Source organism: Xyrauchen texanus, chromosome 1, assembly GCF_025860055.1.
Source record: "Xyrauchen texanus isolate HMW12.3.18 chromosome 1, RBS_HiC_50CHRs, whole genome shotgun sequence".
In the NCBI taxonomy this organism is placed as follows: Eukaryota; Metazoa; Chordata; class Actinopteri; order Cypriniformes; family Catostomidae; genus Xyrauchen; species Xyrauchen texanus.
Window position 1 is genome coordinate 28,630,295 of NC_068276.1, and position 144,179 is coordinate 28,774,473.

General features: G+C 38.3%; 5 protein-coding genes and 1 long non-coding RNA gene across 17 annotated transcripts; 2 read left to right on the forward strand and 4 right to left on the reverse strand.

The window, feature by feature from the left end:
* Window positions 1-245: 245 nt before the first annotated feature.
* Window positions 246-14,048, reverse strand: LOC127650413 (nucleosome assembly protein 1-like 4). Of its 2 annotated transcripts, XM_052135855.1 has the most exons (15): window positions 13,948-14,048; window positions 11,388-11,435; window positions 10,684-10,780; window positions 9,559-9,700; window positions 9,375-9,461; window positions 9,151-9,279; window positions 8,870-8,941; window positions 7,183-7,322; window positions 6,929-7,074; window positions 5,770-5,789; window positions 5,358-5,477; window positions 5,212-5,247; window positions 5,031-5,075; window positions 4,788-4,825; window positions 246-1,708 (listed from the first exon to the last, which is right to left on the reverse strand). In XM_052135855.1, the coding sequence occupies exons 2-14, from the start codon at window positions 11,410-11,412 to the stop codon at window positions 4,814-4,816; spliced, it is 1,071 nt and encodes a 356-aa protein (XP_051991815.1). In that variant the 5' UTR covers window positions 11,413-11,435; window positions 13,948-14,048; the 3' UTR covers window positions 246-1,708; window positions 4,788-4,813. The 2 variants fall into 2 exon arrangements, with proteins under 2 accessions (XP_051991815.1, XP_051991807.1); XM_052135847.1 differs by lacking the exon at window positions 4,788-4,825.
* Window positions 14,049-14,371: 323 nt separating this feature from the next.
* LOC127651445 (cysteine--tRNA ligase, cytoplasmic-like) lies at window positions 14,372-33,087 on the reverse strand. Of its 4 annotated transcripts, XM_052137273.1 has the most exons (25): window positions 33,023-33,087; window positions 31,968-32,204; window positions 31,564-31,602; window positions 30,649-30,684; window positions 30,428-30,519; window positions 30,202-30,290; window positions 29,754-29,850; window positions 29,502-29,600; window positions 27,889-28,038; window positions 24,954-25,094; window positions 24,345-24,433; window positions 24,151-24,272; window positions 23,549-23,661; window positions 23,316-23,444; window positions 22,958-23,087; window positions 22,683-22,786; window positions 20,866-20,963; window positions 20,572-20,761; window positions 20,220-20,288; window positions 19,976-20,057; window positions 18,884-18,964; window positions 17,123-17,190; window positions 15,757-15,816; window positions 15,502-15,585; window positions 14,372-15,313 (listed from the first exon to the last, which is right to left on the reverse strand). In XM_052137273.1, the coding sequence occupies exons 1-25, from the start codon at window positions 33,042-33,044 to the stop codon at window positions 15,185-15,187; spliced, it is 2,550 nt and encodes an 849-aa protein (XP_051993233.1). In that variant the 5' UTR covers window positions 33,045-33,087; the 3' UTR covers window positions 14,372-15,184. The 4 variants fall into 4 exon arrangements, with proteins under 4 accessions (XP_051993233.1, XP_051993242.1, XP_051993251.1 ...); XM_052137282.1 differs by lacking the exon at window positions 30,649-30,684; XM_052137291.1 differs by lacking the exons at window positions 30,649-30,684; window positions 31,564-31,602.
* Window positions 33,088-38,424: 5,337 nt separating this feature from the next.
* On the forward strand, window positions 38,425-68,275 carry LOC127646796 (uncharacterized). 6 transcript variants are annotated; one of them, XR_007970968.1, is made up of 16 exons: window positions 38,425-38,528; window positions 54,053-54,140; window positions 54,229-54,322; window positions 54,450-54,567; window positions 57,120-57,179; window positions 58,341-58,504; window positions 58,894-59,174; window positions 61,351-61,802; window positions 63,899-64,064; window positions 65,222-65,416; window positions 66,435-66,478; window positions 66,622-66,650; window positions 66,794-66,937; window positions 67,174-67,274; window positions 67,370-67,435; window positions 68,135-68,274. It is a non-coding gene; the product is annotated as an uncharacterized LOC127646796 (long non-coding RNA). The 6 variants fall into 6 exon arrangements; XR_007970966.1 differs by having other exon boundaries at window positions 67,174-67,215; XR_007970967.1 differs by having other exon boundaries at window positions 67,370-68,275.
* Window positions 68,276-70,727: 2,452 nt separating this feature from the next.
* On the forward strand, window positions 70,728-85,738 carry LOC127646789 (myosin-binding protein C, cardiac-type-like). The gene is made up of 10 exons (XM_052130691.1): window positions 70,728-71,142; window positions 73,022-73,156; window positions 73,901-74,068; window positions 74,287-74,375; window positions 75,217-75,412; window positions 76,067-76,206; window positions 78,887-79,046; window positions 79,426-79,562; window positions 80,079-80,265; window positions 84,670-85,738. The coding sequence occupies exons 1-10, from the start codon at window positions 70,788-70,790 to the stop codon at window positions 84,699-84,701; spliced, it is 1,599 nt and encodes a 532-aa protein (XP_051986651.1). The 5' UTR covers window positions 70,728-70,787; the 3' UTR covers window positions 84,702-85,738.
* Window positions 85,739-92,173: 6,435 nt separating this feature from the next.
* Window positions 92,174-106,325, reverse strand: LOC127644514 (protein lin-7 homolog C). Its single transcript, XM_052127708.1, has 5 exons — window positions 106,181-106,325; window positions 105,085-105,203; window positions 98,593-98,664; window positions 98,071-98,280; window positions 92,174-95,200 (listed from the first exon to the last, which is right to left on the reverse strand). The coding sequence occupies exons 1-5, from the start codon at window positions 106,215-106,217 to the stop codon at window positions 95,033-95,035; spliced, it is 606 nt and encodes a 201-aa protein (XP_051983668.1). The 5' UTR covers window positions 106,218-106,325; the 3' UTR covers window positions 92,174-95,032.
* Window positions 106,326-111,729: 5,404 nt separating this feature from the next.
* On the reverse strand, window positions 111,730-128,917 carry LOC127650138 (brain-derived neurotrophic factor-like). Of its 3 annotated transcripts, none has more exons than XM_052135365.1 (2): window positions 128,779-128,917; window positions 111,730-113,143 (listed from the first exon to the last, which is right to left on the reverse strand). In XM_052135365.1, the coding sequence occupies exon 2, from the start codon at window positions 113,120-113,122 to the stop codon at window positions 112,301-112,303; it is 822 nt and encodes a 273-aa protein (XP_051991325.1). In that variant the 5' UTR covers window positions 113,123-113,143; window positions 128,779-128,917; the 3' UTR covers window positions 111,730-112,300. The 3 variants fall into 3 exon arrangements, with proteins under 3 accessions (XP_051991325.1, XP_051991307.1, XP_051991316.1); XM_052135347.1 differs by lacking the exon at window positions 128,779-128,917 and adding an exon at window positions 119,411-119,675; XM_052135356.1 differs by lacking the exon at window positions 128,779-128,917 and adding an exon at window positions 114,556-114,683.
* Between the last annotated feature and the right edge of the window lie 15,262 nt (window positions 128,918-144,179).

Consider the following 144,179-nt stretch of genomic DNA (forward strand, 5'->3'; position numbering starts at 1 on the left):
GCGAAGTTTGCCATGGCTCCCTTACCACAAGTCTTTGTATCTGTGAAATTAGTTTGAATTATATGTGGATTTGAAATGTACTGATACTGAGTGTGCTACTGAAATCCTACCATCAGACTCCCTTTTCTGAAGTTTTGAAAGAAATACATCTTAACTGTAAAATCTGAAAGATAAATGAATCAAAGGCACTTCAATTCTGATATAAAATGGTGATAGTGAGGAGAAATTAGTTCACTCTTATTGGGAATAAACATGTTTAATTTTTTAGTAAGTGCTTGGGCAGTACAGCAAAAGCACTTTCAAAATGCTACAAGGGGCTATAATCAACTGGGTACAGTACAGTACATACATCTGCTAAATATATTCTCTCAGGGATCCACCAAGAAGCACAAGACCAATACACTGTGTTCAAAACAATAATAATGGAAAAGAAGAAATTAATTTAAACAACTACGTAAAACTAGATACAAAAACAACTTTTTTTACAAGACAAGAGAGAACATTTTGCAGGTTAGATTTAATATCAACAGCTTTCACAACGCTGGACACTCGTACATTGTCATCTTGGCATAAAAAACCCTGAGTAACCTATTAGATCCAGTCACAAAATAAAGAGATAACTTTGGGATGTGACATTGTATTTCAAAAAACAGCCTTGGGGATGTGATCACATAAAAATATGTGACCTCCAGGAAGTATAATCATCTGCAGTGGTCTCAGAATTCAGTGACCAATGGCAGTAGACTGCTGCCATTTGTTATTGTTAATTTCTAAATTGAGCAATTCCAGCAATATGGAAGAAACTTATATTTAAATACAAACAGTATAAACAAATATGAGTTGACATTGCTTAAGCATATAGAATTTTTAAATGTGGAGTTTGTTTTTAATTGTGATGTTCAAGAGGCAAGTCAAAGATGGAAACGTTAGACAAATGCAGTAAAATGTCATCCACATTGTAAAGAGGCCTGATATGATTAAATACAAATTACTCAAGTAGGGATTACCTACATACTTGACCGCAAGGTTTCATTGATGCATTGGTTGGTAAACTAGCTAGTAATTGTCCACACACTTCTCTTAATAAATAATGCATAAACATGCTGCTTTGTTCAAAATGTACATAAACAGATATGCTGTGTAAAATAACGGTTATGCCCACGACACGGAAAATAAACCTTTTGTTAAACAGGAACAAACTTGACAAATACAATTCCATTTATTTCAATTCAGGCTTAAAATGCACCTCCTCAAAATTGTATTAAAGAGATAATGTTTGTAATTAAAACAAATAAGCAAAATTATTTTAAACCTGTGAGAACGTTTTGGGCTTTGCATTCTCTAGAGAAATGGTGCAATGGCATGTCAAAATATGTCTGCATTCCAAAATCAAAGCCTAAATCATGAATTCAAAAGTAGTTTTGTTTTACTTTTATATATCTACATTCTGAGGCAGGCTGCATGGAATTGCCCAATATATTTATAGTGCTGTTGTACTATATCAGTTGAGTTTTGAAATAAGAAATATTTGAAGAAAAAAAAAAACTTGTTTTCTTTCCAATGTACTGCATCATTGTGGTTGTTTTGTGAGGATGGTGTAATCAGCAGAGACTACACGCAGCACTAGAGAGCTGATGGGGATTAACAGCGTCAGGAGTGAGCCGTCCAACTACTGTTGTTTGCATTCTGGAGGCTGAGGATCCACACTCTGAAAAAAGTAATGAAAGAGAGAGATGGAGGGGAAGGTGGGAGGGGGAAAGAATTCTTATCAAGTAAGAATAACTTAATGACTGCGACTTGAGGCAGATGCAGCATCAGAGTAAAGTGAGGGTTAACCAGGGAGATATTGTATATCTTCACCTCAGCAGAATGGCTAATGAAAGCACATTTAGAGTAACACATCTCCGTTGGCCTATGTAGGAACAATAATGTGAACAACGTAGCTATTATTTAAGATAAGAATGCGAGGTGGTCCTGCAGATACTGTACACCACTAAATGGGAAGATAGCACATTTGACCACTGCCTGATCCTTCAGGAGAAAATGTGCCAGGGCCAAATTGATGCCCTACGCAGAGTTCCAGGTGGACGGTTCGCATGATATGAGCGTGAAGCGATTGTCTGTGTTCCACAACTGCTTTCGGGTCCTTGAATAACATATAACGTGCGAGTAAGGGCAAGTAATCTGATTTTTAGAAGGAAATCTCAGCTCTGTAGGTCCATACAATGCAAGTGAATGGGTGCCAAAACTTTGAAGCTCCAAAATCCAAATAAGGGCAAAATAAATGTACTCCACAGGACTCTGGTGGTTAAGGAACAGATCAATATTTAAGTATTTTTTTGTTTTTACAATAAATTCCCCAACCTGCTCAGTCAATCCCCACATTACTTTCTAATTCTTTTGTTTTTGTTGATTAACATTCTTTGTGCATATCATGCAGAGAGGAGAATTTATGCTAAAAAATGACTTAAATATTGATCTGTTTCTCACCCACATCTATCATATCATGTCTGAAGACATCGATTTAACCACTGGAGTCTTATGGATTACTTTTATGCTGTCTTAATTTTGGCACCCATTCACTTACTTTGCATTGACATACAAGCTGAAATATTCTTCTAAAAATCTTAATTTGTGTTCTGCAGAAGAAAGTAAGTCAAACATCTGGGATGCCATAAAATAATTAGATCATTTTCATTTTTGGTTGAACTATCTCTTTAAAAATTGCATACAATTATGTTTTTAAGGCTAAAATTCAGCTGGATTCACATGGCATGACAGCACCAATTTGGAATGGACTCATGACAATTCTTTCTGCCTATAACTAGAGTAAAGGAGGGGGGTGGAGAACAACAACAAATCACTATAAACCATCTGACATGCACATAAATTTGCTCTTACCCCTTTTCTAATGTTGATCAATCCAGATTATTCAAAAAATGGAGCACATTCCCGCAATTAGCATAATCAACTTCATCAGTATGGCCATTCGGCGCTCTCTGCAAACATATTTTTAATGCGCTCTAAAGACGTGCTTATGTTTAAGAGCATCTGCAGCAAGATTTTCGAGGAGATTCAAGTGTGCCATTCTCAAAACTAGTTGAAACACAAACTCCTGTGTGTGAACTTATTTATGAATCACGATAAAGGCATGAAAACATCCACACACAGGTTTACCACACAAATATGTGCATATGCAGGGTTAGGAAATGAGACCCATTGAGTCTTCAATTACCAGGTGGTTTAGTATCACCCTGAATAGACGGATGTATTCCAAAGAGGATGCCAGGATGCTAATGATTAAATACTAATAAAATCTGTTAAGTATGATTCTGTATACAGGGTATGCAGAAAAAGCTAAATGGATGGAAGGACCTTGTCCCAAATTCTATAACATAGCAATCATGAACCTTTCCTGCTCATGGAAGAGAAACATAAATCCTTGGATGACTCACCAAAGGGCAAACAAATGAAAACTCTTTTCTTTTACATGTCATGTACTGAGATTTTGGGCAAGGCATTAATTACATGATATGAGTGGTTTTGTCTGGAGGTAGACCGATATATATAGTTGCTTTTTGGAACTATTGTTATCTGCGAAATTCGATCACGATAGTTTTATTTTGGTCCTCTGTGGACAGAGATTTTCTGTATCTAAATCATTAATCATTGACAATATTCATCCATATTTTTATCATCACTTCAATGCATATTTTGTTATTTTCATAAGATAATCAATTGTTTTAAAATGAAGCGAGGGCATGCAAAGAAAAATGTGAGGCAAAGTCAGCACATACATGGTCTCCAACTTCATATCTTGTGAATAATAATAATAATAATTACCCTTATTCCTCTTTAATCATCATCTGGTGAAATATATAGACTACTGTGCAGAGGTTTTAGGCACTTGTGAAAAATGTTGCAGAGTGAGGATACCTTCAAAAATAATGCCATAAATAGTTTTCTTTTATCAGTTAACATCATACAAAGTCCAGTAAACATAAAACCTAAATCAATATTTGGTGTGACAACCTTTGCCTTCAAAACAGCACCAATTCTCCTAGGTAAACCTGGACACAGTTTTTCTTAGTTGTTGGCAGATAGGATGTCCTAAGCTTCTTGATGAACTTGCCAGTTCTTCTATCTATTCAGGCTGTCTCAATTGCTTCTGTATCTTCATGTAATCAATCTATTTGCAAAAGCAATGTTGAAATCTAAAATTGAGATTTCCTACTGATACACTAAAAGCTAAATATACAAAATAACCATTTTAATACAAATGTTTTTGTGAAAAACGTCTTTTGCACAGTAATGTATATACAAAAACCTTCATCAGGTGAATATTTAGGGTATAAAAAGCTTAATTTGGTTAATACTTGAGGACAGAGCATTGTAACGGAGCCAAGTCAGTGTCATTTCAAAATAAGAGTCTCTGATGTGTTATGGGCTTGTTAAGCTTCATATTCTGCACCAAATCTTTTCTGATTATTATTGGATTTTGGTAAACAATATACTGTATCTGGGAATTTTTTCATCTTTGACTGTTGTGTCTGAGCCAGTCATAGTAAGAACACCCCCCAAACACATTCTGAAAAACTATTGGTTATCGGTCTTTTCCACCACATTAGTTATCGGCAAAATCCACTATCGGTCGACCTCTAGTTTGGTCCAATGTTACAGGGTTGCTGTGGGTATGGAATAGCAGACATGAGTACAGGGATGAAGATGGGGGGGGTGCAATCATGACAGCACCAATCTGGAATGGACTCATGACATTTCTTTCTTACCTAGAAATGTATGAGATGAGAATGACTTATGCCTGTAACTAGAGTAAAGGAGGGGGGTGGAGAACAACAACAAATCACTATAAATCATCTGACATGCAAATTTCCATTCATCAGAAGAATAGAGAAAATAAATAGTTACAGAGACTGAGGAGTACTGCACAAAATTATGCTCATAGAGACAGCGCAACAGTTAATTTTTAATCAACTAATGCAGCTTAAGTTGGAATCTAAATCCAAACTGACCTTTGAATCTAACTCTCCCTCCTCCTCATCGTCCTCATCTTGGTCCTATTTCACACAAAACACAGTTACATTACAATACCAACAAAAATACCACATAAAACAGGACATATATAATTGCAAAGTTTTACAGAGCATTTAATTCTTCATTTGTCATTAAATAATACATCAATGGTAAATTCACCTCCTCTTCACCTTCATCCAGTTCCTCCTCCTCAAACTGTCAGGTATTAAGAACAGACACAATCTTTAAAAAATGGACGTACATTGAAAGCATTCTGCTGAATCATAGACTTCTTAAGACAGAAAGTTTTTTGGCCAGATACATACACTCTCATCATCTTCCAGAGCTTCTCCTGTGAAATACAAAACTGCTCTTGGTACGATTCGTTCCCTGAAGAAATGACCAATTTCAAAATCTGTGGCTAAGGTGTACTCCGAATCCTCATCCTGTTAAAAAGGACACACACGGACACACACACACACACACACACACACACACACACACACACACACACACACACACACACACACACACACACACACACACACACACACACACACACAATCAGCTTCATTGTTCATTTGGAGATGAAAAGTAAATGCAATGGTTTTAATAAGGCAGACAGTGACATCTTACACTGGAAAATCATATACAAGTTTTAATTTAAAAAGTAAATGAATGGCTAAACTAAACTGGTTAAGATAAAACAAAGCAAATAACAAAGAACACAATACTCACCAGCTCTTTATCTGGTGAAACTAAAAAGGAAAATAAAAATACTGGTGACTTTAAGAGTAACTGTAGAAAAACAAAATATCTACAAAAGTGTGCACATCCAACCTAAGTGCAGGATACAATGCAGCATGTCTGCACACTGGTATTGTTGCTTCAATATTTGTGTTCCTCACTTATTCTTAATAATTTAAATATTGAAGTAAATAATTGTCCTACATAATCAAATAAATGTCTTAAAATACATAATTGAAGTATAATAACCTAACTAACCAGTCTGCAAATTGTAACAGGGGGATGTGCTTTGCTGAACTATTTCTGTTTGTATTCTTTTGGTAAGATTTAGAAGCATGATCAATCTCCACATGATTTATACGTTTTATTAATATCTTTATGGTCAAACATGTTAATTATATGGAAAAAGTTTCAAAATATAATTGTGGTAATGTGAGAGTGGCCGAGCGACGTCTGTGGAGAGCAAGGCCTGGAGAGGAAGAATGGTGAGTATTGACACCTGTGGGAAATTATCTCTAACAGCTGTTCTGTATTACATTGAGAGCTGGAGAGGGACCCTGTGGCTAGCACGGGGCTAGCATGGGGTGTTCACCCAACTGTCTGTGTGTGACCTAATGCCCAAGTCTTGTGACAGAGACACTATATTATAAAAAGGCACTGTCCATCAGATGAGATTTTAAGATATTAAAAATCATAGGGTATTCACTGGTGGCCAGTGTCCTGGCTATGTTTCCACCATTGGCCTCAACTAATCACTGCCTCCTAATAATTCCCTGTATATTATATATAATTACAATCCCCTATATAACTGGCTACATAACTGTACTCCACTCTCCACCAATAGCTGGTGTGTGTTCTGGTGCACTATGGCTGCCGACGCTTAATCAAGGTGGATGCTGCACACTGGTGATGGTTGAGGAGATTCCCCCTACAACTTTATATAAGTGCTTTGATTGGAAGTATCCAGAGAAGCACTTTATAAATGAAAGGAATTATTGTCTATAATTATATTCACATTCTATTTCACATTTGAGACAGCTGACCTGAGCCTGTGATTTCCCAATGTACCATTCAACCTTCTAATATGAGTCACCTGTTATAAGCATTCATAAAAGTTGGCATGAACATCTGTCATATTCTGAACTGGTACCTTTAATAGGGTTGAAAAAGTTGAAAAAGGAGTCATTGGGCACTTGTTTGGTGACTACCCTCGCCACCCCCCTGCCTTTGTGCTTCTGCTTCTTCTTGATCGTTTTGACAGTCACATCTTTGCCTTTGTGCCAATCAATTTCACACCTGCAAACAGGAGATGTAAAATGGCAAACTGTGACAGAGAACCTGATGCTAGAATGAAACGCAGTTGAAAATCGGAGTAGATATATTATGATACGAGTAATTGCTCACCCTTCACAGTCAATGATTTCAGGTCCCTCAAATGAAAATGGATCCTCTGCATCTGGCTCTGACTTCATCTTGTATACTTTTGTGAGGACTGTTTTGGTGAAGTATTCATTGGGTTCAAAATGAAACTCTAATGTGAAACTCTGTCCAAAGATTGAAAAATACATACATATTACATCTGTAAAATGATCTGTATTGCAAAATGATACAATCAGCATGTACATCAGTTAGGAATTTGATAAGACCTTAAAGGGATTGTTAAAGGTGCCCTCAATAATTTTTCCCCATTAAAAAAAATTTACTCTTAGAGAAATTAGTTGTAATTTTGAAACATATGTATAAAATCATGACCACTCACATGAGATGAAGACTCCAGTCATTATCAGTAACCTAATAAAAGTTTTATTCTACATGGGGGAGGGAAGCCCCCACAGGGGCTGCCATTTTAGAATCACATGACCAGCTGAATACTACTCACTTAAACTCAGTAACCATCTTGTTATTGAACACTAACACTTTTGGGTTAAATGAATCATGGCTGATTGTGAATAGTGAATTTCTATAATGGCATCTATATCTGAAAACTACTGATTTTGAATGAAGCTGCATCACACCACTAGGTGTCACTGTAAGTCCAAGATGACAAACAAAAATTACCGAGTGCACCTTTAAAAATTTTTTTTTTTTTCATAATTTACTCACCCTCATGCCACTCCAGATGTGTATGACTTTCTATCTTCTGCTAAACACAAACAAATATTTTTAGAAGAATATTTCAGCTCTGTTGGTATGAGCTCAAAAAAGCACAAAGGCAGCATTAATGTAATCCATATCAGACTCCAGTGGTTAAATCCATGTCTTCTATAGTGACATGATAGGTGTGGGTGAGAAACAGACAAAAGTGTAAATCCTTTTTTTCCTATAAATCTCCACCTTTGACCAACCCAGACCAGTAGATGGCAATCTATATGAATAATGTGAATCACCAAAAACAAAAGAATAACGTGAAAGTAAAAGTGGACATTTATAGTAAAAAATGACTTAAATATTGATCCATTTCTCACCCAACCCTATCATATTATTTCAGAAGACATTTAACCACTGGAGTCGTATGGATTACTTTTATGCTGCATTTATTTTCTTTTTGAGCTTCAAAGATCTGGCCACCATTCACTTTTGTGAGGACCTACAGAGCTGAAATATTCTTCAAAAAATCTTTGTGTATTTTGAAGAATTTTCATTTTTGAGTGAACTATCACTTTAATATGATGTAACAGAGGCTTAAATCTATTCAGATATTAATCTCATGTAGCACATTGAAATCTATTCAGATCTCAATATGATGTAACTGAGAATTAGATCTATTCAGATTTTAATTTCTTCACAGGTTTCTAAATGGTAATACACATTCATTTTTAATTCAACAAAAATGCTTACACAGTGTCCTAACCAGGCGTTACATGAAACATTTCCAGCAATAAGCAATTTGTCTGTTTACACTGCATGCGATAATGTGCCCATGTCACACAATTACACCTAATCAGGAAATATTTTATGTTTAATTTACTGTTATGTACTTCAGAATTTTGGACCAATGAGATTTCACTGTGGGCATGGCTCCACTTGTCATGGCGGGTTTGGACAAAAATTCACTCCTGATTTGGACATAGTGTTAATACATTGTCCTTACCATGGGCTGATCGGGACCAGAAAATATCACTTTAATATCTTGTAGATGTTTAAGTATTGGCTCATCATGTTCCTGTTGAGATAGAGAGCATTTTGGGCAGCATAAAAGTATATTTTCTTAAAAAATATGCGTTTTAAACCAAACTTTTTACCATGAAAATGTCTTAAGTAAATTCATAATGAGACATCTAATGCCAATCCAAGGTTACAGGGAAAACATTAAATAATCAATAATGACAAATAAATCAGCAGCGGAGAATATCTGGTGTTCTGCTGGTTCACCTGCAGCATATCACTCAACATGTCCACACTTCTGAATATGGTGAGCCAGAACTCTGGAACTGCCTTGGGTGTCTCCTCATTAGCATCCTTTGTCTTTTCCTCTATAGCAGCTTTCTTCTTTAAATCTTCCTGAAAAAGAAAGTTTGTCTAAGAATACGGTTCAAAGAGCTAACTACGGTCAGCATCTGGTCTGGCTTCAATGTGAGTGGAGCGATAATACACACTGCTAATGCTTCTTCATCCTCATGTTCTCTCTGCCATTCGCACTCCTCATCAGTGGGTTCCACTTTTCCAGAGACAATGTCTTTTCTCTGGAAACACACAAAAAGATTGCACATGATGGCTCTACAGGAACAAATATGTATTTAAGGTATATAAAACACACAATACAAAATCACAACAACTTACTTTGTCAAATAACGGCTGATAAAGAGCGGCATACTTCCTCTCCAGCTCATGCACCTCCTTATAAAACTTGGCTTCAATGAGCAAGCTGTTAACCTGAAGGTTCTTTAAGGCATGGACTCTTCTTTTCACAGACTTGGGTAAGCTGGACAGAAGGAAATGGGAGGGAAAGAGAAGGCAGACATGAGCAGATGGGTGTCCGGTAATGCACAGCTGGACTGTTGCATTTCCCTTCTCTCTGGGGCCTACAGATGGTTGAAGTACAAGATCTCTTTTCAAATCGCATTGTGAACTGCGCTTCATCTCTCATAACCTAAGTCATCCGTTTCATGCAAACAGCACCGGAGGTTATAATAAAGGTTTGTGCTGCAGTTACTGGTTCTGTTTTAACGAAAGTCGACTGATAGATAATTGAGCGATACGGTCAAAAGAATACAGCTAATTTTCTGCCTCATACCCACGAGCATCATTATCCTCTCATCGTAGTATGAATCTTGCTTGCACTCTTTGAAGGCTGTGAGTTATTGACAGCTTCTAACAACTCTAAATCCTGTGTAATCATTAAAAGTTTGCGGGATTGTTATGTGCATCATTAAACCTTTCATGCACATTCGGGATGAACGATAATTACAAACTGATGACTTGAGAGTTTTAATAAGACGTGACAACATTTCTGTAAGTGAATACAGTGAGCAGCTGGTGCTTGCTTGTTTTTGATACATGGTCAATTCTGGGATATTCCAGGGGAAATAATTTACTACAGATCGGAAAGATTAAAAACAATGCTGTTACTAAACATTAAAAAACAATTAGAAAAGATTTTTGCTTAGATCTGTTAAATGCAATAGATCTGATCAGTGGTTCTCAACTTGTTTTGCTTCGGGGACCCAGATTTTACATTGGACATAAAGTGGTGACCCACCATCGTAAAAAACATAACCTGTATTTAATGTATCCTGGGTCAAATTTGCTTTTATCTTGCATAGTTTTGTTCATAGTGTTCTAGTATAAGGGCTTGTATCAAGTGGCATTATTTCTACAAGTAAGAAGTTTTTTCTTCCCCTATTAAAAGTTGATGAGACTAAACTTTAGATTGTAAAAAAGTGCTTCAGTGATTCACTTGTTTACCTCTCCATGACTGAAGCAATATGTGAGACACTGTTGACTTTTTCTTGAAGAGCAACCAATACCTGTGGGTTCTGCATTGCCTGGTCGCTCACCTTCCCTGAAAACAACATGCTATTACCTTACACAGCGAGCAAAAAACAGCCTAGACACCAAGGAAGCACTTATCCGAAAAATATTCTTATCAATACACTCACTTTTTATATTCAATATTCAATTCCTTTCATTATTCAATAGTTTTCTTTCCACAAAAGTTAAAGCATGGGACACATGAATGCCTTAAATCTTAGAAAGAAGACAATGTACTTTAAACATTAGGTTACTTTCAAGGAAAAAAAATAATAAATCACACGTCTTAAAAGGAAACATGAAATCATACTCTACCCAGTAGAAACAAACCTCTATTGTTTCAAATTCAATTTTGTCCTCAGAGGGTTTGAGAGAATGCACACATTCTTAACAGACTTTTCCATTAACTCTTTGGCAGTGATGTGCTTTAAACTTCATTAAACTTTTACACTGAAACATTATACTGGCTTTGTCAAAGTAGCACTGTGAATCAAAAAATATTCTAACCACCACAAATAAAAAAAACTCTACACCAGCTAATTAATGACAGCATTTCAAAAGCTAATACACAGTATGTCTTATTTAAAGGATGTGAGGTTGCTCATGAAAGACTTGAAAAAGACATGGCAGTTCTTTACCTTTGGCTTCATTGTCACCATCCATCTTGATACCACAGCTCCAAAATTCTGCAGGAAAAACACAAAATGCACAACCTCAACTTCAGCTTTTCTGAAAGTATGCTGTTAACTTTGTTTCGTGGTAAACTACTGTTCTTAAACTAATCTTTCTTTAAGTGTTGGAAAATTACAGTGTTGTGTTATGAGACAATGTTTAAGCACAATAAAAGGTTTAGTGCAGCTGGGCATCATCTACCACTGCACATCCAAAACATTAGTGTATTAACATATTTCTCATCTAAATGACCACAATGTATTTGGTATATGAACTGTAAGTTTTAAAAGGGAAAAGAGTAGCTCAAGCCACATGAATGAGGAATTGTAGATTGCAGGCAATAAACCAAAATATCCCAAACAAAAATATGCCAGGTTCAGTGTCAGAAATGTACTTTTCCATAAAGAGGCAATAATTGCCCTCTGGATTAGATTTTTTTTTTTATATGTATGAGGGCTTTTATTTTTTAATCTTCATTAAAATTATACTGTGTCATTCTTTTATTCAAATACTTATATTGAATCAACTCATTGGAGCCTGGGTAGCTCAGCGAGTATTGAAGCTGACTACCACCCCTAGAGTCGCTAGTTCAAATCTAGGGTGTGCTGAGTGACTCCAGCCAGGTCTACTAAGCAACCAAATTGGCCTGGTTGCGATTAGTAGTTCTCGCTTTCAATGAGGCGCATGGTGAGTTGTGTGTGGATCGCGGAGTGTAGCATGAGCCTCCACATGCGGAGTCTCTGTGGTGTTGTGCACAATGAGCCATGTGATAAAAGCGTGGATTGACATTCTCAGAACCAACTGGAACTTGTTCTCTGCCTCCCCGATTGAGGTGAGTAACCGCGCCACCATGAGGACCAATAATGGGAATTGGGAATTCCAAATTGGGGAGAAAGGGGGAATAAAAATAATAAAATGATATTTGAATCAATTCATTACGTTCTCAATCTGAATAATAAGACTGCAAATATTTACTAAAATAAATCGTCAAATAATTTTTATGTGATAAGGTTTATAATTAGGCTTAGAATAGAATATCAAAAACTACATCAGATGTTATTAATAAAAAAAGAATTGTAACGTTCTTCTTTTGCTTTTGGCGATTCATGTTTGTGCATATCGCCACTGGGCACTGAGGAGAATTTATAGTAAAAAAGGCCTTAAATATTGATCTGTTTCTCACAACAACCCGCATCATATTGCTTCAAAAGACATATAATCAATGGAGTCTTATGGATTAACTTTATGCTGCCTTAATGTGCTTTTTTTGGAGCTTTAAAGTTCTGACCACCATTCACTTGCATTTATGGACTCACAGAGCTGAAATATTCTTCTAAAAAAATTCTGCCCCCACATTTTGAATTTCAGGGGCATTTATTTTTCACTTTTGAGTGCATTTTTGCCCCAAGCCCACTTCATTTCAAACCCTGATCAAGGCAATTATAATGTGACAAAATTCCACAGTTATTAGTTGCTTTTAATACAATTAAACTGTAATTAATCAGTTTTCACCACCACAGTCAGAAATTAAACAGGGTGACCAAAAGATTCCATATTAATTTTACAGAATTATTTTGTATTAACTAAAACTACACTTATCGTGGTAACTTTTCACAAGGAAAAGCACAAATTGGTAGGTTCTATTTGTTAACATTAATAAATGCATTAGGTATAATAAACAATTTTTGGCAGCATTTATTAATATTGGTTAATGTGAATTTAGACAATTACAGTGGTTCATTGTTAGTTCATAATGCATCAACCAATGTTAACAAACACAAATTTTACTTTTTAAACCAAGAAGATTAATAAATGCTGTAAAATATTTTTCATTGTTAGTTCATGCTACCCAATACAGTTAACTATTGTAAATGTATACAGCATTATTGTAGTGTTCCCCAAAAACTGATACGTGTCCATTCTATTTAAAGGTAAAGCTCAGAACAGATGTGTTTATGTTGACGCCCATCAGATTTCTGCGCTAGCTGCTAACGCGCCGAACTAGCCACATGATACAATCAATGACTTCTCCACAAGCACTGACGCGCGTTTAGAGTTCAGCGCAGGTGACGGAGGGGTCAGAGTCAGACCCCAGAGGGCGGACAGTGGAGATCTCCAGGCGAACAGAGGCACACTGAAGACAGGAGGGGGGAGAGCGTAGATGTCACTGCTAGTGTTAGCAGGCTAACACACCGCTACACATGATCCGACAGCTCGGGGGCTGTGGTTTGATTTTTCTGTCCAGATTAACTGGTAACAGGATAGTTGTTTGATCACTGTTTTTATTTAACCAGTAACTAATTCGCATTAGTCACTCACATCTTCCTTAAAATAATGATGGCATGGATAAAGCGCACAGTAATAGAAGATATTTATAACCACTGAAATGTAATCCAGTCTGCTTGGCAATAAACTAGACATGCATATGGCAGGTATTTAAAAGCAATATAGCTTGTGTATGTATATATATATATATATATATATATATATATTAAATATTTTATAAAGGGACCATGCGGCTCTTACCTGGATAAGCGGCTGTTGTTCAGCTGATGGACTCGGCCGTAAAGCTGAAGTGCATTGGTGCAAATAACTCCCCGCCTCAGTCAGTGAAATCCCAAACCCACAACACACCCAACCAAGTTTTTGGCTGCGGTCTCAGAAGAGCCTAGTGAACTGAGTTTTGGGCACCACAATCGCGTCCCGGTGCCTAAAGCATTGCTATCTTTTTAGTCTGCGTTTGTGCAGATGTTTTATGGTAGTCTCCGTTTACTTAGTTTTGTGTGGAGACTCTGAACATTTGTAGATGTTTCCAATGTATTAAACGACAATCGTACAACTTTTTCTAGACTAGAAGCCTTAGTTAGACGATAAGACAAAAGGACTGATGCCAAAATGATTAAAACGTTATTGGAGACAAACAAGAATCATAAATTATTCAAAATCCTTTTTTATTTTGGTACTTCATGTTCTTAAAAAGAGTATGTTAAACTTTCTCCTATGCATGCCTCTGCATTTCCTTTTCTGGTAAACCTGCAAACCTTTGGTTCCTTCATTCCGGATTCATTTGAGACATTTTGATTCTGGAGGAATCATATATATGACTGGATGATGTGTAAACATTGCTTCAGAAAAGTGCCTACTTGAACAGCCAGGTTTTTAAAAAGCCAATATTGAATCAATATTGAAAACATTAAAGGAATAGTTCACCCAAAAATGAAAATTATCTCATAATTTTCTCACACTCGTACCATCCCAGATGTGTATGACTTTCTTTCTTCAGCTGAACACAAAGATTTTTTGAAAAATATTTCAGATCTATTTCTGGTCAAATGTGAATGGTGGCCAGAACTTTGAAGCTCAAAAAAGCACATAAATGTCGCATAAACGTAATCCATGTGACTCCAGTGGTTAAATCCATGTCTTCTGAAGAGATATGATAGGTGAAGGTGAGAAACACATGCTTATGCTTTTTGAGTGTCAAAGATTTACACCCGGTTGATTTGAATTGTACGGACCAATAGAGCTGTAACATTCTTCTAAAACTATTTAGTTTGTGATCAACAGAAGAAAGTCATACACATCTGGGATGGCAAAACATCAGGAAAATGAAAACCTTCTAATCACAATCAGAAGGACTTGTAGCAAAACTAATCAATGAAGTCTTTAAGTCTTGCTGCCTTTTTACAAACACAAGAAGACAAGTTCATTACAGACATTATGGGCGGATCACAAGTCACACCAGACTCAATGCGTCATATTCTCAGCTTCCGTTCTGGGTTGATTGGAGGTATTCATTGTACAGCTTCTCTTGGGCCTCATAAAGCTTACGAAGCTTTTTGGTCTGTCCCTTACTGAGCTCATTCCCCTCAGCATCATGTGTTGGGAAGCCCTGTATATGCAAAGAACAAGAGACATACAGTACCAGTAGTATTGTTGAATACTGTACATGCAACTGAATGATTAAAGATCAATAAGGACACACCCATCTGCTATAGTCACACCTTGAAAAGGACCCAAACATACAGTAGAGACATAGTGTATCTTATGAGAGAGAGAAGACGTAACAGTTTGTTTTACCGTTTCATCAAATCTGGAGTATTTGTCAGTCTCAGATTGGAACATCTCACTGGGTTTAACCTTCATTTTTGCCAGCTTTGCCATCTAGCAAAAAAAAAGTACAAATAAATAAAATAATTAAAAACAATGAAGCACTAATGAGAGTACACTTCTCTAAGATTATTTAAAACAATAAAATGTTTATTCATAGAAATGAGAAGCATTCTACGTGACTATGAAGTGTTTGCAGAGAGTTTATGTAATTGCTCTAATCACCTCTTGTTCTTGTTTTTTCCTGGCAGCTTCCTCTTTTTTCTTTTTCTTTTCATCTTCCAACTTGAAACATAACACAGTGAATTAAATATTAGCATAATACACATATTTGCAATCAATATACGATGTTCCAACAGTCATGGAAAACCTTAAAATATCAGGGAATTTTCCAATTGTGATTTGAAAATCAAGGAATGATGGGCCAGTGGTGGCTCAGTGGTTAAGGCTCTGGGTTACTGACTGAAAGGTTGGGGGTTCAAGCCCCAGCACCGCCAAGATACCACTGTTGGGCCCTTGAACAAGGCCCTTAACCCCATCTGCTCCAGGAGCGCTGTTTCATCACTGACCCTGCACTCTGACCCCAGCTTAGTTGGGATATGTGAAAACAACTGCATTTCATTGGCTCTGTACCTGTACTCTGCACAATGACAATAAAGTTGAATCTTAATCTATCTTAAATGTAACATTTAAATTACAGGTTTGTTAAAAGGAAATATTCCAGGTTCAATACAAGTTAAACTCAGTCGACAGCATTTGTGGCATAATGTTGATTACCACAAAAACATAATTTCGAAAAAAAAAAGAAAAAAAAAGGAGGGTTTAAAAGGCAGAAATTAAGCTTATACATGTTTTAACAGAAAAAAATCATGCAAGTTCTTTTATAAAATTATATTTTTGAAATGATCAAAACATAATTTTGATGTTTACGTCTTTTTGCTATACTTTTGAAATGGTGAATATTTTAACATTCAAAAATTGGCCCCATTGACTTCCATTGTAAGTGCCTAACTGGAGCCCATATTTTAATTTTTTTTTTAAAGAAAAGGAGGGATGTCGAAATAATTTTTTTGTGGAAATCAATATTATGCCACAAATGCTGTCAACTGAGTTTAAATGGTATTGAACCTTGAATATTCCTTTAAAACATGCTTCTTAAATTAGTTAATTCCCAAATAAGAGGGAGCTCTATGACACTCATAAACTAATAGGCAAGTGTCATAGGTGGCCTATTTAGAAACATTATTTACGTTTTTTCTCAGACTGTCTCGGGTGGATCATGACAGATCTGCATGTCTTAAGATTCTAGTGTGCCCACACGGTTCTCAGAAGGTATAACAATTAACCAGTGCAACTTGAGTCCATGCAATATATTCAGAAGACAGCCATTTATACTGTCAAGTTGAAAAGACCTAAATCAAATTTTCATGACTTGGTTTGCATCTGAAACATTTCTTTTGTGATGCCGGAGATGCTGAGGAGCATTTTTCCACTGACAGATGGAACGTATCACCTTACAGTGGAGGGGTAGATAACTTTAAGCTGACTAATGACACATGAAGGCCATGTTTCCTTCCTGATTCTTCATTACCTTTTTCTTCTCCTCTCTTTCCTTCAGTAGCGTCTCTTTGTCCACCAGCTTTACCCCTGTAGGAAGCCCTTAAACAAAACCACAACAATAACAAAAGACATTTAAACAAGAGTATTTTTAAATACTACATACAGTGCATCCGGAAATTATTCACAGGGCTTCACTTTTTGCACATTTTATGTTACAGCCTTATTACAAAATAGATTAAATTCATTATTTTCCTCAAAATACTACAAACAATACCCCATAATGACAAAGTGAAAGAAGTTTGTTTAAAATCTTTGCAAATTTATTAAAAATGAAAACAATCACATGTGCATAAGTATTCACAGTCTTTGCTCAATACTTTGTTGAAGCACCTTTGGCACCAATTACAGCCTCAAGTCTTTTTGTGTATGATGCTACAAGCTTGGCACACCTATTTTTGGGCAGTTTCTCCAATTCTTCTTTGCAGGACCTCTCAAGCTCCATCAGATTGGTTGGGGAGTGTCGGTGCACAGCCATTTTCAGATCTCTCCAGAGATGTTAAATCGGGTTCAAGTCTGGGCTCTGGCTGGGCCACTCAAGGTCATTCACAGAGTTGTCCCGTAGCCACTGCTTTGTTATCTTGGCTGTGTGCTTAGGGCCATTGTCCTGTTGGAAGATGAACCTTCACCCCAGTCTGAGGTCCAGAGTGCTCTGGAGCAGGTTTTCATCAAAGATGTCTTTGTACATTGCTGCATTCATCTTTCCCTCGATCCTGACTAGTCTCCCAGTTCCTGCCACTGAAAAACATCCCCACAGCATGATGCTGCCACCACCATGCTTCACTGTAGGGACGGTATTGGCCAGGTGATGAGGTTTCCTCCAGACATGACACTTGCCATTCAGGCCAAAGAGCTCGATCTTTGTTTAATCAGACCAGAGAATTTTGTTTCTCATGGTCAGAGTCCTTCAGGTGCCTTTTGGCAAACTCCAGGTGGGCTGTCATGTGCCTTTTACTGAGGAGTGGCTTCCGTCTGGCCACTACCATACAGGCCTGATTGGTGGAGTGCTGCAGAGATGGCTGTTCTTCTGGCAGGTGCTCCTCTCTCCACAGGGAAACGCTGGAGCTCTGTCAGAGTGACCATCGGGTTCTTGGTCACCTCCCTGACTAAGGCCCTTCTCCCCCGATCACTCAGTTCGTCCGGGCAGCCAGCTCTAGGAAGAGTCCTGGTGGTTCCAAACTACTTCCATTTACGGACTGATGGAGGCCACTGTGCTCATTGGGACCTTCAATGCTGCAGACATTTTTCTGTACCCTTCCCCAGATCTGTGCCTCGATACAATCCTGTCTCGGAGGTATTCAGTCAATTCCTTGAACTTCATGGCTTGTGCTCTGACATGCACTGTTAACTGTGGCACCTTATATAGACAGGTGTGTGCCTTTCTAAATCATGTCCAATCAACTGAATTTACCACAGGTGGACTACAATTAAGTTGTAGAAACATCTCAAGGATGATCAGTGGAAACAGGATGCACCTGAGCTCAATTTTGAGTGTTATGCGAAGGCTGTGAATACTTATGTGCATGTGATTTATTAGTATTTTATTTTTTATAAATTCGCAAAGATTTCAAACAAACTTCTTTCACGTTGTCATTATGGGGTATTGTTTGTAGAACTTTGAGGAAAATAATGAATTTAATCAATTTTGGAATAAGGCTGTAACAAAATGTGCAAAAAGTGAAAAAGCGCTGTGAATACTTTCCGGATGCACTGTATCATAGCAACTTTTTTATACCATCACGATCCTCCAGTCGGACACCCAACTCGGGTAAAGTGTCATCACGTAATAGATCACAGAGCTGCAGCAATTCTGTCACTGGAACACAAACAAAGGTTCTCTAATGAATTTTTTTCTGCATTGAAAGGACAATCTATATTGTGTGCAAATTACTTTGAGGTATTGCAACTGAAAATTCTTTAAAAAAGAAACAGTTTGTAAAAGAAACAAAGACTCATTACACTCAGCAAATTACTGGCGTTCACATTGTTAAACTGTGTTAGATCTTTGGACAAAAATAAAAAAGAGGTACAATAAGGTTGTATTCATGAACATTATTTATTGCATCAGTACATCAGGAATGAACAATGATATTTCACAGCTTTTATTAATCTTACTTAATGTTAATTTATCAGAATACTACGGCATTGATTGTTTATAATACATTAACTAATGTTAATTTATACACTTTTAATGTAAAAATTAACATGTAGAAATTTAAATGAACCACGATTAACAAATGCTTTGAAAAGATTCTTCAGTTCATCTTAATGAAAACAGCCTTATTTGTACATTGCTACCAAAGAAGACTTATAAACACACATATGCTGCACAGTTCATATACACCGAAAAACTACAACACAACAGCACCAACCCGCATCTCAAAACAGCATTCTGAGATGATATTCTTCTCACCACAATTGTACAGGGTGGTTATCTGAGTTACAGTAGACTTTGGCATTAACGTCCACAGAACTGCTGCTCTATGGATGTTTTTTGTTTTTGGCACCATTCGTAGTAAATTCTAGAGACTGTTGTGTGTGAAAATCCCAGGAGATCAGCAGTTACAGAAAATACTCAAACCAGCCCATATGGCACCTTCTGTATTTCTGTAACTGCTGATTTCCTGGGATTTTCATGTACAACAGACTCTAGAATTGACCATTCTGTACAATTGTGGTGAGAAGAATATCTTCTCAGAGTGCTATTCTGAGATGCGGTGACGTTTTGGCGGTACGAGGGGGGACCTACACAATATTGGGCAGGTGGTTTTAATGTTGTGGCTGATTGGAGTACATGTATATACAGAGAGAGAGAGAGAGAGATTACCTTTCTTCTCTCTTGCAATTTTTCTGACTTCTTCCCTGAAGTCTGACAGTACTGACAAATAGGGCATGACGGTGCTCTCCAGCTAAAAAAAGAAATTAACAATGGTTGAAGGTTTTGAAAAAAGTTAATGTCTTTATGACGGCAAACAATCCATACAAACATTAACAGACTATTTAATAGCATATATTCAATGGTCTGGCTGTGTAACAGATGAATCGAACATGATCTGAGTGGTTTTACTTACATTTGCATTCTGTCCATTTTTACCAACAGGGAAACCGATGGCCTCATTTCCCTCAATAGCTCCAAATGTCTGAAAGAGCAGACAACAGCTTCAGCAATCACTTCAATGTGCATTCAATTCTTTCAATTCAGTATCTCTACTTCTCAGATAATATAGTTTTCTGCAGAGGACTACACATTAAACTTATTGTAGCAAGTAAGGTGGAGAATGTTCGAGAGGACACAGAAATAATGGCCTTCATTGTTTGACAACTAATCTCACTGCAACAAGTATCAACAGGTTCAAACTGTTCAACTATTCAATGTTTTCAAACTCATTCAAATTTTCATTGTAATAACAGGTGGCATGCTACCTTAAGCATGTCGGTCAAGTATAGGGCGATGCTCTCTAGCAGCATGCGATTGGGCGGCATTTTTGCGCTTCCTCTGGCTGCCATGTAGGTGTTACTCTGCCCGACCAGGGCACGCATCTCCTCTAGAGCAGAACGAGTGTCTATGTTGTCACACAGCGCCTCATGTACTGATGCTTTCTTCTCATTGAAACTGCACAAACATAAGGGTAAACGTGACAATACTTTAAATGTAGGACAGCGATTTTATTTTTGCGAGAAAAGGCATTGTTTAGTCTGCAGGATTTTGTGTGTAACCTTTTGTTCAGTTCAATCTCCTCAGCTTCCCATTTCTCAAACTGGCCAGTGATATCAGTAGGGCCCCTAAGAATGTCTTTTACATTTAGGAAGAACTCCTGTGGAAAAAGATTGATACAACGTTAAACAAAAGAGGGGCAGATCACACAAACAATACAAAACTAATGATGTAACAACAGTTACATTTCACATTACGAATCCTCCAGGTTAAATGCATAAAATTATATTTACAGCATCTGTGGCATGTTTTCATACTTAGACAACATGCCACACAGATGCTTTTGAACTTAACTTGTATTTAACCCTAAATATTCCTTTAACCCTTAAACGCATACCTCAGGTCTTTAGTGATCCAATTATTAACTTATATATAAAAAAAAAAAAATTACAATTGTCAACAATGGTTTTCAATATGCATGTGCACATACAGTACATCCTATACGTGTTATGTTTTCTTCAAGGTGGTTTAATTTAAATTTGACATTGCTATTTGATGAAGAAACATGTATGATATGATTATTGTCATTCTGAGAAAATATTGTGTAACTTATGTGTATCTTGTGTGTTGTGTAGCTCAATGAGTATGACAGCCAGATGCATCTCATGAAATTACAGTGTGAAAGTAATGAATAATGTTCTCGATTTGTTGCATTATCTATTATATTTATGAAAAATAAATATAATATTTTTATTCTATTAGTTTCTAATTGTCTTGAAAATGTTACTTTATTTGGGCATTGTGAAGATCCAAGTGCAGGGTCTCAAAAGACCCGATTATGTAAGTGTATTTGGGACAATTCCCATGCTTTTAAAGGTTAATTTGTTTACTATTGTGTTATTAGTGTACACTATAATTTTTCCCACACTATCAATTAATATGTTGTGAAAACCCACACTAAAATCAAAACCCTACCTTGCACCTGTGACATCAAAGTGTAAAAATAGCAACAACAAAAAAAACTACAGCAACATAAGTCTATTTCCAGGCTCAATTCATAAATTCCTTTTCTGAGGCAGTTTTGAAGTGCTATAATTTACACACAAAATTCTACTAAGCAAAAAAAAAAAAAACATTTGGTTGAAAAGAAAGAAGCTGATTGGATCAAGACATGGATTTAACCACTGGAGTCTTATGGATTACTTTTACGCTGCCCTTATGTGAATTTAGGAGTTTCAAAATCTGTCACCATTCACTTGCAGAGCTGAGATATATTTTTTAAATCTTCATTTAAAAACGATACACATCTGGGATGGCGTGATGGTGAGTAAATGATAAGAGAATTTTCATTTTGGGGTAAACTAACCCTTTAACTACATGTGTAACATGTTTTAAACTACAATACAATCTTCAGCTTTTTAAATTTACTTAGTTTGCATTTGGCACCTCAGAACATCTAAATGGTAATGTATTATTGGAGCAAAGTTCTGTTGGGGGAATTGTACTATTATTGCATAATTTTCTAATCAGCCATCTTTATTTTTTTACTAAAGTACATTCTTTGGAGGTAGTCATAGGTAACCTTCTCAACCTTCCATTGCTAATGACTGCCTGTGAGTGTCAGGCTAATCTGGAGCTCTGCCCATGGTATATTCCTTGGTGACAGAGTAATTGATAGGTGGAAAGAAGCGCAAGACAGAATTAATGTGCCCTGAAGGACACGCTATTCTCTGACCTTCCAGATTCTTGTTGGAGACAAGATACGCCTATTGATCGCTCATGAGGATTTTGTATACTGATCATTGGAGGATATAAAATTTAGATAAAGCATGAATTTTGGACACCTTTTCAATCACCTCTTCCTTTTGGATACACTCACATTTATGAACTTCTCATACTGAATGGCCGACTCCATAGTGTTATTGGAGTAATCCAACGTGTCTTTCCATGAATGCATGAGAAAGGCCAAACGAAGCTGCCTAGCTAAAAAGAAATACAACACATATTCACAATGTCAAACCTTTGACTTCCAGATAATTACTAGTATAAATGTACAAGGGAGCATGAATGCATAAATGTAAATGCAGTACACCCATATGCAGATGTCCAAGTGTAACAATGATTCTAATAATTCTATAGTTATTGCCTAAATACCTGAATGTTTAGCCAGGGCATCTTTGATAGTAATAAAGTTCTTTAGAGATTTAGACATCTTGCATCCAGCGATGGTCAGGTGACCTGTGTGCAAGAAATACCGCACCCAGTGATCATTCTCAAAGTAGGCCTGTAGAAAAACATTTAATCAAATGATTATATAAAGACAAAGCTTTAATAATACTTAATACTGAAATTTAAAGGTGCGATATACAGCATTTCATGGTCAGAATCAAGTTCTACATAATCAGTCTTCAGATTAACTATTTTAGTCATAATCTGTAATGATTACGAACATCTATCATGGACTCCGGCTTCTAGCAGTGGCTATTACACATTTTTCACATGAGAACCTCACCTCAGACTGCGCCAACTCATTGTCATGATGAGGAAAACGCAAGTCGAATCCCCCTCCGTGGATATCCATAGACTCTCCCAATATGGATCCAGCCATGGCTGAACACTCAATATGCCATCCAGGTCTTCCCTACAACATCCCAGGAGAATTGCAAGTATTTTGCCAAACCATTCATTAGCACCATGCATTCAAAGACTTAGTCACAAATGTTTTCATGATGTGTAATTTCTCACCTTTCCCCAGGGGGAGTCCCAGGATGGTTCTCCAGGCTTGGAGGCTTTCCACAACGCAAAGTCATTCTGTGATCTTTTTTCACTGAGTCTGTCTGCTGAGATACTCAAGTCTCCTGCAAAATTAAATATGAGAAGAATTATTTTTTTTCTCTTTAAACAAAAGGTACAAACAAATGTCGGAGAAGACAATATTCATGAAGACAAATCAGAGTACAAGCAATTACACATCCCCTCCCAACGCTCTGTAACAAACAGGTAATTCAGGCTCATTGTATACACCATTTTGATTATGATAGTGCTATATGCACAATTCAACTCTGCCCTATCAAAGTGCATCAAGACAGTTATATAGCAATACTGAATTGCCATTTCCAGATTCCATTGCCATGGAAATTATTGACAGTCAAGGTGGATCTCCAATCACTAGCCTAAGCAATTGACAGTGCATTTTTTGTGCTTTAAATATCAAATGACCCATAACAGTGTACATATATCATAGTTACAAACCTTCAGTGGATGGCATTAACCAAATTCCTGCATTTTTGCAATTTTAATAATGCAAATCTGTTAATGTACTATGATTCCTGTTCTCTGAACTGTACCTTCTCCCTCTTGAAGAGCCTTCTGATCACCAACGGCCTCCGGCACCAGTTTGGCATAAGAGTGAGTAGGGCAGGAGTCAAACTTTGCCGTGTTAAAATACACTGATCCATTTGATTCATATCTGGTGAGAGAAGACTCCTCAATTAAAATCCTCAGTCTAAAATAAATGACAATCAAATTACTCTGTTCCTACCCATAACCGTTGTCCACAATCCTTCTGACAAATGCCACGATCTCTGGCACGTACTCACTGACCCGTGTGAGAACATCAGGAGGGAGGACCTGTCAATTAAAGACTAGCCTTGTCAATCAAAGCACTAGCATTTTACCACTGCTCTGTCTTTTGATGTTTAAACACATGACACAAGCACACAGTACGTCAACATGTTAAATTGCCAGACGCATAATATTATCATAACAAAATTATTTCAAAAATTGCTTTCCAGTTTGAATTTCACTTTAAAGTCAACATGAAATCAAAACCGACCCGATTAACTTTCTCAATACACATTCTTGTTCTTATTACGATTTATTGATGCACATTGTTTCAAAGGAAATATTTATTTTCTATATCATCAAAATGCTCCACCTTTGAAACGACTGACATTAATGGCCGATGTCACCAAAACCTCCCCATGTAACACCCACCAATCAATTCTTGATGGATAAAATCATGACCTGCCTCACTTTATTTCTTACTGAATATCCTTTTTCACTCAGAAATATTTATTACATAATTATTAGAGATTAGGTTGCAAACTCTGTTTTATATTTACTTTAACAGAATTATCATTTCACTCACATTCAGAGCTTCCATGTCTTTATGAAATTCTCCCTCCCAGTATTTCGGCAACAAGGAGAAGATTGAGTTTTCTGTCACTTGGCTACCAAACTGGGAGTCCAACCAATCTGACAAAAGATCCTTGGCTTCCTCCAATAAAACCTAAAAAATTAAAATCATTAACAAAAGAACAGAACAAAAAGAAACCATTTTAGATCTAAGCCACAAGTTCACATGATCTCTGATCAAAAACACAACTAAATTGAATACAGGTGGCACTGAATGACACCACTCGACTGATTTCCAACACTATGGAAAGAATGTGCCTCATTCACTAACTGTGCATACGCATGCATTTGTGTGTAAAATCGGTGTACGAATGCTTTCACAAACAAATCATGATTCATCAATAATTTTCGTCTTAAATTTATTCTAAATATTTGAACAAATGTAGGGAAACCACATGTACACAAAAATCACATACTCCCCATATCCTTATAAGCATGGAATAACCATATATATATATATATATATATATATATATATATATATATATATATATATATATATATATATATATATATATATACATACACATGTATAGTATATATACCATTAATATATACTGTATATTTATATAACAGTTAATTCCAGTCCTCGAATCTGATTAGAAGAGAGACGTTCCACAAGACCTGATGTCTCAGAACAGCAGCACTTGGATGCTTCACTGTTTGTAGCACTCCACTTTTGTTTGTGACGTTCTAAACTAAAGTGTAAGAGCTGCGCAGATGTGTAAAAGAGCTACAGTATGTGTGTCTTTTCATTTTCTCTGTGACATTAAAGAATTTAGCAAGCAGGTGCCAACAAAAGACCATTTTTATGTGTTATGAGCCAGTTAAGATTGAAGTGCAATGAGTCTGCGCACATCACACAGTGAGTTATTTATTTTCTCTCTATGATTGATCGGATTACTAATACACTATTACAGCTGGGAAATAGAGTTAAACTAACTGCTTTAGCAGCTGAGAGACACAACAGACGGTGTACCAGCAATCAAAAACATACAAGGTGCTTACTTTTTACTGGAGTTTCTGCATTAGAAAGAGATAAATATTCAACATGGCAGAGGAGAGAAAGGTTTCTATAGTGAATGACTCTTGGGCAACGGCTTGGATGGCGGTTTTTACACTAGGGATGGGCACGAGTACTCGAGGAGTCGGACGTGGCAGCATATGATCGATCATGAAAATAATTATCGATGGTGATCACGCATGATGTGGCTTTTCACTAAATTCGAAATCCAAAGACAATTACCAGACAACTAAACACAAGCGTGTCAAAGAGGGAGCTTATTTTTAATTTTGAGATTGATTACGTTGTGACTACTACTGATTACTATGGTAACCTGAAGAAAGAACAGACAGACATGTGTTGTGAACATTCTTTCAGAGTTTGGCAGCGAATATGATGCATTATATTTTGATTAGGCAATCTTTTGTAAATTTAACAAACTATTTTATAACAGCCTATAATAATGAATAGACGATACACTGGAACAACAAGATGCAATTCAGCAGCCATAGATGTTTGTCAGACATGTTATTATATATACAGTTAAGAACATGTAATTGCCCCTTGAGTACTCGATGAGAATATTGGATGTATTTGACCAAAATTCCATTATCTTCAGCAAGCTGACTAACGCTTCACAACTGCTCGGGAGTCACAACAGACGCAGATAATCGCACAAGCTCAATCGCTCTTTCTCTCGCTCTCTCAAAAACACACACATCTTTGTTTCTCCAATAACTCGTTAGAAACAGCCAAAGCCATCGTTACTAGTTCTAAAGTGATGTTTTAGAATTAGTTACATATGCTTGTGCACATCTTTTGAACTAGCAACGGAAGATCCTGATCCGTGGTGTAAGAAAGTAGTTCCTTAGACAAATAAGCTTTTTGTGAGTGTCTTTAGTTTTTCCAAATGTTTTTATTTACTTGTTCTTTGAACTGTTGTATGAAAGCAATTAAGCAACATCACACTCACAATCGTGCTATATGGCCCAACTGATTACCTGGGGCATGAGGCCTGCTGTGCTGATACAGTATGATTGCTTTAATATATACATATGCACACACACACACGTATAAAATATTCTTATTATAAAGGCTCAAGTCTTATTTCAAAGTAAAAAAATATGTGCACTTATAGCTTGAGCTGGGTTCTGTTGCTGCCCGTGCATGCTCATCGATAGAGCGCACATGCAACGTACTTTAAACCGTTGGATTATCATCCAACATCTTTAGTGGTACCTATTATAAAATCATTCTAAATTGTACTGTTGTAATGTGCTGTTTTATAGTGTGCTGCTTTTGGCCTTTCTCTTCAACTCAACTCAATTTTATTTATAGAGCACTTTCAAAAACCGCACTGGGTATCAAAGTGCTGTACATGGAGTTACAAAAAATAAAATCACATACATACAGTTTAAAAATGCAACAAGCATTTAAAACCAACAAAAACAGGATAAGATAAATTGACCTAGTACAATTTATAATGCAATTAGTTAAAAGCTAGGGAAAATAAATACGTTTTTAAGGCCCCCTGGAAAGACACTAGGGACGGAGATGACTTCATGGCCAACGGAAGCTCATTCCAAAGTCTAGGGGCTGCCTAGTTCAAGTTTAAACTGCACAGGTCCAGTGGTGCTGAAAGCCCTTATGAAGATGAAGAAATATGAAGATTGTTTTGGCATGTTTTATGCAAATTACAAACTTTGTGCATGCGCTCCTCCATTTAGAATAGTTTGGATTCATTAAGATATGATCGAGGATAAGAACTATTTCATGTACGAATATATATGAAAAATCCACACAATTTGTGAACGAGGACCATTGTTTTACATTGCCCTGATCAAACAAAGTCACATGAATATCTTTCAAAAGCATCCCAGATTACCTCTGACTGATTCTGAATTGATGCATCTGCAGCTTTGCTCTGCACTGCCACCTGCACGGGACCCAGGGCAGCATTCACTGCTGCATCCAATCTCTCCAGCATCTGCTTTTTATCTGGGTCTGTAGTCTCAGCAAGCTTTGCTTTAAAGGGCTAAACACAATAAAACAAAATTATATCAAAGCATAATAGAAAGGAAAGAGATATAAGCTATGGCAGCATTTGTGAGAGGGCTGGAGGGATTTAGGTGGTTTTATTTTGTGCTCAGGCAGGGTTGCATAAATTACTTTAGAGAAGTCGTTAATTTTTGTTAGTTAATGGCAGTTCTGTCAGTACTTCTTTAGGCAGGTTATATAAATCTTTATTACTTTGATAATGTTCATGTGAAAGGTTTACGCCACACTGAGGCAGGGCACACTCATCATTTACAATCAAAAATAAATGTTTTGTTAAAACAGGAGGCAGTCCTGAACCATTACAGAAAGGGTTTTTCCTCACAGAATGATTTAGATTCAGAAAAAGATTAAACTAAGCAAATAATTCTGATTTGCAAATTTAATTTCTAACCACCTAAAACCAGAACTCTCTGCATTTGAAAAAAATACAAATGGACATTAAAGGGATAGTTCAACTAAACTGAAAATGTACTCATTATTTACTTAAAGCTGGATTAAACTACACAAATTTAACCCCGGTTTTAGCACCCTATGCTGGTGCTAGTATGCACTAGTCTGCAGATGTTGGGCAAGTCGAAGTCCTGTAGTATGATTGATTCCATCTAATCAGAGAATATCAAACATGTCTGATATGTTTGAGCTGACTATCTATGACTACAGGAGAAATCAAGTTGTGTGTGATGCTCCACGACATAAATCTGAAGTCATACAGTAAGCAGCCAATGGAAATTGAAGGTGCTGAACCACCAAGCTCAAGAAATCGAGATGGCGAACTAGCACTCAAAGTGGAGCTTCACTTTAAATGCCACTCTCCTCACGCTGCAGTCTCCAAAGACCATACTGGCCGCGTCTTTCACTCAAGACCAAACCCAAATGCGTTTGTCCCATTTCGCAGCAACAACAACAGCAGCTCGTTTCCATGTTTGTTTACATTTGTCATGCGGCACCTTGAATGAGGGACACATGTTTCTGTGCGAGTTTATGACTGGATTAGATCGACTTGAAAGTGGGATAATGTGTGATCCCCAGTCAATGGGTGTGTGATGCCCAGTTTTTGTCAGTAGCAACTTTCAAAGTGTGGAAATGTGTGATGCCTAACAATTTCAATTCTATTCTGAATTTGAAAAGTCGTGCAGAGTAATTCAGCTCAGGTCAGGTCACCCCATGTCATTGAAAACCTCTATGACTTATTCTTTGGATTTCTTCTTCTATGGTTGAAGGCAAGATTTTGCAGTGAATGGCAACTTCAATTTCACCATGAGTGTTCCTCACACAATGCTAACTTTTGGGATTAGAAGCCTTAGAATATAGTGCACAAGCTGTTTGAAATACATTTTATGGTGACTTTTGTCCTTTTTTGGAGCTTGCCATTACACATTGTGTAATAAATTAGATTTTTAAAAGTCCTTAGAAATCCTGTATAAATGTGCTTTTCCCCACCTCTCTGGCTGTGAACACATCCTGAAGTATCTGAGAGGCACTTGGCTTCTTCTCTCTATACTGCTCCAGCAGGTAGTTCTGTCGGGCTCTTTTGATGATCTGAAATAAAAAGGTCACATTGCTCAACATTGTACACCCTTGATGTGATATTTAGATTAAACTATCCTCAATACGTTTCTTATGACCAATTTGTATTTGGAAAATTAAGGAGTTTATATGTGGTAAAACAGTCTGAGCAAACAGTGATCTCACTTTGTCATCAATATCTGTGATGTTCATACAGTAGAAGACATCATATTTGAAATAGTTCTTCAGTATTCTCCGAAGTATATCGAAAGAAATGTAGGATCTGAAAAAACAAAAACAATGAACCATCATGAAAATCAATGCCTTAAAAAGAGAATTAAAAACAAAGTGTAAAAGAAAGGCTTGCAGCTGCATGGGCCTTTAATAAACATTTTATATTCTCTCTCTCAATAATGTTCATGAAGACAATACTTCAAGATTGCTTTGTGATCTGGATTGCATCCTCTGCTTCTTTTGGTTATACACAAAAACAAAAATGTCCTATGCCTGGATTTGAACTGAATGTGCGCATCAGCCTTTTCATTGATCATTGTAGCTAGTCTATTGGGCCATTTTGAACCGCTAGGGCACATTGAAAACAAAGAACTCTATGAATGGCTGAGGAATATGTCACCTGGCATGACCCATGTGAGAAGCATCATACACTGTAGGGCCACAGCAGTACCATAAAACCCTGTTCCCCCTTTGTGGTACAAACACCTCCTAATTGAATAAAACAAGAGATATGAATGATAATGTCAGATCATTATTCAGCTCACTTCTCAAAATGCAATGAAATGTGCTGTGCTAAGTAATGTGCCATCCAGTGAGGTATAGTGTTGTTGTTCTTTCTCCAGTACCTTGGTTCTTGTGAGGCTGTTGTAGAGACACAGCTTTGAAATGTCTGTTCCTTTTGGTGGAGACCAAGGTGGCTGCACCCGTTTTCCCTTTGCTGAAAGACAAAAGACATTCTTTTACCAAAATGACTTAATCTAGAATAACAATTACTTACTGATCTAGATTTAGTAATATTGATGGTTTAGTTCACCCAAAAATTAAAATTCTCTCATCATTTACTCACCTTCAGGCCATACCAGATGCGTTTTTTTTTTCCCTGCTGAACACAAACAAAGATTTTTAGAAGAATATCTCAGCTCTGAAGGTTCAACAACGCAAGTGATTTGTGGCCAGAACTTTGAAGACCCAAAAAGCATATAAAGCCAGCATAAAAGTAATCCATAAGACTCCAGTCATTAAATCAATGTCTTCAGAAGCAATATAATAGATGTGGGTGAGAAAAAGAAAGTAAGTCCCTTTTCACTTTAAATCTACACTTTAAAATCCTTCTTCTATTGTTTTTTGGTGATTAACATTCTTTGTGCATATAGCCACCTACTGCTCTGGGCTGATCAAAGGTGGAGCACATACTGTACTGTAGTAAAACAAATATTGATCTGTTTCTACCCACATCATCATATCACTTCTGAAGACATGGATTTAACCACTAGAGTCTTATGGATTACTTTAATGCTGCCTCTATGTGCTTTTTGGAGCTTCAAAGTTCTAGTCATCATTCACTTGCATTGTGAGGACCTACAAAGCTGAAATATTATTTTAAAGAATATTTGTTTGTGTTCAGAGAATTTGTATTTTATGTGAACTATCACTTTAAAATTTCAAATGAATCCCAAAAGTATCTGATTAGTTGTTATCGCTCTGTCAAGACAACAGATGCACCATGGGAATTTGCTTTGGATACACACCTGCTGTTAAAGTGTATGAGTGGGGCTTACTTTCTCACAGAAAACATTAAACCATGTATAAATTAATCTAAAAAAAACCACACAGACACACATCAGGGCTTAACATGGAGGATTTTTTCTGCTGACCTGATCATGCAAGTCCTTCAGATTTTGAATTGCCCTAACTACATTTTAACTGGCCAAAACAACTAATTCTTATTTTTGTTTTTAGCAATGTATATTTGTGTATGTACCTGAAACACTTTCACTCTGGCCGTCCTCATTGTTGGGCCCTGCATATAATGTGAAAGTGAAACAATTTTGCCTAATGTGAAAACAAAAGTCACAGAGTCCTCAGTGTGAACCAGTCACCTATTTCAAGTCATTTTTGGTCCAGAACACACTTGAGAATTACGCATCCAGTTTAGACCATAAATTGCTCAGCAGTTTTCTGTCAGTTTCAACTTATGCATTCGCAGTAACACAATGAGTCACCCACATCCTCTAAACAAATTCAGAACTCATGCAACACAAACTGCAGATGACTTGAGTGTAGACACAACTATACACAAGGCCTAGAAACCCAAATTCATCTACAATGTACGATCATGCACAACAGGGCCCTAAATAAGAGAGGGCCTTAATTCTGTCTACTCACTGCTGCATTCTGGGGTCTGGTCAATAATTTGGGGCTTCAGGGCAGCTATGTGTTTGTACCAGCGCAGGGCATGGACATGCCACTCGGGTGGGGGCCCGCAGAGAAGCGAAAAGGTTTCAGAATCTGCCTGCGAAGGCCCATAGCCGGCCAGGTAACTGCGACTGCTCAAGTACTCATTGAGAGCCTCAACCCTGCGAGCATCGTTGCTTATGCGCAGTAAGAAGCCATAATCAAAGGCTGGAAAAACAAAAGGGCACAGACACACAAACACATAGAGGAGCAGACATTAGAAAAGAGCTAGGGGCCCCCTGTCCATGTATAGAGAATGACTATGATGCCACCTGTAATCCTCTTTAAACTCATTCCTCTGAAACCTAAGCTGTAATTAATCAGATCACACCAAATTTTACAACTAGATATTCACGACTGACACTTAATAAGTCAAATGGGTGTATACAGAAATGCAACACTGCTGTAAAAGTGAAACAGAAAGGTAACCTAAAAATGATTAGCGTTGGACAGGAATGTTATTTCACTTTGTCTTATGACATATTGTCTATGACCAGACATACACTTTGGATAAATAAACCTGCAAAAGTGGTACTAATACTTGATACGTGTAAATAAAAAAATTATAAACAACAGATTTCTGTCATTTTATGAAGTCTTTAGACTTAATGTGAGAAGCATGCGTGATGAAACTGCATGAAAATATGCTTAAGCCAAAATAAATGAATTATTAACTAAAAGATGTCAAAGAATCAGTACATTCAATATGTTACGCTATAATAAACAGCCTATTTTCAGAGACATCGTTTGAAGAGAATCTGGCATGATGCCACATAAAACTTTAGACATTTACTGTGTGTTTAAGAACACTATTAATGTAGAATACATAGTGGAAACATCCTGAAACATCTGCAGGGCTGGGGGACCAGTATTTAAGAACCACTGAAACAGGCTTAACGGGGGAAACATGAGTGTATTTTCAACAACAAACATAATTACCGTTTCATCGCGAACGACCTGAGATAAGTAAATAGATAACAAATTACCTTGATCTCCCGTGCCTGCCATTTTCCACTATCTGATGCAACAATAACGTGTCCCGGAACACCTGATAGGAACTCACAATGAAACACAGGTCACGTAAAATCCAACGCGCCGGTGAGCGGTTGAACTGATCTCCAGCTCATTGACACGGACTGTGTGTGCGCCTGATGATGTGCAGATCGAGCAATGTTTCACGCCGATTACGGGATTTTACAATTTTGCTTCCGGGATTTTTTTTTTTAAAATCCCCTAATTTCAAAATAAACGCTTCTCCCAACTTTAGTAATTTTTTGTAAGTATAATTATTTATTTTAAATGTTTCCGATAAAATTATAGCACAAATCTAATTTAATTTTTGTTAGGAATTGTGAAGTAAATTGTGAGGCTGTGAAAAACAGACAAACAGTTTCTTCATTAGCGTTGATCATTCCACTAATAAAACATTGAAAATACATAGTTTCTTAAAACTCCAGAAAACACGAGTTCTTCTGTGAGTCTAGCAGCCTTGTTTTCATTCCTGGCGAAAAAAAAAAAAAAAAAAAACTCTTGATTTTTATTCATTTATTTTTATTTTTTGTTACTGTGTAGGACATAGCTAAGTACTGTAAAGACTATTAGCATATTAAACGGCAGCTTTAAAGACTCTGAAATGCGAAGGTTTGCAGATAAGTCATTTCTTTATTTCTTCTTCTTCTTTTCTATTTTTCTATTTTTTTTACACTTTGTTTTTTATCTTGTAGTTTCTAGTTTTCTACCTTTTCCCATCATATCTAATGATATTAGACCACACTGTTGCCACCATGTTTATGAGATTTGTAAGACCACTAGGGGGAATCCAAGCATAACTTTAAACCTTGGAACCTTCCGTCGAAACGGAAAGGGAGAATTCACACAGGACTGGTTCTCTGCCCACTTGTGCGATTATTTCAAAATTAATTCCAAATGCTCAGTTACTGAAAATTGTGAGTGGTTTGTCACTCATTAAAACTGTAATGGGACTCTTTATAACATAGAGAGCAAAAACAGTGAGCGGGAAAATTTCGAGGTAGGCTACGATGTTCGTCTATGGTGTGTAAGGCACCGTCTAAAATTTTCACAGTGCTTTAAAAAGCCGGTGTCCAAGCATTCATTCAATTGACTTGCATATTCTAACATAACAAACACTGTTATTAAAAAAGCATTTTCTCGTGGTTGCAGTAGACTGCTGGCGTGAAGGCTCACTTTCTTCATTTGAAGACAGCATGTCCAATTATGAGCAGCTGAAATTTTAGCAAGATTTTATTTTCATATTATAAAGGCTGTAGAAGGCTGTTATAGATATGCTGATTTACTCTAGGTCAGTGGTTCTCAATCAGGGGGTCGGGACCCACTAGGGGGCCTCAGCACACTTCCAGAGGGGCCCTCAAGATCTCTTACAATTATTTAAAATATGATAGATTATTATAATTTTTATTTAATTATTATAATTAAACTTAATGAAAATGCTAAAAATGTAATAACTCCCTTCAACAGCTTGCTTTATATGACGAACATGCAGTTTTAGACATTTCTGGAAGTTTTTAGAAAATATCTTATAAGAGATATATATTATAATGTAAATATCTAATAGCCTATATGGGGGGCCTTCGAATATTTTTTCAGAAAATGGGGGGCCTTGGAGTCAAAAAGGTTGAGAACCACTGCCTTACGCACTAGATGAACCATGAGACCATAGATAAACATCGTACCTAAAACCATCTTTCCTGCTAGTTTCCTGTTACTGTTTTCCTGAGAGAGAAAACCCTCCAAATGATTTAGTTTTTCAGTCAGTGCCCTTTGCATGGAGTTTGATATATCAGTGAACCAGTCCTGAAGAAAGGACTAGGTATCATTCACATTGCCAAGCAGGTGAGAAGCTTTGGTACCTACGCTTTCCGTTTCGACTGAATTGCTGTTGTGTTTCCGGATTTGCTGTTGTGTTTTATGATTTGTTAATGTGTTTCTGAATAGTTATTTTGTCTTTGGGTTTGCCATTGTGTTTTTAGATTTGTTGTTTTGTTTTGCACTTCACAGCCACCGTAGTAACCAGCTTATAGTAATCTTTTGGGCTAATAATAATAATATAATAATTAGGGTATTAAATTATTTAAAAATGCATAAAAATGCAATGCAAACAAAACAATTACTTGAATACACCTCTTCTATGATGAGCATGTTTTCAATTTCTGAGTTTTGAAGATAGAGACAGAATAAAAAAAAGTCAAAGTCTCATTCAAGAAAAAACTTTTTGGCATGAGTAGTGCAAAATAATATTTTGTAATCTTTTAAAAATAGATAAGCAGTCACATAATTATTTTAAAATATGATGACTATTTAAAAACACATTTGTCCACCTAATCAAAGTGTTGTGTTGTAACCAAGATGTAGGTAGCCCTTTTGTTGTTTATGTTGACAAAAACCATAAAACAGAGCAAAACCTTTCAGACCTTCAAAACTTTTACATTGAAAAAATCTCAAAATTTGATGTTTTTATGAAAAGACATGTTTTGTTCAGGCCATGTGGGGTAACCCAGAAAAAAACATACTGATATTTTTTATTAATAATATAGATTTTATTATTATATAAAAAAAAAGTACTTTGAAAAGTTTTTTTTTTAAATGAATGATTAAGTTGTTTATAGTCTCATGTATTGAAGGTGCAACACTTTTCACTTGATTACACCGCATGACATTTTTGTAGTCATTAAATATTTTTTATTTTTTTGTAGAAAATGCTATAGGTTTTTAATAAATGTATGAAACCAAATCTGACTCAAAGATAACATTTTTAAGAAGTGTTTAACAAATGTTTTTAACTATATTTTTTAAAGATTTATTATTTTTAACATCTTGTACAACCTTATTTGTCAATGACTCAATAATAATAATAATAAAATGAAACTTTAGTGTCAGCTACTTATTTTACGTGTTCTGTTCCTATTATTCTTTTGGTGTATGTCAATAAGTTGCATCTTTTTGAGTTCTCAATTTGGTGGATTTTGTTTGGATGAGATGAGAACAATTGCTAGGCACAAATGTTGCCTTCTGAAACGTAATAATTTTTGGTCCATTCTTTGTTACTGTATAAAAATTACACAACAAAAACCTGCAGTGCACATCATGATTTCATGACTTTCATGGCAGGTCATGGACCCTGCCAGCCAGCTTTTCTCTTTGGTCCCCAGACAGACTGCAGACCCCTAACCTCTTTGACAAGTGTGTAGATTATTTCTAGCTGTTGAACCACAGACACTGCCAACCTTGCCCTCACACCTCTCTCAGAATGCCACTGGACTGTGCAAAAGTGTCACATAGGCTATGTGCATGGTGATTTATTTGTGTTGATTGTGTTTGAGTGGTCACAATATACTGTATATCCCTCTATCCATCGATCATATCATTGCTCATCTCTGTCACATTTGTATGTCACTATGCTTAATATATGATTATGTTTTGTGTTTTGAGGATCCAACTGGTCATTTTACAGTGCTAACATACTTAAACCTCTCTCACAGCACATCACAATGATCAATAATTCCAACTCATTGTAGCTCAGCTTTTGTAGATCCTCACAGATTTACACTCAGATTAGAAGAAAACCCACTGCAGGTCCCACAGTGAACTCTCTATACTGTATAGTAGTTACAACAACTTCATACAACTTTTAGAGTCTTGCTGGGCTGACAGCACTCAAGAATCTAACCCCAATGTTCCTACAGCTGAACCTGTTTATGCAATTGTCAGTATGCAACTGCTAGTGACTGGCTACTGGAATGACAAGTTGCTGACAGGCCTGTGTGACAGTGGTCAAATGAGTGTACGTGTATGGCACATCAAAAGGGTGCTGCGTGGCAGAGAGAATTGCTAATCATGGAAATCTGTCATTTTAATAATGTGTGCCTTTCAAAAGAAAAAGAGGACATATCTTTCACACTTCAGATTTCAAAACAATGATGAATTATATAAAAACTATTTATGGAGCCTTTAACTGTATTCTGCAATGTGAATCAATAAAGAAAAAGTACTAGGGTACAGAATGCTGTCAAGAAGTAGATACCAAGAGCGGTATGAGAGACCCTCAAGAAATGTTCCTCAATTCATATGCTTTTCAAGTTTCATAGTGTTTCACTATGATAGTTTATAAAAAATTCTGAGCACTTTATAGCTGTAGCAGGTAAAGAACTCAAAACCTGGGTGAATGTATTTTGAAAGGATTTGACTTGAAATATAATGTACCTGTAATCTTAAGAATCTATTGAAGTAAATAAATACCAAGTATAACTCAACTCATAGGGTGCATTAAGGCAACTAATCTTGAGTGCTTTCCCCTGACAAGCCTCATTATCATTAGACACTTGACATGGAGGTCAAACTTAGTAATGCTTAATTATGGCATGAGGAATGGGCCTGTCAGTCTCTCTGACTCTCTTCATCCAATATAGGCTTTTCCAGCGCTTTTTTGAGTTGTACATTTGGAGCTACAGTATATCACACCCACATCGGTCTTTATTCAACAACATAACAATGTCATCAGACTCTCAACTATTTTAAGATAGACATTGGTTTGATAAAAGGGATTGTTCGCCCTAAAATGAAAATTCTGTCATAATTACTTTGCACTCATGTTGTTTCTAACCAGTATGACATTCTTTCTTCGGTGGAAAAATAAGGGAGATGTTAGGCAGAATGAAAAAAGATGCAATGAAAGTGAACAGTGACTGAGGCTGTCAATCTGCTAAACATCTTCGTTTGTGTTCAATAAAATAAAAAATTCTACCTTATACCATATGTTTTGCATTTTAAGAAAAAGCACACATCTTGTTGACAGTCACAAAGGTTGAGGCAGAAAAATAAGCTGCATTTTAAAGAGCTGTCGATTTCAGAGATTTTCCTGGAAGTCCATCCATGTCAAAGGTGGTTCAGGTATATTTAGGGTGTCAACGGATGAAGAAAAAAGATTTCCTTCTGTTAGCACTATGGTTGGAAGAGAACATCTGGAGGGTTCGAGATACTTTGCTACAGTCAGGCTCTAAATTTAACCCATCCTCTTTTATCCCTTATCCTTCATCCATCTTTAGCTTCTTTTGTTCTGTCATCCAATGGAGGTGTTGGAAGGTGGGCTGAATTATGGGCCACAGTTGTAGCTGGGCAGGGGCGGACTGGCCATAAGGAGAACCGGGACTTTTCCCAGTGGGCCGCACCCCCCCCCCACCTCAGTCAACACATTTTGGGCTGGTTCTTATTAATAATCCAGGGCCGATTTCTCTTCCCAGTCCACCCCTGTAGCTAGGTAGGGTGGTTTGGGACTCAGAGGTGTGTGTTCATCATCATCTTTGTTTGAAAAGAAAGGAAAGAGGTGGGGCATATAAGGTGTAACATTTCAGGGGGTGGGGGCATCTATTAAAAGAGAAGTGAGGCTGGTATCCACAATGCCTGTTGGATCTCAGTAGGCACACTCAACCAGGATGCCGGAGCCAACTAAAAAAGCTGGTATGCACATTTTTATTTTCTTAAAATTCTTTTTGAGAGTTTTATCAATCTGGAGAGACTTTACATTTAGCTGTTGGTGGTTTGTGTTGTTGTTTGATGGAATACTAAATTTCATAGTTCTGAACTTTGACCCTATGTGAGTTGGGATGACCTCTACAAAGGAAATGAAAACTTCAGCAATTTATAATATATATGTGCATGTACAGTTGTGGCCAAAAATATTATCACCCTTGGTAAATATGAGCAAAGAAGGCTGCGAAAAATATGTCTTTATTGTTTATCCTTTTGATCTTTCATTAAAAATATTCACAAAAATCTATCCTCTGATGGATATCAAACAATTGCAAACACAACACAAGTTTTAATAAAAACAAACACAAATATTTTTGTCAAATATATGTGTGGCACAATTATTGGCACCCTTTTATTCAATACTTTGTGCAACCTGCCTTTGCCAAGATAACAGCTCTGAGTCTTCTCTTATAATGCCTAATGAGTTTACAGATCACATGGCAAGATATCTGAGACCATTCCTCCATAAAGAATCTCTCCAGATCCCACCTCACAGATTTTCGATGGGGTTCAGGTCATGAGATTGGGATGGCCATGGCAGAACCTTGATTTTGTGGACAGTGAAAAATGTTTTGTGTTGATTTTGATGTTTGTTTTTTTATCATTGTCCTGCTGGAAGTTCCAACCAGGGCCCATTGTAAGCTTTCTGGCAGAAGCATTCAGGTTTTGATCTTTTAACTATTGGTATTGTCCATGTATGAGTCCATGATGCCATTGATCCAAACAAGATGTCCAGAACCTCTGGCATAAAAACTGCCCCATAAAATTAAAAATCCACCACCATATTTTACCATGGGCATGGGGTACTTTTCATATGGCTACCTCTATGTATGCGCCAAACCCATCTCTGGTGTTTGCTGCAAAAAAGCTCTATTTTTGTTTTATCTGATCATAGAACCTGGTCCCATTTGAAATTCCAGTAGTGTCTGGTATACTGAAGACACTTCTGTTTGTTGTTGGATGAGAACAGAGGTTTTTTTCTTGAAACACTCCCAAACAACTTGTGGCAATGTAGGTGATGTCTGATTGTAGTTTTGGAGACTTTCTGACCCCAAGACCCAATACATTTTTACAATTCTCCAGGTGATATCCTTGGAGAATTTTTGGCCACTCAAACCATCCTCCTTACCGTGTGTGGAGATTATATGGACACATGTCCTCTTCCAGGCTGATTAATAATATCTCTAGTTGATTGGAACTTCTTAATTATTGCCCTGATGGCGGAACTGGGCATTTTCTTTAGCTATTTTCTTCAAGCCACTTCCCATTTTGTGAAGCTCAACAACTTTTTGCCGCACATCAGAACTATATTCTTTAGTCTAACCCATTGTGATTGATGATTAATGGAATACCTCATATTTATACCCTTGCGAAACAGGAAGTCATGGCTAAACAATTTCATGTTCCTAGTCTCTCAGGTGTACTATTGAACAAATGTAAAATATGTATGGGAATATACTTCAGATATATTTTACACACAAGAATTTCTAGGGGTGCCAATAATTGTGGCAAATGTATTTTGGAGAAAAATATTTATTTATTTATTTATGATATTTTCCCCCTTTTTCAATTAGTTTACTTCAATTAAATTTAGATTTTTGTGAATATTTTGAATTAAAAATCAAAGGAATAAACTATAAAACATTTTTCACCGCCTTCTTTGCTCATATTTAACATGGGTGCCAATATTTTTGGCAACAAATGTATAAGAACTCCTGCTCCTGTGTTAGTAATACTTACAAAATGTAGTATGTATGATGAAAAATCTAATGGAAAGATGAGTTTGATTTGAGAAGCTAATTAAATAGTTTCTTCATTTTCAGAACATATTGTCAACATTTGATGACGATGTTCTTTTAAAGTCTGCTGCATGTTGCAACTGCTGTTTGAAGTCTATCAAAAGATCATGTATGTTAACAGCATTCAATACATTTGACTGTAGTGGTCGTTTTTCTTGAGGTCCGTTTGTCATATTTCAGAACCAAAAAATTATCATTCTTAACACAGAATTTTTTTATTGTCGGAAATACATCTTTACCAAAGCACAATTAATAAAATGCCAATTATTGCTTTGTCTCAATAAAAGACAACAATAATCCTAAATGGACTAAATGGCTTTCCAGGAATGGTGTTTTTTATTTTAGAAGAGAATAAAATAGCCCTGTCTAAAGCAGGAATTAAAGCATTGCCATAGTGTAATCCCACCTGTTTGACAGCCCACTGTGGCAATATTAGAGAAGACCCACAGTTTTATATACATGTGTTGCTTCAGTTTTCTGGATCAAGCAATATGGTTTAGTGTTAGTCGCAAAATCCATCAACAGATCATCCCTCCACACACTTTCTCAATCAATTCAGTCTCTTACAAAGGCTTACCAAGTCAAGACCTATAACATGGCATCTCCACAGCTCTAAGTGCCAGTTTCTCTTGATTCAATCCATCAAAGAAATGGCTCATTCTCTCTTCAAAGCATTCTAACCAAAGCTGTGAAATAGGAGGCATCCACAGGAGGCACATTTTTATGACACAACAATCAGCATTCAGAAGCAGTTCCCTGAAGCAGGTCACCTTCATTAAATAGCTTCCTTTCCATGTATCACCTCACACTGACCTCAGATGACCATTGTATTACACTTCCTCACGTATCATCTCTTTGTTGCACTCTATATAGGATAGTCAACCTAATACTTCATCAAATCCTTCATGCAGACATTTCAAGTAAACAATGTTTTCAAGTTTTGACCTGACTAAACTCTCTCTGACATACTTGTTCTATCATTATAACTCAAAATATAATTAGTTTACTGTCATCCATCCAGTCAGTGGATCAAAGACAACATAGATAACAACAGTCTTCAAATGAGAGGGACCAGTATTATATAGACGACAGAAATAGATCCCGGCTAATCCCTCTAGCAATAGGCTGTGACATTGTGGTCTGCCTTTGTCAGTGGGGAGCATATTTAGGGTGTCAATGGATGAAGAGGCATTTTTGGAACCAGATGCTGTAGTTATGGCATCTACCAACAGGGGCTAACTGGACCATGCTAACTAACCAAATTCTGACCCCATGCTACAAATCCAAGAGTTTAGAATTATTTGTTTGCTCTGGATTTGGATGGCTCATCATTAAAAAGCACAATGACAAAAGAGTTGAGTCAGTCATTATTAAGTCTGAAGTTTTCCATTCTTAGAGGCTGTTCACACCAAACACGTTTTTGCGTAAATCTTTGCCATGTTTTACAGCTGTCCGCTGTTTTACTGTTTTTTTAGAGTCTCTTGCAGGAGCTCAACATTTTAAAGATGCAATGTCAAGTATTAAGAACTTCAATTTGCATTCTGTCCCATTTGCAGTACTGCATCTAGCTATTTTACACAATAGATTTTATTCACAGTGTCACATAGTGCCATCTTTGATTTTTGATAGGAATGAAAATGAGGCTGTGAGGGATAGACCTGCCATCTCATGCGTGGTATAAAGCTGTATAAAGCTCCTAGATCACATGTAATTTTCCAGAACTCATGCTGTCTGGAGTTTTTTGTCAAAATAAATTTCTTGGAAAGAAATATTTTCAATGTTTCTTTAGCGGGAATGATCCAAAAACACTTTCAACAACTGTAAAAACCATTAAAAGAGACTGTACCTCTATCCCTCACAACCTCATTGTCATTCCTGTCAAAAATCCAAGATGGTGCTACTTTGAATAAGGCCCATAAAGTGTTCAGTCTGAACGACCTCTTATTCCTGTTCCAGTATCAGAAATAACATTTAATTTCTTCACCCTGACAAGTTAATTAGTTTAGTTACAATCTTGTCTCTGCTAAATTGTGTTGGGGCAAAGGTCAAATTTGAATTAAAGTTAAAGGTGTCAGAAGATAAGTGATTTTTGGATGGGGTCTCACGGTTGCACTGCTTCCTGTCTTTACCTCACTGTCACCCAAACTTTGGTTCATCTGTAAGCCATCAGACATGTGTGGGCCAGTCACAGAGAACCATAACTAATTCACCTTTTGAGTCAGTTTTCTCTAGAGTAGTAACTGTTGTTGTTGATGATGCTTTTTAAAGCACAATTTTTCAGCATGTCATCATGTTTTTGCATTGCTCTGCAGTGAAGCCATTTACTATTTTAAAGGACTTCTCCTCTTGCTGAGGAATCTGGGAAACTCACCAGACCTCTTAAAGCTATTATTCACTTCAGACAATTTTGCCCTTCAGATTCCTTTCTTGGCGCTGTTATGCATCATGCATGGGAAAAAAAGATAAGTGAGGGTTGAAAACATTAATTATATACTGGAGGAATAACTAGCTTAATGAAGCTTGTGTCTAGCCAGTAAAACTATCAAAGCTAATGAGGTGCGGCATGAATTGTTTTATACTTTAATGCATCTAGTTGTCTGACGAATTTATTTATTTTTGTGCATTTGTCCTGACAAACATATTAAGTTTAAAGCAACAATCGTAATAAAAAATGGAAGCGAAACACAACTACCCTTGTTGAAAAATATAAATGACATTTTGTATAAGATATCAGTACTATTTTGAGAGTACAACACACAGTATATTGATGGTCATTTTCATGCCCTCTGTTAATCCTGTGTTTCTGCTGGGCCAATTGCTATTAAGAGCAGCTTTACGTCTACTACCAGAATTAAGTCTAGGTCTGTCATTATATGAAAGGTATTTAGAGCTACAGTATATATCAAGCAGAGGTGGAAGATGAAAGAAACATTTTGTCCTAATTTGTGTAGCAAATGGAAATCTATGAAGGTCCCATAAGAATGAAACTTTGCATGCAAAGGTTTGTTCATTAATAGTGTTTTGTGAGGGTATATATCTGAAATGGTGACTCTGAATTTTTCACTGCTTTAAATGTTAACATGCTAAACTGCTCAATCAAGAGCCCTTTGAGGTAAAGAATCAGCATCTTGCTTTGACCTAGACTTTACTTCTCTGACCTCTCATAATGTGTCTACTGTCAAATTTAAATGTATACCCAGATGGGAGATTATCGTCTGTGTAAGGGGGAGGCCATCCAATGGCTTGGCTGAAGGTCTCCTATGCTTTCTGTCTTATCATGCATATTAAATTTGTGTTATTTGGTTCCAATTAAATAACTATATTATTTGTTTTATGATCCCTGTTTAATTTATCTGACTCCAATTATGAAAGTTTCCAAGGATATATTAATGTTCCAATCTTAATTATTATTAAATTCAGTTTAACATTTGATCATCTTATTTAACTCTATTTTATATTGTACTCGTTCATTCGGATTCTTATGTCACTTAGAGAGTCTCATGCCAGCCATGTACATGGAACTCACAGTCACAAATTAGCCAGTCTTGGTCATTAGACAGAGGTAATTGACTTAAATACTAATTAGATGGCTGCTCATGCTTGCCTTTTTATCTAAAATTATTTCGTTTTATCCCCTTAGTTAGTAAACACTTAATTAGAGTAACATTATTTCTACCCAGAGGTCATGACCAATAAACTTTATAAAGATAGACCAACGTTAACTAAGTTAGAGATAGCTTTATATAATCATGCCATAGTTTCCAATGTACACTTAGCTAGAAAAATATTACAATAACCAGAGATTTAGACTTCACCATTTTTAGGCTTGGTCGACAACTTCATGTTGTCCTAAATGGAAATTCCATATCGAGCCTGTACACTCTAAGTACACTAGAAATAATGCCAATTTGTTAGTCGGAGCTCTAAAGTCTCAGTCGGCGTGCCCCATGCTCCACTCAGAACTGAGCTTTAGTCCGCTACTAACCTGATCATAGTTTTGCAGAAACATGGATTTGACTTAATCTACTAAAGACAATAAATCAGGAAAAAACTCAAATGTAACAATTTATTTGTCAGGTAAAATAATACATTCATCAATTCCAATTAGAAAATAATAAGTCAAATTTAAACATTTATCAAAACATAAGAAATAAGAATTGCATACCTGGTAGAGAAAACGGCACACAGCAATTGTGCGGGAGATCTCACTACAGACTCCCCGAGCTCCTTTGCCATCTCTCCTTAAGTACCAAACGATTCTATTGTTATTGCAGATGTGTTTGTTTGATGTCAGGATTTGGTTTACAATTTAGGGTGTTGAAATAGACATTTGAAACTTGTGATTGAGTAGGTCATTTGATGTTTACAAAGAATACACCTAATCTGCATACACAAAGTTCTTAAATCTTACTTGTGATTTCACCTTGCTGAAGGGGAATGAGACTGTTTTACCAGTTGCACTAAGACCTCTTGGATGATACCAAACATGTATGATAATTTTTTTTTTAAAAAAAGAACAAGATAAATCATAACTTAGTTTTTGGTGACTCTAAAGTGACCTGAGGTGAGGTATGGAAGAGAGGGGGCAGATGTGAGTAAGATTTGTGTTTTATGGTCCTTACTCTGTAGGGTGTGTGGTCTCAGATGGAGATGCTATTCCGTATGAGAGTTTTATAACGTTGGTTCTCGCAGAGTTCATTCAATTTTACTTATGGGTTAGATATCCTGGTGCTAGCCTTACACATGTGTTCATAAAAATCCAGAGAACAGAGAATCCATAGAGTCTAGAGAATGCCATTATAATGATTTCTGCACCTTTGCAGCGAAGGAAGCAAAACAAACTGTATCCTCAGAGCCTGCAGCAGTGGAAACTAAGCCTTCTCAACCTACAGAGGTTCTACCAGCACCTACTGAAAGTTCAGCACCAGACACCAGTTGACAGGCAACACCGGTAACACTTTAGAATACTGTACCTTACTTAATGCATAACTAATAAGGAATTACTGCAGAACTAATAGGTATTTCTTCATTAACACTTAAGTCACTACTATTAACTACTAAGGAAGATGTGTTAACTAATCAGTATGTAATAGCATTTTATAGTTGTGTTAAGTAATGTTTAGCTAATCAATAACTTCAGCAACAGGAGAAATAACTATTGAGTAACTACTAATGAACAGTCGATTAATTACAATTACAATAATATCATAACAATTAGCCATTACAATATTCAGGTTGTGGCCCTTTCTACTTCCTTCTAATGTTATTATTACTTTGGAAATGCAATACGCATTTCGTGGAATTACTACACTCCCAAAATGAGTCATTACAGCGAATTTAGTAGTTTTGGCCTGTATTGTCATGGTGAAAATGATGAATCCAAAGGCAGAGATGACAGAAATAACAGTCTTTAATGAAGTACTAACAAACAAAGGCAGTCTCTCGTTAAAGCACAGAGAACTGGATAAAGTAACTTAAAGAGAAGGGCAGATTCCTGTCACAATGAGTAAGCAGATCAGGACTCCCTTGGGGCAGACTAGGTGAACAGGAGAAGAGGTCTCAGTCAGGGAGAGAGAACCGAACAGGTTCACATGCAGCAGCAACAGCAGGGCGCGGAAAATACTACGAAGCAAGACTGATGCAGAAAAACAGGACAAGACAGGGTAAGCACTGATTTGTACAGACATGAAGGTCGCAGAAGACGTAACGTGTGACATGCAACAATAATCCGACAAAGAATCAACCAAAACAGACACCAGATAAAGGGTGCTCACTTAAGGGAAAAGTAGAAACAGGTGTCAAAGTAAATCAGCGCGAGCGCTGATTGCGATGATTAACAGGTGCGGGTAGAGCGAGAAGCCTGCAGAACGAAGCAGAAGAGAGAAAGAGTGTGTGTGTGGGTGTGTCTGCGTGCGTGTGCGAGCGTGTGCGTGCGCGAGCGTGTGCGTGCGAGTGTGTGAGAGACTCAAAAAGGGAAGAAAAACCTGACTCATGACAGTACCCCTCCCTCAATGAGCGCCTCTAGGCGCTCGAGGAAGGGGCCTGGCAGGACCGGTAGAAGTCATCGATCAGCGAGCGGTCCAGGATGTCCCGGGCTGGAATCCACCGTCTCTCCTCAGGACCATACCCCTCCCAGTCCACCAAAAACTGGTGACCACGCCCCGAGGATGAACGTCGAGGAGCCTGCAGACTCTGTAGATAGAGGCCCCCTCGTCAATGGGAGGAGGGGGAAGAGAGGGGCGGGCGGGCGCACGAATAACGGGTTTAATGCGAGAGACATGAAAGACCGGATGGACGCGACGCATCTGACCGGACAGTCTAAGCCTAACCGCGACTGGACTAATGACCCTTACAATGGTAAAGGGCCCAATAAAACGGGGCATGAGCTTACGAGACGTCTCTTGAATGGGTAAATTGCGGGTGGATAACCACACCTTCTGACCGCAGACATATCTGGGAGGTCTAACTCTGCGGCGATTGGCGGCTCGACGTGTACGTTCCCTAGTCTGACATAAGGCAGATCTCACCCTCCTCCAAGTATGTCTACACCTCTGAATGAAAGCTTCGACCGACGGAACAGAGGCCTAAGGCTCCTGCGAAGAGAAAACAGGCGGTTGGTAACCGAGGCAACCCTCAAATGGAGATAACCCAGTGGCGGACGATGGAAGAGAATTATGGGCATATTCGGCCCAGGGTAACTGATCGCACCATGACACGGGATTCTGAGAGGTGAGACTACGCAACATGCGACCAAGAATCTGATTGGTCCTTTCGGCTTGCCCATTGGTCTTTGGATGGAATCCCGACGACAGACTGGGGGAAGCCCCTATCTGGCGACAGAATTCCCTCCAGAACTGCGAGGTGAATTGAGGGCCTCTGTCAGACACAACGTCCGAAGGAAGACCATGGATCTTGAATATGTGAGCCACCATAATCTGGGCGGTCTCCTGAGCCGACGGTAACTAGGGAGTGGAATAAAATGCGCAGCCTTGGAGAAACGGTCCACAACGGTGAGGATGACCATATTACCAGCCGAAAGGGGAAGCCCGGTAACAAAATCCAACGCGATATGAGACCAGTCTTCAGTGTCCTGCCTCAACGAGGTCTTCAGTGTCCTGCCTCAACGACTACCGTCCCGTCGCACTTACACCTATCATCATGAAGTGCTTCGAGAGACTCGTCATGAGGCAGATTAAGACCCAGCTGCCCCCCTCACTAGACCCACTGCAGTTTGCGTATCATTCAAACCGTTCAACGGACGATGCCATCACCACAACCCTCCATCTGGCCCTCACCCACCTAGACAATAAGGACTCATACGTTCGAATGCTGTTCATAGATTTCAGCTCAGCATTCAACACAATCATTCCCCAGCACCTGATTGGAAAGCTGAACCTGCTGGGCCTGGACACCTCCCTCTGCAACTGGATCCTGGACTTCCTGACTGGGAGACCTCAGTCAGTCCGGATCGGGAACAGCATCTCCACCACCACCACACTGAGCACTGGGGCCCCCAGGGCTGTGTGCTCAGTCCACTGCTGTTCACTCTGCTGACTCACGACTGTGCAGCAATGCACAGCTCGAATCACATCATCAAGTTCAGCTGATGACACGACCGTGGTGGGTCTCATCAGCAAGAACGACGAGTCAGCATACAGAGAGGAGGTGCAGCGGCTGACGAACTGGTGTAGAGCCAACAACCTGTCCCTGAATGTCGACAAAACAAAAGAGATGGTTGTTGACTTTAGGAGAGCACAAGGTGAACACACTCCGCTGAACATCGACGGCTCCTCTGTGGAGATCGTCAAAAGCACCAAATTCCTTGGTGTTCACTTGGCGGAGAACCTCACCTGGTCCCTCAACACCAGCTCTATCACCAAGAAAGCCCAGCAGCGTCTCTACTTTCTTCGAAGGCTGAGGAAAGCACATCTCCCAACCCCCATCCTCACTACATTCTATAGAGGGACTATTGAGAGCATCCTGAGCAGCTGCATCACTGCCTGGTTTGGGACTTGCACCGTTTCGGACCGCAAAGCCCTGCAGAGGATAGTGAGGACAGCTGAGAAGATCATTGGGGTCTCTTCCCTCCATCAAAGACATTTACAAAAAACACTGTATCCATAAAGCAACCAGCATTGTGGACGACCCCACACACCCCTCACACAAACTCTTTACCCTCCTCCCGCCTGGCAAGAGGTACCGAAGCATTCAGGCCCTCACGGCCAGACTGTGTAACAGCTTCTTCCCCCAAGCCATCAGACTCCTCAATACTCAGAGACTGGTTTGACACACACGTGTCCTGAGTTGCACTTTAATTACTGTCACTTTATAACTGTCTGCTACCTCAATAACTGCTATGTGCATAGAACATTATCTCATAGTATGTTATGTTTACATTTTTAGAAACTGTCATCTTTTTGCACTGAGTACTGGTCGGCGTTGCACTGTCTATTGTCCTGTTCATTGTCAGAAATTTGTTGTACTGTCCTGTACTTTTTGCATGTTTGCACGTGCACTTTATATAGGTATATATAGGTTTTTTATATAGGTATTTTATTTCGCTGTGTTGTCTCATGTGGTCCTGTGTTGGTCCTTTGTTGTTTTTATGTAGCACCATGGTCCTGGAGGAACGTTGTCTCGTTTTGCTGTGTACTGTACTAACTGTATATGGTTGAAACGACAATAAAAATCACTTGACTTGACTTGACTTGACTTGACTTGACTTGGAATGGGAAGAGGTCTGAGAAGACCCGCCGGAGGATTGTTGCTAGACTTGGTCTGAGCGCAGATAGAACAAGCAGCAACAAAACGCCGAATATCGCGCTCACGAGTGGGCCACCAAAATCTCTGACGGATAACGGCTAACGTTCCTCTTACCCCGGGGTGCGCGACTAATTTAGAAGAATGCCCCCAGCGGAGGACCGTCGAACGAACGGCCTCGGGTACATACAAAGTTCCCTCAGGGGCGCGGGGTGGTCTCGTAGTGTGCGAAAGAGCACGCCTAACCGCTTGTTCCACTCCCCAGACGGCTGCCCCGACCACACAGCGCTGAGGTAAAACCATCTCATTGGTCGAGGCACCCTCTGACGAGTCGAACTGTCGAGAAAGAGCGTCTGGTTTGAGGTTCTTGGAACCGGGTCTAAAGGAAATAGAAAAATCAAAGCGATCAAAAAATAATGCCCAACGGGCCTGACGAGCGTTAAGACGTCTAGCAGAGCGAATATACTCCAGATTGCGATGATCCGTCCAGACAATGAATGGTACACTGGCTCCTTCAAGCCAACATCAGGCTGGTTCTGAACGGGAGCAGTAGCCGAAGAAAAACTATCACCTGATGTGGAAAAGGGAGAACGAACTCGTCGCCTCTGCTCGAAGCACTTGTCCAGGCGAATGGCCAGATCGATGAGCTGATCGAGCTGAGTTGGCGACCCCCGTGCGTAAATCTCCTCCTTAAGGTCTAAATTCAACCCTTCAAGGAAGCGAGCGATTAGTGCAGGCTCATTCCACTCACAAGTAGCTGCTAGTGTACGGAACTCGATAGCGAAGTCGGCCACAGATCTTCTGCCCTGACGTAGAACAACAAGAAGACGTGAAGCTTCACTGCCGAAGACGGATCTATCGAAGACCTTAATCATCTCATCTTTAAAAGACCCGTACTTGCTACAGCATGCAGATTGTGCCTCCCAGACTGACATTCCCCACTCGCGTGCACGTCCCGTGAGGAGAGAGAGAACATATGCAACGCGAGCCCGATCCTCCGCATACGTCTGAGGCTGAAGAGAAAAAACAATCTCACATTGAATGAGAAAGGCTCTGCACTCAGAAGGCTCACCAGCATAACAGGATGGATTGTTGATTCGCGGCTCTGGGGGCAGCTGTCGGTGGTGAGATAAGGAGGATTCCTGGTGAAGTAAACGAGCAGACAAATCAGACACTTGAGCTGTAAGACTCCTCACGGCCTGAAGAGTGGCGGCCAACTCCTCCTCGTGTCTGCCGAGCATAGTTCCCTGGATCTGGACCGCCGCCCGGACGGGCATCTCCTCTGCTGGATCCATATGTGGTCGGATTATTCTGTCACGGTGAAAATGATGAATCCAAAGGCAGAGATGACAGAAATAACAGTCTTTAATGAAGTACTAACAAACAAAGGCAGTCTCTCGTTAAAGCACAGAGAACTGGATAAAGTAACTTAAAGAGAAGGGCAGACTCCTGTCACGATGAGTAAGCAGATCAGGACTCCCTTGGGGCAGACTAGGTGAACAGGAGAAGAGGTCTCAGTCAGGGAGAGAGAACCGAACAGGTTCACATGCAGCAGCAACAGCAGGGCGCGGAAAATACTACGAAGCAAGACTGATGCAGAAAAACAGGACAAGACCGGGTAAGCACTGATTTGTACAGACATGAAGGTCGCAGAAGACGTAACGTGTGACATGCAACAATAATCCGACAAAGAATCAACCAAAACAGACACCAGATAAAGGGTGCTCACTTAAGGGTAAAGTAGAAACAGGTGTCAAAGCAAATCAGCGCGAGCGCTGATTGCGATGACTAACAGGTGCGGGTAGAGCGAGAAGCCTGCAGAACGAAGCAGAAGAGAGAAAGAGTGTGTGTGTGGGTGTGTCTGCGTGCGTGTGCGAGCGTGTGCATGCGAGTGTGTGAGAGACTCAAAAAGGGAAGAAAAACCTGACTCATGACATGTATGGTCAATTGCTTTGTGAGTGTGGTCTGTAACCAGAAATCAACAACGGAATGGAACCACATCCCCACTATAAGTGACTAGCCAACTCTAAAGTGAAAATACAGGAAACCCCATTAATGAATGATTATCTGGTAATTCTGTATTAAATAATCATGGGTTCCCTGTATTTTCACTTTAGAATACTGTTCCAGGTTGTAAGTTATTCCCTCATAATTATGTGGTCATTCTTTATTAATTACTCAGGGGTTCCCTGTATGTTCCCGTCCCCTCAGTCATTGCCTTACATACAGGAATAATTTACCCAAATATAATGTGACATGTGCTGAGGAAAACAAGAGACACACACACTATACTGTATATAAATCATAAACCTACCTGAGGTAAGTTGGCTGTAAGATGGGGTTCCATTCCGTTGTTGATTTCTGTTACAGACCACACTCACAAAGCAATTGACCATACAGTCCAAAACTATTAAATTCGCTGTAATGACTCATTTTGGGAGTGTAGTAATTCCACGAACTGCGTATTGCATTTCCATAGTAATAATAACATTAGAAGGAAGAAGAAAGGGCCACAACCTGAATATTGTAATGGCTAATTGTTATGATATTATTGCAATTGTAATTAATCGACTGTTCATTAGTAGTTACTCAATAGTTATTTCTCCTGTTGCTGAATTAGTAGATAATTAAAAGTAGTTCATCAAGAGGCATGACTGAATTAAATAGTTATTGATTAGCTAAACATTACTTAACACAACTATAAAATGCTATTACATACTGATTAGTTAACACATCTTCCTTAGTAGTTAATAGTAGTGACTTAAGTGTTAATGAAGAATTACCTATTGGTTCTGCAGTAATTCCTTATTAGTTATGCATTAAGTAAGATACAGTATTCTAAAGTGTTACCGCAACACCTGATGGTGAATACCAAAGCACATGATCGTCATAGTAGCGCCGCCTCTACTGCAGTAACATCATCTTAAATGCGACACAAAACAATAAACAATAACACGACCGCTAGCTGTTAGCTACTAGCTGATTGTGCTGCATAAAGCAGTTGTTGCATGGTTATTTTACACAAGTGTAACAGTTAAATTGGTCTGGTTGGTTAAAAAGCAAGCTTTCCAGTAGCTGGTCAACTAAATAAAGTGAAGCTTTCAAGCAGAGTTAACATAACAAAAAATACTATCCTCCATCCTGAATCAACGCCAGTCCAGGGCACTCTCCCTCCCATTGCTCTTAACTTTAGATAGCGTCTATGTGGTCGAACCACTTCCACTTTTCCTTGATGGTTCTGTAGTTACTTTTAATTTGTTTTAACTTTCCCCTACACAGTTGTATTTCCGGCAGCAGCCGTGTGCGGCCAACAGCTGAGATACTTCCTGAGAGACTTTTTGTGTCGCTCGTCGCTAACGAGTGGACCGTCTTCACCTCGTTTATTGACCACGGCGTGGTTTTGCGCACAGCCATTTATTTTTTCACAATTAGAAAGTCTCGTGAACAAATTATACTGTTATCACTTTTACTAACTTTAAAACTAGCGGGTTGATGTTGTGTGTCGAAAATACAGTGATGCTGGTAGTGACTATTCTCTCTGACCAATCAGTGATCTGCAGGGTTTTGACGTCACATATAGTATTGGCTCGGCTCGCTTGGATCCTCGACCGAGGTGGTACAAAAAAATGGTAAAAAAAAAAAAATCAGGTTCCAGGTACTATCCACAGTGAAAAATCCCCAAAAAGTGAGCAGAGTCGAGTTGAGTCGAGTTGTACCGTGCAGTGGAAAAGCCCCTTTACATAGAGAGAGATTGATAAACTGATGTATCACAGAAATAATCTGATTCCCACAACAGAGCAGTGTTAATTATATGTATACTTACTATGCTGTATATGGTTTTATAGCTTTAGTTAATATAAAAAGCTACAGTATGTTCATATGGACCATAATATCTGTTACAATAATAATATCAGATATTTCTAAATACATAAATATAGTTATATTTAAAAATATCTTTGTTGCCTCTGTGCCACATAAATACTATTCTGATTCAGATCAGTAGCCTATTGTAAGTGTTAAGAGTGCAGACGAGGGCAGACAAGGAGTGGGATCTAAGTGCGGGTTCTTTATTGTCAAAGTGAAATTTTATAACTCTGCAGCAGTTCATTAAACATTTCAGTAAAAAAAAATAAATAAATAAAAAAAAATAAAGAGAGAGAGAGAGAGAGAGAGAGAGAGAAGATAATTTGTGACTTACTTGCATAGACTCTGAGAATCATTTATTTGAATTAGTTTATTTAAATGAACTGTCTGACCAAACTATTTACCTAAAATGAATAGGACTTTCCAACATTATATAGACTGTAAGTGAATTGGTGGATCCTTCACTTTAACTGGTTAATTTACATAAACTGCCCTAACGAACCGATTCAGTAATATGTTTTGGACTTCCAGAGCACGGTTTTGGTGAGCGCATATGATTACTCTATTGGTTTTATTGATGCGTGCACAAAACAGTGTGAAAACTGAAGCATTTTAATGCTACGCCATCACTCATTAGAAAAAAATAGCTTGAAAAGAAAACTATTGTCAAAAAGTGAGAAGCGCTTTCACTAGCATTTTAATTTAAAGCTGATTTTTATGTGTCTCCTACCCCAGCTTTATATGAAGATACAACCATAGCTTAGCCATTCGTATGTTTTTTTGTGTTTGTTTTTTTTTTTTTTTTTATCAAAAAAGTGTAAACACTGTGGCTCTTTTGCAAGTATCCCCGTCCCCCGACAAGACTTTGGCCCCAACAATTGCATTAGTTTGGGGCGAGACTGTCAGTTTGTTAGACCAATGACTGACTGGGAAGTATTTACATAGATTACACAATTCAGCTTTAATAACTAATTTAAAAATATTAAAATGACTAAATTACTTAATTAATTTTTCTGTTTGTTTTTCCAGCTCTTCCTGAGAGTCATCAACCTGACACAAGGCAGGACCTCACTGGTCTCTTCACAGAGAAGCCTCAGAGTGGTGGAGGTGACTGTGGGTGAGTGACCTCTTGTCAAGAAGACATCACAAATGGGTATGAAATAAACTCTAAAAATCCAGTCTTCCAATCTTCTCCTTCCATGTAGGTGAGAACATTGCCTTTGTTGAAAGTGGATGGATCTGGCCAGCAAGTCAGGAAAGCACCTGCAGCTCAAAGAGCACTATGACCGCAATACGAAGGTCTGCCCGTGTTCTAAACACAAACAGTTATTCAGTGCACGTCTGCAGTAGATAGGTAAAAAAATAAGTGAAATTACTTTGTAAGTGCCAAGATTTTTCCAAAATTTGTGAACTCTTTTCCATTCAGGTGTACACATTCGACATGCATATCATTGCAGCTAAAGCTAAATTTGCTGGAGCATATCGCTGTGAGGTGTCATCGAGGGACAAATTTGACAGCTGTAATTTTGACCTTGTAGTACATGGTAAGTACCCACACTTTTTATTTTATTCGGAACTCAACAGCCTGATTGAGAAGAAGCATGCTTGCTTGATAAACAAGACATACGGTAAGTGTCAATATCCTGGGAATAAACCACCACGCATTCAACCTAGCACAGTTAAACCAGAATTAAAAAAATCTGGTACTGGTATTATTTGTACTGTTAAGTCATTAGCTCTTAATTAATAATTGTGCAAAATAAATTTGTATTTCACTGTTCTCCTCCATGTGTACATTCTACTCCATATGCTCATACAACAGAAGGGTTTGATATTCACAGTGCATTTAGATGCACGTGAGTATTTTCTTCAACTTACTTTGTGATTATTTTAGTGTGGATTCTAAAAAGAAAAAAGTGACTGCAAACCATTGTACAATACTTTCATTTCAGCAACATTTTAAGTGAAACGTGGTTTGTTTGTTTTGAGATTTGATGAAGTATTAATGATTGGTAAATGAAAAGATAGCATTTAAATACATTTTTGTGGGATTTAAAGTAATGTATTAATGTTGCAATAACAACATTTCATTTTTGGAACTACTGATTACCCAAGAGCACCAGTTCAGTTGGTTAGAAGAAGATGGGAGAGCCTGGCATGTAGCTATTGGGGTTTTCTGCAACAGCAGGGGATATATTCACACAGTGGTTGTCTTAACCCAACCAAACCCTCTGATTTCTCATCACATGAAATGCATTGGGCATTCAGTCTTCATTCCTGTCTTTCTGTCAATCATTTGCTATAGCTTGCCCTTTTCCTTCTGTCCTTTTCATACTTCTTTCATTGTCTGCTAACATCCAAGGAGAGTTGACATGAGTCATCGCTGATGCTTTATGACCCACTCTCCAAGGATCTGTGGAAACTCTAATTCCGACTCTCATTTCCTTTCTGTTTTCTTCCTCCATCTCTTCTCACACTTTACTCTGTTTTTGTGAGAAGGGCAATTTCCCAACACTCATTACTGGTGTATCAGATGCAGTAGGCCATAAAGTGAATATGATTTCCTAGTCCACTGATCTTTTCAAGTGCAGGCACTGATTTAGAGTGAGTAGATTAGTGGCTCACACTAATACAATTCTTGGTTCAACATACCTGTTGGAACCAGCTGCACAAACTTTGAGTGGCATGTCCCCTTTGTTGCTCCTCTTCATGCCAAGCTAAGATGGTATGCTCCTCAGGAACAATTCATCATGGCTCTTAATGCTCATTCATATATATACATGTACTTTCAAATCCTACTAGCACTTCAGATCAAAGAGAAGAGATTAACACTTGTTCCCTTACGATAACCAGCCAGCTGCCAGGGCCTTTGATATGCAGTCTTGTTTGATCATAGCGGGGGTCTGGTATGGATGTCTTAAGAGTCTGTATGGTGTATTAGCATTTCTGCTATTAGTGTTCATATCCTCATCTGTGATGTCCTCCAACAAAGTGTGCTTTTAAGAAGACAGTGTAGACAAACAGATCAGTTCAATTTCTCAATAAAACATGTCTGTGTTAAGTTTGCATGCGGTGTCACAGATAAGATATTATACACCTGTCCTGTATATACCTGCATATATCCATCTATTTTATGCTTGTATACAACTCTACCATAAATGACTATATACCTCCATATAACGATACACGCCTGTATACATCCATTCTATATACACACACGCGTACATCCCATGCACATCTATATTCTTCTGTGTACGTCTCATATATGCTTTTATACACCTTTCCCATGTACACCTGTGTACATCTGCAAATGTATGCCTGTATCTATCCAACACACACGTCTTTATACTTTTGTCCCATATATGCTGAAGTACACCTTTCCCAAAAATGCATGTACTAGTACACATCAGCCCCATTTACAGTTTGTTCCATATATGCTTGTTTACATCTATCCCCTATACTGAATGCATCTATACATCTGTCCCATTTTTGCCTTTGTACATCCATTCCATTTCATACAGTATGTATGTAAACATCTGTGACATATCTGCCTGTATTAATCTGCCTCATATATGCCTGTAGACATATGTCCCACGCACACCTGTATACATTCATCCCACACACTGTATGCTTGTAAATTTGTCCCACAAATGCTTGTATAAATCCATCTTAAATATGTCTATGTAGATCTGCCTCATATATGCTTTTAATGCATATTTATCTGTCCCATATGTCTATCTGCCAGTCTCTTATGCGCTTAAAAGCATCTTTCCCATATATGTCTGTATCCATCCATCCCTATTATGCCTGCATACATCTGTCTCACGTATGCCATATTCATTCTATATATGTTTTATACATACAGTATGTATACATCCTACATGATCCATATGCCACATGATACCCTTGCTGTGGTATTTCATTCTTTGGCATAATAATTTAATACAAATATGTTAGTTTTCAATTGTGTTTTAAGATTACAGAAACCTTTAATAGCTGCTTCCTGTTTTGAAAATGTACCAAATGTATTGTGAGCTTAGAATGTAACATTGTTTTGTGTGCTCATGTTTTGTGGCCTGTGATTTCTCTCCCACAGTAGCACAGATGCAGGAGATGACGCAGGAGATCTGAACTTCAGTGCTTTATTGAAAAAGAGGTGAGTACTTGGACATCTTGGATAGTAAATACATCAGATGTGTACAATTTAACTTTTAAAAATGTATTTAATTCAGTGTGTATACTTTCCTGTATAAAGTGTGTGATCTGAAAAAGTGATTTGTAGTTCTATATTTAGCCAGTATGTTTTTTTTTATCATTATTAATTGTTCTTTAGAGTATGATGTGCAAAATTTTCCAGTGTAAAATTTGTGTGTAAAATTTATCTTCCTCTCCTCTGTGGCACTATAATATTCAGAGAGTGAGTCATACAGAACTGCTGCTGCATGCTTATTTGCCATGTGCATGAAGGAATGTTGAGTATTGTATTGCCAACTGTGCATGCCTGACAGGTTTTCATTGATTATTCTGCCTCATAAACAGTCACTGATTGCACTTTAGTCCTTCTGTGTTTTTTCCTCTGCAGATTGCACACCCACTTGAAACAGAACTAGATAAACAGTCATGTTTGAACTATTTTTAGCAAGCTCCTTCATCATTACTTATATAAACTGAATTAATCATATAAATACACCTTGAACTTCTACGTCATTCTACATCCCACAGAATTCTTTCCACGTTCACTAACTCTGACGTGACTAAACCTTCAATAAGTGTAATACACCCAAGAGGCACATGAAGATAATACATTTAAATGAGGAGAAACCTGATGTAGGATACAATTTCGATTCTGCATGTTTTAAGTGCTTGTATAACTGTGTAAAATTGCATTGATGCCATAGCAGTGCATCGTTATATGATCTGAGCACTTGTATAATCTGCTGGGGTTTGTCTTACCATGCTTGATGCGTGGGTTCTGCCTCCACATAAGTGCAGCAGCTTCTTACATTTTGTTTTTAAATTATATTTATATATATATATAATCAACCTATTTATTAATATAATGCTGTGATAAATATTGTCTCCATTCTTGAATAAAGAATTTAAACTAATAATGTAACTGATATTAATGCTTATGAAACAAAAATAACAATGTTAAAACATTGTGGAGACACAGGGAGTTTGCCTTGTGCAAACATAACATAAAAACCTTATTTGTAATTTATTACAAATGTTTATTTGTTATGTAACTTATTTATTAAGAGTTTGCACCTTATTTATCACCTTTGCTGAACCTCCGTCTTCGGTTCTGGGATTCCAGAGCTGTTCATGTGAATACAGAGCCTGGTGTAGACGTATGGGACATCCTACAGAAGGCCCCACCCTCCAAGTATGAAAAGATTGCCTTCCAGTATGGGATTACAGACCTAAGGTGGATGCTTAAGAGACTCAAAAAAATTAAAAAGGAAGAGAAGAAAAGTGCAGGTTTGCAGCCCCATTGTTTGCCTCAAGTCATCCACACTACAAATCATAGGTCATTTATTAATTTGACTTTTAGTTTTACAATAGTTGGAAGGGTAAAACATTGTGGATGTGAACATAAAAGACTGACGTGTGCTTTTAAAATCTGTTCATTAGAAAAGATCAAAGTAATTTGTCTCATGTGGTGCACTGGAAATTAAAATACTTTTTTCTTACTAACCCATATATATATATATATATATATATATATATATATATATATATATATATATATATATATATATATATATACAGTAAATATACAGTCTGTATATGACTGTATATGCATAAGTAGTTTCTCATTCTAAATTATCTTTTCGTCCTGATTGTATCCTCTTTGGCCCTGATCACAGCATTTCTTAGGAAGCCTATCAGGTTGAAAAGGTGCACAAGATCAAACTGCAAATTGAGGTGGCTAATGCAGATGCAGAGGTTAAATGGTTAAAAAAAAATGGTCAAGAGATTCAACTAACAGGAAGGTATCTACTTGGAAAGGCATCTTTTGATTTGCTCTTATTTTATTAAAAATATAATTGTTTATCACAAATAACTGTCTATTTCTTTGACGCTTGACAACACTGTGCTTATGGATTGATGGACTGCCCTTCCTGCTCTTCACTATCAACTCAAGCAAGTGAGTGACACTCAGCTGTCTGCACATGAAAGTATTTGATAAGCAGCCTCAGGGCTCGTCGGTGGGGTTAGATGTCTCAAACGGCCTGTTGACTCTATTCATATGCAGGGACATTCTTCCAAGAATACATAACACTGTACTCACATGAAAAATAATATATATATATATATATATATATATATATATATATATATATATATATATATATATATATATATATATATATATATTCTTAAGGGTGATAAGCTTTCCTTATACTTGTTTAAATTAAACCTGTTGTTAAAATTGTGTGAATCTTGTAAATGTACAGATTTTAAAGCAAGTCACTTGTTTAACAATAGCCTATTAAAGAATAGTTCACCCCAAAATGACAATTCTATCACTTTCCCTAGTTTTGTTCCAAATGTATTTGAATTTCTTTCTTCGTTAAGCACAAAAGATGTTTAGTCTCAGTCACCAGTCACTTTCAATGCATCTTTTTTTCCTCAAACAATGAAAGTAAATGCTGAGTGAATGGGAATCATTTTGGGGTGATCTCTGTAATTGTTTGCCATAGCATTTATTAGATTTTTTATTAACAATTTGTATTGATTCCATTCAACAAATTAAATAAACATAACAGAAAATGTGGAATCAAATTATATAAAATTAAATCCTTCCCCCCGACTCTGAATTAGCAGGGAGTAATACACCGATGCCTCACAACCTTTTCCAAAAGCAGTATTCACCATTCCCAGAGTATTTTCCGTTTTTTTTTGGGGGTATGCTACTTCCAAAATAGTACAGAGCAGGTGGCGCAGCTGTAAATACCTAAAGAATTGAGACCTGGGGATCCCAAAATTTTTAACCAAATTTTCAAAGGATCTCTCCACTCTCATATAGGTCACCAAGTGTATTAACCCCCCTCACAATCCAGTCAGACCAGCAGAAAGGGGACTTATTAATTCATAATACTGGGTTCAGCCACATGCTCGAGGCTACATTTAAATAAATGTCCAAATTAAACACTCTAGACAATTTTGTCCATACCGAGTGCAAATGAGATAACGGCGTTTAGATTTGTAATGGCGAAATAGGGGCAAGAACGTCCTGTTTAATACAAAACAAGGGAGGGGCTCTCTCAGGTTGAACTTGGAAGTGACCAATAAGCCAAATGTGTGAGACCGTACACTTAATAATAAAACAAATCTTGGATAGGCCTAGCCCACCTTTGCCATTCGGCCTATGCAACATACTGAAATGTAATCTGGGGCATTTACCGTTCCAAATGAAAGACTTCGCTATGCTATCCAATTGCTTGAAATAAGAGAGGGGTACATCTGCAGGAGAGATTGTAGCAGGTAATTGGAATACAATTAATTGTAATAACATTAACCTTCCCAATCATAGATACATGTAAATGTAATAAAGCTCACCTTCCCACATCGCTCGAAAATCTTTTTATTGGGTCATAATGAACTCTAAATAAATCAGGCAAATTTGCTTGGAATAAAATGCCCAAATACTAAATGCCCTGTTTGGGCCACTGGAAGGTGCCCAGCTGGAAAGCCAGTATAGGGCAGTATGCTGTCAGAGCCAAAGCTTCCGATTTAGACCAATTCATTAAGTATCCCAAGAACATAGAAAAGGAATGAATAATTCTGTGGAGGCAAGACATAAATCTAGACCTCCTGCCACCACCCCTTGAAAACCCTCCTTTCTTATCGTGGCTGCTAATGGTTCCAGGGCAAGAAAGAACAATAATGGGGAAATAGGGCAACTCTGCCCTCAGTAAAATAATCTGAAATGAATTCATTCCTTTGAACCGCCGCTACCGGGTGTCAATAAAGTAACGTAATTCATCCAATAAAAGTATTCCCGAACCCGTATATTTCCAAAATCTTAAAAGAGAATCCCATTCTACCATATAAACGCCTTTTCGGCGTCAATTGAGATATCAGCGACCGGAGTCTGTTGCAATAGCATTTTAACATGATAATGTCTTATGGAGAATTCACAGTATCAAGTTCATTTTTCTTGAGTTAAACAATAATTGTTAATAAATTATTGTTTCAATACCTGTCATGTATTTGTGTTGTGCGTTTGTGAGAGCCTCCTCAAAAGGTAGCCTATGCTTTGTCTCCATCTAGAGAACAAAGCCGGAAATGCCACTAAATCATTTCTCATTGTCCCTCAGATACATCTTTGAGAGTATTGGAAACAAACGCTTCCTCACCATCAACAACTGTACTCTGGCAGATGATGCTACTACAGCTGCGTGGTTGGGGAAGAGAAGAGCTTCACTGAGCTCTTCGTTAAAGGAAATTTATCTTTCACAGATGGAGGTCACTGAGAGAAGGAAAGAGAAAAGAGAATAGCAGCTTCTACACATCTATGAAATCTATAATGATGCTTGAGCTTATTTGTCAAATATTCTTTCCTCTTGGTTCTGTTTGTACCTTTCAGAGCCTCCTGTCCTGATCTTGCTTAATTTAGAGGATCTGATGGTAATGAAATGAGAGAGTGGAGTTTGAGTGTGAAGGGGCTCAGGTGAAATGATAAGCCTGTCAACACACAAAGAACAAGCACAAAATATGGACCCACTTAATATTAGGTGCCTTTACTGTGTACGGAAGCATTTGATACAAGGTACTTATTATGTACATATACAGTATGTTGTTGCATTGACCAAATTGTATTTCAAGTACCTACATTTAATCACATCCATATTCACACTATTAACCTTAACTCTAACCCTACAGAAATGATAAATATAACCCTAGCCCCGCTCCTAAACCTACCTGTACCTCAACCTCAGTAGCAGCAAATGTGAATCTTGTAAGAATTTTGCAGAACAACATGTAGTTACAGAATAAATTCATTGTATTGTATATATTTTAAGTTAGTACATATTAAGGACACTAATATAAATATTTCAGCCAAACATTGACCAGTTTGTGAATTTCTCACACATGGAGTTTCATGCAAATCAGTATTTTTTTAACAAATCTTTTCAATCAGTGATTCTCAAAGAGGCGGCCTCTGTACATGTCTTATTGGGGCCACAAGATGACTTAAAATTACTTATAATTGAATAATATAATAATATAACTTAATAAAAATGCTCAAAATCAAGATGTTAATAAGACATCATATATCTTATTTTAATTCAACAAATGCCTTCAACAACAGATTTTACTGAAGAATCTAAAAAATAATCGTGATTAATGATTTTTTCTATTGACATTCCTAGTTTCTGTTAGTAAAGTTTGCAAATGTCTTAGCAGCTTTCTCAAAACAGCAGATGTACCTGAGGAAATATCCTGTATAGGAGGCCCTTGGAAATGGTCTCGGACAGTGGTGGGCCACTTAAAAGTTTTTTTAAAAATGTGAACGACTCTGTTGCTGTTAACAAATCAATTGAGTCAATGACTCAGTGCACATAACAAAAGATGCTAATTTGTTGCCATCTACTGGCATGAAGATGATCTTCAGAAAAGGTCACTTAACAAATCATGACTTACTTTTTGTTAAGCCACAGACACAGAAAAGTGGATTGATAAAAATAGTGAAGTGTCACAGTGCCGTTACACTATTGTCAAGAGTCAAAATTACTGGAGATTGATTGTGAAGTGTCTGAAAAAGACATTTGCATGTATGCTTGCTTCCATTAGCAGTAACCCCATTTCCAGGACAGATCAATAAAGGCCTTTCTGGTAAGATGTGTATCTGTAAACATTTGAAATACTGGAATAAACTGCGTTGCCTTAAAGGCTGAAACTAGAGAACAGTTTAGAAAAGGTGACCTTTTCACAAGCTGTCCATCTGCCTAGATGAGTCAGAGTCCTGACTTTCCTTAGATGTCCAGTAGATGGCATATGTGTCTCTGTGAACAGTGCTGACTTGCTGGTTGGGTGAGTCACACTGACTGACAAATGGAGGTGCTTGAGTGAGTGCAGGCTCTTCCATAGCTGTAGGCAAGGCTCTATATCACCCTGGGCCATAAATGTTCAGAGCCTGGAAAAGGTCAGAGCAGCCTTTTAGCACAACAGAAGTGTCCTAGAATGGATTGAGAAATTCACCGGCAGATTAGAGTACATGATTAGAGAAAAGTAGAAATGGATACTGTTCCTGGCTGGCACCTATACTCCCCAGTACATGATTTTATAGAACAAGTGGAATGGGATAGGAATGTCACTTTGTCAAAACTGATTTGAATGAAAATTGTGAACTGTAATGATATGGAGTTGTATCAGTATCACTTTGGGATCAGTACGAAAGCTTGTAGCTGTATTAGAAAAGATTAGTAGCTATCGTTACTCCTTTGCAACATCAGCCATTTGATTTATTCCATTTGCTGCCATTGCATTGCAATAATGAAGACTGATGTTTCACAGGTTGACGTTATTGAACATACATACTGAAGCTATAACACTTTCAGTCATACATAGCCAAAAATGTGTTTTAGTCCTGCATGGTTCAGATGCAAACTTTCTTGAAATTTAACTCACTATTGTAATTATTTTGAATATTTTTCCTCAATTAGTTTCTCTCTAACTGCTGTAATGTTCAAGTCTTTAGCAGTATAGTTTGAGAAGTACTTAAAATACATATATGTATGGGTGAATACACAACTGTATATACATTAATTTGAATCATGAATTTCAACTGGATTCATTCTTATGTTTAACTGACAGTAGGATATTAACAAATATGAATGAGTTCCAAACCTCTGAATTTTACAGGGAGAAAGATGTGTTGAACGCACTCGAGATGAGTCTTTCAAGAACCGCGTTAAGAAATATGGATGTAAGCATGCCCTTATCATTAATGATGTGACCAAAGAGGACTGTGGACACTACCTGGTGAAAACCAATGGAGGCCAATTTTTAGCAGAGCTCATGGTTCAAGGTAAGTAGGACTTGCTGGTTTTAGAAGATTTCTAGGTCTTTGGTACAGTATGTCACCACATCCTGGTCTAGTTTTTGTGACATGATAATTTTCTGATTAATTTCTTATACCATATTTGACAGTGGAAAGAATGCTTACATAAAAATGTTTTGCATAGTTACCCATTTTACTCTTTACTCCACCCCATCTCCCTCACACCCCACCCATCCATGGTCATGCAACTCAAAGCTCACCTCTTGTCAGTTCAAAAAGCATGGCTACCAACACAAAGTTACAGCTCACACAATGCCCACGTGCCAGCTATTATTAGATGGCCTGGTCCAAATATTTTAACAGGGCAGGTGATTCTTGTCTGTTTCTCCCTTACACTCTCTTACTGTCATTGTCACACACGGCTCCCTCTCTCTCTTTTATTAACATCTAAGAAAGATTTATGACTCATTCCTTTTCTCTCCTACTTCTTTTATATGTCTGTATCTCTCTCACTCTCTCTCTTCTGTTTCTCCCTCCTTCATTCCGTGAATCTTTAAGCATGTATAGCACTAAAAGTGAAAATTCTCTCATAATTTACTCCCCTCCATGCATACCAGATGTGTATGACTTTCTTCTGCAGAACACACATTTTTTGGGGAATATTTCAGCTCTGTAGGTCCATACAATGCAAGTGAATGGGTGCCAAAATTATGAAGCTCCAAAATGCACATAAAGTGAGCATAAAAGTAATCTATAAGAATCCTTGCTCAGTAGACGGTGATATGCACAAATAATGTGAATCACCAAAAGCAAAAGAAGAAGGACTTAAATATTGAACTGTTTCTCACCCACACCTATTATATCACTTTAGAAGACATGGATTTAACCACTGGGATTGTATGGATTATTTTATGCTGTGTTTATGTGCATTTTGGAGCTTTCAAATTTTTTTTTTTGTCTTTCTACTAGACTTTTGGAGTGCAAATAGACACTACAGTAAAGAATTTAATAGTATTACTAGGATACTAGTACTACTAGTTAGTGATGATAACATATGCTAGCACATAATTTGTTCTGTAATGTGGTAAGCTTACATATTTAGTTTTTGTTTACTGTTTTGTCTTCAGGCTGTGTCATATTATGTGTTTTTTTATTATTATTTTTAATTCCTATAACCTTTACAGAAGCAGCTAGAGGCCTATCAAAGCATTGCTGACCTGACAGTGAAGGCCAAAGATCAGGCTCTGTTCAAGTGTGAGGTTTCTGATGAAAATATGAAAGGCCTCTGGTACAAGAATGGAGTGGAGGTGAAGCATGATGCCAGAACACATATCACACACATGTGGCAGGTGTGTGTGAGTTGGAGAGGAATGCTCTAGGTATATGTAATGTCCGTGCACCCTTTTCTCAGATAAAAATGTTTAACGCTGTGAAGTCCACCAACATGTCCATCAAGGAATGTTATGGATTTATTGAAATCAGTTTTACCAACATACACAGCAAAAAATTATTTAAAAAATTTATTTGTTATTATATTATTTTTTATCTTGTTTCCAGTACAATGTACATCAAATAAATGTCCTTAAAGTAAGATACATTTACAAGGTAAATTTGTGTAAGATAATTCTATAGTCTCTGAAAACGTTGCTCATTAAGTGTGTTGTCCCCTCATTTACTTTTTCTTGTAGTTATATTTATACTTATGCTTCTTGCTTTATGCAAAAAACTATTTGCCAGTGGGGTAAGACAAATAAACTTGTAATATAGTCTCTGAAAACAAGTCTAAGTAGGTTGTACAGAGCAGTTATCTGAAACAGTCTGCCACTTTCTGGATGTTTTTTTGTTTTTTGCACCATTCTGATTAAATTCTAGAGACTGTTTTGTGTCAAAATCCCAGGAGATCAGAAGTTACAGAAATACTCAAACTGTGTGGGTGAAATGTCATCTGAGTATCTGGACAAACTGACAGCTGGAATGCCAAGGATCTGCAAAGCTGTCATTGCTGCACGTGGAGGATGTTTTGATGAGAACTCTTTGAAGTTCAAGTTTAAATTCAAATTGTAATAGTAATTTTTCATGTTATTAATGTCCTGACTATACATTGTGATCAGCTGAATGCCACTTTGGTGAATAAAAGTACCAATTTCAGAGCAAAATCTGTACATTATTCCAAACTTTTGGCTGCCAGTGTATATATACACTGTACATATACAATATATATATATATATATATATATATATATATATATATATGCCTTTTCATCATAACCACGTGATCAATAATAGGTTTTTTGAGAGATATTGATTGTACTTATGGTTTTAGACAAGCTTACTGTAGATGTTTAGTTTTCTTAAATTTTGAATATTAAGAGAATCTTACTCAGTTTTTCTCTTTAGGATTCATAAGCTCACCATTGATGATGTGAAGCCAGAGGATGAGGGTGAGTACACCTTCGTTCCTGAGGGCTATGCCTTCAATCTCTCTGCCTCTCCTCTTGTTTAATAAAAATGTACGCCTTTACCCATCTATTTCAATTTCTATGACATTGTTAAAAAAATCAATGATTCTCTTTTATCTTTACAGAGTTCAAGATTGACTATTGACTCGACAAGGTAAAAAGGACAGCAATACAATTGCTTAATAATGTGTAATCAAATTAGTCTGTGACCTACATTAAACCCCCAAATTGTTTTAATGAAGTAGAATAACAATGTGTTTGTATCTTCCTCTGACTTCTATCTTACATAAAATTAAGATCCTCCCAAGATTCACCTGGACTGCATGGGTCACACAGCTGAGTCCACTATCTTGGTTGTAGCAGGAAACAAACTGCGACTTGATGTACCAATTACAGGAGATCCTGCCCCCACTGTGGACTATTTGGACTAAATCAGAAAAGGTTGGAGCAATTCATTCAATTTTGGCTGGCATCTGCTCCTCTCCAATCCCTTTCAATGCTAATAGGTCTGCCCAGCTCTAGCTCATTTTCATTTAGAATTACATTTGTTTTTTTTATTTTTATTTGAACATGCATTGTGTTTTTTGAATTCCTCTGCAGTATTTTAAAGTGTGTGTGGTATTTGTGGCGTACTGTAATTCTTTATGGTTTGCCATGTTGTCCTGCAAATGTAACAGGAGATCCAGCTTGTGGGCTTCTGAGCTTAGACGCCTTGACAGGTAGGCAACATATCCCAGCCTTAACCAGAAAGTCTGTTGCAGTTCAGTGGGACTTGGAGGTTTGTGCTGAGATGGGAGGTTGACGGTTTAGTTTCTCACACTAAACATTTGTCCTGGTTGCCATGGCTTCACAGCTTCTGCTTTGCTCATGTAGGATAGCTCTAAGGAGGGAGAGTTGCATCCTGAACCAATGCACACATGGGCGCTGAAGAGCGGTGAAGTGAGTTTGGGCCTTAAAAATAATAACACCAACGTGACACCATGTGCTTCATGCTCTGGCTGTGATGCTGGATGTCTTTTTAATGACTCATGTTGCATGGTGATGCAGTCTTGGTCAATTTAATCCAGGGAAATGCTTCACGGAACTAATGTTCATATATTTGCTTGTCAGTATTTATTTCTTTGTTTTTAAATTTATAATTTGCTCTTATTGATTGTTTAGTGCGGTCCTTATCTACGTTAGCTGTAGTTTGTCTTTCCCTGGGTACAAAGGAAAACAAGCTGATCTTACATTAACACAAGCATCAATTTGAAACACAAAATAAGTGACACTGCTACAAAAAAATCAAGTGTTTCATGCACACTACATACAACTCTGTAGCCTACTGTGTCAACCAGGTGAATTACTCTTTCATGAAGTTTATATGGAATGAGGTTTGAACATAAGAGCTAAGCACCATCCATTCATAGGAACTAGGGGAGGTAAAGAACAGGTAATGTATAACAGCTGAGATTTCATATATCAGTGGGATCTAAGGGTGTTTTGGCATTTACAAGTACTCTTTGATCTGTTCTGGATTGTCTGGGTTTTGATTAGTAAGATTAGCTGAATGTGAAAAGCTTTTGACTGATCCAGAGTGACGTCATAAATCTATTGTTGAATTCTTTTTTTAACAAGTGGTTGTGATTGGTGGATCAGGTGCTGACAGACACAGATGGGTGTGTCCATGTGGAGAGGACCAAAGGCCATTGCATCTTTACCATTGTGGGGGCGGAGCGTCAGGATGAGGGCATGTACTCTGTCATTGTTCGGAATCCTGCTGGAGAGGATACAGCTGACATTACTGTCAAAGTTGTTGGGAAGCTTTTTGGGTAGACCTGCCAGCTGTTTTTTGGGAGGATGAAGGTAGCCCCTGATTTCAATGGACCCATTTCACAGACTGTGATGACATGTTTCTGCTTTATTTAGCATCGTAAATCAAGCAAACTTTTTGATAGTTTCCCTTGTTTATTATTTGGTGTAAATTAATAACATTATAATTTGTATTGTATTACCATGGGATTAAAAAAATAGTTACCGAGCCTGGGTAGCTAAAGTAAAGCCGCTGACTAACACACCTGGAGTCATGATATCGAATCCAGGGTGTGCGGTGCGATTCCAGTTAGGCTTCCTCAGCAACCAATTGGCCTGGTTGCTAGGGTGAGTAGAGTCAATTAGGGTTAACCTCCTCGTGGTTGCTATAATGTGGTTCTCGCTCTCGGTGGGGCAGGTGGTGAGTTGTGTGTGATGCCTCCACAGACAATAGGTCTCCGCTGTAACACGCTCAACAAGCCACGTGATAAGATGCGTGTATTGACAGTCTCAGATGCGGAGGCAGCTGTGATTTGTCCTCCGCCACCCAGATTGAGTCACTACACCACCATAAGGACTTAGGGCGCATTGGGAATTGGGCATTCCAAATTGGGGAGAAAAGTGGAGAAGAAAAAAACTAGTTACCACTAAAAACTAGTTTTCCAAGCCTGGGTAGCTCAGCAAGTAAAGACGCTGACTTGCATACCTGGAGTCGCGTGTTCGAATCCAGGGTGTGCGGTGTGACTCCAGTCAGGCTTCCTAAGCAACCAATTGGCCTGGTTGCTAGGGTGAGTAGAGTCACATTGATCCATCGTTGAGAGTAGAAACCTCTGACTTTGCAGTGATTTCCTTTAACATTATTCAATGCTACTCAAAACTGATTAGTAAAAAAATTTGTATAAAATAAAAAAGTTATATAAACCTGTCTCCTTTCCCACACCACGTATCCTGTTTACAATAGTGTCCTATGGGTACAACAGATGCAATGCAAAAAACAATAACAACAACAAGTGAAACAAACCATATTGGAAAGAAATGAATTCGTAATCTGTTACGTATATTATATTCCCTCGATATATAACTCCATGTCAAAATGTTTATGTTAAACAATTATACATTCAGAATCCAGTTTTAAATTGCAGATGGCTTATTAGTGGTATGCACTGCACTTTGTGACACCACGTAGAAAGCCAAGAGGAGAGGTGTGAATATTGGTTCATATAAAGAATGCTTTAAAAAAAATCAACATGTTTTTTTTGTTTCTTAACTTTGATTGTTTGTGATTAAAATAAATCTTATAATCATTTTCTCACCCTCATGCCATCCACCTCACTCAACAGCTTCTCAATAACTCATCAGTTTCACAATAAGGTATCTTGTCCCTGACTCTCTCTGCTTCTTGTGTGTATATATATATATATATATATATATATATATATATATATGGACATTAATGAGCTTACTGAATGTTTTTTCAGGTTACATACTGGAAAGGAAGAAGAAAAAGAGTTACAGATGGATGAGACTCAATTCCGATCCTTATAAAGATACTACATGCGAAGCCAAGAAAATGATTGAGGGTGTACCCTATGAGATGCGTGCTTATGCAGTGAATGCCATTGGAATGTCCTGACCCAGTCCCACCTCCCAGCCATTTGTGCCAATTGGTGAGTTTTGCTGCTTTGATTTACACCCTTTGTTCTGTGTCTGAGACATTTTCTCCTCAATTTGTATGCTGTTTAATCAAATGTTATTTTAATCACTAAAATAAGATATTTGCATTTACATTTAAAAATAATACAAAAGCATGCTGAATGTCATCACATATAGTGGACTCAGAACATTGTTTTTATTATGATATCTGGTCATTTAGTATTGCTATATTTTGGAAAGATCAAAGTCTTACTCAAGTTGTTGGCTATAGTACAACAGTCTGAGAGGTTGTGCTCTCTGTTGTCCTTCTCATAAGGCATCTGCTTTCTCAATTGCTTGCCAAGTAAGGATGTTTTTTCACTCCAGACTCCTGGAGCTCTCTAGTTGGCACAACTAGCTTGTGTGCTGCAAAAATGCTCCAAAGAGCTCCTTTTTGGTGGTACAGTGTTTTTAACAATGGGCATCTTTATGATGTCTCAGTTTTTCTAGTTTCCATTATTTGCCTGGCTCATCTTTCACTAATATTTCAGTGAGCAGTGTTAAAAGCATTGCTCTCTGTGTAGACTGTTGTCTGTTGCAAGGCAGCTGATTAGGAAACTATCTTTGGCATCCTCCTCTATAAATAATGGCACGTTAGCACACTGCAAAGCTGTGTCCAGTCTTATGGTATCTACTGCATTGTCAAAAGAGAGGAGGGGGCTGGATGCTGTACTTCCTTTTGTTGCTTGCCCTATCAATATCGCTGCACCCAGAGGAGAGGACCATAGCAGGTGTTACAGAGCAGACAGACACTTTTTAGGAGGCACTACTTGGAAAACATACCAGTCTGAAGTGACCCAGAGACAAAATGACCAAACCTATGCTCCCCAAGACTGCTGAGAAGAAGCCAGCTGAGGCACAACAAGCTGATGCACCACCGGCCAATGCACCACTGGCCGATGGTCCTTCGGAGACTAAAGAGCCAGAGGCAAAAGAAGCACCACCTCCAGAAGAGCCTGTGCAAGAGGCCAGTGTTGAAGCTCTAGCACCTCCAGTTGAAGAGGCAGCAGTTCCTGTAGATGAAAAAACTATTTCTGCAGATGGAGCTCCTTCGGGAGAAGCAGCTCCACCAGGAGAGGAGGGGGCACCATCTGCTGCTGAAGCACCCCCAGCGGAAATTGCCCCCCCACCAGAGCCGGAACCAGAGCCTGAACCTGTTGGCAGTACGCTTCTATTTCTAACTCTCTCTGTGGAGCCTGATAATGCATGGATTATGTACCCATTGTCTATGTAACATATTTATATTTGTTGGGGAGATAGTGGCAAATATTTGGCTTTTTTATTATTCACCACTATCTTTTATTAAAGGGATAGTTCACCTAGAAATGAAAATGTTGTCATCGTCACATACTAACCATTATATTCCAAACTTGTGGTGGACTTTTTTTTTTCTTGGATCACAAAAGATGTCAGGCAGAATGTTAGCCTCAGTCACCATTTACTTTTACTGCGTGTTTTTTCCACACAACTAAAATGAATGGTGATTGAGGCTAACATTCTGCCTAACATCTCCTTTTGTGTTCCGCAGAAAAAATAAAGTCATGTGGCATTGGAACAACATGAGGGTGAGTAAATTATGAAAAAACATAAATGTTTGGGTGAACTATCCCAAAAACTATCCCTATATATATATCTATCTATCTATCTATCTATCTATCTATCTATCTATCTATCTATCTATCTATCTATCTATCTATCTATCTATATATATATATATATATATATATATATATATATATATATATATATATATATATATATACTGTATACTTATATTATGAAATATTAGTATATTTCAAGAACTGTTCTCTTATGAAAACATCACACTATACTATAAAAGCAAAGCAAAACTTCAATCAATGTCTAATGTTTTAGGCTTCCACAATGGTGTGCTTTAAGCTATTGTTTTGTTGCATTGTCTCAATAGAGCATGAAGGAATTTACAATACATATATCATATTATGAACTGTTGCATCTAAGGCTTTAATAATCACCAGCATTCTATAGCTGATAAGTTGGTGAATCAACTAGCCTCCTATTTAGAGTGAGAAATGGTTGTTTGCAGTTCATGAAAAAAACTATAGTTGGAAACTAACTTGGCCAGATATTAATAGATGTTCTTAGATTGGTGCAAGTTCCCAGTCTTTATAAATACAGCTTGACCTGAGCATGCCATTGCCTCTTATATATGGCAAGAACATTTTAGACTGAGGCTTGCTTACAAATCAGAGCAGACAGCATGTAAATCTTTAGGAGGCCCTTATCACTACTAACCTCAGACTCATTCAAGCAATGTCAGTTATTCCTGTCTGGGATGAAAGGGTTACTGTGAGGGTTTTCTGCAAGGTAAGTGTAGATATACCTCTCTTAAATGTGGTTGTTTAGCTCCATGGCTCCTTGTTAAGGGTACAGGGCTTTGCTCTTCTCACATTGTTCACCTTCTCACATTGTTCGGTGGAACTTTGCTGGAGACTACAGTGACAAGTCCAATTAAATCCTGCCACATACTAAGATGTGTCTAGATCTGTCTCTGCTGCTTAATAACAGTGTACGTCTTGTACAGCAAATGTTCAAACTCAAAATACATCCTAAGGATTGGCTTGCTTTCTGTTGACAAAGCTACTCTATATTACAACATAATTTCAAATTGCATGGCTCAGTTAAAAAATGCGACCCAATCTTATAGCATGGAGACATGAGAGTGGCCTCTTTTCTCTTGGAGCCGTGATGCAAGTTTAATGACACCCTCGTAACCATCTAGCAATGTCCTACCAATCACCCGCAACACTATCACAACACCAGAAAATCATAGAGACGTGTGGATGGGCTTGTTTGAATTGGGGCAGTGTACTGAGGGCCTTGGTAGGGCATTGTGGGATTTAATTACCACAGTAAACACCTCTCTGTCTGTAGAAACAAAAAAAAGGCTTACTATACAAAAATCACTGTACAAAATCAGAATATTAATACTAATAAATAGTTATTAGCTCTTTATCTTTTGTGTGGATCACCATCTCATGCTTATCAACTTCCTGCCCACAGCTCCTACTAGTGAGCCAATTGGCCTGTGTGTGGATGATATCAGTGATACCTCCATCTCGCTGAAATGGAGGGCTCCAGAGAAGATAGGCTCAGCTGAACTTGATGGTTATGGGGTTGAGTACTGCAAGGAAGGCTGTAAGTATGTTTGAATGAACATTGTACTTAAAACATCAGGCATAGTGTGGTTTGAATGTTCATTTCACAGATCTTAAAAACTAAGTATTGGAGAAAGAGAGACAAAAAAAGTTAACTCTTCTAAAAAAAAAACTGTGACAAAACTCATTATATCATAATGCAAGCTTGACTTGCATATATGTTTCTAAGAGCCCATTTCTCTAGTAAAAAAAAAAATCTTGAGGCATAATCTTAAAAGACTAAACATAGATGTTTCCTGCATCTGAGGCTGAGTTTACTGAATCAGGCTTACCCTTAGAGTTAGCTTTAATGAAATGGGGCTGTACAGGTAAATTTGCACAGTTCCTAAATTCATATCAAATCCTGGATCCACTTCAGAATAGATTTAATAAATCTTGCAAAGATTTATCTGTAAATCCACTGCACTCTAATATTTGTTTTATGGAACTCATATGGCTCATTTTCAGAAATGGACAGATAATGCTGCTGGTATGCTGCTGTTTATTTCTTTAAAGCTGGCTTATACCATGTTTTTTCCTGTAAATGTTTTCAAGAATACCCTCTTGGAAGTCATATTCACAATAGGTTCTAATTCTCTCCATCATACCTGATTACATAAAGACTACTGTTATGTATTTGTATTTACACCCTATTTTAATACATTTCTGCATGCATATTATCCCTAACAGTACTTCTAAAAGTTCTCAATGTCATTTGTCTAAACTGTGTGTTTCCTATCTGTAGCTGATGAATGGATTCCTGCATTTGCGGGTCTCACAGATAGGACCTCCGTTAACATCCGTGACCTGCCAACTGGAGAGAAGATGCTGTTCCGTGTGAAGGCATATAATATAGCAGGCCCAAGCCCACCTGCTGCATTGCCACAGGCAGTCACCATCCGCGAGATCATGCGTGAGTTACAAAGCAGCACAGACAGTCACAGCCACAAGAGATATGTGTGGTACATAAACTCAATTTGGTCAACACATTTCATATAATCCAGAGAAAGACCATAACATTTTATGTTAGTTCATTTAATTGACTCTCTTAATTGAAGTGCAGAGGTGGCTGGCTTGATTAAATATCACACACCTGGGAAAATAAAATTAGCTTACATTCTCTCATTGCAGAGCGCCCCAAAATCTGGATCCCCCGTAACCTTCGTCAGACAATTATCAGGAAAGTAGGAGACACTACTAACCTGGTAATCCCCTTCCAGGTGAGAAAATGTTGTCTTCTTCATTCTTCTAATTTTGTTTATAACACACCTGAAATATTTATGCTTTTATGCAATCCTTGATGTGAACATATAACCTTGGTCAAATGTAAACTGTTTAGTGTAGTAGTTTCTTAGAAAGCATCATGTCAGTGGTATGAAAACATCCAACAAATTTCCATATTGCTGTGTAATAGTAGTATTATTTGACGTAGTGTGAAACAGTTGGCTATCCTCTTTTGATTCAGACTTTGACCTCCAACAACTTCCATCAACTAGAGCGTCAGAGTGCTTGGCTAGACTATAACTTGTCCACTTGTTTATTTACAGAATCTAGTTCGCAAAGCTCTTCAGCCTCTATCCCTTGCCATCCGCACTATAAACACACTGAGCTCTAAGGGTGAAATTCAATGAGAGAGGCTACTGTACATACAGATAGTAGTCAATGACACAAGTCTGAACAACAGCTGTAAAACCCCTGTGGAGAACTTTGGTGTCCAAAACACAGCGGGCTAACACACACAAATACACAAACATAAACACACCCAATGGGCAGATGGATTGTTCTATGGCATGACTCTGTGATGGCTCATAAAATATAAAAATCCTTTTCAGATACATCAACATATAGCTTTTTTTTTTTTTTTTTTTACATATGTATTTCACATACAAAACCAAAATGTTATGGAATATGAGTAACACCTCAACATTGATTTCAACCTTTAATTTTTGACATTTACTTAACTACTTGTTCTTTGTTTCTTTTCAGTAATATAAATGAACAGTAAAAAGTCAGTGACCAATGAGTGATTTTAACACATTCTTCACCCACCTCCTGTTTAAGGGTAAACCACGTCCTAAAGTAACCTGGACAAAAAACGATGAGCCACTGGACCCTAAGAAGGTCAGCGTAAGGAACAGTGACACCGATACCATCCTCTTTATTAGGAGATCAGAGATGAAGGATTCTGGGAAGTATGAGCTTCAAGTGCAGATTGAGAATATGGAGGACAAGGCCAGTGTGGACCTACAGATCGTAGGTGAGTTACTACACACCGTTTAGTTACTTCAGTCCAAACAATCTTAATTCTATTTTGCATTTCATGTCAAGTGGAATTATCAAAATAACAATTTGAGTGAAAAGTTTAATTGAAATTCCTAAATTTCTTAGTATGTGGTTTGTCCACATTTTTACTATGGTATGGACTCCATAAGTGATGATCTGTGTTATCCCAGCATGATTTGAGAACGTTCCAAATTCTCCACATTGAGTTCTTTAGTGGAAGCAAGAAAATCTAACATTTGTACAGTAGTTAACTGAGTTAACAAATAAAAAAAAGTGCTTTCCATTGATTAGTGGCCTAGAAATAGTCCAGAATCTTACATATTTCTTTTTAATTTTGTGTCCTAGCTTTTGATTTATATTGATATAAATCCTAAAACTTTTTTTGTTTAAATCTCGATTTTAAAGTGGTTTCGGACTTTTGACCCCACTGTACATTTGTTTAAGAGTAGCATCTAGTAATTAATTTAGTGGAATAGTTAATTCATTGATAGAGAGAGGATAGGCAAGTGCTTACAGTTTACAGTAACAGCTTGTGTTATCCTAAAGAGCTCAAAATCTCTGTACACATTGTGTCCATGATGACAAGTAGACATAAAAAAAATCCCATTTCATTCCCTTGTTCTATCAGACCTGCCAGGTCCACCTCAGAATTTAAAGGTGATGGAAGTTTGGGGCTTTAACGTTGCCCTGGAGTGGAAACCACCCAAGGATAATGGCAACTGTGACATCACTGGCTACATCATCCAAAAGGCTGACAAGAAAACCATGGTAAGCTCAAACCTGAAAATTTTTATGTTGCTGAAATTGACAAATATTACTGTAATAATACAGTAATAAGTCATGCCAAGTTTTGACCTGGCTAAGAAAGATTAAAGTAATTGATTTATACTTTAATATTGTCTAATGGCAAAATGTTTGTATGGGAAGCATATGACCAATGTCTGTTCTCTTTGATGCAGAGTCAAGCCAAAGTCACACTAGGCTTTGAGTGTGCAAAATGATTTCATGATTTCCTGAAACAAAGGATATGATGTCACAATATAGGGCTTTTACTTAAAAAAAAATTATAATGTTACAAATAACAAATAATATTACATCAAGAATGTTATAAAGCCTCCCTCCACTGATAGCCTAAAGCAGTTAAGCTTGTAATAAGTGTAAATGAGTAATGTATGTACACTATTCATCAGTGGAACAGCATTGCCTGGACACTAGATGAGTTTTAAGCCTCTCTTGTGACATGCAGTTGGCCAGTGGTACTGAACTGTGCGCAGCATCCAGAACATCCAGTACATAGCTCCAAAATGACCCTTGCCGCACACCTGTGCCCCCCTACGGCACAGGCATGCTGTAATCTTAGCTTGCGACCTTGCCCTGATTTAAGTGCTGTCATTATAGTGCTCTCTTTACCCCTTTGTGCTCTTGAGCCAGTAAGGTTAGCAACTAAATAAAAAGCACTTGGTTCAGGTTTCACCTCACATTGTTACCAGAGCCAGTCTATTCCTCTTGCTGTGTCCAGAGCAGCAGGCAGGAAGACACTGGATTATCAAGTTTCACTTGACAATCTCAGTCCGAAACCAGAGATGCCCTGGTGCTAAATATAAAAGCACTGCAGGCCTTCGGGCACATTCATGAGCAGGTGGCTTACCAGTGTCTACATTAACTGCTCGCACTGTCATAGTAATGACAGTTTGGTTCAATAAATGTCATAATGATCTTACGATGTTTTGCCTTATTGTCCATATCAATTAATATTTAAGCCAGAGAAATCCGAGAGTGCTCACATGACACTGTTTAAAATATGTCACAACACATTACTGTGTAAAGCAGATTAGCAGTTATAAGTGGTGACATAGGATACTCACATACTGCATGCTGGTCAAATCAAAAGGACAAAGTGGTTAATGTAATGAGGTCATATCATGTAGTGTTTTGATTTTATATCCATTTTAATAGTTAAACTGCAAAAAAGCTGTTAGAAAATAAGAAATAAAATAATACATTTAGTGGGATTATGCATACAATAAGTGAAAAACCTGAAGATGGAAAATTGGAAAACAAAATGCACTTATATTCAAGATACATCCTCTGAAAACTGATCCTAACCCTCCTGTTGCGTTCAGAATCTGCAAACACCTTTTGCATTAGCGGGTCAGTTTTGTATCAGCTTATATATCTTTCATAACCCGATGGTTTTCATCTAAAACGATATTGTAAGTCATTAGTAACTTATTAACTGTTCATACATGTAAAAGATTGTTATTCATAAATATAAAAGTTGTTAATAATAATATATATATATATTTTTTTAAATAATTACATTTACATTAACCACAGCAAAACCAGTGTGATGTCAAGACAATAACAATTTATGTGAACTTTTATTTAAAATACAACATAATCTATAATTTATATTAACATCTAATATGAGAATTACTTGTAATTTAATGGATTTCCGATTACCCATTACTTCAGTGCAATTACTCAATGCAATTTGGTGGTCAAAATTTATGAAACCAACATATTCTTTTTCAAATAAACTACATTAAACCAACTGTACAACTCAAGTATACAACAATAATACTACTTTCTTTATGGTTAAAAGCAAAATATATTCGATTTACTTATATGAATTACCATATATATATATATATATATATATATATATTAGGGCTGTCAATCAATTAAACATTTTAATCGAATTAATTACATGGTGTCCTGATTAATTAATCACGATTAATCGTATATACAAATATTTGCTGAGAAAGCCAATCATATAACAATAACTCAATATATAATGATGAAATAATTATACATAGTTATCTTTAAATATTAAATTATATATATATATAAAATAAACAAAAATTCTGATAATTAAAATGCATCACATTCTTGTGGCATAAGAGTTAATCATTGATAAGATGATACAAAAAGCGGCTTTAGAATACAATGTATTGTTTACTACCATATTATTGATCATAAGTCAATCATAAGTCAGTTCACAGCAATCCATTTCACAAGTGAATTTGTCAATCAGTTGGAGATTTATTATGAGAGCTTGTTTAAGGACCGTCAATTTACACCTGCGTCAGACAGATGCTTGTGTCGTGTCTCGGGTGTGTTGCGTCATAAAAATAAAATGTTTAGGTCACTGTTTCAAGTTAAATATAGTTTAATACTCAATCTTTAAACACATCTTGAGATCCCTTAGTTCGCATTTGCGCTCCTTCAAGTGTTTTGAATGTAAGAACGTAACGCATGTTTGTGCTGTTCTGCCTACTGAAGTGTTTTCTTCACTATATAAACTGTGAGTTGCTCATACAGCTGAAAGTTGACTTACTGCCTTCTGGAGTAAACAGGTGGTACTACAAGCTATTTAAACATGTCTTGCAATGTATTGTTCAATACAATGTATAATATGATGAAAAATATTTTTTTTTCTTTGAAGGAATGGTACACAGTGTATGATCAGTATCGCCGCACTAACTGTGTGGTGTCAGACCTGATCATGGGGAATGAATATTTGTTCCGTGTGTACGCCATGAACATGGTGGGTCTGAGTCCAGAGACTTGCCTTTCCAAAGACAGTGCCTACATCCAGAAAACGGGTGACAGATTCTTTCTACTTTTGATCCATGCCTGCACACTAATATGCAGGGTAGATCACAGGAGTCTACTGCTAGAATTATATGTTTAGATGAAGAGACTGTCAGGTTCATTAGGATCAAGCTTCTCGTTTAGTCTAATACACATTGCAGTCAGTGTATTTAATTGAACAACAAATTAATCAGTATTATTTTTAATACTATGTGGCTTGATTATATAAATACAAAATGCATGTTTTGCATACATGCCTACATTTGTAAGGCACTATTCAAATTCAATTAATTTGAAACCATTGACTTATAGTAAATCAGGTTGGTTTCTGGATATTATATCACATTTATGGCCCTTTCTTGTGTCTTATGTGTGGCATTGCTGTTTCAGGCATTGTATACAAACCTCCCAGTTACAAAGAGCATGATTTCTCTGAGGCCCCCAAGTTCACACATCCTCTCGTGAGCCGTTCGGTTATAGCTGGATACAACGCTACACTCAGCTGCTCTGTAAGAGGCATCCCAAAGGTGAGCATGAGGTTATATGTCCTTAAAATACAGAATATTATCGCTCTGCTTTTGAAATGTTTCTGATAGCTTCATTCTGTTTTACACATGATTTATGTATATGAAAACAAGATATCTTAGCCCAGATATCGACAGGGCTGAAGAAATAAAAACAAAAGGATGGGCCACTATCTAAGCCATCACCTTAACATATCGCCTGAGTAAAAACTTTTACAGGGATACATTAGTTCTCCCAAAAATGAAAATTCTGTTGTTCCTCATGTTTTTTCAAACCCATATGCTTTTTACAGCCTCAGTCACAATTTATTTTTATAGCATCTTTTTTTTTCCTTACAATGAAAGTGAGGCTGTCTGAGGCTGTCATTCTGCAACAGCTTCTTTTGAGTTCCACAGAAGAAAGAAAAGTATTTGGAACAACATAAGAGTGAATAAATGATTGTGATGAACAAATCCTTTAAACTTGAGGATAATCTGTTTCCATCTCCCTAATTAAAAACATTCCATTGTCTTCTGCAGCCTAAAATCACATGGTACAAAAACAAGATGGATATTACAAACGAGGCCAAGTACCGGATGTTCAGCAATCAGGGTGTGCTTACTCTGGAGATCCGTAAACCGTGTCCATTTGATGGAGGTGTGTACATTTGTAAGGCAATCAATGCCAGTGGAGAGGACGTGGTAGAATGCAAACTGGAAGTCCGTTGTAAGTACCACCTCTAACTCAGGAATTATTGACAGTTTTCCTTAGCATAATTTGCTGCTAATATTATGACATGGAAGTGAGTCAGTGCTAGATATACTGAACACAAATATGACTTTTCTATTTATCCATACATTTACAGGAGAGTTCTTATTTGAGAACTTTCTTCTTGTAAATTGTAAAACTTGTTTTTATTTGCACTGGAAAAGTCATGTGATTCCTTCTCGGCCAGCCAATAACCTTCCTCAGCCTTGTACATTTCAACACATTCCACATTAACAAGGTTAAATCTACCAGTAGTCAAATATAATGTGTTGTTTATCTGAATTCATAACATAAGAGAATACTCTTATGTTATGACCAAATGAAAGATATATGCTGAGACACATGAAGCAAAATTTGTTGTTTCTGTTTGTATCAAAATTTTATTTTGTCATTCTGTCTAGAAGGACAGTTCTGTTCTACTTCTGATTGTCATGTTACTACACAGTAACATGACTTACACACTGATACAAACCTTTCAAATAAACTGATTGTGTCCTGACATACATCAAAATGTTTCATTTTGGTGAATAACCGTTTGATTGGACCTTGAGGTGTGCCCAAGGTCCAGAATGGATCCCTTTCCAATGATCCATGATTCCTGAAGTGTGTCACACTTTAATACTTCCTCCTTACTTCCTGTTTTCCATCACATTCCCTACCACCCTCATTCCCTCAGCCCGTGAGTAAACAGTAAGCTCAGATTTGCTCTGTGTAATGTCTCCAAGGTAAGCACGATAGCGCCCTGTGTGTTACCACCACACCCACACTGCCTGCACTTCCCTTTATAAAACACTTAACTGCATCTGATTTTGCTTTTTCACTCATTCACTATTCCCAATCTAATGGATGTCACATATTTCTTTATGGAAAAGGAGTGAGTGAATTCAAATATATTGTAAATACTGTACACCAGCTGAAGCTGTTGCATTTACAGTACAACTTAGTCACTTAATTGTACACTAAACTTTAACCTCTTGAGACCCCCGCACGACTGCTGTGTGCATTTTCCATTTCCCTTTTTTAGTAGCACATAATAAACAAGCAACAACAACAACAAGAACAACAACATTCTAAAGCAAATAGTTTTTCTAAAAATTGATGTCCACATATGGGGACAGCAGGACTAAGTTGTGAAATTGTAAGCAATACCAAGCTATAGAAAGTCAGATTTTTTTCATCAAATAGTTTGTGTCCAGGAGTGTTGGTTATTCATGTTTCTGAGACGTTTTATATACACACTATTTTCTATAAAGCTGAATTAATAATTCTTATTAAAAGTTATGGTCAGCATCACTGCCAACCATGTTAAAATAAAATTTTGCATTTTTAAATTCAGAATCTATGTACAAATTATCATCGTCCCATGTCTGCCAAACATGTTGAGTGGTCCAAACATCATCCGTAGCCTGAAACTGAACTTTTGGTCGGATTTTAGGAGTGAATGCACTTGAGGGAACGCAGTCCTAATTTCCACATATGTGGACTTCATCTGTATCAGTGCGCTGATGTGCAAAATATGAATGGATTTTTTAAAGCGGCATATCAAACAAAACTATAGATGCTGCTCTTTACAACCAAACAGGTTTCAATAAGCACTGTTGTTGGTGCTGCTCCAATAGTAGCGTTTCCTGGAAATCAACATCATGCTATTATGTCATGTGACTTGGTGCACCAGAAGTTTAATTTTATTTGTTTAGATTGTTTGTATGTATTTGTATAATTTGGTATTTTATTTGTTAACATTAGTTAACATGATAGTAAACATGAACTAACAATGAACAATAATTGTACAGAATTTATAAATCTTGATAAATGTTAATTTCTACATATACTAACAAAACATTTTTACATTCAAAGTTGTTGGAATGTTGACTTTATATAATGCGTTATGAACATGAATTTATTATTATTATTATTATTTTTAATATCCTGAAATAAACTCAAGCCGGGCAGCATTTATGTACTCATGGCCATGGGAAGACCTACTTGCACATAGCATCCTCATCCGTCCCTAAAGCAGTAATAAAGTCATCAGTATCATTAATTGATTAGACCTAGATGAATATGTTATCAACAGGTAATATCTAAATATTTGAAGCAACTATCAAATTAGCATTTCCTTTGTGCACAGTGCAGAGTTATAATGTTGCCTTAGTTAATCAAGAAAGATAAAACACTTGGCATTAAGAGTTAATCCTAAAAATTTATTGTTTATTACTGTATAATTTGTGTGTAGTTTCTTTCTTTTTTTTTTTTTTTTTAGCTCAGAAGTCTTCTACATATGATTATGGGCAATATAGCACTTGTGAGTGTACAATGGTTGTGCAGTGTACACTGCAAAAAATAGAACTTTGATGTTGACTTGACAAAGCCTTGTCTGAAAGTCTTGTCTAAATCTAACCCCCTAACCTACTAATTTATAAAATACAAATTTTAAATTGTTGAAGTTTTATGGATATACATACAGTACATTACAATAAAACAATAGGCGAGTCCCAAACCACACAGTTCTGCACTATTTTACATCAATTTGAAGTGGAAGTTGTGCAAGGAGTGCAGAAAATGCAACAAAAAGAAGTATACTATGAGTGCCCGGATGATGTACTACTTCAACTGTACATGTTAGACACTTCATGCACTCAGCGCTCTCTGCTTGCCATATGGTGCGGAAGGGGCAGAGTTACCTGGCTGCATTGCTTGTCTAACAAAACATTTGTAAATAATGGAGAAGGTAGCAACTAGCATAACTTCAGTGAAGACAGCTCCTTACAATTGTAAGTTCAATGCATTACCATCACTCCATGCTTTGTGAATATGTACATTATTTGAGATTCAAGTGTTGAGCTGAGGAAGGCTGAAACTAGTGGCAATTCACTGCATGTGTTTGAAACTTCACTCACGTCTCTTTTACAGTAGACTTTGCAAACAGCAAACAAAAATGTGTCCATGGGCCACAGTCTCATTCTTTGATCAGCCAATCACAAAACGTATATGCTTTCTGCCAGTCAATAATTTTGCATGTTCTGAGTGTAGGAGTCAAAGTGGATCATTCCAGTTTTATGCCATATTCAGATTCATAACAGTCTTCAGCTGATGGCGCTATTTTTCAGCCGTTGTGTTTGACAATCCTGAGAACACACACTGCTGCTTGGTGTTGGTCTCAATGGTACAACCGCATCATTTGAGGGTGGGGTTTTTGAAAGAGGGGCCTGTTTAATTCAACAGCTCAGTCTCACCATAGTTCCAGAATGACTAAAATTGCTTACAGTACCTTTAAAACAAATTAAAGTCCTCTGTGGGTTTGTCTACTCTTTTTTTTTTTTTATTTGACAGTTGGAGTTTGAATTAACTAGCATGCTGCTAGCCCATCTTTTCCAGTTTTTGTTGGTTTTGAAGTCTGATTAGTTAGAATAAAAATAGAAGACTATTCCAGAACAGGCTGAAGGTCTGTACCAAGTTTGGTGAAGTAAAGGTCTCTGCAGAACAATAGTGGGCATTTTCAAACCGGTATGGGCATTTTTTAGCTATCCAATTAAAGTAGGGAATCTGAATGTAGTAAGCAAATCGTGTAAAGCGGTTGAAATATGCCCATCCCAGTTTGAAAATGCCCACTGATTGGAAAACGGCCATTTTGGATGTAGCTTGAAAGCACTAGGAGACGTGTTAAGTGTTAGAAGTGTGAATTCTTGTTCACTAAGAATTTGGAAACCACCACAAAATAACTGATTATATATAGTATAATATAGTGCAATATGCAGAGAATAGAGAGCAAATTGGACACAGCATATGGCCATGTTTACACCAACACATTTTCATTGAAAACACATTGATTTAGCTATGTTTGTGCTTCTCATCCACAGTCTCACTTAAACAGTTTTCCTCCACAGATAACGGAGCTTTTCAAAAACGGTTTCAATAACCGCATACTTTGGGAAACCAATGACGTTAGAAAACTGAACAAACAGTTCTCAAATTATAAAGAAATCTTTTAGTCACCTAAAATTGTGTTTGAGCAACAGAAAAATTACTGTTGAACATGAGTATTCAGTTAAAAGTAAATCTAAACTATATCGCCAGCTGCACTAATCCATGGTTGATGTTTTTTTCGTGGACAAATCAAAATGGATCACTTAAATGTTACAGATTAAACATTCCTCATACTATCTGACAGTTATTAAACAGAAAATAGTGAATTTTTCTCTTTTGGAATGATGCATGTTTGTAGAACTCTCAAAGTAAATAATAGATTACTCTGAACCTTACTGGTAATTTTGTAGTGGCTAATGCTACATTGGTAGCCTTTTATTCTATAAATATAAATAGAGGATGCCATCTAATTCTGTTCCATTCACTTGTTTACAGCTCAAGTCACAAAAGAAGATGTGAAGAAATGAGAGGGAGACGTAATGGGCTTGTCTCGGGGTTCGGAGAAACTGTGACACTTTGTCCTCTGTCCTGAAATTGACCCCTGTAACATGTTGATGATTAAATGACAGAGCAAAGATATATCATTGGTTTCCTTCATTTGCTTATGGTCCCCATGTCTTCCCTCCATCCTACGCTTATGTGCTTAGGTGTGATTTTGTGTCTTTATTGCTTGCATTCATTTTATTTCATAACAGCTTATTGCACTTGAGGTCAGTGCCGTAAGGTCTATTGGTTTAATATTTTGCTTCCACATTGTGATGTTATATAAAATGCTAAATAAATGTAAGGATTTTGTTGACATTTTATGATATTCTATAATGATTCAAATTCCCCAGATTCACTTACACTTCTGTGAGTTAGAAGTTATACTGCAAATCTTAGGTTACATTACATTTAGTATTTCTGGGGATTAGTTTTATTTAGCATGTGCCAAAAGCAAGTCACCCCTGCAGATACCATTAATTACTGAGATGCCACAATCCCATTGAGAGAAGCAAACAAGTGTTTTATCTAAGTCTCCATATATTATGATGAAATGCTTTCCTGCCTAGGTCAGTGATGGCATGGCCAGCAGATGCATTCTTCAGGCACTCACACATTATGCCACAGATCAACAAGCTGCTGGTATTAATTTAACAAAGCCAATCAGGAAGCTTCAACTTATTGGTATTATCCACGAGAGCAGATAGCACGGCTGACCTGCATGGCTTTGACTGCTCTGGAATGTTCTCCAGTAGCAATTTAGCAGTTTGGGAGGATGAAATGTTTGATATGAGGCCCAGACATGCCATAATGCCAAAGGTGTCAAAATGACCATGGATGGCCTGTTCCAATCTGATGCAAAGCAGCTGTCTGTATCATTTTGCTCTGTCCTTGTGCCTTCACACTCAATCATTTGCTCACTGTTCCACAAAATAGTTTCAGTTCTGGCATCTGGCAGTTATGTGCAAACAATAAAATGAATTAAGAATATTTTACAGGCAAGCCATCAGCTTTCATTGGAACAGATTAGTAATATTTTATTATTCACTTCTAATTCAGCATTTCAAAACCTGAAATATATTTCAAGGGAGCCAGAAAACAGATAGCTCTGATTTCAGCACTCAAAAGACATTACTGAAAGCAGTCCAAGGAAATGTAGAGGGTGTGCTTGAATGACAGATTAATTCATGAATACAGTCAGTGGGCCTATTTTTCATCATTAACACTGTTCAAACTCTCTGCACCTTGTCAGGAGAGGGATTGTTTTAAATTATGTGTTATTAATAGACTCGGTAAGGCTTTCAGTGACGGTATGGCCTCCATCTTAAAGATGGAACCTGAGACAGAGAGAACACAGCTGATGACAATGTTGACAAGAAATTAAATTTGGGTGACAAATCCTTCAAGGGTGTTTATTGGTTAGTGGCCATGTGCTATCACATTAAGACACAGAGGTGATGTATGAGTGTTGTAAATGTACTCTTGTTTTTTGTTTTTTAAACCAAAATATGTTCCGTTTCTGAGCACATATTTTAAGGATATGCAAGGGCTTGTATAAGATTATATTAAAATACCAAACAAGTACTGCTCTATTAATTTTAAGTATTTCAATTAAGTGTCATAACAGATTCGCAAACTGAGACCAGCAGCCATTTATAATTGTATTGTCCTGCAGTGCCCTCCAGTGTTTAGGTAAAACGCTTCATTGTCTGCATGGCAAAGGATGCAATCTTGTACAGTTACCTCTGAATGCTGTTACCTTTATTATTAGGGCCCAAGCACTGAAAGTGCAGAGGCCTTATTGTTCTTCTAAGGATTATTAGGACCAAAGCACTGAAAGTGCATTGACCCTGTTGTTCTTCTAAGGATTATGATTATTATTAGGGCCTAAGCACTGAATGTGCAGTGGCCCTATTCTTCTTCTGAGGATTATTATTATTATTAGTGCCCAAGCACTGAAAGTGCAGAGACCCTAATGTTCTTATAAGGATTATTGTTATTATTATTATCAGGGCCCAAGCACTGAAAGTGCATTGACCCTGTTGTTCTTCTAAGGATTATGATTATTATTAGGGCCCAAGCACTGAAAGTGCAGAGACCCTAATGTTCTTATAAGGATTATTGTTATTATTATTATCAGGGCCCAAGCACTGAAAGTGCATTGACCCTATTCTTCTTCTGAGGATTATTATTATTATTAGTGCCCAAGCACTGAAAGTGCAGAGACCCTGATGTTCTTATAAGGATTATTGTTATTATTATTATCAGGGCCCCAGCACTGAAAGTGCATTGACCCTGTTGTTCTTCTGAGGATTATTATTATTATTAGTGCCCAAGCACTGAAAGTGCATTGACCCTATTCTTCTTCTGAGGATTATTATTATTATTAGTGCCCAAGCACTGAAAGTGCAGAGACCCTAATGTTCTTATAAGGATTATTGTTATTATTATTATCAGGGCCCCAGCACTGAAAGTGCATTGACCCTGTTGTTCTTCTGAGGATTATTATTATTATTAGTGCCCAAGCACTGAAAGTGCATTGACCCTATTCTTCTTCTGAGGATTATTATTATTAGTGCCCAAGCACTGAAAGTGCAGAGACCCTAATGTTCTTATAAGGATTATTGTTATTATTATTATCAGGGCCCCAGCACTGAAAGTGCATTGACCCTGTTGTTCTTCTAAGGATTATGATTATTATTAGGGCCCAAGCACTGAAAGTGTGGAGGCCCTATTGTTTTTCTAAGGGTTCTTCTTTTTTTCAAAGTTTTCGATACTTTTAACATGGTGTAACATGGGTAACATGCGTGAAAATTCTTTAACGTTTGCACACATATCAATGTCGTCGGCCATTAGGGCTGGGCAAAGATGTGGGGGGAGGGTAGTCTTGCAGGGGGTACTCTGTAGCACATCTTTTTTCACCTACAGCCACCAAAATTGGTACATGTATAGATCTCATCAAGCTGGACAACTTTTGCATTGACAGTCATAAGCTCCACCCAACAGGAAGTTGGCCAGTTTGGATTGTTTGAAAAATGCATGCTCTGGAATCTGAAATACTCCTCTTAGGGGATTCATGTTACAGGTACCAAATGTGGACGACATCATGCCAAGACATTGACAATGCTAAATTGCCAACTGATTTTTGATACACTGAATAATGTTGCCATGGCAACATGATAAATTAACGTAAAAAAAATGGGAAAAGGAAGTGTCTCATATCTTCTGCGTGCATTGTATGATTTACATCAAAACTGAGCCAAATGTTTGGCCTTGTGGGCTGATAATATTCATGTGGGTCATGTTTGGAGCGCTACCAACTGGCGGAAGGAAGTGTGGCACATTTAACAGACTAGCAAGTTAGCAAGTATTTTCACAAGTAAACAGCCACAATACTAAGCTCTGAATTAGTTAATTAGTTTTAATTTAGCTACAAACTCAATTATTTGTTTGTAATTTCAGAGCAATGTTTGAAAACATGTTAGGTGCCTTTCACATGCTGGAATGCATTATTTTTGCACTAAAATTACACGCAGCAGCACAAAAGAGGAAAACGTACACAACCGTTCAAATGTTTAGGGTCATTTACTCATTCTTTATTTTTTTTATTTCTTTTTCACATTTTAGAATAATAGTAAAGTCATAACAACTAAGGAATAATAGAAATGGAAATATGGGAATTAGGTTGTGACTAAAAAGATCCTAAACTTAAACTATGTTATAATTAAACATCTTCAAAGTTGCCACACTTTGCCTAGATTTTGCAGAAATGTACTCTTGGCATTTTCTCAGCCAACTTCTTGAGGTATCACCCTGGGATACTTTTTAAACAGTATTGAAGGAGTTCCCATCTATATGATGATAGGTATGTGTATATGTATATATGATATGTATAATTTTTCTGTGCCACATACCTGCTACAACTGTGGCCGCCTCGCACTCGCGGGACATTATTTGACATACGTCTTCATGACGTAGTAGCCTACTGTAGCTCACATGTCACGTTTTAAAAATGCACTCTTTTAACAATTTAAAATATGTTTTCACTTTAATGTTCTAATTGCAAAATAGACTGCACAAGAAGAAAGTTGTGTTTTTAAATTTAATTTGATACCAAGTATGTGAACATTGATGACATTTTTTATATAAATCAAGGCATTTGTTTTTTAGCCACACTCAAACGGCCCACCTGTTGGCCAGTGACAGTTAACAGGTTAAAATGATGATGTAAATCAGCCTCTGTAGCACCCCCATCACCAAAATTGTTACGTATATCTTTCTCATCAAGCCGGAGAATTTTCATTATTATATTCATTAGCTCCACCCAACAGGAAATTGGACATGTTGGATTCTTTTAATATTGCAGTCTCTGAACTTTTAAATACTCCTCATAGGGGATTCATGAGACTGTCACCACATATAGACATTATGCCAAGACATTGAAGATGCTAAATTGTGAACAGATTTTGTATATATCGAACGGTGTTGTCATGGCGAGGCATTCAATTAATGTGAAAATGGGAAACAGGAACTGTCTCATATCTTCTGTGTGCAATATGTGATTTACATAAAAATTGAGATGTATGTTTAGTCTTGGGAGCTAAACACATTGATGTGACTATTTTGGGACAAAAAAAGACTTTAAAATAGTACTCTCGATTTACCCAAATTGCTTCAAAATTGTTTAGAATAATGTTAAATGCCAAATGCATGTGTCCATTTCCACCCGGTGGCTTTCGGAAAACAATGCAAGGTGGACACATGCATTTAGCATTTAACATTAGCATATCTTCTGCATGCATTGTGTGATTTAGATCAAAATAGAACTTTTTCACATTTTGGAATGTGGAAGTAAATGTTTGCAGGGTAAACTTCAACAATGGTGAATGGGAGATCACACCAAATATTATATTCACTTACCCATTTGCTCCAAGACCAAAATAAATAATCCACTATTATGTTTGAATGACTTTCCAGAAGAGGAAATAAATAGAGAGCAGTGGATTGTAAAGTGGGAGAAGATGCCAAATTTACTGTCACTCTCTCAGCAACAGCAATAGAAACCCCCTAGCAGCTGTGGTAATTTGTTTTTTAAAACTAATTCCAGGGTAATATAACAAACTATAATGTTATACATTTACATGCAATATTTTAAAAAAATTGCAAGATGGTGGTAATGCACCATCACAGTCTGTGAAAAAGGTCTATTGAGCTGCATGTTTGGTAATGGGAGATGATCACAAGGATGTGGCTTTTGTGGGTCACAGTCATAGCACCACCAACTGGCAGCAGAAAGTGTGGCACTTAAAACAGACTTTTACATTTACCCAAATCACTTCAAAATTGTTTAGATTGTTTTTAAAATTGTGATGGGATCATTGATATCTTTAATAGTGTTGTCATGGCAACTGATTAAATTACATGGTGTTTTAGTCAAATTGGAATGGTGGCATATATCTATTACGTATTGAATCATTAGGGTCAAAGCTAACATGAATTTTGAGTTGCTGTGGTGCCCGTCACGCATTGTTTCCTGAAAGGCAATGGGTGGAAATCGACCCATTGTGCTTGGGCCCTTCATTGCTGCTTGCAGCTATATTTAGGTTTTATATCTGTAGCACCACCTAGAAGATGGGCATATTCGGGGGGCTCTGTAGCACATTCCTTTTGAGCTACCTTCACCAAACTTTGTACTCATATAGGTCTCATCAAGCCAGACAACTTTTGCCTGGACAGTCATAAGCTTCACCCAACAAAAAGTTGGCCATTTTGGATCATTTGAAAAATGCATGCTCTGGAATTTGATATACTCCTAGGGATTTCATGTTACAGGTACCAAATGTGGGCGACATCATTCTAAAACATTGACAATGCAAAATTGTGAACATATATTTGATATATCAAACAATGTTGCATGGCGATGTGAAGTATGGCACTTTTAACAGACTTTGAAATAGCCCTCTCATGTTTACATGAATTCTTTCGAATAATGTCAAGACACTGTTGATGTAAATTTGTAAAGTGATTTTTGAGATTTTTAATACAGTTCCCATGGCAACACATTAATTGTTATTATTCTTTCTTCCAATATTTGGGCCTCTGTATCGCCCCCCCCCCCTCCCCCCTCTTTAAAATGGGCATGTAACAGGGCCTCTGTAGCACCCCAATTTTTACCTAGACACCAAAATTGGTTCATATGTAGTTTTCATCAAGCCAGACATATTTCATAATTACAATCATTAGCTCTGCCCAACAGGAAGTTCACCATTTTTTTTTTTTTTTTTTTTTTTTTTAAATTACATGCTCTGAACTTTTAAATACTCCTAGGGGATTTATGTGACTGACACCATAAGGCAACATTATGCTAACACATTGAAGATGCCAAATTGCAAACAAATTTTTGATTTATTGAAATGTGTTGCCATGTCGAGGCAATACATTAATATCAAAAAAGGAAAACAGAACAAAATTGAGCTGTATGTTTGGTAATGGGGGCTGATCAGATGGATTTGGCTATTGTGGTTCCCGGTCATAGGGTCACCACCTGGTAGCAGAAAGTGTGTCAATTACAACATCCTCTTACATTTACTCAAATCACTTCATAATTGTTTAGAATAATGTTAGGACACCACTGATGTAAAAGTGTGAAGGGTTACTTGATCTCTTAAATTATGTTGCCATGTCAACGCAATACATTTTATTATTCTTTTCTTTGTATATTCATGTGTTTTTGAAGCACTTGTGTTCATCTATTTGTCCATCATGCATTGTTTTCCAAAAGCCACTGGGTAGAAATGGACCGCTTGCAGCTTTATTTTTTTTCTCTCCCCTTTTCTCCCCAATTTGGAATGCCCAATTCCCAATGCACTCAAAGTCCTTGTTGTGGTGTAGTGACTCACCTCAATCCTGGTGGCAAAGGACGAATCTCAGTTGCCTCCGCATCTGTGACCGTCAATCCAAGCATCTTATCACGTGGCTTGTTGAGCGCGTTACCGTGGAGACATAGCTCACGCTATTCTCCGCGGCATCCACGCACAACCCACCACGTGCCCCACTGAGAGCAAGAACCACATTATAGCGACCACCGAACGTGAGTCTACTCACCCTAGCAACCGGGCCAATTTGGTTTCTTAGGAGACCTGGTTGGAGACACTCAGCATGCCCTGGATTCGAACTCGCGAATCCAGGGTTCTGTGTCTTTACTCCCTGAGCTACCCAGGCCCCTACATCTATATCTACTTTTTATTTTTCTGTGTTCTCTCTCACTCACACACACACACACACACACACACACACACACACACACACACACACACACACACACACACACACACACACACACACACACACACACACACACACACACACACACACACAAACAAACAAACAAAGACATTTCATGATGAAAATGTAAAAAGTAAATAACTCACACACTAAAGACTTAAACACAGTATAATTGGACTGTTGATCACGTTGATCAATCTTTATACACATCCACATTAATGTAACACAATACAGCAGGACAGAAGTGTCAAATAATACAATAGTACAACAGGTTCTTAAAAACAGCTCAAACTAGCTGACCAGACATTGAAACGGCTCCCACAAAAAGGTTGCAAGATTGGTCTTTGTACTTGAAACACAGGGAGAGTGGTCAAGATGAACCATTCCTAAAACCAATCCAAAGCATTCCTCAAAAAAAAAAAAAAAAAAAAAAACTTGAAAATTTACATCAAAAGTGCTGAAAATATCAAAAGACAACAAGTTTACAAAAATAGTTAGTCAGCCCCCCCCATGGACAGTACTAAATATTAATGGGGAGTGAGTAACATGCTTGAGATAATAACAGAATACATTTCTTATTGCTCTTGTGATACATGAGGCTTTAAAATTGTGATAGTGTTGGAACATCCAACCTGAGCACCTTATACACCAAAGAAAGTAGGGATCAGTTGATTCTTGATGCTTTTTTGTCAATCACACAAATGATTCCTTCATGCAAGACATCAGACCTCCTTTTATCTCTCACCCCCAAAACACCTACGTATCTCACAGCTTGGGGTGTCATGGGCCTCTATAATTAGACATGTTAAATATTTTATGAGACAGAGAAAAATAGTTTTTTCCCCCCAATCGTTTCAAACACCGCAAATACCTGCATTTGAGGTTAAAAATACATAAAGCTTGTTGCATTTTTTAACATGTGAAAATGAGTACAAAGAGAAAGTGCAGCGTGAAACTACTTTTTTTAAGTTTTTTCTCTCATATCTTAAGTCAGAATTTAAAAAAAATGTCAATTAAATCTTTAAAATTTGGTTAACAAGAAGAGATGAAGCTTATGCAACAAATGTAACAAGATTGCTATTTTTTAGCCACTGAGGTATCTCGGTAAGACCTGAAAAAGCAAAAAGCCAAACATCTCCAGATCTACACCTCTAAATAGAACAGTAACTTAAGTCTCATAAATACTACAGTCTGTTTATGGGTTAACAAATTACTGACTTCATAAAAAGGACTGATCAGGTTTTTTTTATTTTTTATTATTATCTTTTTTTATTAAAAAAGTATAGAGGGCAGGTCTTGTTGCATAAAGGAATCTGTTTTAGCTTCAGAAACAAAATAAAAAAAATTACAGCACCAATTAAAAAACATTTTTACTTGAGCTTTGTTTAGATATGTTTAATTAAAACATAATTTGAGTGGGTTGGGATTGATGACTTTATCAAACAACATTTTGGTAGCAATTCTGACACTCTTTAACATTCACTAATAAATTAATTGCAGTTTCCTAATATTATGCTCAGTTGCTACCTCATGATGCAAGTATATGACAACCATTGAAGTAAAACAAGCTGTACGGTTTTGTAATTATCAGCATTAACTGGGTATACAATATGAACCCACAGCTGACTGAAAGGCAAGAGCTACATTAAAACATTCAGAAAGCATTACACGAAACAGACAAATGAACAATAAAACAACTAAAACTTCCTGAACTCCCGCTACAATATTAAACAGTGTTTCTGCTGCAAGGTTTAAAATTTCAATATTAAAACTCAAAAAAAAAAAAAAAAAAAAAATGTAATGCATGTTTCTATGTGCTTTTTAAGGGGCAGTACGCTATGAAAATATTACTTTAATCAAACTATCTTTCTACAGTATCTAATATCCAAACCTTTCAACTAGCAACTCCTCTGAACAGCCATTTGGCTGGACTGCTCAGTGCCATTTTTAAGGATTGATTTCTAATGTTTAATCAAAAGCAATATGTATAAATCACAATCAGAGTCAAACAGCTGAATGAAAACCCAAATTTGAACATAATTTGTGTCAATTCTAGTTTGATGAAAGACGACTTGTTTATTTGACAGAGCTGATCTGCATATTACTGTAGATATTTTAACAACACAGTATAACCCTGTCCGTACATTCACGATTGAGTGAAAGGTGACAGTATTAACATGCACTGCAAACGTGATCTGACAGTCAATCCAATTTGGGTCAGTAAGTGGAATAAGTCTGGCCTTTAAGTGTCTTGTACTGGAGTATATGGTATATTTACAGCTGACATAGTGTTCAACAAAAACAGCAGTTTGTATGGAGATGCTTGCGTGTCAAAACTCCATCCTTTATCTCTCAGGAAACTTAAAGTGAGATTTTGAAATATTTCTGGTGATCTTTTTTTTCCATGGGCAAACACTTACAAATGTAAGCAGGAAAATAAACACAACAAACCTCTACACAGAAATTATGGTGATTCTGCTCAGAAATTGGTAAACATATTTAGCATTTTTTTTTTTTAACAAGATGGTAGTGTTCATTCATTCTGTGCTAGGACCATAAAACAGCCTATGATGGGAGCATACTGAAGGCTGCAGAACTTTAGAAATCTCTTGAGGCACTTTTTTTACATGTTCATTCAAATCATCTCAGAAGTTGAACATTGGATTGGTCCCCTTGCATATTTAGCTAAACAACATCCCAAATTACATTACATTCTTAATAATGCACCAATTGTGCATGTATGTGATGTCTGTGTGACAATATCGAGAGCCTATATAGTGTTCATGCTATGAGAAACAAGAGTGTGAAAGACTGTTAAAAACTTGAGGAGTTAGACTTAGAAAATTTCACAAAAAGGAGTGCCAAATATGTGGCTAATCCCTGGCTGGAGAAAGGGTGTGAGTGTGTGTGAATAAGAAAGACAGCAGAAAAAATAACAACAATATGAGAGAGAGAGAGAGAGAGAGAGCACGAGCGAGCGAGAATGATGATGATTATAATAATGGGGGGGTGGGGGTGCAGACGAGGCGCCCTACTGGGTGTAGTTGTTCTGTTGCCGGCGTTTGGCAGACCTCAACTTCTCAAAGCGCGACTCCATTTCTTCCAGAACCTTAGGGGTGTATCGTACCACCAGCTTCACTGTACCCTGAGCAGCCTTCAATAGCTCCACAGCCTTCTCGTGGTGCTCCCCTTCTACACTCTGAAACAGAGAGAAAGACAGTGAGACCTCACTGCTATTTGATATGGAGTACAGTACTTTGTATTATCATCATCGGACACTGGGGTCTTAATCAGCTCCCGGGTTTGGCAGGGCACAGGCCAGTAGGACTGGGTACTGATAAATATGTCCAAGTTCGATTAGCTTCTGATTAAATATATCTTGATTCAATTCAGATACATTTGGGTGTACAGTATTTCAGTTAAAAGGTCAATTTTACTTACATATGAAAGAAATTATCAGATAATGCTGTTAATTATTTTAGGGACCTTTAACTTGGTACATTATGAAAAAATTGATTTTATCATTAGTCTCATAATTTTAGCTTTTTTTTTAAATGTACAAATTCCATGTATTCTATCAACAAAAATATATATATGTGTGTGGGCTCTCAATCTATTGAATTTGATCAATTATATAATGATTAATCAAATTAAATGCATATATTAATATTTGCTGAAAAGGGCACCCAAATAACAATAATTTAATATATAATGATTAAATAATTATATTTAAACAATTATTAATATAATATACTTTGTATATTATATATTACATCTAATACTTCAGATAATTAAACTGTGTTACATCACTCTGGCACATGAGTAAATTGATAAGGCAATTCAAAAAGTGGCTTTAGACTGCAATATATTGTCCATTTCCATATTTTTGAACATAAGCCAATCATTGGCCTACAGTCCACAGCAATCAATTATGCAATTGAATTCGTCAATCTATTCGAGATAGATTTAATATTATGGCTTTTCTAAGGATGAGTCAATGTGCACATGTATCAGACAGACGATTTTGGAGTGTCTCACTTTGATTGCTTGGAGTCAAAAACACAGCTAACATAGTTTGAAACTAGGAAAAACATGTCTCAAGACACCTGCACTAGGAATTGCGCTCCATCCAGGTATGTTTGAACACAAGAACACGTTCTCATCTTGTGCTATCGCTAGTGTCAAGCAAACCTGAGTGTGTTTTGCTGTCTGCACAGCTGCATGCAACCTATACAGGAGTTTCAGGAGCCCCCTCCTGAAAAAAGGTGGAACTTAACACTTGAATTGCTCATATAGAATAAATATTCTGTATTACGGTCTGGGGACATGATTAATTACGTTACTTTTTTTAAAAGTATTATTTTTTATAAAAATTTAAAATCACACATAATTTGTCATTTTTGCAAGTATTTACAGATATAAAACTAGTGCTAAAAGGTTTGTGTCTCTTTAAGAGCAGTGGCAGTTCAGTGTTTTGTCTGACTTCATATTAACAAGACTGTAGTCAAATGGCTTCTTTACTGCATCTGTGGTATTAGAATAACATTTTTCTATTTTAGTTATTTTTTAACTATTTTAGTTAACAACTGACTGTAAAGAACAGAAAGGGTATTAAAAAATATTTTATTTAATGGATTGCGTGGATCGCGTCTTTAGACAGTCAAACCAAATTTAGTCTCTCAACACGCAGTGAAAGGATTTTGGTGCTGAACTTCTTCATCACTTTACTAAATCGCTGGTGAGTGAAATCTGAAATTTTACCAGCCAGTAGCTAATTAGAAATTTTTAGTCGCATAGCACAAAATTTGGTTGCAAATGCATGATATACTCGCATCGATCTAGGAATCAATATCAGGACCGTTCAAATGCAGATTGCGATGTATCGGAAAATCTATATTTTTACCAGCCCTACTGGCGAGGTAGTCGGCCATTTCAAGGGCTGTCCTATTTTCAAATCGCTCCCTAACAAAGCAAAGAATGTATCATAAAGACCAGTAAGCACTGCTGCTCACTATGCTCACTCACTGGAAATGTCATTACATCCCCTTAAAGACTAATTTATACTTATTGGGCAACAAGCTTCTTTTAGTTTGCCTAAAAATGATGACTGCTAAGGTGTTCACTTGATATTTGCACACAAATTGCTATTACCAAAGCTGGGGACAGTCAGCGTTGATCAGGGAACAAATGCCACTGAAAGTGACAAAACTGCCCCTGAAATTAAAAATATAGGGGCAGAAAATGCCCCCATAAGGAATAATTTTTTTTGAGTAAGATTTCATAAATTCTCAGTCTATTTATTCATACTGATAATGTAAGTTAATCGGTTGATAAAATTTAGGTATTAGAGAAAAAAGTATTTTGACACACCTTACATTACATCTTTTATGCTTTATTTGGTTAGAAAAAAAATGTCCATATCCAGGTTTAAAATGCCCCTGAAAATCAAATCCAGGGTGCGAATAATGCCCCTAAACTAAAATGTTAATTTCTGACCCTAGTATAAACACAGACTTTGTTTGCCTAGGGTGCTTTAGTTCGTTCAGGAGAAAAATGTTTGGCCTCTTTCACTGAATAAATGAGGTTTTAGTCTCTACAGTTGCAAAAGATGAGGGAATATGTACACTCTTTTGTCAAACACTAATTTTCTTTCCAAGAAATTCTGTTTGTAATTATCTTCAATCAACAATATGCATGACAATCCTACATGTACATAGAACAGATATAAAACTTTTTTTTTTCATTTACTTTATGTAATTTCTCTAATAAAAGCAATATGCTTTTCAATAGCTACAACAAAAATGAACCATAGTGTTAGGGCAGCGATGTTGTTAATTTATCCGCAACCTCTGTTTTTACCTCTTGTTTACCTGCAAAATTATGTTGCAGGTAAACAATGTCCCAATGTTTAGTGGATCAACACCCTTGTAAATGTTCGTGTTAATGATATACTAATTCACCACATAAAGAACTAGGGAGTGAGAAGAGACACATCATCTGTCATTGTTCATGTGATTTCAGCTAACATGTCAAGTTTGTTGCTGGACAACACAGCAGCTGTGTACATACCACTCCATTCACAGACAGCATCTGGTCTCCTCTCTTCAGGCCGCCATGCCGATCAGCGATGCCTCCAGGAATTATACGGGAGATGTAGATAGGTGAGTTTTGTTCCTTCCCACCCATGATGTTGAAGCCAAGACCCTCCTCTGTTTTTGGGAGTTCCACCACACGGGGGTGTGAGTGACCTTCACTAGCTGCAAATGCAGCCACTGTAGCCTGGAAACAAAGAGAAAAAGGTCATAAATGAATCTTTCAATAAGTGGGTGGCATATTCATATTTCATAACCCATCTATTAGTCATCAGAAAAGGGAATAAGTATATAATATTAAATGTACACAAATAACCAAAACACCAGCAAATAGCCACATGGTAAAATTACGTTGTTTGTATGTTTTCAGGCCATCAGTCTAGTCATGCAAGCCATGCATCTCTTTCAGCATTCATTCTAAGAATAGTTAGCAAAATAACAGAGTGGATTTGAGGACAGTTACAGAAAAACATTTTGATTGCTAGGTACACTGACTTACCTTTGCTGTTGCATTGGCCCTCACCTCTGGGCTGCTATGTATGTCCACAGTCTCATACACATGCTCATACACCTGAAAATGAGGAATAAAGAGACAGAGAATAGTGCTTGAATTTCACAAACTCTCAAATTTACAAGTACAGCCTCCTCTGCTGAAACAATCCAGGTAAACAAAGAAACCAAATTAGAACCAGATTTCCAGAACCTGAAAAAAGATTATCCTTAGATCTCAATGGCCAGTTTCCGGGACCCATCTCAGATTAGTCCTAAACGAAATTGCTAGTGAATAATCATTCACCCTTAAAAAGCTTTTTATGTCCGGTACATTAGTTAGTCTGCATCAGATGATCTTCACTGGACAGACACCATTTACAGAGCAACTATGTTCTTGACCACTCACAATCTGTGCCTGAAAACCATACCATTAAGTCTTGCACTCAGACCTACATAACAGTAGCAGCAGTGAAAGCTGTATCTAATCGCATCTCTTTACATGGCTTGTTCTTGATTGTTTAGCACATGATAAAACCACTATTCCATCTCCCATTCATGGCCGCCAATAATCGTCCACTCGCATGCCTCAGCATTCAACTCCAAGTTGTGCATGTTTATCTGAGAATCAAGGAAGCATTCAGAGGTTCAGGCCAAAGCATAAATAAAAAGACAGCATTGTTGAGCTACTAATCAACCACTTTACAAATCTAACACAAAAAAGCAGCACTTAACTCAAGCGCCATCAGATGCTACAGCTTAACCAAGCATTCCCGGAGAAAATCATGGGCAGCCTTGATGTCACAAAACAAGCAAAATAAAGACTGTTGTATCCTTGGAGTGGTCTGGTTTAAGAAGTCTGCATAGGCATAGATCTAAGGGCCAGGCTGGAAGCAAGTTAAACTTTCCTTGAGTTTCAGTGAACTAATGATGCATCCTCAAGATAAAGTGAGGAAAAACAAAACTGTTTAATGTTAACCTTTTAAAATTGGGCTACAACACATGTTATAAAATGTAAAGCTCTTGACTCCAAATTCTGATTGAATTAGGTTCGAAGCCATTGTAAAATGCAGATAAACACTAACTTGTGACCGAACATTCTATATTAAAAGGGATAGTTCACCCAAAGAAATTTTCAAATATCCCAGGAGAATTCCCCAGGTAAAAATCACAGTAACACACAGCCTCGTGACTTACTGCTCTAAAATAAACTGAGAATACAGTTAATATGGATTTTTTTATTTAAGATGACTGTCTAGATCTTGTCTGCCTTTGAATTCACCGGTGCGCTTCATATTTGTGACAAACAATGCAAATTTTTACAGAGACTCTTTTACCCCACCCAAACAAATCTTTTCACATTTCACTTCAGAAATCCCTGCATTATTCAAGACTCTCAAGCAAGGCAAATAACTGCATCTCTGGTCTTAGCATCACTTCTGTTGAAACTTCAGAGTTTAACAGTGAGAGCGACAGATGACCAAGCAGCAGGAGGAGACCTGACAAATGCCAACAGTCTTAGATTACATGGGCAACAGAACACTACAGCCGAGTTTTATGCACAGTCTGAAACAGACAAATGGATTGATGCTATTTGTAGAAATCAGAATCAATCTTAACTCCTTCTGCACAACGATGACTACCTATGTCCTACACTGTTGAGTACACTGTCATTAGCACCAGGAATGTACATTTGGATAATTTTGACTACTTGATTAATCGAGGTGGAACTGGGGGGGATGTAACTAGTTGGGTCTGTGCTAGGGATGTCAATTTTCAGATATTTTCATAATCGATCGTTATGGAAATTAACGAGAAATTAATAGATTAATCGTTAATACTGCAATACGCACGTGGAGTACTATATAATTTGCATGTAGCCCACTGCTTAAATATAATTTAAATTATTACACTTAAGAAATGGAAGTATTGACATTGTCCAGGCAATGTTTAGTAAGAATTTGTTAATTGTTTAATTACAGTAAATTGTAAAACTTTACGTTATGGATCATGGGATATTTCGGACCTTTGGACATATTTTATTTTTATTTTAAATTAAATCATAACATGCTCCGTAAACATAGCAGCCTACAAAACATACCGTGTGTGATGGCAAGATGTCAGCTGAATCTGCTTTCCTGGCAATCACTCACGTAATTGTAGGTTGGGATGAAACAAGGAGACCAGCATATCAACTATGCTTGACACAATCACGGTGTATGCTGAAAATGTAATGCTTATTAATCGAGAAATGCTTCAACACTGATTACATTGAGCCCACTTCATATTAATCTATACCGCTCTTCTTCTCTAATATGAACAAGACATGACAGGCAGCACGCAAGCCCTCTAGCGGCGGATGACTGTACAGACAGCCTTATCAAAGTCTGCTGGCATGGTTCCTGAACATATTTGTTCTGAAATTAATTAATCGACGATCGATAATCTTTATCGATCAAATTATTAATGACGATTAATCGATTAATCATTAACATCCCTAGTCTGTGCTATGTTTAAATTGTTGGCCTATGTACACATACATCATATTGGAAAGATTGATGTCTTTAGCTACTGCATCGAGTCTTGCTCGTTTTGAGCATCTCAAGATGGCTTGTCAGGCTAAAACCAGCCTCAAGACCCTGCATTCTGTTTGATTCCACTAACTGCACTCCGTCTAACTGTTTCTGAACACGTATGTCTCCTCATCCTCTCCAAAACAGCTGTTAAGTGCTATTACTAACCTAGACTGAAAATTACTGTGTACAGTGTCCCATCAATCTGATCTCAAGGTTTCACCCAAAATGCTACAATAACAATCAAAATATAAAAAATTAAAAAAGTCCCATCATTATATTTTCATTAGCGATCACTGCTGTGACTTCGGAGTACATGAATCACATACATCTCAATCGTACATCTCTTATAAGCACAAGAAGAAGAACCAAACAGTCATGGTGACAGAATGACAGCATATTCCATAGGGCTGCCCCCTGATAGTCGACTAACCATTAGTTGATGAGGAAATACTTGGTCGACCAAGTTTTGATTAGTCGGTTGGTCAAGAGAAGAGAAAAAAAAAAAAACAACGAACCCGGTATTACCGCTGGTTGGACACTAGGAGGTACTATGTGATACTTTTCAAAAAATAAGTGCATTTAAAATGTGTGTTGTTCAAAGATGGCTTTACAACAGTTGTGAACATCTCTCTGGCAAAGAAGCTTCATCCGTGCATTCTCTACCCGTCGGGTATTTCGTTATCCAGGAAAATATATCATGTGTGAATATATTAGTTTTGCTCCCTCCCTCCCTCCCTCACACACACACTCACTCACTCACTCACTCACTCACTCACTCACACACTCACTCACACACACACTCACACACACTCACACTCGGGGCAGAGGGATTGGTGAATATTCTTGCTTTTTTGATTTTGCATTGAAAATTAAATAATTTAATCAAAAAAGAAAAACTTAAATCAAATACATTTCTAAATTCAAACTGCACTCCAAACACAATAAAAAAGCTAATAAATAATAAAGTGATATTATAATAATATTCTAAGTAACCACCTTTCCATTTACCATCAGGCAAGATGCAGGTAAACATGCCATCTAAACATGCAGATGGAAAATTACTTACAAAAATGAAGACATACAAACAATTATAAATGTAAAAATAATAATTATAATGATGATAATAATCACTGAATTATAAATCATGGTTCGATGTGAACATGTTTTTGTATTATTTTATACATTTGGTATTATTTTCTAGTTTGTATTATTTTACAGGCTGCAGAGTTGCGTTCACAATAAACTGCTCTGTGGAAATAAAGTGAACTGAACTCAAAGCACCTCCTGAACTGAGATCATTTGCAGCACTCATAAAATAATAAAAAAAAACATTTAGAAGACAGAAACAAAGAAAGAGTGAGCTTTTACATGCGTGTCTTCCACAAGACTGCTCTCCTCGGTATCAACGCATCATACATGCGCATAGACGTCTGTTCTTAATAATATAATAAAGAGTCTTTCTTCAAACGCGTGTCTTTGTGACTATGGGCAAATTATTTTTAATGTTATTTTGATAATAATAATAATAATAATAATAATAATAATAGTCTAATAGTAATAATAATTTAATAGATTAATGAGAAAACGAGCCAAATATCATCATGACATTGTCAAAGGCATCAGCTATTGGTGATCACTCTGACCATCATTGATCCAAGATCATCATCTGTTTGCTCAACCCTAATGTGCATTTCTCTCTAAATTAAAACAATGTTCAGACAGTCCCTTGCTGTTTTTTCCAACACATTCAGAATCATTACCGCTTTTCCAGGTGTCGCTCCGGCTCGCATCGTGCGTGCGCTTGTAAATATTAGATTTTAAAGGCTCATTATTACGGTTTAGTTTTTCTCTGTAATGTAGAACAGTGTTAGCAATGTTACTTATAACATTCTTTCTCAGACATGCAACTCAAACCATTTTCTAATGCCCCCCAAAATATATATATATTCAAGTAATTAAATTAATATCATAAACGTGCGACGACTAGTTGACTAATGGCTTAAATTAACGACTACTAGTTGACTAGGAAAATCTTTGGTCGCGGGCAGCCCTAGTATTCGAGTCATGGCTTGTGAGGACTTTGGAATCATGTGTTTGAGTCTGCCTTTACATTTTATTTTGTTATTCCTAACATTTCCATCACAATACCCCAACACTTCAATCATGCCAGCGGAATTGCATATTTACTGTATATATTATCACTTGGAGGGGAGTCCTGCGTGGGTACTGTTTTGTAAACATGCACCCGCTCCACACACGCAGTACTTTAAAAAAAAAAAAAATGTAATCCCCTTTTCTCACAATTTGGAATGCCCAATTCCCGCTACTTAGTAGGTTCTCTCCGAACCGCATACACATTAAAACTAAAATTAGACCAAAAAATATATATTTTCTCATGTCACACAAGCAATCAAACCAACAGTAGGCACTCTGAGTTGAAGCATTTAAGAAAAATAGGCATGTAGCCTAAAACTATGGTGACAATTTACACAAAAAAGATGACAAAGTTCATCACGTGGACATTGTGCCCACACGGGCTATTTTGAACAAATGTGCTATACAGACGCTTAGAGGTCTCCATGTCTTTTCATGTCTTCTAGTTCCATCTTAACGATTCGCAATGCATCATCAGATGTGATATCAGGGAGTTTATGGAGAGATCCAGCGCAATGCGGCTATTACCTGCGTATTGTAGACCCTAGGCCTAATCACAGACAGAGGTGATTTAATAAATTTGAAACACATTAAAGGTGCAGGTAAAATAATGTAAACAATTAACATATTTGACATTTTTTTACAAAATAGACTTGGCTATTAGATCTGCATCCCCACGTGCCTATTGGTTCCTGACCCCCAAATGTCAATGTAAATATTTTTCCACCCGTTAAATCAAATATTAGCCATGCGCAGGATGCGCAGGACTTGGAGAAGGAAGATTTGCTGGGGTTAGATGGAAACACAATTTCCTATAGATCAAGTTATTGTTTACAAACAAAAGCTGGGCTCCAGCACGTCGGGTTCTTGTCGCAGCACACAGGCTACTGTTTGTGAAATAATTAAATTAAAAATTAACAATACAATAGTTAAATCATGTCTTTGCATTAATTTTGAAGGCAGGCCGATTTTCAATTTAAATTTTCAATGATATTCCTTTTCAAATTATTATCTTTATATACTTTTCCTTTTATTAATATTAACAAATATTACTACGTTTTATACAACAGTTATTTCCAGTCCATGAATCTCACTGGATGAGAGACGTTCCAAGAGTGCAGATGTCTCACACCATCAGCACTGGCACGCTTTACTGTAAACTAACCGCTTCAGCATTAAGCCTTATCACAGCTAAGAGACAAAAGTGAAGGAGTTATCACACATACTCAAGGTGCTTACCTTGTACCAGAGATTCTGCATTGGGAGAAGATGTCAACATTCAACATGTTATTAGTTCTAAAGTCACGTTTTCAAATTAGTAATAGAGGCTTGTGTGCATTTTTTGAATAAGCGATGGCAGATCCTGATCCGTGGCGTAAGAAAGTAGTTTCATGCAGAAGTGCATTTATTTGTGTTACTTGTTAGTTGAACTGTTGTATAAAAGCAATATCACACTCGCAATCGTTTTGTATGACCTTAAATCAGCACGGCATTGATTACCTGGGGCACAAGGCCGCTGCGGCCATATCACAGACGCGCTGATATAGGGCCATACATCACTCTTCCTCATGTGATATTGCTTTATTATAATGTTTAAAAGATTAGTAAATCTGCAGCACTGTTCATATCCACCATCCAAAGCCGCTGCTAAAAAGTGCGGTTGCCTGCTGTGTGACATCACAGTAATTTTATCTATACAGCCCATTTTTTTCCACATCTAACGTAAAGTTGCATTTCATTTGAATGTATGGATGTTGTGCTAGCACACGTACCTCCCGTACAGCATTGCAGAACTCACTCTGCAAAACCCTCTGCAGTGCTTGCAGCTTCTGCGGTGGCACTTCACCCGTTCTCTGGAGCTTGTCCAGGAGTTCAATGGCACGAGATATGTCTGTGGAAGAAAATTGGCAAAACAATGAGGTGGGATCAGACCCTGGATAATCATTCGCATGATGCATTCTGGAGATGCTGTCTCTGGTAAAGAGATTTTTGTGTAAAAGCAAAAGCTTATAAAAACAAATTAAATGCCCATTTAATTTGTCAATGAGAAAATGCTTGAAATTTCAGAAGGTACATCTCTCTACATTTTGGCCTGATTAATTGTATTTAGTAATCTTAAAAGGATAAGTGCATTTACTGGTAAATTGTAATGAACTTCATAATTTTTCTCTACAGTTACATCATATGTTAGTCAGCTTGAGAAAAAAAAATAATAATAATTTTCAGAGAACATATCTTCAGCCACAGAAGTAATTCATACCAAATTCTTCACTTCTCAAACATATTACATTACATATTTGAATAATTATATTTCTTAGTGCAGATCAACAGACCAGTAATATTGAAAACTTAATGAATATCAATATGTAAATCATCTCTCTGATCAAAAAATCAGTACATTTGCTAATCTAGGCTACTAGTCAACATTCACTCTTCACAATGTAAAAAACTCCATAAACTGTCAGCTGGACTGTCACGCTGTCACCGAAATACCCAAAGCTGTGGTTGGTTGCCCACGAAGAATGATTAGGCCTAATACACTAATCTGTATTATTACAGTCACCATGCTAACAGTGCTCACAAAAGAAGATCAGGCTACGACTTCTGACAGCTAGCGTCATGTTTTGCTTTATGTAACGTAAACACGGCGATTTAAAGACTCTAAAGGTTTAGATAGTACATTTAATACGTTATTCTGAGTTTATTAAAGTTATGAATGCTTTGGTGTAGTAAATTGGTGCTAGCTCGCTGTCGTCCACTAATCCATCTTCATGAAGTGATAGAGGGATGTTTAGAACAAAAAGCGTGATTTACACATCCTCCTGAGCATTACATTTTAACATACAGTGTTTTCGGGGGGCAGCTTACCTCTTTCCAGACGCACAGGTTCTCCTAAAGAGGCCATTTGAGCCCAGGTTATTGAGTTTGTGTTTGGCGAAAGCTCCACCAGCCTCGCGTCTCGCTTGTCCTGCGTGTTTGTTGCTGTTAGCTAGTTGAGCTGAAGCGCTCTGACTAATGCAAAGAGATTACAAGACGAGTCAAGAGCATCACTCCTGCGCTGTGCATGTGCAGTCACTTTGCATCCCATAACAAACACACTAGCAGTACAATGCAACAACACGTTGAGCTGTAATCTAATTATTATTATTAATATTTGTGGATTTGTATTTGTAGGATATTGCATATTGGGCTTCTCTGTCAAAACAGACAAAGGCTTAGCAATTTATTATGATATCACAGATGATATTATTTACAACAAACATACAAAATAAATGTTTCATATGAAATTTGCATGTGAAATTTCAGACTGTTTCCCCATCAGTTTCCCCTTTGCATCTATAGTGGTCTATGCCACAAAGTAGGATTAAGCAGCTGGCTAGATACATTTTAACTTAGTTTAAGTGAACTCTGAATTTGCGGTGCCAGAAAAGTTGTTAGGCTTTCATGGAGGTTCCTCTGTTTAGTAACATACGCTAATTGGCTAACCAGCTTCGGGGCAGGTTATGTTCCGGATTAGAGATCTCGTCCACATTCTGGACCAATCAGCTGTGAGCAAAATGACAGTCGCTCTCTCGCTCCCATTTAAAGGGAACTTCAACGAGACAAATGTATACATTTACAAAAAGCTATTTATGCTAATTATTTATTGCAAGAAATATGTTTTTTCAGTCTTAAATTTGTTTAAGTACACTTAAAATAATATAATTTCAAAAAAAGATAATGATACAATATCAATAACGATCAAAGTATTTTAAAATATAATAACTTAATCACTCCACAATATACTGTAGATATATCAGAATAGTGTGAATGCCACCCAAACCCCTACTTATTAGGATGTGCTGGCAGAGATGCCATGAACATAAAGTATTTCACTTAAAGTTCAATAAAAGCACTCTAGCACACCAAATATGTCTTTATTGTGACTTATACTGCTAGAAAGAAAGAACAAAAATGTCTTTATTAGTGCATGCCATGTACTCATTTTCCAGTTGCTCACATTTTTATTATTTGCTAGTGTATTAATGTCTAATAGTATCAAATTATATTAAGTTAGTACTAAAGCTAATAAAATTATATTAAGTTAGTATGAATACTAAAGCTTTTAATTTCAATTTAAACATTTCATTTGATGTGGTGTAGTGGCTAAAGCACAGGGCTGTTAATCAGAAGGTCACAGGTTCTAACCCCACAGCCACCACCATTGTGTCCTTGAGCAAGGCACTTAACTCCAGGTTGCTCCAGGGGGGATTGTCCCTGTAATAATTGCACTGTAAGTCGCTTTGGATAAAAGCGTCTGCCAAATGCATAAATATAAATGTTTCTTCTTGCTGTATGTATTACAAGTGATCCTCTGTACTGTGTAAATATATTATCATTATTAATGATTTCATAGTGAGTATTCGTGTTGTGTAAATGTAATTTAATTAATCATACTTTTCTCAACGTCCTCTTGTGCTGTATAATAACTGTGCTATTATAAATTATAATTTATCATAATTTTCATAAGCTTCTTCAGCAGAGAAGTAAATCTCGCTGACTCTCTTGCGAGATGTGACTTTCGCGGTCTCGCACGCGATTGGCTGTTCGCTTCATCACGTGAACGCGCACGTGAACTAATCATAACCTCGGGTAGAGAAAGTTGGTAAAGAGTGTCTTGATAGCACTTAACCCTAATGGAGCCTGATTGGATTTGGTGAGTTTGTCAAAATAAAACCAATCCTAGAATTCAGAATTCTTCTGCATTTTTTGACATACATGGCATAGGCTTTATCCAGTTTCTCTGGCTTTCTCATTTGCACCCACTTAGCCTACTGAAAGGGCAATATATACTAATTTATAGAATATTTATTACAATCTCTGGAATACATGATTGGAATACATTGATTACTTTATAAACATTGCATTAGAAATATCCAATGTTTAATCAAGCACATGAAATAAAGTTATTTTTAATCAATTAGTTTATGAAATATCATGTACTTCATATTTTGATATTAGTAATTTAGTCTTCTGTTCTCATCAGTCCCCTATAGCACTATCAAAACTACATACTGATGGAGCAGAATCACACAAAGAGAACTGGACAGAATAGCTAAAAACAGTGATTCTGATTGGTAATCAGAATAGTAGCACTCTAGCACACCAAATATGTCTTTGTTGTGACTTATACTGCTAGAAAGAACAAAAATGTTTTTATTAGTGCATGTCATGAACTCATTTTCCAGTTGCTCACATTTTCATTTAGCAATTGGTAATGTTGCAGTCAAATATATTTCACTGATTCTTGAGATAAGGGACAAAACAGGTTTTAAATCTTAGTTTTCTTTCTTTTTTTTTTTTTATACTAAATTAGCTTGAAATGTGTATATTTGTGTCAGATTTATATAAAAAAAAAAAATTCTTAAAATTGACATTTATTAATTTACATCATGCTGTACACTAAAACACTAAAAAGCATGCTATTTGAATTTGATCCATCCAACAATTCTGACAGAGTTGACAACATTTTATATTTTTCCTTCTTAACCATGTGTTGTACACTGGAGCTTTTTGTTTTTTTCCTCAGTTGAATCTGCCTCTATAACCTAAACTAAAATGCCAAAATTATTTTCACAATTCTTAAAATAAATTATCACAATGAGATGAGTTGACATGTTGAAGCTGTGACGCAGAGTCTACAAAATTGTTTATTTAAAATAATAAAAAAATATAACACTTACCAGACCACTTGTCCTACTGTTGCATCCACCATGAGCAAGAAGTGGGAAAAGGGTACTCAGAGTTATAGCTGACCATGACATTGTCAGATTTATTCAGGATTATAAATGGAGTTGACACAAAGTGAGGACACAACTTTGACTGGCAGATTTTTTTTAATGGAAAATATAATTAAAATTTTACCTTATGTATTGTTACATATCTTACAGATTCCTACCTTTCATTTAATATTTATATTTATGAATTTGTTGCAATTTTAAACACTGTTTGGCAGTTTAACATTGTGACCTTTTGCTGAGGACAGGTTACGTTACATGTGCTTCCAAGTATAGAGCATGCATTTTAAAAAATTCTAAAGAAATTATTAAATAATATAAGCAATGAATGCCCTGAGTATACACAATTCCTTTAGATTGAACTTTTTCAGTATTTTTATTATCATGAATTTCTTGATTTTAAACTTAAAGAGGACTTTTGTATGTAAGACATGTTTTGTCCCTTATCTCAAGAATCAGTGTTTTATAACATAATGACTACTAAAATGTATAATTGACCATTGTGCAACCAATTTCCTACATAGCAGGCGTTTTATGCCTGTCTCATCACTCTGAAGTCTCTTTCATCTCACATTCCTACAGAAAAAATTAAATACAAAATTAAATAGTTTAAACATAGGATATAAAACATACTAAACCGGTTTGCTATTCTTTGCTGGTTTAAGCAGGTATAGCTGGTCTCTCTTTGCCAAGCTAGTGCCCATTACCCCTCTAAATCAGTAAAAAGACCTGAGCTGACTGGGAGACCAGCAAGCCATCTTAGGCCTTTTCTTTTATAATAGCTTGAGTAATAAATTAAGTGAAAGTGAAGTCAAATAACCATTTATGTTCATTTAATCATTTATTTAGTTGTGTAATAAATGTGATAATGCAATACCCATCACCCCATTAAGATTTAATCTGCAATAATGGCTAGCTGACTGTACATTATCCCTTACATTACTAGGCTATGTGGTTTTCTTCCAAATTAAATATGAAAAAACAGAAGTAAAACATTCTGATAAACAAAACATACTAAATAAGATACTATTCTACTGTTATAAAATATGGGCCTCAGAGTTGATAACCCTTTGCATTGATTATAAACATTGCATTAGAAATATGCAGTTTAATAAAGCACATTAAATTATTTTTTTTTCTGCAATTATTTTATCATGTGCATTATATTTTGAAATTCGTTATTTAGTCTTTTGTTCTCACCATAGCACTATCAACACCACATGCCGACAAAGCAGAATCACAGAGAGAACTGGACAGAATTGCAAAAAACAGTGATTCTGAGAGTTTGGTTGCTGTTATTTTAGAAAGGGAGAAAGAGAATAGAGTGGCCTACTTTTGTGGCAAATGGGACAGGGCCCTGCTGGGTCTTACCAAGGACTACTTTGAACTGGGGGGAAATCTGAGCCTCACAAAAATAACTCCAGAAATTACTCCAAAAATGCACCAGACGAACAGCGCATTGTCTGTTATTTTAACTGATGCAGTTTTATTTGTATTTTGTAGTTTAAAAGACTCATTTTATATTATAAATTGTGTAAGTGGTTTTGATCTAGAAAGTGGTAAGCATTTGTTCAGTAATGACCAATTTGAACACACCCTTTCTTAAGATGAAACTATTATCATTAGTTTTAATACCATACCTAATTGAAGCAATACATCGATAATTTGATTCATGCAGATCTGAAAATGGCATGCATTTGCTCGGAAAGGATGAACCCATGATGATCAGTTGTATTGGCTTCTCGGCAGAGTATAATTTCTTTGTTGTCTGATCCACGTACTCATGATGCAGTGAGATACTTACCATACACAGATTAAAATCCTTTGCCCTCCCTCATCTGTGGCAGTGTTTCAGAGACAGATAATTTGCGTTTTGTTGTCTGATAACAGTTCTGTTGTGTGTGTGTGTGTGTGTGTGTGTGTGTGTGTTCAGGTGTATCAGATATCACGTAAAGTGCATTGGAGTGTTGACTCCATAGATCCATCTTTTAGACAAAGAAAATCCTAATCTCTTAGGGATATTGACGACAGCCTAAACCCACTGATTAGACACAGACACCAAACATAAGACAAATGTACTCATCAAGAATTCATGATGGACTGGTTTCCATAGAATTTAAATGACAAGTTAATATTTTTACCTGAGAACTCTCTGGACGGTTTGTTCTACTATGGAATTCAAGTCTACTCTGGAAAAACGTGTTAATCTATTTTTTTTGTTTACACAGTTTAGATGGCCATGTGTGCAGCAAATTCTTCATTACGGAGATGTCAAACTTGCTTTGATCAGGGCCTACTTGATTATATGGTGAGTCGGTGAGAGGAATTTCAATTGATCTTTATCTCTTTTGTAATAGAAATGTAGATCATCTAAATGTAGATTTATATGTATGTACACTGTGCAAGAGGATGTTCTCTCCAAAGTTTGTGCCAATTTTGGACCTGCAAAGGGAGAGCTCAAACTTTATTGACATTGGTTTTGTTTTTCAGTTGCCTATAGTAATTTTATTTCTTCAAATATTTCAATTTAATATTGCAAACAACTTCACAACATACAAAATGAATTATATTAATCCAGAACACGTCAATGAATAAATTTTATATATATTTTATATATATATTTTTTTTCAACTTGTGGGGATAAAAAAATAAACAGCAAAGCTTTGACAACAGCACCTTGACATAGTATGTATTTCCAACATTACCTTGAGAAGTTGAGGATAGTAAACAGACAGTACTTAGAGGAGGAAATCCTGTTATGGTTGAGAATGTAAACGGAATGTTTTGGTCAGAAATCAATTCCTTGTTTTCCCAAAGTGGACAGTTTCTCAATTCACAATTGAAGCAGCATGCAAGTTATTTCCTCTTTTTTTTCTCCTTGTATGTAATTCTTCCTCACCCCATCCTCTCCTCATCTCTCAAAATCTTGGCAACGTAAAACACACAATGTCTTGAGGAATGTGATATAGTAATTTGAACTGGGCGCAAATGACTTATCAGATCTTTTTTAATTGTTTACAAGGTCATGAATATGTTCAATAAATAGACTGTAGTATCACTTTTACTGTATAAACGTAATCTTTTTTACATGCAGTCCATAAAATTTTCATCTGACGGAATAATTTACCCTGTTATGTATATATACAAATAGATATTTTCTCTTTTCTCTCTCTTTTTTAGAACTCTCAATAAAATCTATACATTTTGTACACTATCTGCCCCTTTTAATGGTCAATGTGCATACACATGAAGTGTCTATCCGTATAAACCGCCAGCCGATCTTCCTTTTGCTATCCATGGTAAGGGCTCGCACATAAGACTGGGTTGTCCGGCATTGCGAGTTATAGTGACGTTTGTCTATTCCTCGGCAGCCCTCTTTTGTGTACCCTAAGGGGTTGCATTTGGTCTCGTAAAAGTATTGCTTCAGCTGACCATTAGTCACAGGGAACTTTTCCAGAACAGTGACTGTCTGGCCAGACATATCAATGGCTGTCTTTTTGTCCACAGCTGTCACCCACTGGCTAATACTGTCACAAACGCTGAGCTCCCCTCGCCGCGTTGGGTCTGAGTGCCGCCGCACACGCATTGACATGTTGGCGGCATCCAGGTAATTTTTGTATTCCTCCAAGAGAAACAGTAATGGTGGCTCCAAAGGCACTTGATTGCTGATCATCACCCGCGAGGCATACAGGTCAACGTCCTTCGAGTCTGCTGCGACTGTGGCATCAGAACCACCCCCTCCTTGGCCTTGGTTGGCCCCAGGCCCTAGTTGCTGCCTTGCATCCCCTTCCACCTCTAGCAACTCCTCGATCACCTGCTCGAAAGTGTCCGTGAGCAAGTGTAGCCCCCCACCACTCTGTGGAGTCCCGTGGCCTCGGCTGCCTGAGGTGACAGCAGCGGCGACGGCGGCAGCAGCTACACCCAGGTAGCCCTCAGACCGGTGCCCCCCCTGCACTCCCGGGATCTCTCTCATGGGTGCAGCTCTCATGCAACTGAAGTATGAAATAACCATAGTAACGAACAGGATGGTCATCACTCTTCTAACCTGTTGGAACTGGGGACAGGGACAAGACAAGTGGGACATAAGGAAAGGGGAGGGATGAGACGGGAGAAAGAAAATCAGAACTTAAAATCAATGTTTGTATGAACATATTTTATATAAATGTATTCTGCCATTCCCAAGGAACACTTCTATTATAGATCCTCAAAAAAACATCAATATACAACTGATCTCATTAATGGTGTCACACTAATTTGTGAACTGATCTCATTGTGGGTCTCAATAATGTCACTGTTTATGTTAAAAATTTCACTAGAGTGTATATCTCATGAGTCACAATTAGTTTCAATGGTTTATAGTGGTCTTAAATTGTTGTGAAGATCATAAATCAACTCTGTAATGGCATACAAAGGGCAACATAAACACAACATGCCAACTTGAGTTTAACCGAGCGCAACTAATGCTGCACGGTTTCTCTGTCTCCGCACACACACCTGTACATGTGCACCCCCCAACAAATGCAGCAGGCTAAATTCAGAGACCCTTGAGTATCATTAGGAGGACATGAGAGGCCTGCTCCCACTCTTCTCAGTCTCTCTCTTCCTCCACCTTTCTCTCTAGCTCCCTTGCCACCTCCTCCATTCCCTTTGAGGAGTGTGAAGTGTTGACTGATTCTGTGAGTATACATAAAACAATCCAGATCCATAATCTCTCTTTTGAGCAGACCAAAAAGTTGGTGTAATGTAGTAGCAAACTTTTGTTGCAGATAAGGTACTGACCAATATGGTGTCTGTCAAAAGCAATATTAAGGTAAGAAGTCCTATATAAAATCATTATGCTAGTGACTGATTCACAATTAAGATTGAAATTACTTTATGATATGGTATTAAGTTATGATGGAATTTTGTTTAATGGATACCTTCTTTGGAAACAGCTGAACTGGGATGATTAATACACAATAACTTCAGTAGCTCACACACTATGATGCTGTAGAGATGATTCTCTTTCCCAATAAGAGAAGTGAGACCGCAATATAAATACAAAGCAAAAGAGATAAAGACAGATAAAGCCACTGTAAGAAAAATAGCAGAGAGAGAGAGAGAGAGAGAGAGAGAGAGAGAGAGAGAGAGAGAAATGAAAGACTATTAAATGGAGCATTAAGAGGAAAAGAAAAGAGAGAGAGGGAAAAATGCGGAGAAAGATAGAAAGATGCTAGTCACTCATTCACCTATTCAATGGTACAATATATACAAATTGCTGTATTCGAGTCAGTACTTTTCCCCTAGTATTCAACTACCCCAGCAGATAAAATACAAAAAAATATATAATATAATAATAACATCTATAGAATAATGCTAATTAAATACAGTTAAGGGAAAGCCATCATCACATTATCCTCTTTGCTTCTCTATTACATTCTTCCTTTGCCTTTCCTCTTCACAAACCCTCCTGCAGCTTTCTCTTACCTTTCTGAAGCCCCTCTATGACTCACTGCAATTCATTGCATCCAATGGCATCCCAGTGCATATGAACAGAGGTAACATCCATAAACAACAAAAAAGACAACCCTCACCCTCACTTTTCTAAGGAAAAGGAGAAGGGGAGAGGCGGGGAGAGGGAGGGGGGGGGGGTGGGGGGTGGTGGTGGCATTTAAAAATATCCAGCACCGCAGCAAGGCTTTGCCAGTTCTCTGCGTGCTGTCCTCCTGATGCCCCATGCAGCCTCAGGAAGAGGCAGAGTAAGGATCCGCTTCCAGAGCAGAAGGCAGTACCGGACAGCAGGAGACAAGGAGGGACACACCCTGTCTAAAAGGCATTTGTTTCATTCTTAATTGGTATCTGGGGCCACGGCTGCGATTTGCTAGCGCAGCGATGACTGCCATGGAGATGCAAGTTCTATAAATAGGTCGACTGGGAGTCCCACAGTCTCGATTCAGAATATCACAGCCCTCTGCTGAATGAGCTCAAAGTCCCCTTGCTCAGTGACGTTGCAGTCCACGAGGGGTGGGTGTGTGAGTGAGAGAAACATGTGTGTTTGGAAAAGGAGATGAGGTGAAAGCATCTTTAATCTCTCCTCGCAAATGATCAAAAACAAGCATGGAAAAAAAAACAGAGCTGAGGGTACAGCTGTGGAGGACAGATCAATCCTAATCAAATCAGGCACTGCACAAAATGTGTGTACAAGCTGCTTCTGCAGGCGTGAAAAGATACTTCAGTCTGTCAGCTTTCCCAGTAATGGAAAAAAGCTTCTTACATTGTCAGCAATTACCTCTGCTGAGTATAGCAAGGAATTTATAGTGCCTGCCTGAGGATTATTCAATGATTCTGTCTTATTTTATTCTCGCATGCTTAAAATTCCTCCAGATGTGTTGGGTCTATGAGGGCGGATGTGTTACTGTCAGTGCTCCTACTTTAATAATTTTAAATGTGTTTTATGGGTTTACACACAAACACACACATACACAGCAACATAGCCATAGTTTCACAGTAACCGCCCCAGTTTCTGGATGATCCCAATTAGAAAACATCTGTCGTCTCCCTAATGAGAGAGGTATTTATATAAAGTATATTGCAGAGGCTCCTGTATGAAATACCAGCATCAGTCATGCTAACACCAAAATTCCTTCTCTTAACCTTTCTGACAGTAGGTGGAGCTCCAATGCTTTCTCTAACCTTAAGTATATTATAGATGCCAATATCATTCATATCATGTAAAGGTGTGACGGACAATTTGTTGTCTACAGGTAACATCAGGGAATTACAGTTCAGCACACAACACAGACTAAATCATATCTTTCCCTCCTAATTAGACTAGCACTGATGTGCAGTTGTGTGGCAGGGGGTGGAGGCCAGGAGCACAACAACCCTGATGACGTCTCTCTCTAGTCTCCAAGGGGGGTGAAATGAAAAGGGCGGTGGGGCTAGAAGACATGGTGCTAGGGGCCAGTGGCACTCATCAGCTCGCAATTGCTTTCCATTTTCCTCTGGGGTGCCTTCTCTCCGAGAACAACAAATGATTTTATTTCTAACTCCGCTATTTCCTGTTTCCATCAAGAGAATCAATATGGATTATGCTCTCAATCAACTTCCTGTTAAAACGTAATCTAGACGATGAATCACTTTATTGCTCTGGGACTGAATTTGCAATAACTGAGACCTTCTGTCTCATTCATAGCAAAGAGAGAAGACAAGATTACCTCGACAGACATGTTTGTTCTGCTTTAATATGTTGACTGCGTGCGTGCGTGCGAATTGCATAGAATAATGCAATATCAATGTCCTGTCAACATATGATGTGCAAACACAATGTATGTTTGTGTACATATGGGTGTACAGGGGACAGCTATGGATGGGTCAGAGGAAGTGAGTGGAACTGAGAGAATAACCATTGTATGAAGAATCAAATTACTGTTGAAAATAAAGACTCATGCTTTCAAAATAGAGGTTGGTGCAAAAATAGAAGAAGTTGTCAAGCAAACAAAACTGCTAATTCATACCTTTTGTACCCAATTTTTTAGACCTTTTAAGCCAGATTCACTAGAAGTCATTCAATATACTGGAAACAATGTTTCCATCAATCAAACCTCACACATGAGAAGATATCCAGTCTACAGTGACCTTTCAATCTCTCTAATAACAAAGTAAGGTACAGAAAGTTCGATGACATATTTCAGTCATACAGCTGTATTTGATCCATGTGGTGGGGGCTTGGTAGGAGCACGTTGAAACAGCTTTCATGGTAAAACAGGATTGTATCTCAATTGGGAATGAGTGGCAGCTCTGTGGTTTTGGGAAATAGAGCACATGCACCTGCTCAATTGTTTGGAAAGGGGCAGGTAGGACAGGATAGTTTGGTCTACATGATCCTGATTTCCCCACAACTGTATTTGCTTAAATGTCTATGCCTTAAAGGGATTAGTGAAGAAATCCACTCATGACAGATATCTAGAAGTCTATTCTAACTTGAAAGTACAGTGGTAGCAGACACGTTTCTGTCCACCTAGTACTCTAAAGGAAAAAGAAGAAAGCATTCACTCCTTAGGGAATAATATATTTAACAATGTATAATTAAATATCTGAATGAAGCAACAAAGGAGGGCAAATAAATGCTTAGAGCATACAAAATGTTTTTAGATTGATTGGATGGACTTGCAATGACAAGAACACTGTAGCGTGCATCACCTAAGCTCACACAGGTGTCTCAGCTGATAAATACTATTATGATTTTTAGGAACACATTAAAATATACAATCCATATTGGTTACATCTGGCATTAGTGGCTACACAACCAGAAAAAAAAAAAGCAAAACAAATGGTTAACACTCTTTTTCTCTGTTGCAAATTCAATGTTCTTAAATACAAGGTTCAACAGTTGCTGTTTAACCATTACTTAAGCTGTATGACAGCAAACAGTGTGAACCCGCAACCACCATGAACCCATCTCAGATGTTTCAGTCCAGCTAATAGCCCAAAAGCTTTATGATCTTGCACAGATACTTGTACATGGGAGCATTTGTCTTTAGGGCTGAATTAGAGCTCCAATGCCTCTGTGGGTTCAATCCAGTCAAGTAATCCCAATGTTAGCCCTACAGTTTCCTAAGACTAGAAACAGGGTTTCCACCACCCATTAAAATTAAAAGTTGCAAATGTTTTCATGTCAACCAAAAAGAATTCTCAAAACGATGATAGTGATTTATCAGTTTTCTCTACAGACAACAAAACAACAAATGATAAAACACTACTAGCAGGTAACTATTCACTATAATTTGGAGCACAAGAACATGCACTGTAGTTCACGATTGTACAAGTGGCTACATCGATGAAAGGCAGAAGAGAAAATTCAAATTAAACATTAGTGCTGTAATAATTTATGTGTACTGTATGTTTGTCTTTACTGGTTACAGGAGAAAGGGCAAGCATTGGGGAACTAGGTCCACGAGGACAATATCATATATATATATATATAACTATATGATATTGTCCTCGTGGATCTAGTTCCCCAATGCTAGAGAGAGAGAGAGAGAGAGAGAGAGAGAGGTTTTAAAATCAGCGGCAGAAAGCACCAACTACTCAATCCATTATTTTACCTTGTATTACATTTTACAACACGTTTGCACTAGATGGCGTATTCGTCTACACAAAGACGCAGTTTCAGCCAAGACATGCAGAAAAGCACAGACCATTAGAAACACACACACATACACACACACACACACACACACACACACACACACACACACACACACACACACACACACACACACACTCTCTCTCTCTCTCTCTCTCTCTCTCTCTCTCTCTCTGTCACAGTACTTACGCTTACACAGAGAGAATGCGGGAGATAGTGAATAAGAGACAATATGATAAATTAATGGTTGACTTTTTTTCTGCTTTTATCCTATTAATGTTTCTGTTCTAAAACAAACGGCGCGCACAATCCTATATAATATATGAAATCTATATGTACAATATGTTATATACACAGCTGTATCCTATTTCATATGTGTGTGTGTATATATATATATATATATATATATATATATATATATATATATATATATATATATATATATATATATATATATATGATAGCCTTGATTTGCTGCACACTATCTAAATAGAAATATTACAAAGTCAAATTCTTGCCATTAAAAAGTAAATAAGGATTATAAGAAACCATCTTTGTGTTTGAAACCACTTTTCATTGAAAAAGCGTCCAAAAACTATTATCTGTTCCAAGTTAGGATTCCAAATTAGAATATTAATTCGCAAACTTTATCTTAGGGAGTTTATCTATTTCAGGGGAAGGCTAGACTCTACACGGTAAACCTAAACGATGATCTCAAGTTCCATGTCTTCAAGTCTCATTGACTTCACTAAACCCTTTTATTCTCGGAACATTGGCACAAGTAGCCTAGTTTTAGCTTACATGGCATATGAACAATCTATATCAATCAATAAATAGCCTAAACGTGTTGTTATACGTATAGTTTTACATTATTTATAAGTATAAAAATAAAATAAAAAACAGAAGATGATTGTCCATTATACCCGATAGCACCAAATACCCTTAAACTAACTGAACAGTGTGGATAAAACTGTTTGGATAAATAACTATCCGTCATGAATAAGAAACGTGAGAAATTCAATCAACATAACAACACCGTCTCTTATTAATGAACAAGAGGGTTGTGTTTCATGTTGCGGCACAGCCAGTACTGTTGCATGATCCAACATTGATGACTTTTTCCTCTTAACTCCTCGTCTAATATCAGACGCTTTCGTCCATGCATAACATCTCAAGTGATAACTCTAAACCTACCTTTACTGTTCAGTCGTAAAGGAGACCATTCACCAGGACAGTGTCATCTGGGATGTTTTGGATAAGCCCTTCGCGTAACAATTTTTTTTTTCGTTATTCGCCCACTCTTCGCAAAGCAGCAGCTGCAAGTTTTCTCTTCAGCTTTGGAGCAAATAGATTAAATTATTGATGGTGGAAATTGCATGGTTGAGGTAATGGACTCCCATGACAGAGCGGATCCTTTGGAGTTGGGTTGAAGCAGTTGGATGGCATGCTGAGCGCTCGCGGTATAGTGCGCGTTGAGAGACCTCTCGAGCTTGAAATGACGGCTTCATTCCTCCTCGCAACTACAGTAACTAACTACTGCGTGACGTTGCAACATGTGACTCCACAACGAGTGCGACCGAGCGCCAACCAAGTGATAATAACCGGAAAGTCTGTCATTGTGGCATTCACTGAGCGCCGAAGTATGAGACACCTACATCTTGTGCAATGTTGGATATCAGAACCTGCTTTTTCCATATCTGTGGTTCGTCGAGTCATCGAATTCTTCTCTTTCTGTGTAATTGACCGGCTGCTGATGTTTGCGCGTTGTCATCTCTTATTCATTAATGAATGTATAGCCTACATAAAAGACGTTATAAAGAGAACCAGAGAAGCTTATGAGTTGGTATCACTTTCAATGTATTTAGGGCATTTGATTGTGTGTGGTCATGTGTTTTTATTTATATATCGGACGTACAGTAATAACCTTTCTGAAAACCTATTTATTTCCAAATACAAAGCTTTTGTTTTATGCCACATTTGTTTTTTTCATTTCAAAGATTTAATTAGTTTATTAAATTATTACATTTGTCATTCGCATTACATTGTGTGCATAGCTTTATATTCAGTTACTTGCAGGCTCTAAATGCTGCAATGAGTTCCTAAATAGACAGCCATTAGGTTCATATGAAACAACTTTTTCTGACAAGACTATAGCTCATCTGCTGAAACTGATATTTGCAATTAGGCTATGACTCCATAAAGGTTGCTTCAAAGTAAAGCGTTCACTCCTTGCCCCTGCCACATCAAGGATCTATTATTCCCTGGCCCTCTATGTATGTGATATTTTAAACCATTGTCATTTTGAGCCCCTTTATCTGCCAAAAGGAGCTTATGTGCCAGATGTTGGTTCATTGCGCTTAGTACTATTCGTTGTTCTTCCAGTATCAGTTAGGTTCCTCCAATAGTGGGAGTGATTTGTTTGATATTTGTAATCTAAAATTCAAATATGTTACAAAACTTAATAAAGAAGACATACTTTGTGCTTCAGCATTAACATTTATTCTAGGAGTATTTAAGTTACATGACCTTTCGGGCGGGTGGTTGGGAGTGGCGGGGGACACACATGTTCCCCGTTCTGTCTCCTATTGCTACACATTACATAATTTCCCACATATTTTCACCAACGACAATGTTCTGAAGTTCCCTGTGCTTTTGGACCTAGTCCAATGCAAGATTTATATTGATGAGTTTGGTTAATGATGATTATTCTCTGCATTAGGTAATGAGGTGGAGGGGTTTCAGACCTTGCTGTTCCCAGCATGGAAGTGGATGCTAACACCTGCCTTCTCTCTCTCTCTCTCTCTCTCTCTCTCTCTCGCTCTCTCTCTCACTCTCTTCTTTCTATTCATATTGTTGCTCTCTCGCTCATAACTACACACTACTATATTCAAACTTTCACAGTATACTTTTCACCTTGACTTGTTCAGGCTCTTTCTCTCTCCTATAGGATGAAGCCAAGATGAATATAACTCATCCTATAGGTTCACAGGAGGAGAGGGCAAACCCTGGATGACAAAGAGTTGCATCAGCAATTACTGAGCGACATGACTCCAAGAGAGGTAAAACAAACACACACATACACACACTCTCACACTGTGCATTAGGGCTGTTCCAACCAGGTAATCCAGAAATAAATCACTCTGCTTCTCATTAGGGCACAAAAACAACTTGGATCTCATTCAGAATTGCAAATACAGCACAAAGTTGACATCAACAGCACAGATATAACAAAGACAACCACAAAGTGGACTAATGATACAAATATGGTCTAACATGAATACAGAACCAGATGGTAGCAAGAACTTTCATTTTCAACTTTGTAGCAATTTTTGGATCCAGAATATTATTGCATATCTCATCTTTGTGTAAATATGACCATTAGGGGCAGCGACACAACATATAATTTGTACTGAGATCAATCTAATGTTTGGGCCAGATGCCTGAAACTTTAAGCAGTAAATGAACGCTATCAAATACCCCCATTAACCCCCACCCCCTCCCCCCATAACAAAATGATCAGAGGATTGGATTGTCGTGATGAATGTTGAGAGAGTCGGAGCGGCGTCAGAAGCGATGGCCGTGTCTCTATCCAATAGGTCGGGTCGCTAATGACGTCACCTCAGCTTTCTCAAAAACTCCTCTGCTTTTCACGCTCTGTTGTCGTGTGTGCTTTCTTGGCCCATCATAGCGTTTTCCTGGAACAGTGCAGCAGTTCTTCCACAGAAATTCATGATTTTGAAGTTGCATCTTTCTGAACAGGTTGGAGGAGATCTCTGCCTTGTGCAACCCTGAAATGATTCAAACTTTTTCATAGTTCCTTCTATTTCAAGACAAGATTACAAAAACTTTTAGGGTGTTAAACTAGTGTTAAACAGAGGTGATGGCTTCTTTATCAGCCCAAAATTGAAACAGACTTTTATGTCAGATATAGCTTTTGGCCATTGTTGGAAAATGAGAATACTAGACCATATTGTGATCATTCTCTCTGGTCTAGTATGATAGACCAATAAAATCAGTTTAAAGCATTTACCAAATACACCACATTACCATTGTAGAGCACAGGAGAGTGAATAATTACATATCTGACCATCAGCACTATAATGAAAAGTATACAAAAATACCTATGTTTGCATGGCACCAGATTTCAAACTGAAATGGCCAAGTTTTCTCCAACATTTTCCATCTCAAACCAAGCTGCCAACAAAACATATGAATAAAGAAAGTCAAAGGAGAAAGAAACTTAAATTATGAAGAATGTATTGAAAACTCAAGTCCATATCAATGATTTTGCATTATGTTTAGTCTGTTGGGGTGTAAATAACATTTTTCAAGTGGGTCTCGCCTTTACATTTAGTCATTGCACTGAAATGAATAAGCCACTTTGTGGAACTCAAGATCACTTCCAACAGACAGGTTGCCCATTCCTCGGTGCCTGTGTTTCTTTTTCTTCAGCTCAATGTCTGTAGGGAAGGGAGTTTGGGCAGTGCTTTTTTGTGACTCACAACACTGTCTATCATCTGAGACCCATTCTTTGCACTGAAGAATTGCGCAGTGCTCATCTCTTCAGCAGTAAACTGCAACAGGTCCCTGTTATCAATAAAGTGCTGATGGAGGTCAAAAGCATCCAGCCGTGAATAATGAAGATTTCAAAGTCTTGACATATAGCAGCTACACTATTGGTACACACAAAGATATCCACTTTAGCACATAGACACAATGAGCTATACTATCCACGTAACTGTAATCTATCCCTTGCAGCATACACCAGCTACACTGGTAATGTATCCGTGGGGTATAAGCCCTCTGTTGCACTTTATCCCTTTGTACACACATCCTCTGGTAATCTAGCCTTTTGCTTGCCCAACAAACCCTTATGTGTCAAGTGTGAGTATATTTACATAATTAGGTATACTGATCTTGTCATGCACCACTGTAGCCCTTCTTTTGCATGCATGAAAACTGCACCTGAAAATAAGATCTGAGATCTGAGAACAATTACTGTCCTTAATAAATAGAAATAAAATAGCAAAAAAATAGCACTGAAAATCATCTAGGGTGAATTGGGTCACTTTTTGACATCCTACTTATTGGATTGAGCTAAATATGTTACATATTGATTTATTCAGTGTCGAAGAAGGTGAGAAATTAAAGACTGGCAGAAACCACTGACTCAAGTATCTACAAACCAGAATGGGAGAAACAGCAGTCTGAGTGACCTCAAAGAAATGTTAAACATTCAATTGCAGGAAAAAAGTTCTCTGCTTTGTTCAGCAAGTATATCAAAAGTCACAACACAAACGTAGTCTAAATGCCATTCTTAACCAACATCCATAGCGGTAAATATGTTAGAGAAGTCCTGCATACATACCCGAGCATTGATGCTGGTGAATAGTTAAAGGATTCCTTGGCGGAGCTATTTGCCAGGCACCAGTGCTAATGCTGTTCTGTAGTTATTCACGTACAGAGGAGGCAAGTGCTACATTTGATGTCAGTGAATAAAGCACACAGGTGGGTGGACAACTAACAAAGCTCATAATATGTACTCAACCCGCCCCCTTGAACTTGAATGCTCGAGGTAAAAAAATATTAAAATAAAGGCCTACCTTACACACATGCACAGATGCATAAGCACACCTGTTTACGCAAACAACACATTGCAAATACACAGCGAAGCCTCTCCCATGTATACCCCCAAGTGCAAAGTTATTTACAAAAGTACTTAAAATAAATAAATATCCAGCATCATTCAAAGTAGATTAGGAAATAATAGAGTATTACACCATAAAGTGTGTATGTAATAAGACGTCTTGCGGAATAACCGCAAGTCACGCTCTTTGAGCGCGCACACAATTTCTCAAGCCCTTGCGCAGAAAACCCCCAGTAAGACTGCTGAAAATAACCTTATCGACACAGAAAATATAGACAGAAAGCTTCAGTTTTGTATCATAAAATGTATTTTTGGTGCCACTAATATGATGAATAAATTAAAACATAGCCTAATCAATAATAATCAAAGCATATGCTTCTTATAATATTTATTGTTACATTTATTGTTGTTGCCATTTCATTGTTCGCCAAATTTTTGTCGTATATAACACAAGATGTCGTTAGGAAAGAAAGGAAAAATAGACCTTCTCTGCAATTGTGACGCGCATCAGCCTTTATTTCCCAAAGGAACTCTGCATATTCAGTGTAATAAATTCTTCCCGCCAGTGAGGCAGCTCGCAATAAGTCTGTACATCTCAGTTAAAGTTAATTAAGAAAGCCGCCCCCGTATACAAAACAACTTTCATATTTGGGTTATAAATATCCCAGTGATCATCTACGACAGCCAGTCAACCAGGCTGAATGAACCGCCGATTAAACTGTAAAAATATAATGCCACAATACCACTATGTGATGTTCGGACTGAAACCGACCAGGCTCAGATTTGTTATTGACGCCCACCATTAACTCTGCAGCTACCAGGGAGCAGAGTGGAGGGGGGCGGAGAGGGAGATTCTCAGCTAGATAACATAACCCCATTTATGGACTGATCAGATGACGTACATTGCAGAAAGTTCTATAAAAACCCCTCCGTACATACAAAGTGTGTCGTGCCATCCCCCAGCACCCCCACCCTCTCAGCATCCGCCTCTACCCCCCTCCGCATGCCCACACCCACACCACCAACCCACATCTCTATCCCCCTCATGAAAAAAATTATATACATATATATATAAATGTTTTTTAAATGATAAAAACATTTATTAAATGAAAACACGACTCTGAGCATAGTTAGATATGTAAGGAAAACCAGTAATTGTTTAATAATAACATTCCACTCCGGGCAAGGCGAAATAATACCAGGCTAATAATAAAAACGTCTAATATGTTGATGTATAATTATTTAGTCATTTGCCATTGGATTATTTGCCAGCAAAATAGAAAAAAAGAAAAGAAAAATAATAGTTTCTGAAAACACAGAAATTAAATTATGCATGAACTATTTCCTTTTACAGCTGCATATCGATAATGCTCATTATGTCTCTCATATATGCCCAATAATGACAAAATTATTAAGATTACAACGACACGATAACAAAATCAAGTGAATCTATCAGATGCGACCACTGTCCCACTTGATTTATGTCGTTTACAAAAAGAGGATTTATGCATTGCTTTGCATCTACAGAGATTGTATCTTTAACCTTTGCACGATTATGATAAGAAGAAAATATTTAATAGAGAAATTACCGATTTAGCAGTGCTGAAAGAAGCTAACGCAGCCGGACAAAGAGAAACGGCGATAAGGATCATTTAAAAGCAGCTTAATGACACATTGAATATATTCCGCCTGATAGACTCTTGATTAACGCAGTGCTGAGAGCGCCCGTGGGCTTTGATTTCTGTCTGTTTTCGTTCAATCGCTTCACCCTTTAATCAGATTCTTGGATACAAAAGGAAAAAAACGACCGTAGCATAGGCTATATCCTCCGCTCATTCCTAAACTTAGTCGGAATAAAAGTCATAAAATCATCAGCGATAGGCTCCTATAAAGCGCGGACAGTCCTAATTTTGTCTCAGTCTTGCACAGCTTTTCTTCAGCTCTCTCCACAATACGCGTGAAACCTCTCAGCCATTTCCTTATCAGGCAGTCTTATCGGTGGCTCCATCTCACCCAGGCAGAACAATTGATAAAATCTGACCACGCCTATAAAAATCTTAATACCTTTAACTGGAAATGTGTTTATACGAACACGGAAACACTCACACATTAGTATGTTTTGCCCATTGGGCTCTTTTGTTTTTGTGTTTTTTTTTTTTTTTTGGTGAGGCAATTTAAAAATATTTTAACGTGATATGTTTTTTTTTTTTTTTTGTAGCGAAAGCTTTTAGCTCTAAGTGGTTCCCAACTGTTCTGCGTGTACACAGACAGCCCTGTGCTTTGGGGAGCGAGCTGAGCAGGTGATGCTGGAGGAGAGGAGTGGAAATCTCGGGATGAATGAAACGGTGAAGCGGTCCGTAGTAAAAACACTAGCAATATGTCCACGATGACGAATTGCGGAGATGCTACAGACGCGATTACATTGATAGGGCAGGTTGCACCACTTTAGGATCGATTCAAGGAATACATTTTCCCGCCACACCAACGAAAACAACATTTAGATGATAAGAAAGGAGGATGAAAAGACAGATAGATAGATAGATAGATAGATAGATAGATAGATAGATAGATAGATAGATTGATTGAAGGCATACCTCGTTATCCTGCAACTAAAGAGAAAACTGTTCTAGACAAATGCGCATTTATTAAAACAGGAATTCCGCAAGCATTTGATTATGGTAAAGAGGGAAAGTCAGCTGTTTACCCACTTACATGCACATTTTGTGCGACGTTATGAAAAACAGCACATATAAAATAATAGTTTAATGTGGACCACTCTGTAGGCTACTATGGGGGTGAATTGTGTGACGTAAAATTCTATGAATTAGCGACGGAGTTCTGGTTGTAGATTAACAACTTTGTCATGGTTACATTTTTCTGCTGCAGCCTTAATGTAAAAACATACAAGTAAAGTAAAGGCAAAAATGCACAAAATCTAACGTAAGTTTTTCCATTTCCCTCATGACTCACTGTCCTCTCTCTACCATCACTTAGCCTGTTCCTCGTTTTGTAAAATTTTCTCCATCCGTAACATAATCAAACTTAAAATATGTAAAGAGACACGATCTGTCCGTAAAACAAGGTAAGAATTTCCCCAATAAGGGATGCTAGTCATGCTACAAAGTGGATTATAACACAAACAGGTCTTACCTTTTAAAGAGCTGACAACCACTATCTGTGGTTAGATCTCCAAGACCAACACTTGCATTTCCCAAAGTTAACGCTGTGCACCAAGTGGAGCTGGCAAAGTAAGTGCACCCATTACAGAAGCTCTAAGATTTCAACTTTCACATGCTCTAAGTGGCGACAAAACTCAAAGCGCAAAGCAGCCTCACTATTGACTGGTTCTTTTTCCTCGCGTTTTTTTGTTTGCTTTTTTTTTGTCTGCACGGGTCTCCCTCCGAAAGCGGAGGAAGAAGGAAAAAGTGAAACAAGTCCCTAGTTTTGGCAAAAGAACTGCAAAACACAAAAGGCGATGTCCACTCCGAGTTAGTCCGCAGCGTTCAATGACTCCGGTGCCTCTGTCCAAAGTGCTGAAATCATAGCACTGCTAATGTTACTTAAGAGGCAAAATCTATACTTTCGTTAAGAGCCACTTGATGTTGCTTTACTCTATTCCTTCCCCACGCATCGTCACGTGAATATATCCTTGCCAAGCCCGTCCTGTTAATATTTGATCACACATTGGCCGGTTCTTTTCTTAACAAAATAATCTTTTATTTAAAAAGTCAGTCATAACAAAGAGGAGTCCCCCCAAAAGGCTTGGTATACGTCCCCAAATTACACAGTAATAGGTTCCGCTCCGCAGGGCAGATGGGCATGTCTACACATGTTGCTTATGCACTGACAGTGCACATGGAAAAAAATAATAATTACAATAAAGGGTATCTAAAAGCCCAATAGGGATCAAAGTGCTGTTTGGCACAGAGCGCAAGAAAGACAAGACCTCAGTTAGAATATTCATTCTCTACGGCTATATATGTGCTTGCGTTTGCTTTGCTCAGACTTGTCTTTTTTTCTTCTTCTCAATCTACGAATCACAGAAAACAGCACTATCACAAAGTTTTACGTTCATGTTAGCAATACGGAACCCCCATGTAGGCTAAGTAGCCTTCAGCGTTAGGGTCCATAACCACGAGACCACTCGTATATGTCGGACATCAAAATATGGTCTTTTCGTACCAGCCACAGTGTAAACACAAGCCAGGCCATTTGGAGTTATTATTCCGTTAAGTATATTGTTTTCATACTACTTACCATTTTCTTCTATGCTGTCCTGGAGATAGAAGTGTCTTAATATCCAAACACTCCAACAGATGCTGGTAGGTAATGTGTCTTGTTTGAAGTCATCATATGAGAACTTCTGCCGTGCTCAGAAGATCGCCCACCACCTAGGTGACTTATGAATCTAATAACCCTTTGCAATATCCGCGTGCTTAAACACCTTGGTGACACTGTCGACAGGACAAACAGCAACCAGTCGCAATTTACCGAAAACCCCTTTACAGATTTACGCAATGCCTCGCTATAGAGAGAATCGGCGTTAGTGCTCTTACGTGATTGAAATAGGCGAAGGCGTCAAGTTTAGGTGGGAACTAAACTGACCAGTAACTACAGCAAATATCACCCCTAGACGGTGAGTGAAACATGACCATAAGAAAAGTTACGCGTCCAACATACCAATGGACACTTCTGATTCATTGCGCGTGATATGTCAGCTATAAGCGAAGCCGGTACAGTTCACGACATTTTCAATCTGACTGTTTTCTTAGCTGAGGGAGACCTAAGGTAAGATAAAACCCCACAATCTCATTTTCTACCAAGTAGGACCAAGTTCACGGGAGACTTGTTGCTGCTGCAAAACAACGGCATTGAAAACCTAACAGAGGAAAATGATTGCAAGTAACATACTTACATCTGTGCAATACAGTTTAAAGCTTCGTTATGTATGCAGGCTACTATAGAAGAAGATAACAGGTGAATCCTCGTCAGTCTTGATACCAATACCATAACCCCCGCGCGCCTTTATCTTGGCATAAAGAATGAAATCGAAGTTACGAAATTCAGTGTAGGAACGTTGTGTGTTATCAGTAAAATTCCATCACTTGCGCGTTGAACATTCAGACATCTAATTGTTATGCAGTGACGAGGCGCTATGCTTGCATGTGTCCTACAAATGTGCTGGAAAGTAACATGAGTAATAGGTGGTATTTACCCACATATGAGCCAAGATTCACTCGAGCTGGAGAGAGTTGTAAAATAAATGTATTTTATTTATAACTCAGAGCAACTGTAAACAGTATGCTTAGGAAACACACGCGAGCACGCGCGCGCGCACACACACAAACCTGACCACTGCCTTGCTCACATAAACATATTTTGCAATTAGTATTGTAACATACATTGTTTCCTGTGTCAACAAGTTCATAAAAATGTACACTTTACTGAGCAACGTGCATTCATTACCCATTCATATATGAGGCCCTGTATTCAGATGCTTGTGCACTGTAAGTACCAATAAAAGTAGCAAGCAGCAGTACACAACTATATAATCTGTTAGTAAGTAGGGGTGTATGAAAAAATATACCTGGCAATTGTTGCCCTCATATCTGGACAAGAACTGAACGCAAGCAAGCCGGCTCTGTCTCTTGTCTTGGGTTTGCTTAAAAAAAAAAATAATAATAAAAAAAATAAAAATAAAAAAAATAAAAATTATATAAGTTGAACACAACAGCATCTCCCATCCCTACCAGTGTGCAGTCTGAAAAATGTCCTCTGACCATGTTAACAGGTGGTGACACTCAGTAAACTTCCTAAGTTACCTCAACTTTATGAATAGTCAATAAATTACGATGAGATGTTGTTATTGTCTTAACATAAAGCCTCGTCTTTAGTAAAGCAGAAGGAAACCCCTTTGAAAAATGTTCACCTTCCACATTACAATACATACTTTAAGTTGTTATTGTTTTTTATTATTATTTTGACACAATTGATGGTCTAACTTTTACTCTGTTACTATGTTTTCTGCCTCACATTTTCTCTGTGTGGCTGTTTTTGCACTGCAGAGTAACACAAAGTTCTTAATAATCAGATGAAGATCAGCAGTAACAGTGGCATTAAAGTACAGCTCCTATCTACTTGAATAGAAAAAGACTGAAATGTCCAAAACAGTTGCTCAGGATTATAATCAAATAACATATTTCAAATCAGCAGTACAATCTGACAACAATGGTATCATAAATAGCGCTTCTTTAGCTCAGATTAAGATACAAAAAGCAATTTTTTAGGCTGATCCAGCTAATGAGCATGCATGTTGTCAAGGTAACTGTCTGTGTCTGAAAAGTGACTGGCTCTTTTACCTGCAAGGCGGGACATCTTTTTCTAAACCCGCCATATTGGGTGTTCCAAATTCTCCTATTCATTTTAAATCAAGTGCTCCATCTTGGGCTAAAGAGTCTCTGGAATATTTTTAGTGTATGTAGGTATTTCAAATGATGACTGCCAAGACAGAGAAGGAGGGCTGTGTTGCTTAGGGACAGAGGTTTTGAAGAGGATAAACAGAACAAAATACTGTCTCATTGTTTGAAAAGTGTACATCATTTGAAAGGTCATGGCCAGGACTAAGGACACAACATTAATGACCCTCTACATTTCTGAACACAGCATCCAGAACCTCCCTCAGATTAGCCCGTCGTCACTTCCTCTCTTTTTTTCTCATTGCTGCATCACTTCATCACTCCAGTCCTCCTTTCCTCTCCTCCGTTCTTTCCACACTCCCACAGATTTCACAGGCTCCCTGGATGACTCACACTCGGCCCTCTGCACCACCCCTGCCCTCCCCCATATCTCCTAATCTGAGATACCCAGAACCTCAAACTATAGGTCAGTTAGACCACCTCCATCTTCTTCTAACTAAGACTACACTCATCCTTCTGGTTTTCATCCAGCCCCTATTCTATTGGTTTGCCCGTAAAAACTAACCTTCATTTTACTTATACACAGCACCACCATTAAGACTAAACCATTGATAGAAACTGTCTAACAATTTCTGAAAAGGAAAGTAGAAATAAGGAACTCTAGTGGCTTTTAATAGCTTACAACTTAGTCATAACTCGATAATAACTTTGTAATAGCATGACTGTTTTGGGTGATATGATTTCTTGTAAATGTCATTGTTTTTGTGTTATCATTCTGAAACATTTTGTACATTAAAAGCATGTCCTGTTGATTTGCCTTGCTCATCTGACTTCAACAGAATGCACTTTTCTTTAGCATTTGCACTAAATCAGCAGTCGATGAGGGAATACCCCAGGAAGGTAGATAGATAATAAAATGTAGATAAAACCAAGGTTGCCTCTGACAACGATTGGTTATTTATATAAAAGGAGACAAATTGCATTTTTCTCCCATTTGTCTTATTCAGATGCATTTTGGACAGAAAAAAATGACACTGCATCATTTGAATATCTATTCTGACTGGTTAAAATTCACTAACATGCACAAAGGAAAATAATACAAATACATATTTTTTACATAATATGTATCTGAGTTATGCACATTGGTAGGTACACTGATGGAAACCGTTTATTTTATCACTTTAGTTATGTTATTTAAATATTTTTTTTTGAATAGGCCAGCTTCCCTTGACTCATCTGATGGACTGCCGTTGTTGGTTTATATTAAAGGAATACTTTACTCAAAAATTAAGATTCTGCATTGGTTTCAAACTCACATGCTGTTATTTTTTGCTTGGAACACAAAAGGAGACATTTTGAAAAATGAACATTTCTCTTTTCCAAATAACAACAGTTCATAGTGACCATGTCTGTCAAGCTCCAAAAAGGACAAAAACACCTTAAAGGAATATATATATATATATATATATATAAAAGTTATGTTGTCATTTCAGGGCAGTCTCATAAGGAAGGCATCACCGTAGCAATTTCCCTGCAACATAAAAACCGTTCTTACCTCAGTTCAGACAATTCCGTTACAATCTCTGCAATCTTGAGATATTATTGCATATGTTTCACTGAAATATGATTCATTATACTTATAAAAACATTAGTTCATTTACATTATACTGTCATATATATATTTTAGATCCCCTAACCCAACCCCATTCCTAAACCTAACTTATTATAAACAATATGAAACATACTGTATAGCAGACTGGTAAATGTAATCACAATAATTTTAGTTACATTACACTTTTTTATACAGTAGATGTTTTTGAACGCCTAACCCACCCCTACGCCACAACCTAACCACTTTTCAACAATATAAAAGACTCAACAAGCAGATACAAATTTTCAAAATGACTTATACTGCATTCAATGTGAAACTGAAGGTTTTAATTTCAGAAAATCTTCCTGTCTGTGAAGGCAGTCACATCGTATTTAAAAATATCAATCCAAAGATTAGAATTTTTGTAATTCATCACAAGACATGAGAGCAAATGGCATTTCACATCAAAGCTGACGTAACGCTTCTTAAGGCGGAAAGTTTTGAATAGTCAAATGAGTGCAGGTCTTGATTTGAGGGCTACAATGGACAGGGATCATGATCAGTGAATAAAGACTTCAATTTGGATCTGTTCCTCACACAAAGCGCCCCAATGATGTTTCCTCATGAGAGTGTGGTGTTTTTTTATTCACATTTATTTAGGTCATTCCAAACCTTTTTGACTGGAACACAAAAGTAGATGTTAGGCAGAATGTAAGATCCAGTCACCATTCACTTTACATCTTTTTTCCATACAATGAAAGTGAATGGTGACTAAGGCTAACATTCTGCCTAACATCTGCTCTTGTGTTCCATAGAAGAAAGAAAGTCAAATTAATTTTAAAGGGCAAGAGGGTGAATTTCTTTTAAAGAATTTAAAATTTTGGGGTGAACTGTCCATGTAAAAGTAGGCCATACAATTTTGCACAATATGTAAACTTTTCGAAGGCATACTGTTTGGGGAACAGACCTAAATTTCCCCAAAAGTCTAACTACATTTATGATCCTTTTGATTTGTTTTTCTTGTTCTTGAAGGAACTTGCTAGCTGTAGTCACATTGAGTTGTTGTCTGGAAAAGAGCTGAATGTACATTCTTAAAAATGTCTCCTTTGTCGAATATCTAATTTTGCATAAATAAATAACACCACAAGTGTTTGGAACAATGTAAGGGTAAGGGAATTATGACAGTATTAAAATTTTTGAGTGAACTATTACTCAAATTTTTCAAGAGTTGCTTGCGGTGGGGGCTTGGGGAGCTCAGAGAGTATTGACGCTGATTACCAGCCCTAGAGTCGCGAGTTCGAATCCAGGGCGTGCTGAGAGACTCCAGCAGGTCTCCTAAGCAACAATATTGGCCCGGTTGCTAGGGAGGGTAGAGTCACATGTGATAACCTCCTCGTGGTCACTATAACATGGTTCACTGTCAGTGGGGTGCGTTGTGAGTTGTGCTTGGATGTCGTGGTGAATAGCGTGAATCCTCCACACGCGCTATGTCTCTGCGGTAACGTGCTTAGCAAGCCATGTGATAGGATGCATGGATTGACTCAGATGCAGAGACAACTGAGATTCGTCCTCTGCCATCCAGATTGAGGTGAGCCACTACACCACCATGAGGACTTAGAGTGCATTGGGAATTGGGAATTCCAAATTGGGGAGTAAAAGGGGAGAAAAAAATAAATTTGAGCTCTATTTCAACAGAAGACTTTCAATTGCGTTTGTTTCTCCCAAAAATATATCTGTAAGATTACATCAAAATTTGTCTGTATGTGTCTGTATATTGTCATTGTCAAATTAAGTGATTGACATAAATTAATTACGTGCCCTTTATAAAGGTATAAATGCCCCTAATAATCAATTCCATAGGACAAATATCACCCCTTAATAAAAATGTAAAAATCTGATTACTTAGAATTTTCTATGAAAACATGGTCTGTGTTGTTGTCTTTATGCTGGTCACCTGAGCTCGCTTGTTTGTCATTTTTAATTACATTTGGGCTTCGCCCAGTCTTCAAAATCATTATGACAACTAAAGTGTATGGCAGCCAAAAGAATTGCACCATCAGCATTTTTGAGCCCCCTTCTTCACTCCGTTTACTGACCACTATTAAGAGTGGATGGGTCCTCTGGGAATGCCGTATCATTTCTCTGTTTCAATTTGTGTTCCATAAATATCAGTAATGGGGCCTGCGCATCACAACTTACACAGTACCTGGCAGTAAAAATAACCCTCACCAGTGGGTGTGTGCACGTGTTGGTGGAAGGATTGATCCCGTCTCTTGAATGGCTGAAGGGATATCTATCGTTCCTCCACTCTGCTCTCAATTGCTCTCACTCTTCCTCATTAACTAAATACAGAAAACCATTCAATTGCATAACATTCAGGTACATTTATATTCAATATTCATAACTATACATTTTTCATGTAGACAGGGTAAAAGGACAGATTAAACAAGACTGCTTTGTTTTTAAACTAGTTTGGGAGTATGGAACTATGGATAAGCATTACCTCCCCCTTTTCAAATTGTCCCCATGTCCCCACTTTTAATGTCTTACATGTTGTGTTTAACAACATCTGTTAGTAATTTTGCCAAGTGGTTAAAGATCTGGGAAATTAAACTAATTGTACTAGATCTTGGGGTAAATGATTCCCCAGAATCCTCTTACATCACTAAAGCACCGATGACTGAATCACATTGGGAGCTGGATCTGTATATTTTAGCGAGTCATCATACAGTGTTAAAACTTATGATGATGTCAAACTTGTGATGACTACAAGTCTGCATAAAATATCTGAGTGATTGCTATTGACTTCAACAATCTTTTTTATATAAAGCTTTTGTCATTATGCTTCATGAATTATGAGATTTATGCTTTTGAATCTTTTGAATTTGACCTGCTCCATCATTTTGAGTCACATTGACACAGAAACACATTTTGAGTTGCATACAAAAAAATTGAAAAGGAAAGTCTCAGCTTTTTAATGATATCATTATATTTCTATTCCAACTGTTGCAAGATTTAATCATACATTTTGGGATGAGACTTTCTTTTTAATTTAGTGCCTAATATCAATATGTGTTTCTATGTCAAAGTGACTCAAAATGATGGAGCAGGTCACATATGTGTCACATGACACATGAGTCATGTTACAAATAAATAAATACATTTATATTTTATTTATTTATTTTTGTGTGCACATATGTGACCATTATTTTTAGTCATTTTGACATAGACACGCATTTTGATATTAGACACTAAACGTTTGGTTACGTATGTAACCTCCGTTCCCCGAGGGAGGGAACGACACGTTGTGTCGGAGAAGCGACACTAGGGGTCTCTCTTGAGCGCCGATATCCACCTCTGATCTATGAAAAAAGGCCAATGAGAGTTGGCAGCCAGTATTTGCATGTCCCGCCCCCGGACATACGGGTATTTAAGCGGCGCAAATACGGGAGTTCATTCAGGATTTTTCTGAGGAGCCGGAAATGGTCCGGCCATTCAGCGACATGGCGGAGGAAAGACACAACGTGTCGTTCCCTCCCTCGGGGAACGGAGGTTACATACGTAACCAAACGTTCCCCTTCTGTCGCTCTCTCCACGTTGTGTCGGAGAAGCGACACTAGGGGACCCATTCCAATCTTGCCATGTGCTGAACCGTGTACGTGGACTGCCGATACAGAGGCGGGTAGGGATTCATCCAGTGCCGCGCATCATCTGTACCTGGCTGCACGTACCCTTCCCCAATGCCCCATACGAACAACGGGATCCTTCTAGTTACCCTGAGAGGGGAACAAGGCGATGTTTGCCAACATGGGAACGGGCCAGCCTGGCTGGGCCTCATTTCTCTCTATGTTTCTCACATAGAGCAATCACGGCCGGGGCCCTTACACGCATATAGGGAAGGGGGTCTTACCCAGACCCTGCGGAGACCACACCTGCCCTTTTTCTTGGGGAGGAAAAGTGGTAGACACGTCACATGGCAGTCTTAGGACTCGTGTGGAAAGTATGGTGCAGTGGTAGATCCAGCCTCGAAAGGTGACCGGGGCAGCTGTAACTGCCTATGGGAGACACGGGGGTCCGCTCGTAAGGGGACAGAACCATGGAATTACACACAGGGGGAGTCCGAGCAGGAGGCCTTACCTGTGGAGCACCTATACCAGTACAGGGTAGCCATCAGGGTACCCGCAGTGGCTTGGGTCGGCGAGTTCCTCCGCTGAACCGCGGACCCGGAGGGCTGGGGAGGAATCGACCAGGGTCCCGACTCGGAGTGGGGCGCCCTGGGAAAAAAGGCGCACTACTTAACCTTGACATCAGGAAAATGGCGCAGGGCACAAGCGATCCACTCGGCCGGTCAGTCTACGTGTTACCGAGTTCTACGGGCTCGGACCTGAGAAAACACGAGACGCAACCGACTCAACACGGAGGTTATAAAACCTCGCGAAGGTGTTGGGTGTTGCCCAACCCACGGCTCTACAAATGTCTGCTAGGGAGGTGCCCTTGGCCAGTGCCCACGAGGACGCAACACCCCTTGTTGAGTGAGCTCAGACCCGCAAGGGTAGGGGCACGGCCTGGGTGTGATAAGCCAGTGTGATGGCGTCAACAACCCAGTGGGTGAGCCTCTGTTTGGAGACGGCATTCCCTTTCTGCCGTCCCCCAAAGCAGACAAAGAGCTGCTCAGAGCGTCTGGTGCTCTGTGTGCGGTCCAGGTAAATGCGCAGGGCGCGCACTGGACATAGCAACGAAAGGGCTGGGACTGCCTCCTCCCGGGGCAGCGCTTGCAGGTTCACTACCTGATCTCGGAATGGTGTGGTAGGAACCTTGGGCACATAGCCCGGTCGTAGCCTTAGGATCACAGACGTATCCGCCGGACCGAACTCCAGGCAAGTGTCGCTGACAGAGAACGCTTGCAGGTCCCCGACCCTCTTGATAGAGGCGAGCACGATCAGCAAGGCCGTCTTAAGAGAGAGGGCCCTGAGTCCAATTGATTCAAGCGGCTCGAAGGGGGGTCTCTGGAGTCCTGCCAAGACTACCGAGAGATCCCAGGAGGGAACTAGGCCTGGCTGGGAGGGAGTCAACCTCCGGGCACCTCTCAGGAACCTGAGGATCAGGTCGTGCTTACCCAAAGACTTGCCGTATACAGGATCATGGTGGGCGGCAATGGCGGCAACATACACCTTGAGGGTGGACGGGGACAGCCTCTTGTCCAGCCTCTCCTGTAGGAACAGGAGCACTGATTGATCGTGCATCTCTGCGGGTCTTCGGTTTGGGAAGAACACCAATCTGCGAACGAGCGCCACTTTAGGGCGTAAAGGTGCCTGGTAGAGGGGGATCTGGCTTGGTTGATTGTATTCACAACGGTCGCCGCTAAGCCGGCTAGCTCTTCCGCATCCCGTCCAGGGACCAGACGTGGAGGTTCCAGAGGTCTGGGCGCGGGTGCCAGAGCGTGCCCCGTCCCTGAGAGAGGAGGTCCTTTCTCAGGGGAATTTGCCAGGGAGGAGCTGTCGCGAGAAGTCTGAGTTCCGAGAACCAAGTCCAAGTGGGCCAGTAGAGGGCCACTAACGTGACTTGCTCCTCGTCCTCCTGACCTTGCACAGCACCGGTGCAAGAAGGCTCACTGGGGGAAATGCGTACTTGCGCAGCCCCGAGGGCCAGCTGTGTGCCAGCGCGTCTGTCCCGAGGGGAGCCTCTGTTAGGGCGTACCAGAGCGGGCAGTGGGAGGTTTCCTGGGAGGCAAACAGGTCTACCTGGGCCTTGCCAAACCGTTCCCAAATCAGCTGGACCGACTGGGGGTGAAGCCTCCACTCCCCGCCGGGCAGGCGTTGTCGTGATAGCGCATCCGCTACGACGTTGAGCTTGCCGGGGATGTGAGTGGCACACAGCGACTTGAGTTGCTGCTGGCTCCATAGGAGGAGACGGTGGGCGAGTTGTGACATGTGGCGGGAGCGTACGCCGCCTTGGCGATTTATGTACGCCACCACCATGGTGCTGTCCGATCTCACGAGGATGTGTTTGTCCCGAACTAACGGGAGGAACTTCCTGAGAGCAAGAAGGACGGTCAGCAACTCCAGGCAGTTGATGTGCCAACGCAGCGGGGCCCCTTTCCAACGGCCCGCTGCTGCGTGCCCGCTGCACACGGCACCCCACCCGGACCGGGAGGCGTCGGTTGTGACCAAAATGCGTCGGGACACCTGCTGCAGGGGCACTCCTGCCCATAAAAAGCAGAGGTCTGTCCAGGGTCGGAGTGTTTTGAGGCAGGCGGGGGTGATCCTTACCCGATGCGTGCCTTGGTGCCATGCTTGTCTCGGGACTCGAGTCTGGAGCCAGTGCTGGAGTGGTCTCATATGCAACAACCCCAGCGGCGCGACCGCCGCGGAGGATGCCATATGCCCCAGGAGCCTTTGGAAAAGTTTTAGAGGGACCACTGTGCCTGGCTTGAAGGAAGCGAGGCAGTCCAGCACCGACTGAGCACGCTCGCTCGTGAGATGTGCTGTCATTGAGACTGAGTCTAACTCCAACCCGAGAAAAGAGATGCTCTGAACCGGAGTGAGCTTGCTCTTTTCCCAGTTGACCTGGAGCCCCAAGCGGCTGAGTCTCTGTGTGTGCATAGAGTGTGCTAGGATGAGCCAGTCGTCGAGGTTGAGAATGTGGATGCTGGCTACTCGTAGCGGGGCAAGGGCCGCCTCTGCGACCTTCGTGAAGATGCGAGGGGACAGAGACAGGCCGAAGGGGAGGACTGTACTGAAATGTCTGGCCGTCGAACGCGAACCGTAAGAAGGGTCGGTGTCACGGCAGAATTGAGACGTGGAAGTACGCGTCCTTCAGGTCTACCACTGCGAACCAATCTAGATGCTGAACACCAGCCAGAATATTTCTCTGCGTGAGCATTTTGAATGGGAGTTTTAACAAGGCCCGATTGAAAACTCGCAGGTCCAGGATTGGTCGTAAGCCGCCGCCTTTCTTGGGTACAATGAAGTAAGGGCTGTAGAAACCCTTCCTCATTTCGGTTGGAGGGACGGGCTCTACCGCGCCCTTGGCTAAGGGGGTCGCGATGTCCGTGCGCAGGGAACTGGCATGCTCACCGTGTACTGCGGAAAAGCGGACGCCCCTGAAGGGGGGCGGGAGCCGGGCAAACTGAATTGCGTAACCGAGTCGAATGGTCCGGTGCAGCCAGCGTGACGCGTTGGGAAGCGAAAACCACGCTTCCCAGCTCTGCGCTAGGGGCACCAAAGGGACAAGTATTTTGGACGTACCCGGCGGGGCCTCGCAGCGGGGTGGAACAGGTAATGCAGCGTCGTGCGGCTTCGTTGCGGCCTGAGGTGCTGAGAATAGACTCAAAGCACTTACCTTGCTCCGTGCGCCCGGCAGGGGGCGGGTTCGTGACTGAGGAGGAGGTCTGATGTTGGCGTCCTCTGGACTCGTCTGAACCGGCCGGCCGGGGGACAGTCGTGGGCAGGCGGAAGGCGGGATCGCCGCGTCCGGTGTACCTGGACTGTCGTAATCTGAAAGCAGATTGCCGTGAGAATGGCATTTGCGGGCCAGGTGACCCAGAGGCAAAGGAAATAGCTCTGTTATTGAGAATGTGGGTACCACAGCCCCCGTCAGGGGGTGTGGCAAATGAAAGAACAAAGGATTCTCCTCCCGGCCCTCCACCGGGGGACGGAGCGGTCTTACCACCTCCGGAGCTAACGTCTTCGGCTCTGGGTCGACTGTCTCAGGAACGCTTGGGAGCCTTCCGGGTCCTAGAGGGGGTTCGTGAGACAGGGGGCGTACGCCGCCTGCGGGGTGCTCGACACTGGGGCTGAGAGCTGGGCCCGGGTTGGGGCGGAGCAGGAGCTGGGCCCATAGCGGCAGGTGTGCGGTGGGGCATGATGTGAGAGATGGCCTCCGTCTGCTTCTTCACCGCGGAGAACTGTTGGGTGAAGTCCTCGACGGTGTCGCCGAAAAGGCCAATCTGGGAGACAGGTGCGTCTAGGAAGCGGTTCTTGTCGGCCTCACGCATCTCGACCAGATTGAGCCAGAGATGGCGTTCCTGGACCACTAGGGTGGCCATCGCCTGTCCGAGTGCCTGCGCTGTGGCCTTCATCGCTCTCAGGGCGAGGTCGGTCGCTGAGCGCAGTTCCTGCAGCACATCAGGATCAGGTCCACCCCCGTGCATGTTTCTGAGTGCTTTGGCCTGGTGGACTTGCAGGAGGGCCATCGCATGCAGGGCGGAGGCAGCGCGTCCAGCCACACTGTAGGCCTTCGCGTTGAGCGAGGATGTTGTCCTACAGGGCTTGGATGGGAGTACGGGGCGGCAACCACATCGTCCTCAATCCCATGGGAAGAAGGAGCAATGCGGGGTGCAGCTGGGGTGGCTTGCTCTCTGTTGAAAGCAAGCCGCGACCGCAACGTGGTCATGGTCATGTTCTCGCAGTGAGAACATGAGCCATCCACAAACGCCGCCTCAGTGTGATCGCGGCCCAAACACACGAGACAGCGCCTGTGGCCGTCTGAAGCGGAGAGCACTCTACCGCATCCAGGAACAACACAGGGGCGGAAGGGCATCTTGAAAAAGACGCATCCTGAAAAGGACGTTCAACGCCGCTGTGTTTTGCTCTTTTAGAGAAATTCACTCTTTTAAGGGAAATAACTCTTTTAATACACAGTATGTGTGTGTGTCTGCGCTGTCTCAGGGGCAACAATGCACGCCGTGCAAAGTAGGAGAAAGCCGCTGTTGTGCGCCGTCAAATCCAACAGCATGCAGATCGTCAGAGGAAACAGGAATGTAATAGTGGTGTGTAACTCGCAGCAAACTGCAGACAGACCATCGGCTCAGAAGAAATTTTCTGAATGAACTCCCGTATTTGCGCCGCTTAAATACCCGTATGTCCGGGGGCGGGACATGCAAATACTGGCTGCCAACTCTCATTGGCCTTTTTTCATAGATCAGAGGTGGATATCGGCGCTCAAGAGAGACCACTAGTGTCGCTTCTCCGACACAACGTAGAGAGAGCGACAGAAGGGGAACATATATGTTTTATATGTTTGTATATGCACTACAGTTCAAAAGTTTTGTGTCACTTTCTCATTCTTTATTTTTTTTTCACATTTTAGAATAAAAGTCATCACAACTATGGAATATTAGGAATGGAAATGTGGGAATTGTGTTGTGAATAACAAATTCCAAAATAAATCAAAACTGTGTTATATTTTAGCATCTTCAAAGTAGTCACACTTTGCCTAGAATTTGCAGAGATGTACTCTTGACATTTTCTCAACCAACTTCTGAGGTATCACCCTGGGACTCTTTTTAAACAGTACTGAAGGAGTTCCCATCTATATTGGGCACTTAGTGGCTGCTTTTCTTAATTATTTGGTCCAAATCATCAATTTCAAAAACTGTATTTAAAAAAATTACAATAATAATAATTTTATAATGAAATAAATTAATATGGTGGCACAATTATATTTTTGTCTACAATAATAAAAAATAAAAAAACATTTAAGCATACGCCTTCAGATCAAAAGATTTTTAAGATCATGAGAAACATTTCAGGCAAGTGACCCCAAACTTTTGAACGGTAGTGTGTATATATACTTTTGGCCAAAAAGCACAGATACACTCACTTTGTGGTCATAATGATAGCCTTATAAGACAATGGAAAGCTGTGAATTAGCATTTATTTTGTAGTACAATAGACAAACAAATATAAAATGTGAGAGATTTTATGCATCATATTTGTACTCAGAGAGACAAGCTTGTTTAAATGCTTTCATGTATATGCAAATAAACAGATCCACACACTTACATGCATACACATACACTCATACTCATCTAGTACAAGATAGCTGTCAATGCACTACTGTAGGTTATGGAAAGCTTTGTTGTAAAACCGGCATATACATTTATAACTCATATACTTACACAACATTGTCAAATGTCTTCTACTGATAAAAGAGCTTATATGCACTGCCAAACATAACAAGTATTACCCCCAAATTTTTATCGCTTTGTGGCATTGTACTGTATGTCCCCCATTTTTTGGCCCTGCATTGCTCCTGTTTGTTTACATGTCCACTACATTCAATCACGCACATTTACATATTAAACCTACTGCACAGTTCTCACATCACTGGCTAAAGATTTCAGTAAATAAGGCAAAAAGGACTAAGACTACAACCTATATTCCCCGCTCACCCATAGGTTATGTGGCACTATTTGACTACTCCTTTTTGCATGCTTTCAATGTTAAAGGTTAGGTCAAACAGCAGTGAGGCTTTGCCTATTTGCATCTTGGAGAACATAGACATCTAATATTGAGCTGTTCATGCAGCCATAAGCAACCATGCCTTCTAGTCCTCTTGACAAAACTCTTTGAAAAAGGGACAATATAGGATAAACAAAAATGTAGACATTGTTGTAAAAAGTTTCTTAACTTTTAATCTAATTAAGATGTGATTAGATTTAATAAGTACTTCAAAATAATGATCTGACATTTGACAATTTCATTTGATGACAAAAACGAGTGTTAACAATGTGTTAGTGACAGTATTTCACTTTATGATCAGTTACTTCAAACAAAAGCAAAAGCGAAGCTAAGACCTACGTCCTCACATTCATTAAACGCTAAACTATTGTTTTTGTTCATGTCTAAGTGGTGTCACAGCAACACATAATTTGCAATATATTATTATGCAAACTGACAGAGAGCACGTTTTGTTACGTCATCATTGGCAATGTACCTTTGAAAGTGGATATTTTGGCAAGGGCATGTTAACCACTTTGTTGACAAGGCTTGTTATTTCTGCCACATTTTTAAATAACAGGTGTGAAGAAATTGCTGTTATTGGACTTGTAATCTGTTTTGACACCGAGCAAATATGCTCACTTGGCATGATGCCTGCACTTGGTCCTGTTACACTGTATGGCAATTTCCAACATGTCCATCTTCTCTCACGTTTGGCATGTATACAATCAAAATCAAATCAAATCAAATCACTTTATTGTCCCATGACCATATACACAAGTGCAACAGTGGATGAAAGTCTTGTGTGCAGTTCCGAGAAACATAGCAGTCATGACAGTGACGAGACATATACCAGTTTACAATCAAACACACACACATACACACATGCTACTCTCCCCATATACATATAAGAATAAACAGCTCACTCAGTGGTCTAAAGTAAGGCCATTAAAGTGAATAAAGGCAGTGGTTGCTGAAAGGCAGGTTAAAGACAATACTAAAAGAGTGGGATTTCTTCCTTGTTGTTCTGTTAGGGATATCCTACTCCAAATGCTTCTCTCTCTCTATACATCAAAGAGCCACCACAAATAAAAGCATGCTTGTCGATGGTGAACAAACTGCCTCCTTTGTGCCGCCTCCCAGCCAAACTCAACCAATACAAAGCAGTTGGATGTAATAAACTGTCAAAAGAAGCCGGCACTATTTAGATGACATGCTCTGCTCTGGAGGTTGGCTGTGCACCTTTGTCTGGCTCAAGCTGGGACCAACATATAATATTAGGCTACTGCATCGAAATCCTCTTAGACTCTTGGAAACAAGGTCCGATTACAACCAGCCCCCACCCCCCTTCTGTTCTTTTAAATGAAGCAAAGTTGATGTAGTCTGATAAGACAGAGACTGTTAACACTTTAGCTCTTTAGCCTGGCACTGTATTGTTGAGAGTGGTCTGACAGATTGTAATCATAATGTATGTTTTTTTCTAACAATAAATATCACTTATGTTTAAGGGTTCCCCGTCTGTTGCTCACTTCGACGTTGTGTCGAAGAAGCGACACTTGGGGTCTCTCTTGAGCGCCGAATATGCCTCTGATCTATGAAAAAAGGCCAATGGGACAGTATTTGCATACCCCGCCCCCGGACATACGGGTATAAAAGCGGGCAAATACACCAAGTTCAGTCAGAAATTTTCTTCGGAGCCGATGGTCGTGTTGCAGTCAGCTGCGAGTCATACACCTGTTCCTGTTTCCTCTGATGCTTTGCCTGCTGTTGGATCTACGGCGCACTTCAGCGGCTTTCTATATTCTCTGCACGGCAGTGCAGTTTGTCCCTGGGCGCGTCAACAGCACAAAAACTAAAAGAGTTTTTTGTAAAAGAGTGATTTATCTGAAACAGTTATTTTCTCTAAAAGAGCAATACGCAGCTGGCGTTGAACGTCCTTTTCAAGACGTGTCTTTGTAAAGATGCCCTTCTGCCTCTGCATAGTTCCTGGATGCGGTAGAGTGCTCTCCACTTCAGACGGCCACAGGCGTTGTCTTGTGTGTCTGGGTTGCGATCACACCGAGGCAGCGTTTGTGGATGGTTCATG

Bases quoted from the DNA above. Each gene is read 5' to 3' on its own strand.
- LOC127650413 (XM_052135847.1), bottom strand. From the start codon at position 11,412: ATGGATGGTGACAATGAAGCCAAAG. The intron at 9,462-9,558 runs GTAAGTTGTTGT...GTGTGTTTCCAG, and splicing joins ATCAGCCGTTATTTGACAAA to AGAAAAGACATTGTCTCTGG. The intron at 5,790-6,928 runs GTACCAGTTCAG...TTTCCTTTTTAG, and splicing joins CTTTTTCAACCCTATTAAAG to TTTCACCAGATAAAGAGCTG.
- LOC127650138 (XM_052135365.1), bottom strand. From the start codon at position 113,122: ATGACCATCCTGTTCGTTACTATGGTTATTTCATACTTCAGTTGCATG.
- LOC127646789 (XM_052130691.1), top strand. From the start codon at position 70,788: ATGACCAAACCTATGCTCCCCAAGACTGCTGAGAAGAAGCCAGCTGAG. The intron at 73,157-73,900 runs GTAAGTATGTTT...TCCTATCTGTAG, and splicing joins TGAGTACTGCAAGGAAGGCT to CTGATGAATGGATTCCTGCA. The intron at 79,047-79,425 runs GTGACAGATTCT...TTGCTGTTTCAG, and splicing joins TGCCTACATCCAGAAAACGG to GCATTGTATACAAACCTCCC.
- LOC127644514 (XM_052127708.1), bottom strand. From the start codon at position 106,217: ATGGCCTCTTTAGGAGAACCTGTGCGTCTGGAAAGAG. The intron at 105,204-106,180 runs GTAAGCTGCCCC...TTTCTTCCACAG, and splicing joins ACCTGTGCGTCTGGAAAGAG to ACATATCTCGTGCCATTGAA. The intron at 98,665-105,084 runs GTACGTGTGCTA...CCTCATTTTCAG, and splicing joins TCTGCAATGCTGTACGGGAG to GTGTATGAGCATGTGTATGA.
- LOC127651445 (XM_052137273.1), bottom strand. From the start codon at position 33,044: ATGGCAGGCACGGGAGATCAAG. The intron at 23,445-23,548 runs GTGAGAAATTAC...GGGATGTTGTAG, and splicing joins GGGACTCCCCCTGGGGAAAG to GGAAGACCTGGATGGCATAT. The intron at 20,058-20,219 runs GTAAGTAAAACC...TTCTTTTTTTAG, and splicing joins AAAATGGACAGAATGCAAAT to CTGGAGAGCACCGTCATGCC.